This window comes from Salvelinus namaycush, chromosome 11 (assembly GCF_016432855.1).
Source record: "Salvelinus namaycush isolate Seneca chromosome 11, SaNama_1.0, whole genome shotgun sequence".
NCBI classification, from domain to species: Eukaryota; Metazoa; Chordata; class Actinopteri; order Salmoniformes; family Salmonidae; genus Salvelinus; species Salvelinus namaycush.
In genome coordinates, this window is record NC_052317.1 from 7,199,615 (window position 1) to 7,343,793 (window position 144,179).

The 144,179-nt window shown below is 42.6% G+C and overlaps 6 protein-coding genes across 9 annotated transcripts in view; 2 read left to right on the top strand and 4 right to left on the bottom strand.

Moving 5' to 3' along the window:
* Nucleotides 1-22,260: 22,260 nt before the first annotated feature.
* LOC120056249 (SH3-containing GRB2-like protein 3-interacting protein 1) lies at nucleotides 22,261-68,970 on the top strand. The gene is made up of 23 exons (XM_039004499.1): nucleotides 22,261-22,440; nucleotides 23,620-23,845; nucleotides 46,570-46,633; nucleotides 46,939-46,975; nucleotides 47,192-47,248; nucleotides 47,811-47,868; nucleotides 55,650-55,819; nucleotides 58,017-58,041; nucleotides 58,290-58,353; nucleotides 58,569-58,669; nucleotides 59,667-59,730; nucleotides 59,947-60,047; nucleotides 60,916-61,674; nucleotides 61,929-62,050; nucleotides 62,391-62,541; nucleotides 63,509-63,568; nucleotides 63,997-64,108; nucleotides 64,579-64,734; nucleotides 64,860-64,992; nucleotides 65,101-65,303; nucleotides 65,454-65,518; nucleotides 65,703-65,867; nucleotides 66,123-68,970. Exons 1-23 carry the CDS (start codon nucleotides 22,261-22,263, stop codon nucleotides 66,143-66,145), a joined length of 3,096 nt encoding a protein of 1,031 aa, XP_038860427.1. The 3' UTR covers nucleotides 66,146-68,970.
* Nucleotides 68,971-79,918: 10,948 nt separating this feature from the next.
* LOC120055746 (mesoderm induction early response protein 1-like) lies at nucleotides 79,919-94,081 on the top strand. Of its 3 annotated transcripts, none has more exons than XM_039003684.1 (13): nucleotides 79,919-79,956; nucleotides 80,862-80,886; nucleotides 82,709-82,848; nucleotides 83,208-83,399; nucleotides 84,863-84,995; nucleotides 85,306-85,367; nucleotides 85,499-85,571; nucleotides 85,710-85,861; nucleotides 87,688-87,769; nucleotides 88,034-88,128; nucleotides 88,503-88,630; nucleotides 92,068-92,198; nucleotides 92,325-94,081. In XM_039003684.1, exons 1-13 carry the CDS (start codon nucleotides 79,948-79,950, stop codon nucleotides 92,669-92,671), a joined length of 1,569 nt encoding a protein of 522 aa, XP_038859612.1. In that variant the 5' UTR covers nucleotides 79,919-79,947; the 3' UTR covers nucleotides 92,672-94,081. The 3 variants fall into 3 exon arrangements, with proteins under 3 accessions (XP_038859612.1, XP_038859615.1, XP_038859614.1); XM_039003687.1 differs by having other exon boundaries at nucleotides 88,584-88,630; XM_039003686.1 differs by having other exon boundaries at nucleotides 88,037-88,128.
* Nucleotides 94,036-104,351, bottom strand: LOC120055747 (UDP-N-acetylglucosamine/UDP-glucose/GDP-mannose transporter-like). The gene is made up of 13 exons (XM_039003688.1): nucleotides 104,112-104,351; nucleotides 102,078-102,111; nucleotides 101,909-101,995; nucleotides 100,009-100,076; nucleotides 98,442-98,513; nucleotides 98,274-98,342; nucleotides 97,975-98,077; nucleotides 97,539-97,631; nucleotides 97,338-97,405; nucleotides 95,427-95,505; nucleotides 95,238-95,320; nucleotides 94,999-95,051; nucleotides 94,036-94,701 (listed from the first exon to the last, which is right to left on the bottom strand). Exons 1-13 carry the CDS (start codon nucleotides 104,306-104,308, stop codon nucleotides 94,691-94,693), a joined length of 1,017 nt encoding a protein of 338 aa, XP_038859616.1. The 5' UTR covers nucleotides 104,309-104,351; the 3' UTR covers nucleotides 94,036-94,690.
* Nucleotides 104,352-106,090: 1,739 nt separating this feature from the next.
* Nucleotides 106,091-113,212, bottom strand: LOC120055748 (plasminogen activator inhibitor 1 RNA-binding protein-like). Of its 2 annotated transcripts, none has more exons than XM_039003690.1 (9): nucleotides 112,838-113,212; nucleotides 111,301-111,487; nucleotides 110,832-110,972; nucleotides 110,631-110,699; nucleotides 110,391-110,468; nucleotides 109,802-110,003; nucleotides 109,215-109,268; nucleotides 108,804-109,004; nucleotides 106,091-107,790 (listed from the first exon to the last, which is right to left on the bottom strand). In XM_039003690.1, exons 1-9 carry the CDS (start codon nucleotides 113,091-113,093, stop codon nucleotides 107,731-107,733), a joined length of 1,248 nt encoding a protein of 415 aa, XP_038859618.1. In that variant the 5' UTR covers nucleotides 113,094-113,212; the 3' UTR covers nucleotides 106,091-107,730. The 2 variants fall into 2 exon arrangements, with proteins under 2 accessions (XP_038859618.1, XP_038859617.1); XM_039003689.1 differs by having other exon boundaries at nucleotides 111,301-111,490.
* Nucleotides 113,213-118,845: 5,633 nt separating this feature from the next.
* On the bottom strand, nucleotides 118,846-136,798 carry hsd17b7 (hydroxysteroid (17-beta) dehydrogenase 7). The gene is made up of 9 exons (XM_039003691.1): nucleotides 136,652-136,798; nucleotides 135,894-136,097; nucleotides 134,381-134,473; nucleotides 129,554-129,668; nucleotides 121,155-121,349; nucleotides 120,391-120,495; nucleotides 120,205-120,261; nucleotides 119,598-119,696; nucleotides 118,846-119,155 (listed from the first exon to the last, which is right to left on the bottom strand). The coding sequence occupies exons 1-9, from the start codon at nucleotides 136,684-136,686 to the stop codon at nucleotides 119,021-119,023; spliced, it is 1,038 nt and encodes a 345-aa protein (XP_038859619.1). The 5' UTR covers nucleotides 136,687-136,798; the 3' UTR covers nucleotides 118,846-119,020.
* Nucleotides 136,799-141,036: 4,238 nt separating this feature from the next.
* Nucleotides 141,037-144,179, bottom strand: part of LOC120056251 (discoidin domain-containing receptor 2-like) — a 9,082-nt gene continuing 5,939 nt past the window's right edge. Inside the window, exons 11-14 of the mRNA XM_039004500.1 lie at nucleotides 143,351-143,551; nucleotides 142,804-143,038; nucleotides 142,537-142,686; nucleotides 141,037-142,034 (exon numbers count right to left, since the gene is read on the bottom strand). Coding sequence (XP_038860428.1) covers nucleotides 141,900-142,034; nucleotides 142,537-142,686; nucleotides 142,804-143,038; nucleotides 143,351-143,551 — 721 coding nt within the window. The 3' untranslated portion in view covers nucleotides 141,037-141,899. The remainder of the gene's footprint in view (nucleotides 142,035-142,536; nucleotides 142,687-142,803; nucleotides 143,039-143,350; nucleotides 143,552-144,179) is intronic.

Genomic DNA, 144,179 nt, shown 5'->3' on the forward strand with positions numbered 1-144,179 from the left:
TCGTCCTGTCTGGACAGGACGGGGCATCGCAATGGCTGCAGGAGGGGATTTGATGAGATTCGCCAGCTATAATCACGACCTTGGGCAGTCTGGATGTCCAGGAGGAATGACTGGAATGAGAGGTCCAGTGGCAGGAGCAGAGTAGCAATACCAAGGATGGGGGTCAGTCAGGGTATCCTTTTCTGTTTATTGAGAAAGTCATTGAACATAAATGCCCTTTTCAATTATTGAATTGGAAATTCAGATTATCCTCTTGAGTTGACTGGCTTTTATTTGAATTGACCCTATCCCTTGAGCATTACGCCTCGCCAGTGGTGTGATTATCCCATCTAAGTTAGCAAGGAAGGAGGAAGGATACATTTTTTGACACGGCTTCTCTCTCTCCACTGTGATGTTGTTGACTTTGCTGTAACCGACTGCTGCTGCACACAAGGGCAAAAAATGTGAACAGGAAATGCAGAGATAGCGATGCTATCCGCTCGGCCCGGTGGGTGCTAACCGCTCTCCCATGACCGACAGGCCCAGTGTCACAGCCCAGTGAGGTAGAGATAGGGATTAGGCGTACGTGGTAAAGAAGTCGAGGACGTACACTGAACAGTTGACCATTTTCATGTTGGCACGATCACTTCTATTATCAATACCGTCGTGTGACAACTTCCTCTACTGTTCCTGTACATTTCTTGGCTTTTTATTCAGTCATAATTGTATGTATACCCTGCTTGTCACTATCACTTCTACAATAACTATTCCTATGTACTGTAGCCATGGTACCACCTCCTCGAATCTACTACAATTGGGACATCAATAAACAATATTACAGGTACTGTAGTAGTAATATCTAAATAGAAAAGGTATATTCAGTCCAGTCTGTATTCCCTATCTCAGCAGGATGTATGAGCTGCATCTTAACTTCTTATGGCTGCAGGGGGCGTTACTGAGTAGCCAGCTAAATCGTGCCCATTTCAAACGGCCTCGTACTCAATTCTTGCTCGTACAATATGCATATTATTGTTATTATTGGATAGAAAACACTCTCTAGTTTCTATAGCCGTTGGAATTTTGTCTCTGAGTGAAACACAGCTCCTTCTACAGCACTTTTCCTGACAGGGAGTCAGATTTCAGAAATCTTGGCCCCTGATCTGGGGTCGGTTTTAAGGTCCATGTAAATGCTATGAGGATACAAACACTGCTTACGTCTTCCCCTGGATGTCAGTACGTGGTGACGCTTTGAATGGAGTCGATTGCGCAATCATAGCCTGTATAAAACAAGAAATACCGGAAGTAGCTTTCTTTTCCTGCCTGCGCCTGGCGCACGAAGGACGTTGGACCTCCTCTCTTTCCAAGCCGTTGTTTAGCCAGTAATATATAGCCGGTCATGTTTCTAGTCGTTATAGGTGTTAAAAACATCATAAGGTAGTTAATTTAAACCGTTTTATAGCAATTTATATCCGTTTAGTGCGATTTTGAGGAAGTTCTATGTGATGCTCTTTGAAGCTTTGGGCACGTTTCGGGGTCCCGGTCGAACGTTAGTGGGCATTTCGACGGACAGAGGACATCTTTCGACCAAAAGAAGATTAGACCCAAGAAAGGATACATTGCCCAAGAATCTGATGGAAGATCACCTCACAGTAAGAAATATTTAATATGATAATTCGTTGTTCTGTCGAAAAATTTTAAACGCATATTCCGCCATTTTGTTTGCTATAGCTTCGCTTGGCGAACCCTGTATTGCACAGTAAGGATAATTTTAGAAATGTAAATCAGCGATTGCATAAAGAACTAATTTGTCTTTCGATTCCTGTCAACCCTGTATTTTTTAGTCAAGTATATGATTAGCTATTGATTAAACTAGATCACTCTGAAAGATGGCGACCGACATTTTCAGGCATGTTTTGCTACTATTTTCATTGTATAACCACGGTTTTTTATGGCTAAATATGCACATTTTCGAACAAACTCTATATGTATGTTGTAATATGATGTTACAGGAGTGTCATCGGAAGAATTCTGAGAAGGTTAGTGAAAAAATTAATATATTTTGGCGATGATTACGTTATCGCTCTCTTTGGCTTGAATCGATGCTCTGGTAACGTTTGCACATGTGGTATGCTAATATAACGATTTATTGTGTTTTCGCTGTAAAACACTTAGAACATCTGAAATATTGTCTGAATTCACAAGATCTGTGTCTTTCCATTGCTGTGAGTTGTGTATTTTTAAGAAATGTTTTATGATTAGTAATTAGGTAATACACGTTGCTCTGTGTATTTATTCTAGTCGAGTTGTGATGGTGGGTGCAATTGTAAACTAGGATTTCTACCTGAAATATGCACATTTTTCTAACAAAACCTATCCTATACAATAAATATGTTATCAGACTGTCATCTGATGAGGTTTTTTCTTGGTTAGTGGCTATCAATATCTTTATTTGGCCGAATTGGTGATAGCTAGTGGTGGAGAGAAAAAATGGTGGACAAAGAAAAATGGTGTCTTTTGCTAACGTGGTTAGCTAATAGATTTACATATTTTGTCTTCCCTGTAAAACATTTTAAAAATCTGAAATGGTGGCTTTATTCACAAGATCTGTATCTTTCATTTGGTGTCTTGGACTTGTGATTTAATGATATTTAGATGCTACTATTTAATTGTGACGCTATGCTAGCGATGCTAATCAGTGTGGGGGGGGTGGGGGATGTTGTCATAGGTGTACCGACCTCGGGCTTGCAGCCATAATTAAGACGATAGGAGGAAACCCGAACCCTTTTCCTCTTTCCTGCAGTTTCAGAGAAACCTGACTGTTTACCGTACACATGGTCACAAACGGCCAGCTTTTTCCATGGTGGTCTGTTGCCGGGGTCCGTGTTGCCTTGACGACAGGAGGCGAAGTTTGTTTTAAAACTCCCGACAGAGGTATTGTGGTGTGTGGGTGACTGACGTCAATGGGGCTAGGGATGGGCCGGCCAACCCCAGTAGCCTGCACCAGTGGTAGGAGCATGTGGTGGTGGAGGCCCTTACATGCACGTGGAGCTAGGCCCCGGTCCTCGCCACCCAGGCTACTCCTTGCCTGGTCCAGTCAGTGTGCCCTCTCTCAAAATAACGCTGACAGATCAATTTATAAATAATTATGATAAAACGAGGGCTTAAAATGGAAGTTTACTAATTCATTGAACATCAGTTTTTATTTTTTTAACAAGACAAATCTGAGGGCGCACGTGCCCTTGTGCCCCTATGGGCATGATGCCTCTGTGTGTGTGTGTGTCTGTGCACTTGTGTGTTCTGCACGTGTGTGTACTTTACTCCTCTTTACTCTCAGCGATTACAGCTGTGAGTCTTTCTGGGTAAATCTCTAAGAGCTTTACACACCTGGATTGTACAATATTTGCACATTATTATTTAAAAAATGATTCAAGCTCTGTCATGTTGGTTGTTGATCATTGCTAGACAGCCATTGCTAGATGGTTTTCAAGCCGATTTAAGTCAAACTGTACCTAGGCCACTCAGGAACACTCAATGTCGTCTTGGTAAGCAACTCCAGTGTATATTTGCCCTTGTGTTTGAGGTTATTGTCCTGCTGAAAAATGAATTTATCTCCAAGTGTCTGCTGGAAATAAGACTGAACCAGGTTTTCATCTAGGATTTTGCTTTTGCTTAGCTCTATTCCGTTTCTTTTTATCCTAAAAAACTCCCTAGTCCTTGCCGATGACAAACATACCCATAAGATGATGCAAGACAAGCAATACTCCTAACGTGATGCAACCACTACCATGCTTGAAAATATAAAGAGTGGTACTCAGTGATGTGTTGTGTGGGATATGCACCAAACATAACGCTTTGTATTCGGGACACATTTTTTGCAGTTTTACTTTGGTCCTTTTTGCAAACAGGATGCTTTTTTGTAATATTTGTATTCTGTACAGGGTTCCTTCTTTTTACTTTTAGGTTAGCATTGTGGAGTAACTACAATGTTGTTGATCCATCCTCAGTTTTCTCGTATCACATCCATTAAACTCTAACTGTTTAAAAGTCACCAATTGACTCATCGTGAAATCCCTGAGCGGTTTCTTTCCTCTCCGGCAACCGAGTTAGGACGGACGCCTGTATCTTTGTAGTGACTGGGTGTGTTGATGCACCATTCAAAGGGTAATTAATAACTTCACTATGCTCAAAGGGATATTCAATGTCTGCTTTTTATTTTTTATTTTACCCATCTACCAATTTGTGAGGCATTAGAAAAACTCCCTGGTCTTTGTGGTTGAATCTGAGGGACCTTTCAGATAATTAATTGTATGTGCGGGGTACAGAGATAAGGTAGTCATTAAAAAATCTTGTTAAATACTATTATTGCACACAGAGTGAGTCCATGCAACTTATTATATGACTTGTTAAGCAAAATTGTAATCCTGAATGTATTTAGGCTTACCATAAGGGGTTGAATACTTATTGACTCCAGACATTTCAGCTTTTCATTTTTTAATAATTTGTACAAATTTCTAAAAACATAATTCCACTTTGACATTATGGGGTATTGTATGTAGGCCAGTGACACAAAATTCAAATTGAATCAATTTAAAATTCAGGCTGTAATGCAACAAATGTGGAAAACGTCAAGGGTGTAACGATCGTCTAAGGGAGGAGACCAAATCGCAGCGTGGTAAGTGTTCATGCCTTTTAATGAGACGTGAACACTATGACAAAAATAACAAAGTTATAAACGAAAATCGAACGACACGAAACAGTTCTGTCTGGTACAGGCACAAAGACAGAAAACAACTACCCACAAACACAGGTGGGAACAGGCTACCTAAGTATGGTTCTCAATCAGCGACAACGATAGACAGCTGCCTCTGATTGAGAACCACACCCGGCCAAACACACAGAAATAAAAAACATAGAACACAAAACATAGAATGCCCACCCCAACTCACGCCCTGACCAATCCAAAATAGAGACATAAAAAGGATCTCTAAGGTCGGGCGTGACAAAGGGGTGTGAATACTTTCTGAAGGCACTGTACATACAATCAACAAAATGCATGAATGGCTTCAAAGAATAATCTGTTTGATGCCCATACTAAAAAACATATAGCTGCAATATAAACATTCTATCCATCAATCAATGGCTCAAAGCCAGGCTAGATTGATCTAATAGCAGCCTTTTGTACAATGGCAGTGTGCAGTGTGCACTACTAGATAGTTGGTTGTGTCATTTCAGTACACTCATTCTCTAAGGTTATGGCACCAATTTGACATTTGTGGTTTCCTAAGGGCTTCCTGTCCCCAATCGACAGAGAGTCAGGACATAGAAGAGAACATCCCTATGGGGATGGAACAATACACAAACACACAGACTCATGCACGTCTGTGCACACACACCACACTGTCATTCTGGGATAGTGAGAGACAGGGAACATCACCTCTGGCTTAGAAGCTGATGTGTGCACACACACACACAGACAGACAGACAGACAGACAGACAGACAGACAGACAGACAGACAGACAGACAGACAGACAGACAGACAGACAGACAGGCAGACAGGCAGACAGACAGACAGACAGACAGACAGATCCATGGCTGAAATATCTGAATGGAGATGATTTGTGCCATTTTAGGCCGGAGGTAACCTGTGTTCCCAGACTAACTCAGGGAACACAGATAGACAAACACAGATTTTACAGAGTAAATATTGACCATTCTGAAGTGACAGTAATTGACACGTATTATTTTATTTGTATAGCACCTACTGTACGTACAGAGCACCTATCATGCATGCATGATTTTCACCTGGAGCTTTCTGCCTATTCAATATGGGGGCCGATTCCGACTTGAGTTAAGCGTGCGTAAATGGAACGTAGTTCTCTTTTTATGCACCTTTCTCCCTATTCGTATTCTGACCTTGAACTTAAGCATGAGAAGAGCAGGATGAATAAGGTCGAGCAACCTGTCAATTCCAAGTGGAACATCTACTTTCTTTTTTCTGGAATAACACCATTCTCCATGCACTGTAATTTACTAATTGATAAGAGCTATTGATAAGAGCTAGATAAATGAGTAATCCGCTTGGAGAAGGGGATTGTATTGTATCACTGTATTTTTTTATCATTTGTATCATGTCAGAAATTAGCCACTATTGGTAGCCACCATTAGTTATACCCACATACACTACATGACCAAAGGTATGTGGACTCATGATCGTTGAACATCTCATTCCAAAATCATTGGCATTAATATGGAGTTGGTCCCCTCTTTGCTGTAATAACAGCCTTCACTCTTCTGGGAAGGCTTTCCACTAGATGTTGGAACATTGCTGCGGGGACTTGCTTCCATTCAACCACAAGAGCATTAGCAAGGTCAGGCACTGATGTTGGCCGATTAGGCCTGGCTCGCAGTCGGCGTTCCAATTAATCCCAAAGGTGTTCGATGGGGTTGAGGTCAGGGCTCTGTGCAGGCCAGTCAATTTCTTCCACACTGATCTCGACAAACCATTTTCTGTATGTAGCATTAAAATTTCCCTTCACTGAAACTAAGGGGCCTAGCCCGAACCATGGAAAACAGCCCCAGACCGTTATTCCTCCTTCACCAAACTTTACTATGCATTGAGGCAGGCAGCGTTCTCCTGGCATCCACCAAACCCAGATTCGTCCGTCGGACAGAGAACACGTTTCCACTGCTCCAGAATCCAATGGTGGTGAGCTTTACACCTCTCCAGCCTACGCTTGGCATTGCACATGGTGATCTTAGGCTTGTGTGCCGCTGCTTGGCCATGGAAACCCATTTCATGAAGCTCCCAACGAACAGTTCCTGATGAACAGTTCTTGTGCAACACTCTTAGTGAGTGTTGCAACTGAAGACAGACGATTTTTACGAGCTACGTGCTTCAGCACTCGGCACTCTGTTCTGTGAGCTTGTGTGGACTACCACTTCGCGGCTGAGCCGTTGTTGCTCCTAGATGTTTCCACTTCACAATAACAGCACTTACAGTTGACCGTGGCAGCTCCAGCAGGGCAGAAATTTGACAAACTGACTTGTTGGAAAGGTGGCATCCTATAACAGTGCCACATTGAAAGTCACTGAGCTCTTCAGTAAGGCCATTCTACTGCCAATGTTTGTCTATGGAGATTGCATGGCGGTGTGCTCAATTTTATACACCTGTCAGTAACAGCTGTGGTTGAAATAGCCGAATCCACTTTTGAAGGGGTGTCCACATACTTTTGTATATAAAGTGTACCTGTACATTTAGAATGGGGGCGGGTCGAGGTGAGGAGGGGGATTATTTAAAATACTCTTTGAAGAGGTAGGGTTTCAGGTGCTTTCGGTAGATGGGCAGGGACTCTGCTGTCCTAGCTTCAGGTGGAAGCTGGTTCCACCATTGGTGCGCCAGGACAGAGAAGAGCTTGGACTGGGCTGAGCAGAGCAGGAGATGCCCTCTCGTAGGGGTGGGAGGGCCAAAAGACCAGGGGAGGCAGAACGGAGTGGTTGGGTTGGGGTGTAAGGTTTGAGCATAGCCTGAAGGTAGGGAGGTGCAGTTCCTCTTGCAGCTGCGTAGGCAAGCACCATGGTCTTGGAGTGGATGCGAGCTTAGCCAGTGGAGTGTGCGGCGGAGTAGGGTGACATGGGAGAACACCAGGCGGGCTGCAGCGTTCTGGATAAGTTTCAGGGGTTTGATGGCACAAGCGGGGAGCCCAACCAACAGAGAGTTACAGTTGTCCAGATGGGAGATGACAAATGCCTGGATTAGGACTTGTGCTACTTCCTGTGTGAGGGAGGGTCATACGCTTCGGATGTTGTAGAGCATGAACCTGCAGGAGCGAGTCACTGCTTTGATGTTTGCAGAGAACGACAGGGTGTTGTCCAGGGTCTGGCCAAGGTACTTTGCACTCTGAGAGGGCAACACTGTGGAGTTGTCAACTGTGATGGAAAGGTCTTTGAGTGGGCAGGCCTTACCCGGGAGGAAGAGCAGCTCTGTCTTGTCGAGGTTGAGCTTCAGGTGGTGGGCAGACATCAAAGTTGAGGTATCTGCCAGGCACGCAGAGATGCGTGTTGCCATGTGGGTGTCAGAAGGGGCAAGGAGAAAAGCAGTTCAGTGTCATCAGCATAGCAATGATAGGAGATACCATGTATGACCTATGACCTAGCCGAGTGACTTGGTGTGTAGAGAGAAGAGGAGAGGGCCTAGAACCGAAGCCCTGCGGAACACCAGTAGTGAGAGTATGTGGTGCAGACATAGATCCTCTCCACGTCACCTGGTAGGAGCAGCCTGCCAGGTAGGATGCAATCAAAGAGTGTGCAGAGCCTGAGACGCCCAGCCCTGAGAGGGTGGAGAGGAGCATCTGATGGTTCACGGTGTTGAAGGCAGCGAATAGATCTAGGAGGATGAGAACAGAGGAGAGTGTGGAGAGCCTCCGTGACACAGAGCAGTCTTGGTTGAGTGACCCGTCTTGAAACCTGACTGGTTAGGGTCAAGAAAATCGTTCTGAGAGAGATAATGAGAGAGTTGATCAGAGACAGCACGCTCAAGTGTTTTGGAAAGAAAAGAAAGAAGCTTGGGCTCTCCCCTTGGATGCATTCACTGCAGGGGAACTACTACATCATGTGACAGGGGTTTTCTTCTGAGAATGATGCATTCATGGAGACCGACATTTCTAAATTTCTGCACAAAAAGGGCATCTGTTGAAGCCAACATACAGGCATACTCACACACGCATACTCACACACGCATACTCACACACACACCTTCATCCTCTCATCCTCCCTCCCACATCCACATTCTCTTGCATCCCAAATGGAACCCTATTCCCTTTTTAGTTCACTACTTTTGAACAAAGCCCTGGTTAAAAGTAGTGCACTATGTTGGGAATAGGGAAGTATCACATGGTGTTCGTCTGTGTTGCACTGTTTGTCTGACCTCTGACCTCTGACCCATCCCCTGCTATTGTTTAGCAGACAGATGCCACACCGCCTTCCTCTCCCATAATCCCCATGATCCCAATCTCGCCCATCCCAGCTAAAGACCACTCCTGTCATCCCTCCCCTCATAATAGTTTGTAAAATAAAACCGTTCGACACGCTACAGGCGATTTTGTGAGAAGAGCGATTTTCAGGATGTCTCATGGTCTGACAAACACCGCTCTAGCTCTGTCACCTTTCACTGCAGATGTGGAAGTGCGACATGGGTGGATGCGGTGGATTGAGACAGATATCTCTAACTTAAACTAACAGATTTGTATGTTTTCTTTTAATTTATTTTGCAAATTCGATTTCCACGGGGGCAAAGACATCAATCTTCGGGGGTCAATCATAAATCATTTCCTACCCCTAAATGATATACGAGATCAGAGTATTTTTTAAATCTACCAATTGGTGCTGAAAAAGAGATAAATACTGCAAACCCTATTGACAGAAAACTCCACGAGGTCAGAATACAGCATATCTGTAGACACACCTCCGCCACACCTTGATTCCTTTGATCTCCACCCAAAACGAATAGCGGGTGAATAGCCTGCTATTCTCATGTTTAAGTTCAAGGTCAGAATACACATAGAGAGAAAGGTGCATCAAAAGGGAATGATGTTCCATTTACGCACGCTTAACTCAGGTTGGAATCGGCCCCTACATGTCATGGTTCCACCTGTCACCAGTGGGCGGCAGAGACCGTCCTAGAGACATTAACGACACTCAGGTGTGTCCTGTTTACTCATTATGATTTCGCTGTTAAAAGAGGTGTGTTTTCGGTTGTCCTTTGCAGAAGCTTGATTTGTGTGCCGTGCGTGGTTGTCGCCTGAGTGAGATTTTGAGACTTAGTGCTTGTTGGTTCCCCAGTGTTACTGTGATCCTTCTGTTACCGTTCTCAGTTATGTATTATGTTTATCCTTAACCACTGATTCCTGGTCTCTTCTCTTTTTTTTTTCAACAAAAATTCATGCTCATTGTTACCTAAAAATATTACTGTCCTCAGATTTAAAATTCAAACATGTTACAATTGGTTTTGTTCCAAAACGCTATATATCCATTGTTTAGCTGGAATGGAATGTTCCTATCTTGTATATTTAACATAAAAGTTCAAGACATCATGAATCTAGCCTTAAGGTATGGTGTTTGGTTCAGTTAGCTCTGTCTCATGTCAGAATTAGATGTTTATCCATGTTTCTCAAATGTCAAATTTTGAAGTGCTTTAACTTAAGGTTAAATTTAGACATGAACTCTGAATGCTTAAGGTAAGCGTTACGGTTTGGAGTAGGCTTAAAACAGCAACTTTCTATCGCTGGATTCAAACTTGCAACCTTTGGAATCAGAGGATTACACACAGTTCTGTATCATTTGTACACTTCTTCACCAAATGTTTTATTGTTTGTCACATTTGATAAACCTTGCAGTGCTACTTTTTTCACTGGGCGTGTGATTGTTTGTGTCTCTGAAATCCAGTGATAGGTTTCAAACAAATACGTCTGTCATTGAACAAACCCATGCCATGGTTAGATGTTGAGGGGGACACAAGAAAAATAGCTAATTTACCAACAGTTCTGAAAATGTACTGTAAAGTGTTTTGGAATTAAACTTAATATCTAATATATGGTGAAATACTGCCCAAAACCTTGTTTGCTTTAACAGCTATCCAGACTGGTCAATTTTAATGACACTATGGAGTTTTGGGTCTTAACTAGCAGATGAATGGTTGTCCTTGTTTCGTATGCGTCACTGAGCCATAGGCCGACAGAGAGAGAGCTGCACTGTGAATTGACAGTGGAGTGTGTGGAAGGACATGTCACATCCTGTGTGTGTGTGTGTGTGTGTGTGTGTGTGTGTGTGTGTGTGTGTGTGTGTGTGTGTGTGTGTGTGTGTGTGTATGCCCGTGTGTATACAAGGGCTTGAAAACATGTACATTTTAGCATGGCTAGCCTGTGTTTGTGTAGAGGCGCCTTCACTAGGTTAACAGTAAACTTTCCCACGGTCCAACCAGAGTTGCAACCTTATACTAAACTTCTGATGCCATCTACATGATTTGGATCTACAAAATACCTCTGGTAAGCAAATGAACTAAACCTGCAACTTACCTGTCTTCATGAGATGCAAAAAAAACCTGTATGATGAGATATTGTCTTACACATGTACACTGTTTTGTTTTCACACTAAATTATGGAGTTACTACATTGTTTTTCGATCATACATATTCGCATAAGAACATGGTTATAATATAAATTGCTGTAAGCACTGTAGCTAACACTGACTTCAAACACACATGTATAATGCTTTGTAACCTGTTATAAGCATGTATGCGCCTTTATGTCTTATAATAAGACATATCATGTTCTGCCTCTCTATGTATCAGAATGTCAACTGACTCTAGTCAGGATCATTATGAGATGTATCAGATTAGTTGGAGTTTGATCATTATTGTGTCGTGGATTCCAGTCAGTAAAGATGTCAAGATATGTGGCCACACTTCAATACTGTGTTAGGTTCTAAATTAACCTTGTAAAATTTAAGCAATTTATTCCCCCATTGGGTCATACATCTGCATAAGACAAAAGACATTCACACAAGCACTGATATTTAACCCCTTCTCCTATGCTGAGTCTCCTCCTACACATCTGAACAGCCAATGCATCTCTGTTGCTAGACAGAACCTTAGCGATATCTGTTCTTCCGCACTTCATCTGACCTGACCTCTGCCCCAAAGTGCTCACTCCTCCCCAACTCATGGCTGTCATGTTGACTCGTACCAGACTGTCTTTTTTCCCTCCCAGAGGATACTTGATGGCTAACAATAACATATCCGGACAGAATGTATATGTTATACAGTCCCCTCTCTCCCTCAGTGACATGAATAAGTATATTTCATATTTCCAGAACCCAACAACTGTAATCTGGTTTCCTCTGAGTCCACTGAGCTGTCCTGTCTTACTGGAATGATAAGGCCCCATACTTCTGGTGTGTGTGTGTGTGTGTGTCACGATCGTCTATGGGTGAGAGAGAGGACCAAGGCGCAGCGTGTGCAAAATACATTCTCTTTTATTTAGAGAAAGGAAAAACACGAAACGAACACTGAATACAAACTAAACAAAACAACAAACGACCGTGAAGCTAAATGACGTAAGTGCAATGACAAGCAACAAACGTTCAACATAGACAATTACCCACAAAACACCAATGCCTATGACTGCCTTAAATATGGCTCTCAATCAGAGACAATGAACCACAGCTGCCTCTAATTGAGAACCAATCTAGGCAGCCATAGACATAACTAGACAACTACACTAGACACTACAAAAACACATACATTCCCCATGTCACACCCTGACCTAACTAAAAAACATAAAGAAAACAAAGAATACTAAGGCCAGGGCGTGACAGTACCCCCCCCCCCCCCCCCCCCCCCCAAAGGTGCGGACTCCGACCGCACAACCTGACATAGAAAGGGGAGGGTACGGGGTGGACCCCATCATGGCGGCGGCTCGGGTGCGGGACGTGGCCCCCACTCCACCATTGTCAATACCCGCTTTGGTAGCCTCCTCCAAATGGCCACCCCCCAAATTAACCCCACTGGATTAAGCGGCAGCACCGGACTGAGGGGCAGCACCGGACTGAGGGGCAGCACCGGACTGAGGGGCAGCACCGGACTGAGGGGCAGCACCGGACTGAGGGGCAGCACCGGACTGAGGGGCAGCACCGGACTGAGGGGCAGCACCGGACTGAGGGGCAGCTCCGGACTGAGGGGCAGCACCGGACTGAGGGGCAGCACCGGACTGAGGGGCAGCACCGGACTGGATGGCGGATCCTGGCTGGCTGGCTCTGGCGGATCCTGGCTGGCGGACGGCTCTGGCGGATCCTGGCTGGCGGACGGCTCTGGCGGATCCTGGCTGGCGGACGGCTCTGGCGGATCCTGGCTGGCGGACGGCTCTGGCGGATCCTGGCTGGCGGACGGCTCTGGCTGATCCTGGCTGGCGGACGGCTCTGGCTGATCCTGGCTGGCGGACGGCTCTGGCTGATCCTGGCTGGCGGACGGCTCTGGCTGATCCTGGCTGGCGGACGGCTCTGGCTGATCCTGGCTGGCGGACGGCTCTGGCTGATCCTGGCTGGCGGACGGCTCTGGCTGATCCTGGCTGGCGGACGGCTCTGGCTGATCCTGTCTGGCGGAAGGCTCTGGCTGATCCTGTCTGGCGGAAGGCTCTGGCTGATCCTGTCTGGCGGAAGGCTCTGGCTGCTCCTGTCTGACGGAAGGCTCTAGCGGCTCCTGTCTGGCGGTAGGCTCTAGCGGCTCCTGTCTGGCGGACGGCTCTGAAGGCTCATGGCAGACGGGCGGCTTTGCAGGCTCAGTACAGACGGGCAGTTCATGCGGCGCTTGGCAGACGGACAGTTCAGACAGCGTTGGGCAGACGGGCAGTTCAGGCGCCGTTGGGCAGACGGGTAGTTCAGGCGCCGTTGGGCAGACGGGCAGTTCAGACGGCGTTGGGCAGACGGGCAGTTCAGGCGCCGCTGGGCAGACGGGCAGTTCAGGCGCCGCTGGGCAGACGGCAGACTCTGGCCGGCTGAGACGCACTGTAGGCCTGGTGCGTGGTACCGGAACTGGAGGTACCGGGCTAAGGACACGCACCATCAGGCTAGTGCAGGGAACAACAACAGGGCACACTGGACTCTCAAGGCGTACTATAGGCCTGGTGCGTGGTACCGGCACTGGTGGTACCGGGCTGAGGTCACGCACATCAGGGCGAGTACGGGGAGAAGGAACAGTGCGTACAGGGCTCTGGAGACGCACAGGAGGCTTGATGCGTGGTGCCGGAACTGGAGGCACTGGGCTGGAGACACGCACCACAGGGAGAGTGCGTGGAGGAGGAACAGGGCTCTGGAGAGCACTGGAAGCCTGGTGCGTGGTGTAGGCACTGGTGGTACTGGCCTGGAGCGGGGAGGTGGCGCCGGAAATACCGGACCGTGCAGGCGTACTGGCTCCCTTGAGCACTGAGCCTGTCCAACCTTACCTGGTTGTATGCTCCCCGTCGCCCGACCAGTGCGGGGAGGTGGAATAACCCGCACCGGGCTATGTAGGCGAACCGGGGACACCATGCGTAAGGCTGGTGCCATGTAAGCCGGCCCGAGGAGACGCACTGGTGGCCAGATGTGTAGAGCCGGCTTCATGGCACTTGGCTCAATGCTCAATCTAGCCCTGCCGGTGCGGGGAGGTGGAATAACCCGCACCGGGCTATGAACACGTACAGGAGACACCGTGCGCTCTACTGCGTAACACGGTGTCTGCCCGTACTCTCGCTCTCCACAGTAAGTACAGGGAGTATGCGCAGGTCTCCTACCTGACTTCGCCACACTCCCTTTTAGCCCCCCCCCCCCAAGAAATTTTTGGGTTGTACTTGCGGGCTTCCAGCCTTGCTTCCGTGCTAGCCGCGTACCTTCATACCCCCGGTTCCTCTCTCCGGTTGCCTCCGCTCTCCTCGCTGCCTCCAGCTGTTCCCATGGGAGGCGATCCTTTCCAGCCAGGATCTCCTCCCATGTGTAACAGCCCTTGCCGTCCAAGACGTCTTCCCATGTCCATTCCTGTGTAGGTGGGTCCTGTTGCTGTTTCACACGCCGCTTGGTCCGATTCTGGTGGGTAATTCTGTCACGATCCTCTATGGGTGAGAGAGAGGACCAAGGCGCAGCGTGTGCAAAATACATTCTCTTTTATTTAGAGAAAGGAAAAACACGAAACGAACACTGAATACAAACTAAACAAAACAACAGTGAAGCTAAATGACGTAAGTGCAATGACAAGCAACAAACGTTCAACATAGACAATTACCCACAAAACACCAATGCCTATGACTGCCTTAAATATGGCTCTCAATCAGAGACAATGAACCACAGCTGCCTCTAATTGAGAACCAATCTAGGCAGCCATAGACATAACTAGACAACTACACTAGACACTACAAAAACACATACATTCCCCATGTCACACCCTGACCTAACTAAAAAACATAAAGAAAACAAAGAATACTAAGGCCAGGGCGTGACAGTGTGTGTGTGTATACGTCAGGAATGATAAGGCCCTGCCGCCCTGGTACTTCCTCCTCCACCAGGTCCGCCCAGACCTGAGCGCTACTGTGGCCCCTAATAGGGGCCCCTATGTAGGCAGCACAGGCTCTAATTGGGCCCTGGCTGCACGTTTCTCCCTGGACCCGATGAGGGATGCAGATTAGATGGTTTGTTGTGACTGGTCCACTCTTAACACAAACAGATAACTGTGTGTGTAATAGTGTGTGCGTGTGCGTTTGTGTGTGTGTATTACATATATTGTATCTATAAATTATTTTTTGTGTGTCTGTGTGCGCATACGTGTGTGTGTGTGTTCATGCACATATTCATGTGTCTCAGTTGCTGGGTGTGAGCAGGCAGACTAGCATGCCTGGCAGGCCTACGTGCCGCTCTGAACGCCACTGGGGATGCCATGCCCTGTCTGTCCACTCTGCCACACCAGTCTCATTAGGTGGCTGGCAGCTGGCTCTTTCGTTCTCTCTCACTATCTCTCTCTCGCGTCTGCTATTTCTTTCAGTCAGTATTTTTGGAGGGTTTTCCACTGCCCTTTTGTCGTCTATGATGCAGGGTGACCAAGTCCATGTCTGTCAGCTTCTTTGGAAGTCTGGATCACTTGCCCCTGTTCCCTACTGTGAAAGATTAGGGCTAATTCATAGAAATGTATTGAAATAGATTAGCTAGAAATATGTTCATTACAATTTTTGGGAAGTTCTGAATGTTATTTAAATATGGCCTTGTTTAAAAAAAATGCTATTGCAAACTCTTTGCAATAAGGAATTGAGATCAAAAGCTCAAGAGAAGTTTCAAGTGTTTAATACCAAGGATACAGTCAGCTGAGTGCATACATTTAGAAAGTTCACAACACATCTTATACCCTTTTCTCCTTTTGGTCACCACCCTCTTGTAGGTGTCACCTGCCCAGCTATACATTTTATGACCTCAATGAGTTACCCTCCTTTCCCCTGTGGAATGTCCATGGTCCTCTCTTCGTTTAGCTAGAATCACACCCGTCCATCTTCTGAATTAGCATACACACAGTTTCAGGGCCTAAACTCCATTCATATTCACAGTAATCATTCACTAAACAGGATACAAACAAACTAGTTTAACTTGAAACGTTACATTTTAATAGAATCCATCAGTCTCAAGTCACCCAACACATATTTGCACTGAATGAGAATCCAATAAAGTAGACATGCATGGGGAAATATTGAGTTTATTTTGACCAAAGTGGAACATATTTTATCATGCGTAATGTATAGTGTTACTGCCCACTAAGTTGTTTGATAATTCAACTTTGATACAACGTCTATGATGCACATTACCTTGATATTGAGGAAATACTCCGATATTTGGCGCCATCTTGTGGTCAATGGAGAAAAACGAACTTATTGGCGCCCATAAACTTAAGACATTCCACATTACGAAGCAAGGCGAATGCGTTTTCAATCAGGTGAGGTCAAATAAGCTGTGTTGAAAAGTCAAAGAACAGACGAGAAAGGAATCCTCTTAAAAGTGATAGGACAAAATTAACTGGCCATGTTTGCCAAAGTGGACACGTGGCTGCTTCTCTACACAGCGTTGTGTAGTCACGTGGATCGCGCGTCAGCCAGGCAACACATGGCCGGCTCCCTGAAACAACCTAGGTAGAACTCAGTTAACAATGTTGCCTGCCAAGATCTCCCTTTGAACTCATAAGTGATTCTCTCCAGCACAACATGTCAAGACTGCAATTTCCAATGCCCACCACACACAGACACAAAATACATTAATAGAGGAGATAACAACAAACTCCTCAATGCCTTTCATTTTGATGCTATTATGATGATAAAACTATCCTGGTCTCATAGACTAGACATAACATAGTAAGCGACCCCTTTAGCATTCGCATCAGATGCATATCAACCCACAAGGTACAAAAGCAGTAGCACCAAGGTTTGATAAATAGTGCCTAAACAGTTGTAAAGCATGAATTGCATATAGAAATATTTCATGGGAATATATCCATGTAAAAAAATAACAACAATTGTTATTTGTTTAGATAGAGTCAAGGATATGTTTTGCATAATTCTACGAAATCCTAGTGAAAAACGTAGGCCTAAAGACAATTTTTGATACTTTCAGCCAATGATGCATCAGCATTATATTTTTCTTTTATTTTTATAATTTTTCTCCCCAATTGGCAGTTACAGTCTTGTCTAGTCACTGCAACTCCCGTACGGACTCAGGAGAGGCGAAGGTTGAGAGCGGTGCGTCCTCCGAAACACAACCCAACCAAGCCACACTGCTTCTTGACACAATGCCGTGCTTAACCCAGAAGCCAGCCACACCTATGTGTCGGAGGAAATACCGTACACATTGCGACCGTGTCAGCGTGCATGTGCCTGGCCCGCCACAGGAGTTGTTAGAGTGCGATGGGACAAGGACATACCTGCCGGCCAAAAACTCCCCTAACGACACTGGGCCAATTGTGCGCCTCCCCACGGGCCTCCCGGTCGTGGCCGGCTGCGACACACCCTGGACTCGAACCAGGATCTCTAGTGGCACAGCTAGCACTGCGATGCAGTGCCTTAGACCTTAATAAATACATTTCATATATACTATCGGAAGAATAGTCATCTGGTTGTGTTTATAAAGGTCTTAGGTAACATTAGAAAAGTAAAAAAAACTATAATTTCAAAGAACATAATAGCATTTCCATTAGTTTATGTTACTCTAGGCTACAAGTAAAAACAAAAAAACACTAGTTCAAGTCCATCACGAAGAAGTCTAAAGAAATGTTGTGGAAATAAGAAATTGTATTTTAAAAGAAAACAGAATAGCATATTTTACGTTTATTATGTTACTAGTCTTACTCTTAGTCGTAGTAGCCAGAAAAATGCTGCCACGTGAGTGGTCATGTGCTGAAACCATGGACACTGCCATTTTATCTATCCTCTCTTCTAGCTTGAAATTAAAACACATATACAAGCTCAGATCTCAATATTGTTTTATGCTAACAATGGCCGAAATTATGAACCGATCTTGGAAACATGTGCTTTCATTACTCAGCCCACTGGTCTTGGAATTCCCTCCAAGTCAACCAGAAACTCCAGGAGCTGGTGTCCCTGGAGGAGTTCAAAGGGCAAATAGATGAACAGCTTCTGGCAGCTTCGTTAAATAGTACCCGCAAAACACCGGTCTCAATGTCAACAGTGAAGAGGCGACTCCGGGATGCTGGCCTTCTTAAAAATCCATTTAAAAACTTGTAGTGTATTTGAGGTTTAAAAGGCTTATGAAGTTTGTCATTTCAATTATGACTAGATTTCCCTTACACTTTTTTTTAGCAACCCCATCAAAAATATCCAAAAATTATAATCCACATAATTCACATTTCATGTTGTACAGGATTATGTAAGGGATCATCAATGAAGGGCTATGCGTTCTATGGAAAATAATGAACGACGTGGAAGGTCAGTCTTCCACGGATTGCTTAATTTGCATAATTTTCCAGAGAGCACGTAGAGCCACGAGTTGTTTATCCCTTTCATAACATGGCTACAAATGAACACATTTGTCGCTAGAAATATGTTCATTTGCCGGTAGAAATGTGTTCAACATCCACTGAAGTAGCTAACAAGTTTACTAGATAGCTACAGTAGTTGCCGTGGTAACCAAACAAACAGACTTGCTAGGTTATCTAACCAAACCATCAGTTCTAGCTTGCTATTATGAAAATCGAATTCAACAATAGCAATACTTATTTCAATTCCACTTTTACTTTCAAAAGGAGCTCAAACAAAACATGTAAAAATGAACTATAGTAATTTAATTCTACTGTGCGTTATAGGGAAATAATGCACCCTTGAATCCAATCAGGAAGGAGTATTCAACAATGCCATGGTATAATTAAGCAATAAGACCCAAGGGGGTGTGGTACAGTATATGGCCAATATACCACGGCTAAGGTCTGTTCTCATGCACAACCCCCTTAGCTGTGGTATATTAGCCATATACCACAAACCCCCGAGATGCCTTTATTGCTATTATAAACTGGTTACCAAAGTAATTAGAGCAGCAAAAATAAATGTTTTGTCATATCTGTGGTATACCACAGCTTTCAGCCAATCAACATTCAGGGCTTGAACCACCCAGTTTATAATTCTATTTATTCCACAGCATTGTTTCTGATTGGCTAGAAAGATATTCTAGAATGGACATTAAAAGCAGATAACGTGACAGTTGGAAAAGATATCGGGACACCTTGCAATCATGACGCAACATGCGGCTACACATGCAGACCGTACTTTCTACAAAGTCACAGAAAGCTAAACCAACAACTACACAAACTGAAATTGGAGGAAAAAACGTAGCTATCTACCCAATATATTCAATTTAATGCTGCATTCGTAACCGTGAGGGAGGTGGGAATTTACCATTAGTGAAGTCGTAAATATCAGTTGGATACATTCATGTGCTTTGAACTAGTTGAGAAACGCTGATTGGCTAATGGCCAACAAGCTGCGTAAACCATAAACTATAAGTACAGCTATCATGCTCATAAACAAATTAGTGTAAAAAAAACATGAATAGATTGCTTTTTATTAATTATGTTTTGTTGTTGCATTTAACTGCAGAAAATGCTGTTATAAAGGTAATTTCCTTAGTAGGTGGCATCGGAGGTCAGCATGTGGGAGAAGTGGGAGCTCAGGATGATAGACAAGTTTTCCACTAGTAAATACCAGTTGGAGGGCCGTTCAAGTGGATTTTTCCCAGTCGTGTGTGGTAAATTCCCCCTTCCCACTTAGTTACAAATGCAGCATTATGTGATGTGCACGTGCTAGTCAGAACTAGGAAACTCAGAAATATCCTACTTGCTAACTGGTTGTAGTTAATCAGGTTCCATGTTCAACGAATTAGCAAGTCGGAAATTTCTGGAGAGTTGGAGAGCTATACTGCTCTTAAAATGTAGGTGGGACCTATGTGTTGTCTGGGGCTCATTAGCATATTCGGGGACATGGTCAAATATACTGAACAAAAATATAAACGTAACATACAACAATTTCAACGATTTTACTGAGTTACAGTTCATATAAGGAAATCAGTCAAATGAAATGAATTAATCACGCCCTAATCTATGTATTTCACATGACTTGGCTGGACCTGGGAGGGCATAGGCCCACCCACTGGGGAGCCAGGCCCAGCCAATCAGAATGAGTTTTTCCCCACAAAAGGGCTTTATTACAGACAGAAATACTCCTCAGCTTCATCAGCTGTCTGGGTGGCTGGTCTCAGACGACCCCGCAGGTGAAGAAGCCGGAGGTGGAGGTCCTGGGTTGGCGTGGTTATACCTGGTCTGTGGTTTTGAGGCCAGTTGGATGTACTGCCAAATTCTTTAAAATTACATTGAAGGCGGCTTATGGTAGAGAAATTATCATTAAATTATCTGGCAACAGCTTTGGTGGACATTCCTGCAGTCAGCATGCCACCCTGCATACCACTGCTGGCTTGCTTCTGAAGCTAAGCAGGGTTGGTCCTGGTCAGTCCCTGGATGGGAGACCAGATGCTGCTGGAAGTGGTGTTGGAGGGCCAGTAGGAGGCACTCTTTCCTCTGGTTTAAAAAATAGCCCAATGCTCCAGGGCAGCTGCCCTGTGTAGGGTGCTGTCTTTCGGATGGGATGTTAAAACGGGTGTCCTGACTCTGAGGTCATTAAAGATCCCATGGCACTTATCGTAGGGGTGTTAACCCCGGTGTCCTGGCTAAATTCCCAATCGGCCCTCAAACCAACACGGTCAGCCTAATAATCCCCAGTTTACAATTGGCTCATTCATCCCCTTCCTCTCCCCTGTAACTATTCCCCAGGTTGTTGCTGTAAATGAGAATGTGTTCTCAGTCAACTTACCTGGTAAAATAACAGATAAATTAAAATTGAAAAAATTGCACGCTCCCTCAACTTGAGACTTCTATTGTGTTGTGTGACAAAACTGCACATTTTAGAGTGGGCTTTTATTGTCCCCAGCACAAGGTTCACCTGTGTAATGGTCATGCTGTTTAATCAACGTCTTGATATGCCACACCTGTCAGGTGAAGGGATTATCTTGGCAAAAGAGAAACGCTCATTAACAGGGACGTAAACAATTTGTGCTTTTTGTGCTTATGGAAAATTTCTGGGATCTTTTATTTCAGCTCATGAAACATGGGACCAACACCTTACATGTTGCATTTATGTTACGTATAATAACTTCCAAGTAAGAAACGTTAAATTCACAGCAACAAGTTGCCATTGACTTTCTGGAAATGCACAATAATCTCTTTACAGTGCAACTCATTACTGACACATTTTTTACAACGTTTGCAGAACAGACAGTGTCAAAGGCGGTGCTTGACTCGCTTCGGCATAACCATTAAACACTTTCACAGACATTTGGCACAAATGCAAATATATTTGACCCAAATATGCTAATGATCCCCACCAGTACATTACCCCAACCTACATTACAAAGCGCAATGATGATCTTACCTTATATTCAAATGATCAGATATGAAGGTAAGACCCAGATGAAGACCACGTCGGATAAACAATAGTTTAATAATCCCACCGGGGCAGGCAAAAAGACAGGTCAAGGCAGGCATGGGTCAATAGTCCAGAGAAGTGGGGGAAGGTACAGGACGGCAGGCAGGCTCAGGGTCAGGGGCAGGCAGGCGGGCTCAGAGACAGGACAGGCAAGGGTCAGGAGTGTGAGGAAAAAGCGAGACTGGGGAAAAGCAGGAGCTGAGAAACTGCTGGTAGGCTTGAAGAAACAAGACAAACTGGCACAGACAGACAGAAAACACAGGTATAAATACACAGGGGATAATGGGAAGATGGCCGACACCTGGAGGGGGTGGAGATAATCACAACAACAGGTGAAACAGATCAGGGTGTGACAGTACCCCCCCCCCCCCCCCCCTCCTCTAGGGGCGCCACCTGGTGACCTAGCTGGGCGCCTACCTGGTTGCCCGGGGTACCGGCGGTGGAAGTCGGCGATGAGGGCTGGGTCCAGGAGGTCTCTAGTAGGGACCCAGCACCTCTCCTCTGGGCCGTAACCCACCCAGTCCACCAGGTACTGGAAACCCCTGCCCCGTGGTCGAACACTCGGGAGGCGTCTCACCGTGTATGCCGGATGACCATCGCTTAACCCTAGATACATGGAAAGTGGGGTGAATATGGAGGTTACGGTGTAACAAAAGATGAACAGCAGTGGTGCTAATAACTCTAGAGATGGGGAACAGGCCAATGAACCGGGGGGAAAGTTTACGGGACTCCGCCCAGAGGGGCAGGTCCCAGGTGGAGCCATACCCTCTGCCCGAGCAGATAGTGTGGAGCAGGGGTTCGGTGGCGATCTGCTTGTCGCCTATACCTGGAAGTGGTCTTCAACAGAGCGGTCCGTCTCTCTTCCAGGTACGGCGACAGTGGCGGATGAACATCTGGGCAGAGGGATTGCTGACCACCTCTTCGGGGAAGAGCGGAGGCTGGTATCCGGGCACACTCAAAGGGCGAGAGACCCGTGGTAGAGCAAGGAAGGGTGTTGCAAGCGTACTCGACCCATACCAGTTGCTGACTCCAGGTGGTAGGGTTGGCGGAGACTAGGCAGCGAAGGGTTGCCTCCAAGTCCTGGTTGGCTCGCTCCGACTGGCCTTTGGACTAGGGGTGGAATCCGGAGGACAGACTGGCCGACGACCCAATGAGCTTGCAGAACGCCTTCCAGAACCGGGACGAGAACTGTGGAACCCCGGTCGGAGACCATGTTCACCGGGAGTCTGTGGATCATGAAGACGTGCTGCACCATAAGCTGGGCCGTCTCCTTGGCCGAGGGTAGTTTGGGAAGAGGAATGAAGTGGGCGGCTTTGGAAAATCGGTCGACCACAGGATGGCAGTGTTGCCCTCAGACGGGGGAAGACCCGTGACGAAATCTAGGGATATATGGGACCAGGGACGGTGACGGACAGGCAATGGTTGGAGAAGACCAGCCGGAACTTTCCGAGGAGTCTTGTTCTGGGCCCATGCCATGCAGACGGCGACAAACGCGGCGACATCCGGAACCATGGTAGGCCACCAGAAATGTTGTCGCACGATGGCCATTGTCTGACGAGAGCCTGGGTGACAGGCTAACCTGGAGGAATGGGCCCACTCCAGGACCGCAGAGCGGACAGCGTCAGGCATGAACAGACGGTTATCTGGGGCCCCCCCATGGTTCGGCTGGGACCGCTGCGCCTCCAGGACCTGTTTCCCTATACCCCAACTGAGTACCATCACCAGTCACGAGGTGGGAAGGATGGTCTCGGGCTCCAGGGTGGTAGCCGTGGGGTTATAGTGGCGAGACAGAGCATCCGGCTTGACGTTCTTGGACCCTGGCCGGTAGGAGAGGGAAAAGTTGAACCGGGTAAACAGTAGGGCCCATCTCGCTTGCCTGGAGTTGAGGCGCTTGGCAGTGCGGAGATACTCCAGGTTTTTGTGGTTGGTCCACACAATGAACGGATGTTCCGCCCCCTCAAGCCAGTGCCTCCATTCCTCCAGGGCTATCTTCACCGCGAGAAGCTCCCGATTCCCCACATCGTAATTCCTCTCTGTGGTGTTGAGGCGGTGGGAGAAGAAGGCGCAGGGATGCAGCTTAAGGTCCCAGGCAAAACATTGGGACAGAACCGGCCCCAATCCGACATCCGAAGCATCGGCCTCCTCCACGAACTGACGGGAAGGGTCCGGATGAACCAGGATCGGAGCCGTGGTGAAGCGGTGTTTAAGGTCCCAGAACGCCTGGTCAGCGCCGTGGACCACGTGAACGGAACCTTGGTAGAGATGAGGGCAGGCAGGGGGAGGCCTCCTAGAAGTCAAGTGTCCTTGAGCATTGCTTGTTTTATGTTAATGTTGCATTGATGGAGGTAATTGTACAATCGTTTACTTGATTCTGGGCAGCTTTTAGCAAAGTGTAGAAACGCATTCCTGACAATAAGTCTGTAGCCTATATTCCTTTCACACTCACGAATCTGGTGGTGTAGCTGCACTGTAGCAATACACTTCAGGTTGCTAGTGACCGAGAGGTCATGAGTTCAAATACCATTTAAGGTGAAGTGGTAACAGTAGAAGATTTTACAGTCATTTACATCGGAATACAGAAGCATACTCTTATTTCATAGAAATAACACATTTGGTATAGTTTTGGTATATATTTACTCTATTTTTACTGCAACTTTAGGAAAGTCCAGAAGTGTATTCTTGGCAATAAAACAGTAGCTTGTCACGCCCTGATCTGTTTCACCTGTCCTCGTTATTGTCTCCACCCCCTCCAGGTGTTGCTTGTTTTCCCCAGTTTATTTATCCCTGTGTTTCCTGTCTGGACCAGAGACCAAAGCTATGGAGGAATACATAGAGGAGTCTCTGGCCACTGGGGCCGTCCGTCCATCTGCATCTCCTGTCGGATTGGCCTCAATCAACGTCCAGGGTGCAGTTGCAATGGTTTCTTGGTTTTGCAAACTTCTACCGCTGTTTCATTTGGGACTACAGCACCCTGGCAGCCCCCCTCTCGGCACTCACCTCTCCCAAGGTACCGTTCAAATGGTCTCCAGCTGTCGACAAAGCCTTTGTGGACCTGAAGCATCGGTTCACAACAGCACCCATCCTCATCCATCTGGACCCCTCGCGTCAATTTGTGGTGGAAGTGGATGCTTTGGATGTTAGACTGGGGGCCATCCTGTCCCAGCGATCTGCCCAGGACCAGAAGCCTTGCTGCCACTGTGGATTGGGGTATTGAGAACCTGGTCCGCGAGGCACAATGCTCCCAACCTGGACCTGAAGGGGGCCCGGCAACCCGTCTGTTTGTCCCTAATCCAATCCGTTCCTGGAATGGGATCATTCCTTAAGGGTGACCTGTCATCCAGGGTCCCGTCGTACACTAGCCTGCCTTCGACAACGTTTCTGGTGGCCGACAATGGTCCCTAAAGTCTATGACTGCATCACCGCATGCACTGTGTGTGCTCAAAACAAGACTCCACGGCAAGCTCCTTCTGGCCTCCTGCAGCCACTACTGGTTCCTCATCGTCCCTGGTCTCATCTCTGGACTTGTCACTGGGCTCCCTCCGTCTGATGGTAACACTGTCATTCTGACGGTAGTCAACAGGATCTTCAAGGCCGCCCATTTCATCCCTCTCCCCAAACTACCTTCTGCCAAGGAGACGGCCCAGCTTATGGTGCAGCATGTCTTCCAGATCCATGGACTCCCGGTAGACATGGTCTCCGATCGGGGTTCTCGTCTCAGTTCTGGAAGGCATTCTGCACCCTTATTAGGTCATCGGTCAGCCTGTCATCTGGATTCCATCCCCAACGGTCAGTCGGAGCAAGCCAACCAAGACCTGGAGACCACCTTAAGGTGCCTGGTCTCAACCAACCCCACTACCTGGAGCCATCAACTGGTCTGGGTGGAGTATGCCCGGAACACTCTTCCCAGTTCTGCCATGGGACTCTCCCCTTTTGAGTGCTCCACTCTTCCCTGAACAAGAGCAGGAGGTCAGCGTACCCTCGGCCCAGATCTTTGTCCGACGCTGTCGACGTACCCGGACAATTGCCAGGGCGGCTATTCTCAAGACACCAGGTATTGTCGACAAGCGGACCGTCGCCGGACCCCAGCTCCCCGCTACCGTATTGTGCAGAGGGTATGGCTGGCCACACGGGACCTGCCCCTTCGGGTAAAGTCCCGCAAGCTGTCCCCACGTTTTATTGGTGCTTTTCCCATCTCCTGAGTTCCACTGCTGTCCGTCTCTTGTTACCCCGTACCCTCGTATTCACCCTACGTTCCATGTGTCTAGAACTAAACCCGTATCTCAGTTCTTTGTCTTCTGTCCCCAGGCCCATCCCCCCCCTCCCCGTGTCATTGATGGCCATATGGCATACACAGTGAGATGTCTCCTGGGTGTTCGCCCAGTACCTGGTTGACTGGGAGGGTTACGGCCTGGAGGAGAGGAGCTGGGTTCACGCTAGAGACATCCTGGATCCAGTCCTCATCGCCGACACCCAGGTATGCGCACAGATAGCACAACAGGTGGCACCTCGGGGGGGGGGGGGGGTACTGTCACGCCCTGCTCTGTTTCACCTGTCCTCGTTATTGTCTCCACCCCCTCTAGGTGTCGCTTGTCTTTCCCAGTGTATATATCCATGTGTTTCCTGTGTCTCTGTGCCAGTTCGTCTTGTATGTCCAAGTCTACCAGCGTGTTTTCCTGCTTTGCCTTTTCTCCTTTTTCTAGTCCTCCCGGTTTTGACCCTTGCCTTTTCTGGACTCTGTACCCGCCTGCCTGACTATTCTGCCTGCCCTGACCTCGAGCCTGCCTGCCACTCTGTACCTCCTGGACTCTGATCTGGTTATGACCTTTTGCCTGTCCACGACTATTCTCTTGCCTATTTCCTTAAGATTTATTAAACATCTGAAACTTCAACCGTCTGCATTTGGGTCTCGCCTAGTGTCATGATATAGCTAGCTGATCTTCATTATGTCAATAGGCCTGGTGGTGCAGCAAGAACTTCAGGTAGCTAGCAACCAAGAGGTTTTGAGTTCAAATCCCAAGTGCCTCCCCATGTTGTCACATTTATTTCACAAGAGATCGCGTTGTCACGTAGTTTCATGTTGTCACATTAATGTCACGTGTTCATATGTGAAATGTACAGTTGAAGTCGAAAGTTAACATACACCTTAGCCAAATATACACCTTCACCCACAATAAGTTGGGTGAATTTGGGCCCATTCCTCCTGACAGAGCTGGTGTAACTGAGTCAGGTTTGTAAGGCTTCCTTGCTCGCACATGCTTTCTCAGTTCTGCCCACAAAGTTTCTGTAGGATTGAGGTCAGGGCTTTGTGATGGCCACTCCAATACCTTGACTTTGTTGTCCTTAAGACATTTTGCCACAACTTTGGAAGTATGCTTGGGGTCATTGTCCATTTGGAAGACCCATTTGTGACCAAACTTTAACTTCCTGACTGACGTCTTGAGATGTTACTTCAATACACCCACAATTTTCCTTACGATGCCATCTATTTTGTGAAGTGCACCAGTCCCTCCTGCAGCAAATTACCCCCACAACATGATGCCGCCACCACCGTGCTTCACGGTTGGGATGGTGTTCTTCGGCTTGCAAGCCTCCCCCTATTTCCTCCAAACATAGCGATGGTCATTATGGCCATTATTTTTGTTTCATCAGACCAGAGGACATTTCTCAAATGTACGATCTTTGTCCCCATGTGCAGTTGCAAACTGTAGTCTGGATTTGTTATGGCGGTTTTGGAGCAGTGGCTTCCTTGCTGAGCGGCCTTTAAGGTTATGTTGATATAGGACTTGTTTTTACTGTGGATATAGAGTTTTGTACCCGTTTCCTCCAGCATCTTCACAAGGTCCTTTGCGGTTGTTCTTGGATTGATTTGCATCAAAGTACGTTCATCTCTAGCACACAAAACACGTCTCCTTTTTCTGAGGTCTTGGCTGATTTCTTTTGATTGTCCCATGATGTCAAGCAAAGAGGCACTGAGTTTGAAGGTAGGCCTTGAAATACATCCACATGTACACCTCCAATTGACTCAAATTATGTCAATTAGCCTATCAGATGCTTCTAAAGCCATGACATTTTCTGGAATTTTCCAAGCTGTTTAAAAGCAGTCAATTTAGTGTATTTAAACTTCTGACCCACTGGAATTGGGATATAGTGAAATAATCTGTAAACAAATGTTTGAAAAATTACTTGTGTCATGGACAAAGTAGATGTCCTAACCGACCAAGAAATTTGTGGAGTGGTTGAAAAACGAGTTTTAATGACTCCAACCTAAGTGTGTGTGTTATTTTCGATAAGGGAATGGTTATATTCATAGAATGCCTCTGAGCTAAACTGTCCCATGACAATTACCCCAATTCCAAATAAATACCCTTATCCCTTCCCACATACACATTTGAATCCTCCTTCTAACGTACCTAATTGACAAATCTCCCTCTTTATCTGACAAGCTGAGCTATGTGTGATGTCCTCCGTACCCTTCCCCGTATGTGGGTGTTTGTGTGCTGATGATTGTTGACAATGCGACTTTGGCATAAAGGATTGCCATTCTGTGATGCGAAAACAGAGCAATAAACATACTGATGTGAATAATAATACAGTAAATACCAAACATTTAAACAGACACACACTCATGAAGAAATCAAGACGTGTCCTTGGTAGGATTTCACATCTGCACAAAAAACTGAATATACTAGGTGCATGTAGAATTGTCCACATACTGTTGATAGGTATTTTAAGCATCCCTGTGTTATGTTGCTCTATTAGCATGTACAATAAAAAAAACATGCAATGAATGTGGAATTGTATGTATAGGCTACAATATATCTGCTAACAGTCCAAGCTAAAGAGCTAAGGCATCAGAGGACAGAACCCATGTGACAAAGCAGATGACTGCCAGAGTGCCGGGATTGGCTCAGCGCAGGTGTGACATCAGCAAGCAGCATACTCACTCCCTCCATTGCTCTCTATCTCTCTCAGTCTGCCTCTCTCGCTAGCTTTGTGTTTTTCTCCTTTGCCTTTCTAACTCAGCATCCACCTCTCGTTGATGGCGTGTGTCAGTGCTGTTGGGGCGACTGAGGCCTAACGCGCTGGGCCCTTCCCCCGATTCTCTACACCTTCCCTGGGCCTCTGTCTCTGCCTCTTCCGTCGGCCCGACAGCCTGCCTGGCTACCTCCCCCACCCCCCGTGTGCTGGTGTCTGGGCTCAAGGGGTGGAGGAGGAGGGAGCAACGACGTTCCGCTTCACTTGGGAGCCGTTCGGCAATTAGCAATGCCCTAGACCCGGCATCATTTAGCCACTTGGAATATCTCGGGTTTCTCCATCCGCCTGTCTGTCTCTCTATCCATCTGCTGGTCTCCCTCCATCCGTGGAGGGGGACAGAGGAATGAAAATCTGCAATCATGATGGAAGGTAATTATTTGTGCCCCCCCCCGCTCCTCCTTTTTATTCTCCATCTCCTCCCTCTCTTCTCCTACCTTTTTATGCCCTTCTGCAAGGCGGTATTTTGGGAGCTATTGCTTGGTAATAAGCTCTAGTGGGTATCTAACTATCTGGAGCATCTTTGTGTTTTGGTGCTTAGGCTACCGTATGTTTTTTTCTATCTGTAGTGTGACGTGGCTCTGTCAGATGCCTGTGTGTGTGTGTGGATTGATATGTAAGGGAGGGATAGTTGTTCACACCACAGCTATGTAGCACAATGAGGCAGACGTCCGGCTCGGCAGGGTTGTGTGTGTGTGTGTGTGTGTGTGTGTGTGTGCGTGCGTGCGTGCGTTTCTCTCTCTCGTGGTGGGTGTGTAATTAGTTAATAGACTTGTCTCAAGGTTATACCTACTGAGGTTGTGGCTGATACTATCTGTGCTAGAATTCGGTGAGCTCCAGTGTATTCTATTCAAGTCTTTTGTGTTGGCTGAAATGATGCCAGCTCATTTCAGAATGTGTTTGAATCAGTGGCCCATTCACTGATCACCTATCATATTAAGAGGACATTATCAAAACATTCTGTATGGTGCAAATTAAATAGTGTTTTCCTTGTGACATGAGTTGGTCTATTCTCTGGTTGTTATGTTTCTTTAAACATTATGTCAACACGGTAGGCGTTGTTAACAAAACACAAAAGCATACATGGTCTAACAATACTTGATTGCATATGTTTGTGTTGTCAAACAAATACTGTATTATACTGTATGTTGCTTAGGTTTGCTGAATGAATGGCTCACATTAGAAGTGTACAATGGTCTATTGATACAGATTATTTGGGAAGCTATCGACTGAATCATTTGTAGACGTGCATGCCAAGCTGGCAGCTCTTAGGCTCTAATACAATTGAGATGTTAGGCTTTCTCTCCATTGCTCATTGAGAGCCATGGTAGCGTGAGCCTCAGTGCCCATGTGAATAGCAAGGTGCTCTATGGGATTGAAAGGTCTTAGGTAACAGATAGGCACGCTGGCCAGAAATAGAGATGCTGTGAGATGCATTCTGAAGTAGAGAGAGAGAGAGAGAGAGAGAGGGTCTTGCCTAGGGTTTCTCTGAGGCCAGTTGACTGCTATTCAGTGCAGTGTTACTGTACAATGTTTTATTAAGTTGTCCATTAAAGAATCTTGAGTGGAGCGGGTAAGGGAAAACTGGGTGTGTCACAACAGTCTAAAGCAGCTTCATCCCCATGTGCCCTCACTTTTTTTCACTGGCCTTAAAAAACATTGGACTACTGTGATGATTATTATTTGACCATGCTGGTCATTTATGAACATCTTGGCCATGTTCTGTTATAATCTCCACCCGGCACAGCCAGAAGAGGACTGGCCACCCCTCATAGCCTGGTTCCTCTCTAGGTTTCTTCCTAGGTTTTGGCCTTTCTAGAGTTTTTCCTAGCCACCGTGCTTCTACACCTGCATTGCTTGCTGTTTGGGGTTTTAGGCTGGGTTTCTGTACAGCACTTTGAGATATCAGCTGATGTACGAAGGGCTATATAAATAAATTTGATTTGATTTGACATTGGTGAACGCAATGGTGTAGACGCCCAATTCGCCCCACGTGTCCAGCTCTTTCGTGTCAGTGCAAATGAAGGAAAAGAGACAAAGAGAGTAAGCCATGGTAGACTATTGAGACGCATCCCAGAAGTGTCCAAGGCCTGTCCAAGGCTGTTTATGTCTACTTACTGTGCTTGGCATAAACGAGGCCTACATCAAAACAGCTGAATAAAATGTACCTCATGATTCAGTAATACTGTAGTTAAATGATTCATTCCGTTTCCATGCTACTACAGTACTGTCTGCCTACAGGCCCTGTTAAGTCAAACTTGGTTACAGGCTTTTCAAACACAAACGCTTCGTCATCGGCTGCATTTGGATTCAATGCACTTAACAAAACTATATTTAGAAGGTAAAAAATAAATATATTAACATGTTACTGGGTGGGACATGTTTTTAACTTCTCCATGAGACCCAGTTACAGGTCACGATTCAAAATAATCCCTTATTAAAGTAACTGTCCAGTGTTTCCAGATTTCTATAAAATAAATGTATTAGGCATGTTAAAAAGCAGCTTTTCTGTGTTGGAATAGTTTGTGTGTACCCCAACAACAGAATGGTGTGGGTGTATACCGGTTATAAAAAGTATTCATGCAAGTAGACTGCTGATTGGCCAGCTCAGCCAATGAGCCAACATGACATGTTCTATGGGGAAATAGTAAGCATTTTTGAAAAGGTCTGTTTGAGATACAAGTCTGAGTTGTTTTTTTTGTGTGTTTTTTTTTTTCTACAATTTTGTGCTTTGGCAACAAATACGTGTATAGTCAACAACATTATTTGGGTATGAGTTGAAGATGTGTTTGGGTTTTATATAATTTCAGGAAGTAATTTTGAAAGTAGCGCTCACGAGCCAAAATGGGTTCCTGAAAATGGTGCTGATTGAAATCATCAAAGCCTTTTGAAGAGTTGATTATTTGAATCAGCTGTGTAGCGCTAGGGCAAAAACAGAAATGTGTACCCTTTTGGATCCCCAGGACCAGGATTGAGAACCAGTGGTGTAGAACATAATCCATTTCCAATGATATGTTATGTCCTGCAAATATATATATAAAAAAAATCCCCCTGCAATTCCAATTCGTACAATCTCGTTAACACAACTTTTACAGCATGGGCCCTAAATGAGAAATTCAGTATTTTCCTGGGACCCAAGCGCATGACAACATGCCTCCTTTGTTGGGGCGGGTCTCCATTTCTCAGGCAAAACATTTTTGTTGCCCCCTTCTTGATATCAGAAAGAAACATTTTAGTTTTATAGTTAATTTCATGAAATTCTACACATTTGTTACGACCGGCTCGATTCGGTCTTATGTAGCAAAATTTGAAATGGTGTTTTTACATTGGATAAAAGTAGAGAGTCAGAGATAGAAAATTGTATATCATACACTACAGTTGAGGAACAATGGGAAAGTAATTGGAAGTTGATAAACTTGTAACACCACTTTGGAGAAAATGGTCCTTGAATGTTTTGGTACACCTACTGGAGAACTCTTCTTTGTCTACACCCATTCAGCTTCGTTTACACCCTCTTAAGCCTTAGCCCCACCCATTTATTTAAGGAATCACATGTGAGGCCATGTGCTGATCAGTGAGTATGGTAGTGTACGAACAAAGATTTCAAGACTAAGTTTATACTACCTTTATCAACATGTCTGTATGCAGTTGTCGCAGTGACATCATGTACATTCTATTGTCATCCGACATTAAACTTGTCGTTATGAAAAGTATAAACACAAAAACGTCAGGCTTCATGACATCAGCAGCCTGGTGATCCAAAATAGCATTTTAACACCAATAAACCTGTCCCTTTAAAAATGTATTTACTATATGTCAATCTAGCAAACCAGGCAACTAAAAGCAACTTTCTAAACAATGATTTGTTTCGTTTCTAGCTTGTTAGCTAGCTAGCTAACTTTAAGTTAGCTGGCTAGCCAGTTCAAATAATGACCATGTCACATAGCTGACCACATCTTAACTTTAGCTAATTTGTGTTCAATATTACAGGAAAATAAGCTCACAACAAGATCCTTATTTACAAGTTAATGGCGAGCTAATTACAGAAAATATGGTTGCGAGTTTGACGTAATAAAAGCAGGGCATTCTACCGGAGAATTGTAGAACTTGGACAATATCTCGTTGGCCTAACGTTACATCCTAATCTGACTTTGGTGCCGGTCATGTTGTTCTTCACATTACCTTTCTGGGTTATGAATTTGAAACATGTTTTTGAGCACTTATTCATGAACGTGGCCGAAAATACATTTTAGGCCCAATCCGACATGACGCTAGTTCAGCATGACGGCAGACACCGTTTCTGGGTTACGAATTTGAAACCTATTTTTGAGCACTCTTTCATGAACATGGAGGATTTTTATTTTTTTAGGCCCTGTCGTAACCCAGAAATGTTTGTTTCTGGTATACACATACTATATCAAACAAAATCAAAGTTTATTTGTCACATGCACAGGATACAGAAGGTGTTCAACGGTACAGTGAAATGGTTACTTGCATAGTGGAGTCTTTTGTTTTCGACATGCAGCTTGCTAGCCAGCTTTAACTTGCAATGAAAATGACTTTCGGACAAAATTAGAAACGTATAATATCTGAAAATGTAGCTAGCAAGACTATCTTACCCACATACATGAATGAACGCTTCTCCCTCTTTGTCACGGATGCCACGGTTGCCTTTAGTTTGAAGATATAATCCGGAGACAGGTGTTTTATACAACAGCCTTCTCTTTTCAGCTCCCTAGTTTGTATATTTGCAAATCAATCTCAGTCCTCCAGGAAGTGGAGAGCATTAGCAGTTCTTCATGATATCTTTAAAAAAAAAGCTGTGTTAGAAAGGATCACCTATTGGGCAGCTCATGTTATAGACACAAGCGTGCTACATAGCAGACCAATCCAAACTCATCTCTCTGCATGTCCAGCCCATCCACTATCTCAGCCAATCATGGCTAGTGGCAAGGTTCCTGTCTTCCTGTGACATGCGACATATGCCTAGTTTCCTGAAACGAGTCACGTTTTGCCATGAGACTTAGAGAAAATGTTGAGGTTTTAACTTCTCACGAGTCACCATCCCGGATCCGGGAGCACCCTCAACAGTAAAAAAGCTGACTAGCATAGCGCCTCAAGTAAATACTAGCATCTAAATATCATTAAATCACAAGTCCAAGACACCAGATGAAAGATACACATCTTGTGAATCCAGCCATCATTTCTGATTTTTTAAATGTTTTACAGGGAAGACACAATGTATTTATTAGCTAACCACGATAGCAAAAGACACAACTTTTTTTTCCCACCATTTTTTTCCTGCATAGGTAGCTATCACAATTTCGACCAAATAAAGATATAAATAGTCACTAACCAAGAAACAACTTCATCAGATGACAGTCTGATAACATATTTATTGTATAGCATATGTTTTGTTAGAAAAATGTGCATATTTCAGGTATAAATCATAGTTTTACATTGCAGCCACCATCACAACTCTCACCAAAGCAACTAGAATAACTACAGAGACCAACGTGAATTACCTAAATACTCATCATAAAACATTTATGAAAAATACACAGCGTACAGCAAATGAAAGACAAAGATCTTGTGAATCCAGCCAATATTTCAGATTTTTTAAGTGTTTTACAGCGAAAACACAATATAGCATTATATTAGCTTACTACAATAGCCAACCACACAACAGCATTGATTCAAGCCAACAATAGCGATAACGAATAAACCAGCAAAAGATATTATTTTTTTCACTAACCTTCTCAAACTTCTTCAGATGACAGTCCTATAACATCATATTACACAATACATATAGAGTTTGTTCGAAAATGTGCATATTTAGCGGCACAAATCGTGGTTATACAATGAGAATAGTAGCCAAGCTGCCAACAAAATGTCGGGAGAAATCTTGGGAGAGGCACCTAATCTAATCAATAACTAATCATAAACTTGACTAAAAAATACAGGTTGGACAGCAAATGAAAGATACATTAGTTCTTAATGCAACCGCTGTGTTAGATTTTTAAAATTAACGTTACTACGACATACAGCGTGCGTTAAAGCGAGACCGCACCGAAATTAATGGCGGAATAGTAGGTCAACATTTTTCAACAGAACAACGAATTAACATCATAAATAGTTCTTACTTTTTGATGAGCTTCCATCAGAATCTTGGGCAAGTTGTCCTTTGTCCAGAAGAATCGTTGCTCGGTTGTAGATTGTCGCCTTCAACTTTGGAATTAGCAGTAAACATTAGCCATGTGGCGAAAACGTGCCCAACTCACTATAACTCAGCACTAAGAAAATTCCGAAAATCGCAATATACTGATATAAAATGATATAACTCGGTTTAAAATAACTACATTATGACGTTTTTAACACCTATATCGAATAAAATCAGAGCCGGATATATCTAAGGCCTATAACGAGAGCTTTCCAGAACGCCATCCTGAGGTCTGTCTTGCGTCATGGCGAATGTTGAAAAGAGTGTACCCCACGTACCAAGACCATTTATATGGCCTCAGATCTGCCTAGCAACTCCATTCCAATTCTCACTGCTTGTTGACATCTAGGGGAAGGCCTATGCAGTGCATGTCGACCAATAGAATACATGCAAATTAATAAACTGACCCTAGAACAGACTGCCTGATTTCAGATTTCTCACTTCCTGACAGGAAGTTTGCTCCAACTTGAGTTCTGTTTTACTCACAGATATAATTCAAACGGTTTTAGAAACTAGAGAGTGTTTTCCATCCAATAGTAATAATAATATGCATATTGTACGAGCAAGAATTGAGTACGAGGCAGTTTAATTTGGGAACGAATTTTTACAAAGTGAAAACAGCACCCCCTATTGAGAAAAGGTTATTTCCTGCAATTCTACGGATTATGCCATGAGGCAGAGAAATAGTTTTAGCGGTTTTACAGCTAATTTCCTGCAATTCTACCCAGAAATAGAACTAAAAGGTTCTGTACTGACTCTACTGAGAGAAAAAACACAGATACCTACTATTCCAGGCCTACATTTATCATTTACATTTTCATATATTACATTTACAGTCAGTAGCATCAATCAGTACATACACACAATATGATGTCTGAGTGAGAAATCAATGGGGGCCCCCTGGAGGTCAGGGCACCTGGGCACATGCCCTTCGTGCCCGGTCGGCATTAGGCCATGATAGCTGGCTAGACTAATTTACCTACCTTAAAATTGTTAGCTGACATGACTAATTAAGTGACTATCAGTGACTGACATACTGTAACAAGAGAGAAACTGCTGATGCACAACCACATTTCGAAACTGCAGCTTGTGTATTCTACAATTCCCAACAGTAAGTACACTATATACGCTACCATTCAAAAATTTGGGGTCACTAAGAAATGTCCTTGTTTTCCATGAAAACATACATGAAATGATTTGCAAAATTAATAGGAAATATAGTCAAGATGTTGACAAGGTTATAAATGATGATTTTTAATTGAAGTAATAATTGTGTCCTTCAAACTTTGCTTTCGTCAAAGAATCCTCCATTTGCAGCAATTACAGCCCTGCAGACCTTTGGCATTCTAGTTGTCAATTTGTTGAGGTAATCTGAAGAGATACCACCCCATGCTTCCTGAAGCACCTCCCACAAGTTGGATTGGCTTGATGGGCACTTCTTACGTACCATACGGTCAAGCTGCTCCCACAACAGCTCAATAGATTTGAGATCCGGTGACTGTGCTGGCCAGAATATTAGCTGACTGCTTCTTCCCTAAATAGTTATTGCATAGTTTAGAGCTGTGCTTTGGGTCATTGTCCTGTTGTAGGAGGAAATTGGCTCCAATTAAGCACCGTCCACAGGGTATGGCATGGCATTGCAAAATGGAGTGATAGCCTTCCTTCTTCAAGAACCCTTTTACCCTATACAAATCTCCCACTTTACCACCAGCAAAGCACCCCCAGACCATCACATTGCCTCCACCATGCTTGACAGAAGGCGTCAAGCACTCCTCCAGCATCTGTTCAATTTTCTGCGTCTCGCGAATGTTCTTCTTCGTGATCCGAACACCTTAAAAGTAGATTTGTCTGTCCATAACACTTTTTTCCAATCTTCCTCTATCCAGTGTCTGTGTTCTTTTGCCCATCTTAATCTCTTCTTTTTATTGGCCAGTCTGAGATATGGCTTTTTCTTTGCAACTCTGCCTAAAAGGCCAGCATCCCAGAGTCGCCTCTTCACTGTGGACGTTGAGACTGGTGTTTTGCGGGTACTATTTAATGAAGCTGCCAGTTGAGGACTTGTGAGGCGTCTGTTTCTCAAACTAGACACTCTAATGCACTTGTCATCTTGCTCAGTTGTGCACCGGGGCCTCCCACTCCTCTTGCTATTTTGGTTAGAGCCAGTTGTCGCTGTTCTGTGAAGGGAGTAGTACACAGCGTTGTACGAGATCTTCAGTTTCTTGGCAATTTCTCGCATGGAATAGCCTTCATTTCTCAGAACAAGAATACACTGACGAGTTTCAGAAGAAAGTCTTTGTTTCTGGCCATTTTGAGCCTGTAATCAGACCCACAAATGCTGATGCTCCACATACTCAACTAGTCTAAAAAGGCCAGTTTTATTGCTTCTTTAATCAGGACAACAGTTTTCAGCTGTGCTAATGTAACAGTATAACTTTCGTCCGTCCCCTCGCACCGGGCTCGAACCAGGGACCCTCTGCACACATCAACTGACACCCACGAAGCATCGTTACCCATCACGCCACAAAAGCCGCGGCCCTTGCAGAGCAAGGGGAACAACTACTTCAGGTCTCAGAGCGAGTGACGTCACCGATTGAAACGTTATTAGTGCGCACCACTGCTAACTAGCTAGCCATTTCACATCGCTTACTCTAACATAATTGCAAAATGTTTTTTATGATCAATTAGCCTTTTAAAATGATGAACTTGGATTAGCTAACACAACGTGCCATTGGAACACAGGAATGATGGTTGCTGATAATGGGCCTCTGTACACCAATGTAGATATTCCATTAAAAATCTGCCGTTTCCAGCTACAATAGTCATTTACAACAATTAACAATGTCTACACTGTATTTCTGATCAATTTTATGTTATTTTAATGGACAAAAAATGTGCTTTTCTTTCAAAAACAAGGATATTTCTAAGTGACACCAAACTTTTGAACGGTAGTGTATACAAAAGTATGTGGACACCCCTTAAAATGTGTGGATTCGGCTATTTCAGCCACACACTGTGTTGACATGTGTATAAAATTGAGCACACAGCCATGCAATCTCCATAGTCAAACACTGGCAGTAGAATGGCCTTAATGAAGAGCTCAGTGACTTTCAACAGGGCACTGTCATTGGATGCCACCTTTCCAACAAGTCAGTTCGTCAAATTTCTGCCTTGCTAGACTGCCTCGGTCAACAGTAAGTGCTGATATTGTGAAGTGGAAAGGAGCAACAACGGCCACACAAGCTCACAGAATGGGACCGCTGAAGCGTGTAGCTTCTGTCCTCGGTTGCCACAGTCACTACCGAGTTCCAAACTGCCTCTGGAAGCAACGTCAGCACAAGAACTGTTAGTCGGGAGCTTCATGAAATGGGTTTCCTTGGCCGAGCAGCCGAGCAGCCGCGCATAAGCCTAAGATCACCATACACAATGCCAAGCCTCGGCTGGAGTGGTGTAAAGCTCATCGCCATTGAACTCTGGAGCGGTCTGACGAATCTGACGAATCTGGGTTTGGCAGATGCCAGGAGAACGCTACCTGCGCGAATGCATAGTGCCAACTGTAGAGTTTGGTGGAGGAGAAATAATGGTCTGGGGCTGTTTTTCATGGTTCGGGCTAGGCCCCTTAGTTCCAGTAAAGGGAAATCTTAATGCTACAGCATACAATGACATTCTAGACGATTCTGTTCTTCGTGGAAACAGTTTGGGGAAGGCCCTTTCCTGTTTCAGCATGACAATGCACCAGTGCATAAACGGAAGTTCATACGGAAATGGTTTATCGAGATCGGTGTGGAATAACTTGACTGGCCTGCACAGAGCCCTGACCTCAACCCAGTGAACACCTTTGGGATGATTTGGAACACTGACTGCGAGCCCAGGCCTAATCGCCCAACATCAGTGCCCGACCTCTAATGCTCTTCTGGCTGAATTGAAGCAAGTCCCTGCAGAAATGTTCCAACATCTTGTGGAATGCCTTCCTATATCAGCAAAGGGGGGACCAACTCCATATTAATGTCCATGATTTTGGGAATGAGCACTTTTGGTCATGTACTGTATATGTTTTTACTCCCACCATTAACATGTCCGTGACCTATACTGTAAGAAAGGCTGCTTTAACAGAATATAAACTTTTAAAAATGCGATTTTCACTGGACAGTTAGTTTAAAGTGTCTGTACAGAACTTTTTTTTCTGGGGGTGCCCTTGAGCCACAAACGGTACTCTAAATGGACAGAACTATTGTAAAAAAATATATAAATCTGCACCCACACCCTATGTGTCCCCAGTACTACGTTTTTCCACCTGTGCTGCAAAGTCACCTTAAACTGTACCAACATGGGATCCCTCCAGGGGACATAGGCCCTGAGCTCTTCGCTGTGCCCACACATTAAACTGTGTCAGGGTGTTGGTTTTTCCAGTTGCCCTGATTACAACACTGTATGATGCCAACTACCAACCCTGGAGGGGGCTTGGCCTCAGTTTTGGCACAGCCAAAACTGGAACTAAGGGGCCTAGCCCGGACCATGAAAAAGCTAGATTTCTCACAGGCTCAATGGGGTGTATAGATTGATCCCTACTGCCATTTCTTCCATTTCCGTATTGTCTTTGGTTGTACAAATGTGGTGATTGTGTTCCTGTCTTGCAGTTCCTAGTGAAAGTCTGCACACGCTCTTCACATTTTGCTGCCTTCAAATTAAATAGGAAAAAACCATACTGTACATTTGGATTTTTCTCCTACCGATCTACACATCCTACTCCACATTTGAAAGAAAAATTATAGAAAGTGTAACAAAAATAAATAAAAATGAAGATGTCTTGATGGCGTATGTTTTCACACCCCAGAGTTAATACTTGGTGGAAGCACATTTGGCAGCCATTGCAGTTGCTAATCACATATAAGTGATTGGTAGAATATTAACTTTGCACAACTAGGAAACATTTATCCATTGTTTTGTCATAATCAAATCAAACTTAATTTGTCACATGTGCTGTGAATGGCTTACTTACAAACCCTTAACCAACAATGCAGTTCTAGAAAGAGTTAAGAAAATATTTACCAAATAAACTAAAGCAAAAGTTTATAAAAAGTAACTCAATAAAATAACAATAACGAGGCTATATACAGGGGGTACCGGTACCAAGTCAATGTGCAGGGGTACAGGTTAGTCGAGGTAATTTGAACATGTAGGTAGGGGTAAAGTGACTTTGCATAGATAATAAACAGCGAGTAGCAGCAGTGTAAAAACAAATGGGGGGGGTGTCAATGTAAATAGTCCGGTGGCCATTTGAGTAATTGTTCAGCAGTCTCATGGCTTGGGGGTAGAAGCTGTCAAGGAGCCTTTTGGTCCTAGACTTGGCGTTATGGTACTGCTTTTTGAGGATCTGGGGACCCATGCCAAATCTTTTCAGTCTCCTGAGGGGGCATAGGTATAGTCGTGCCCTCTTCACGACTGTCTTGGTGTGTTTGGACCATGATCGTTTGTTGGTTATGTGGACACCAAGGAACTTAACTCTCGATCCACTCTGCTACAGCCCCATCAATGTCAATGTGGGCCTGTTCGGCCCACCTTTTCCTGTTGTCCACGATCAGCTCTTTTGTCTTGCTCACACATTTGGGAGATGTTGTCCTGGCACCACAGGTCTCTGACCAACTCCCTATAGGCCATCTCATCGTTGTCGGTAATCAAGCCTACCACTGTTGTGTCATCAGCAAACTTCTTGGTGCACCAATCCCTTTAGCGGGATCATTTTCGTCAACATCCTGTGAATTGCAGAGCGCCAAATTCAAATTAAATTACAAAAAATATTTAATTTTCATGAAATCACAAGTGCAATATACCAAAACACAGCTTAGCTTGTTGTTAATCCACCTGGCGTGTCAGATTTCAAAAAAGCTTTACGGCAAAAGCAAACCATGCGATTAGGTGAGGACAGCTCTCAGTAAACAAAACATTACAAACAGCTAGCAGCAAAGTAGATTTGTCACGAAAGTCAGTAAAGCAATACAATTAATCGCTTACCTTTGATGATCTTCGTATGTTTGCACTCACGAGACTCCCAGTTACACAATAAATGTTTGTTTTGTTCGATAAAGATTATTTTTATATCCAAAAACCTCCATTTGGTTGGCGCGTTTTGAGTAATCCACATTCCATTCCTACGCTTACCACCCGGGGTGGTCCGTCACGAAGTCCAGGATCCAGTTGCAGAGGGAGGTGTTTAGTCCCAGGGTCCTTAGCCTAGTGATTTTTTTATTTTTTATTTTTTCTTAGGGGTGGATTTGCATAATATTGTGGGAAGATTGTTGTAATTGTCTGCATCATTTCCAATCCCCCATATCATTTTTGGTAAATATATATATATATATACATACACGTACATACCCATGCATATGCATACATAAACATTCATACATATACACATATACACATACCTATATAGATATACATACTTTTCTGGAATATACCTTTATTATTCCCCGCAAACCCTACCACCCTTCCCCCAATTGGAGTAAACCAATAAACACTTAGGCTTCTACCTTAAGTTTATACATCTTATACACATTTTACAGACACAATCTATTTTACAATAGATATATTTTGTTTGTTTTTAGTCCTTCCTCTATTTCTGATGTCCATCCAGTTTGATTTCTATTTGTAACTGCTATTTCACAAAATTTCGGAACCTATTTACATTTTACAAACCCCGTATGTTTTACATTGGTTATCTTGTTATTAGTCCCACTCTTCAGCTCAATTCAACCCCTCCCATCTATCTCTTAACACCATCCATTTTAGATTTCTATTTGCCATATATTTTTCAACTGTGCTGTGATGCTTCACAAAAGTACTGAACCATTCTATTCTCATAGCTTCTACAGATTGTAAATTAAAGATAAACATTTTTGCTAAAATAATTATTATATTATTGATTGATTGACAATGGCTTTTCAAATCACCCAGTATTGCTATCTGTAGCGTTAGTTCTAGGCAAATGTTGCAATTCTTCAGCCATTCCTGGACCTTTGACCAAAAATGAGCTACATATGGACAATACCAAAATAAATGATCTAATGTCTCTGCCTCCTCACAGCAAAATCTGCAGAGCTGGGAAGATTATATCCCCCATATATATAACATTCTATTGGTTGCAAGAATTTTGTATAGTAATTTAAATAGAAACATTTGAAGTTTTGAATCCGGTGTTTTGCGTGTCAAATAATAAACCATGTGCCATGGAATGGGTACATCGAAAATCTCTTCCCAACTATTTTGCAATTTATATGGCACAGCCGTCAATTTTTTTGGTTCTTAAATGAAATTGGTATATGTTTTTATGTATCACACTTTTCGTTAACCATTTATGTTCTTTAATGCAGGGCCGACAGACACGTTCCTTACTTTTATCCCCTTCTACTTGCCTCTTCCAATTTTGTGGTAATGCTGCAATTAGTTGGTTGTAAGTTTGGGAAGAGCAGACATTTCCATATGTCTGTGTTAGCTGCATGTGTGATATAACTCCACCAGTCGTATTTATGATATCATTCACTAAAATTATACTTTTTTTTTTTTTTTTTTTTTTTTTAAATTTCATCAAAATACGTTTTTTTTAAAATCAATTAGTGTTTTTGAATTTAACCACAATGTTTGTTGTATTATTTGTTCTGTCTTTTCAGGTGGATTAAACTGAAATTGCAACCAACTTTCTATGGCTTGTTTAAAAAATAATGATATTTTGGAGATTATTTCCTTTTCAAACCGAAAGTGAGCAGGTGTAATCTGAATAAAGGGAAAAAGGCCATTCTTGAACATCGGGAAGACATTCCTACCAATTTACTAGAGAACCAGTTTGGATTTAAGTATAACTTTTGTATGACTGATGCCTTTAGTGAGAGGTCTAATGCTTTAATATTTAATCATTTCTGCCCTCCGAATTTTAAAACTTTCTGAGATGTAGATATTATTTACTATTTTACACCTAGGGTTGCTATACATAACATTAACCCATTTTATAAGAGATTCCCCAATGTAAATATTCTAGGCATTTATATATAAACTCCAGTCGTACTTCATCCGAAGCCTTTTCAAAATCAGCTTTGAAAACCAGGTCGTTGTCCCCGATATTTCATAGTATTCTATTGTTTCCAGTTCTTGTCTTATATTATCTCCAATGTATCGTCCAAGTAATAATGATATCAGACCTTCTTGTTGCGTGTCCGATAATCTACCATTTATATAGGAGTGGCTAAAACAAGCTAATAATGGTCCTGTTTGGTATACTTCCACTGGTATGCCGTCCATTCGGGCTATTCGTTGCTAATTCAGTACGCCACAGGATGTTTTTGTGCTGGTCGAGGGCAGTCAGGTCTGGAGTGAACCAAGGGCTATATCTGTTCTTAGTTCTACATTTTTTGAATGGGGCATGCTTATTTAAGATGGTGAGGAAAGCACATTTAAAGAAAAACCAGGCGTCCTCTACTGACGGAATGAGGTCAATATCCTTCCAGGATACCCGGGCCAGGTTGATTAGAAAGGCCTGCTCGCTGAAGTGTTTTAGGGAGCGTTTGACAGTGATTAGGGGTGGTCGTTTGACCGCGGACCCATTACGGATGCAGGCAATGAGGCAGTGATCGCTGAGATCCTGGTTGAAGACAGCAGAGGTGTATTTAGAGGGCAGGTTGGTCAGGATGATATCTATGAGGGTGCCCGTGTTTACGGATTTAGGTTTGTACCTGGTAGGTTCCATGATAATCAATGTGGATGTTTCCTGTAATCCATGGTTTCTGGTTGGGAAATGTACGTACGGTCACTGTGGGGACGACGTCATCGATTCACTTATTGATGATGCCGATGACTGAGGTGGTATACTCCTCAATGCCATTGGATGAATCCCGGAACATATTTCAGTCTGTGCTAGCAAAACTGTCCTGTAGCGTAGCATCCGCATCATCTGACCACTTCCGTATTGAGTGAGTCACTGGTACTTCCTGCTTTAGTTTTTGCTTGTAAAAAGGAATTAGGAGGATATAATTATGTTCAGATTTTCCAAATGGAGGGCGAGGGAGAGCTTTGTATGCGTCTCTGTGTGTGGAGTAAAGGTGGTGTAGAGTTTTTTCCCCTCTAGTTGCACATATGACATGCTAGTTGAAATGAGGTAAAACTGATTTAAGTTTGCCTGCATTAAAGTCCCCAGCCACAAGTAGCGTCGCTTCTGGATAAGCATTTTCTTGTTTGCTTATGGCCTTATACAGTTGGTTGAGTGACGTCTTAGTGCCAGCATCGGTTTGTGGTGGTAAATAGACAGCTACGAATAATATAGATGAGAACTCTCTTGGTAGATAGCGAGGTCTACAGCTTATCATAAGGTACTCTACCTCAGGCGAACAATACGTCAAAACTTCTTTAATATTAGACATCGCGCACCAGCTGTTATTGACAAATAGACACACACCCCCCCCCCCGCCCCTCGTCTTACCAGACATAGCTTCTCTGTCCTGCCGATGTATGGAAAATCCCGCCAGCTCTATATTATCTATGTCGTCGTTCAGCCATGACTCAGTGAAACATAAGATATTACATTTTTTAATGTCCTGTTGGTAGGATAGTCTTGATTGTATATCATCCATTTTGTTTTCCAATGATTGCAATTCGCCTACGAATTCTTAGAAGGCAGCCAGACCTCCGCCCCCATTTTCTCCATCTTTTCTTCATGCAAATGACCAAAAGGATTTGGGTCCGTTCCCGAGAAAGCAGTATATCCTTTGCGTCGGACTCGTTAAAGAAAAAATCTTTGTCCAGTTCGAGGTGAGGAATCGCTGTTCTGATGTCCGGAAGTTATTTTTGGTCATAAGAGACGGCAGCAGCAACACTATGTACAAAATAAGTTGTGAAAAAAAATACAAAATAGCATAGTTGGTTAGGAGCCCGTAAAATGGTAGCCACCCTTTCCGGCAACATTCTAAATTGCCCAAACTAAGTAAATTTGGTCAGAATAAAAAAAAAAATATGAAAGGAGCAAAGCCCTGGTAAAAAGTTAGAGGAAATCCCACCTCAGTCTTCTGAAAACCTATCCCTGGGATAAATTACACAAATGTTAATGCCAAAGACACACCAGAAAGGCTTTCCAATAGATGTTGAGTGTTTCTGAAGGGTCCAGTCTCAGTCCTGACTTAAATATGCTTGAGAATTGATGCTGTCCATCAATGTTTCAATGTTTCAAAACCAAATTTACCGAGCTTGAGCATTTTTGCCAAAAAAATAAAATAAATTAACGCACCAGGCAACGATTTCAAAGATTTTACTGAGTTACAGTTCATATAAGGACATCAGTGAATTGAAATAAATTAAATAAGCCCTTATCTATGGATTTCACATGACTGGGAATTCAGATATGCGTCTGTTGGACAGATACCTTAAAAGGTAGGGACGTAGATCAGAAAACTAGTCAGTATCTGGTGTGACCACAATTTGCGTCATGCAGCGCGGCACATCTCCTTCGCTTAGAGTTGATCAGGCTGTTGATTGTGAAGTGTTGTCCCACTCCTCTTCAATGGCTGTGCGAAGTTGCTGGATATTGGCGCGAACTGGAACACGCTGTCGTACACGTCGATCCAGAGCATCCCAAACATGCTCAATGGGTGACATGCCTGGTGACTATGTTGGCCATGTAAGAAGTGGGACATTTTCAGCTTACAGGAATTGTGTACAGATCCTTGCAACATGGGGCCATGCATTATCATGCTGAAACATGAGGTGATGGCGGCGGATGAATGGCACGACAATGGGCCTCAGGATCCCGTCACGGTATCTCTGTGCCTTTCGAATTGCCATCAATAAAATGCAATTGTTTTCGCTGTCCGTAGCTTATGCCTGCTCATACCATAACCCCACCGCCACCATGGGACACTCTGTTCACAACGTTGACATCAGCAAACCGTTCGCCCACACAATGCCATCTACTACTTTTCAATGTCCATTGAAGTCCAGTGTCGGTCGGTGCTAAGTGGGGGAGGATGCTTATTACAGTAAATGGAAAGAGAGGGGGCTCATGGGTAGGTGTTCCTAAGAGCTGGGAGAGGGGATATTAACTGAAGAGAGAGAGAGGCAGAGGGAGAGTGAGAGGGAGGGGTTGCCCAGACTATTATGTTTTCCATTGTAGCCAATTCAATTGCAGTAATTCCGTTACTGATTCTTTAGCAATTACGCCAGTTGGTAACGAAATTACGAGTTTTAATCACTTAATAATTCATGCAAAAATAGATCACTACAACTAATTGGTAAGTCTATCATTACTTGTTACTTCTGTGAACTTTCATTATCCACCCTCATGAGGGAGACAAATTAGAAAAAGATATGTGGGATTTTAGTAACGGAATTACAAAGCATTAGGCAATATTTCTGAAACTTACAGAAGATAAACAATTTCTCCAAAAGTACATTTAAGTGTTGATATTAGCTAGCAGGGATCTTTATGTCAACATTATTGAGTATTTCGGATACCTTTTAAGACCTTTTTCTGGAACATGTTTTCCAGAAATCAAAGCCTTTACTTATGCCTACTTTTTAAGATGGTTGTATCTATGCCTTCATTTCCCCAAAATATACTCTTAGCTTTCATTTGACACCCAATTTGACATGCTCCTATGAACTTTACATGTTGGTGCTCATGGGTCCTTTTACATGGAAATGCCCATCAGTATTTCATTACTCTCTCGAATTCACTTTCACTCCTTCTTCTTCTCTTTCTTCGCTGCTAGGACTGAAAAAACGTACCAGGAAGGCCTTCGGGTTACGAAAGAAAGAGAAGGATACAGATTTCACGTAAGTGTGCACGAGTAGACAGTTTAACATGCAGAATTAAACACCTGGCACCAAGACATTTAAAAACATGACATAATTCAGCAGCTAGATTGACTTTGGTAACACTTACTTGATTGCAAGTCCATAGACATGCAGTTTGGATATTACTGCATGTTGAACGTCTATGAACTATCCCAGTGTTGTTTTTTAATTTTGGTCTGATAGCTGTTTGAGAGGTCATTTAGAACTTCTGAGCTTTCCACTACTATTGTCAAAGTAGTCTTACCTGCTGCTTCTGTCTTTTCGTCTCGTGTCTCTCTATACAGGGGCTCACCTGACAAAGATGGAGTAAGTACGCGAAAGGTAGACTACGGGGTAAACAATCTATGTGATGTCCTTGATACCCTTATTTTTCACTTTTATTTTTATTTCTTTTTTTTACTTCTCTTTAGTTGAATGTTTCGCCATTGTGAATTGTGTTGTTGTTGTTTTTTTCCCAAGCTATGTGTATTTCAAATATGGGTATGTAGAATGCTTGGTGTTATGAGAGTTTCTCACTCACACGTTCCATTATCACAGAAAAAGACCAACGGGGCTCCAAATGGCTATTATGGGGAGATTGATTGGGATCGATATGTAAGTACATTCATACAGCACAGTGCAGTAAGTAATCCCTGTATAGTGTCAGTAATTAGTAGTAATACAATGGGGTTAGTGAATAAGCAATAGCAGGTATAGGGAGCACAACAGGAAATGGTTGTCAGAACTCATACTCATGGCGTGACGATAAAAATGAAGAGCTATTAAAAGTTCAAAACCGTTCATGCAATACTTTGCTTATAATCGGTAGATGTTTCAACCACAAAGGGCAAACCACATTCGAAACTTTACTTCCCTCAACCAGACGTCACTTCTGCTTCTGCTCCCTATAGCTTTCCTGATTTATGGCAATCAATCATCCTCATATAACATTGAATTTGGAATCAAAACGTGATCTCTGTTTTCAGAATCGTACATAAAGTTTGTGTGAGTCTGAACAAACAAGCATCTTCAAACATCTTTAGTTATGGAAAAACAGGATTGCAGTTTTTGTGTGCATTTAACCACAAGCATGAGAGAAGTGACGGTGTTCGTTGTCACACAATGTCATAAACCATGAATTTCCCACTTAGTTATACATATTTACTTCCTGTTACAGGCAACTCCAGATGTGGATGCTGAGGGCTTCAGTCTCAGACCCGGAGAGGAGGGGGAAAATATCCTTTGATCAGATGTAGCTGATGTAGAATGGCTAGCTAGTTATCGGTGCACTAGTAGTGGGAATCTTGCAAGTGCAGCCACCTGCTCTGAGACCTAGTACTGTTGCTGGGCACCAAGAAATATTTGACATTTTGACATTTTTGTCATTTATCCAGAGCGACTTACATTTGTGCAGTCATCTTAAGACAGCTAGGTGAGACAACAACACAACCGTCGCAAGTACAGTTTCCCTCAACAAAGTTATCAAATCCAGTCAAACAAATACGACAAATGTAGACCTTACCGTGAAATGCTTACTTACAAGCCCTTAACCAACAGTGCAGTTCAAGAAGTGTTAAGAAAATATTTACCAAATAAACTAAAGTAAAAAATGTATAAAAAGTAACACAAAACATAACAGTAACAAGGCTATATACAGGGGGTACCGGTACCAAGTCAGTGTACGGGGGTACAGGTTAGTTGAGGTAATTTATACATGTAGGTGGGGTGAAGTGACTATGCATGGATAATAAACAGCAGCACTGTACAAAACAAATGGGGGGGGGGGGGGGGTTGGTGTCAATGTAAATAGTCCGGTGACCATTTGAATAATTGTTCAGCAGTCTTATGGCTTGGGGGTAGAAGCTGTTAAGGAGCCTTTTGGTCCTAGACTTGGCGCTCCGGTACCGCTTACCGTGCGGTAGCAGAGAAAACAGTCTATGACTTGGGTGACTGGAGTCTCTGAAAATGTTATGGGCTTTCCTCTGACACTGTCTATTATATAGGTCCTGGATGGCAGGAAACTTGGCCCCAGTGATGTACTGGGCCGTACGCACTGCCCTCTGTAGCGCCTTACGTTCAAATGCCAAGCAGTTGCCATACCAGGCGGTGATGCAACCGGTCAGGATGCTCTCCATGTTGTAGCCGTATAACTTTTTGAGGATCTGGGGACCCATACCAAATCTTTTCAGTCTCCTGGGGGGAAAAAGGTTTTGTCGTGGCCTCTTCCTGACTGTCTTTGTGTGCTTGGACCATGATAGTTTGTTGGTGATGTGGACACCAAGGAACTTGAAACTCCCGACCCGCTCCACTTCAGCCCCGTTGATGTTAATGGGGGCCTGTTTTCCTGTAGTCCACGATCAGCTCCTTTGTCTTGCTCACATTGAGGGAGAGGTTGTTGTCCTGGCACCACAGTGCCAGTTCTCTGACCTCCTCCCTATAGGCTGTCTCATTGTTGTCGGTGATCAGGCCTACCGCTGTTGTGTCGTCAGCAAACTTAATGATGGTTTTGGAGTTGTGTTTGGCCACGCAGTCGTGGGTGAACAGGGAGTACAGGAGGGGACTAAGTACACACCCCTGAGGGGCCCCAGTGTTGAGGATCAGTGTGGCAGACGTGTTGTTGCCTACCCTTACCACCTGGGGGTGGCCCGTCAGGAAGTCTAGGATCCAGTTGCAGAGGGAGGTATTTAGTCCCAGGGTCCTTAGCTTAGTGATGAGCTTCAAGGGCACTATGGTGTTGCATGCTGAGCTGTAGTCAATGAACAGCATTCTCACATAGGTGTTCCTTTTGTCTAGGTGGGAAAGGGCAGTGTGGCGTGCGATTGAGATTGCGTCATCTGTGGATCTGTTGGGGCGGTATGCAAATTGGAGTTTGTCTAGGGTATGCGGGAGGATGCTGTTGATGTGAGCCATGACCAGCCTTTCAAAGCACTACATGGCTACAGACGTGAGTGCTATGGGGCGGTAATCATTTAGGCAGGTTACCTTCGCTTCCTTGAGCACAGGGACTATGGTGGTCTGCTTGAAACATGTAGGTATTACAGACTCAGTCAGGGAGAGGTTGAAAATGTCAATGAAGACACTTACCAGTTGGTCCGCGCATGCTTTGAGTACATGTCCTGGTAATCCGTCTGGCTCCGCGTCTTTGTGAATGTTGACCTGTTTAACTTCTTCTGGCTGCAAGCCCGAGGCCGCCCACAACATGACAACAGCCACTTCAAGTGCAGGGCGCGAAATTCAAAATATATTTTTTAGAAATATTTAACTGTCACACATTAACAAGTCCAATACAGAAAATGAAAGGTACACATCTTGTGAATCCAGCCAACACGTCCGATTTTTAAAATGTTTTACAGCGAAAACAGCACGTATATTTATGTTAGCTCACCACCAAATACAAAAAAGGACAAACATTTTTCACAGCACAGGTAGCATGCACAAAGCCAACCTAACTAACCAAGAACCAACCAAACTAACCAAGAAACAACTTCATCAGATGACAGTCTTATAACATGTTATTCAATAAATCTATGTTTTGTTCGAAACATTTGCATATTTCAGGTATAAATCATAGTTTACATTGCAGCTACAATCAGAAATTGCACCGAAAGCAGCCATAATAATTACAGACACCAACGCCAAATACCTCAATACTCATCATAAAACATTTCTGAAAAATACATAGTGTACAGCAAATGAAAGACAGGCATCTTGTGATTCCAGACAATATTTCCGATTTATTAAGTGTTTTACAGCGAAAACACAATATAGCGTTATATTAGCTTACCACAATAGCCAAAAACACAAGCCATTTCCCAGCAGTAAAAGTTAGCGATCGTAACAAACCAGTAAAAGATATATAATTTTTGACTAACCTTGATATTCTTCATCAGATGACAGTCCTATAACATCAGGTTATACATACACTTATGTTTTGTTCGAAAATGTGCATATTTAGAGCTGAAATCAATGGTTATACATTGTGCTAACTTAGCTACTTTTTCCCACAACGTCCAGATTTTTTTCTGACACTTTTTCTGACACACATATTCTGACCAAATAGCTATTCATAAACATAACTAAAAAATACATGTTGTATAGGAAATGATAGATCCACTAGTTCTTAATGCAATCGCCGTGTTAGAATTCTAAAAATAATTTCATTTCGACATACAGCTTCGGTATAGCTAGAGTACCCAAAAGCTGGGCGCCGACGACTAGTTCACATGTACGACAGATATATGAAATAGCATCATAAAATGTTTCCTACTTTTGCTGATCTTCCATCAGAATGTTGTACAAGGTGTCCTTTGTCAAGAACAATCGTTGTTTGGATTTAGAACGGCCTCTTTCCCTCTCGATTTAGCAAGCACACTAGCCAAGTGGCACGAATCTCTCCATGTCAACAAAGGGAAGAGAACGGAACACGGCAAAACTCCCGAAAAAATGTCAATAATCTGATTAAACTATATTGAAAAAACATACTTTACGATGATATGGTCACATGTATCAAATAAAATCAAAGCCGGAGATATTAGTTGTCCATAACGGCAGCTTATCAGAAGGCAAATCCAGGTTCCTTCTCGCGCCTTCCTGAAAACAGGAAATGGGTGACACGTCATTCCAAGAGCTGTTATTCCACTTCAGACCAAGATAAACACCCCATTTCTTCTCTCACCGCCTCTTGACATCCAGGGGAAGGTGTATGACGTGCATGTATACTAATACGTATCATGCCCATTTATAGGCAGGACCTAGAAGAGAGCATAGTTTTCAGACTTTCCACTTCCTGGTCAGGAAGTTTGTGCCAAATGAGTTCTGTTTTACTCACAGATATAATTCAAACGGTTTTAGAAACTAGAGAGTGTTTTCTATCCAATAGTAATAATAATATGCATATTGTACGAGCAAGAATTGAGTACGAGGCCGTTTGAAATGGGCACCTTTTATCTGGCTACTCAATACTGCCCCTGCAGCCAAAACAGGTTAAAGGTCTTGCTCACATCGGCTACCGAGAGCGTTATCACACAGTCATCCAGAACAGCTGGTGCTCTCGTGCATGCTTCAGTGTTGCATGCCTCGAAACGTGCATAAAGGCATTTAGCTTGTCTGGTAGGCTCGCGTCACCTCTGCAGCTTGCTTCTGGGTTTCCCTTTGTAGGGTTTCCGCAATGGTTTTCAAGCCGTGCCACATCCGACGAGCGTCAGAGCTGCTGTAGTACGATTCGATCTTAGTCCTGTATTGACGCTTTGCTTGTTTGAGGGTTTGTCTAAGGGCCTAGCGGGATTTCTTATAAGCGTCCAGATTAGTGTCCCGCTCCTTTAAAGCGGCAGCTCTTGCCTTTAGCTCGATGCGGATGTTGCCTGTAATCCATGGCTTCTGGTTGGGATATGTACAGTATATCACAAAAGTGAGTACACCCCTCACATTTTTGTAAATATTTGAGTATATCTTTTCATGTGACAACACTGAAGAAATGACACTTTGCTACAATGTAAAGTAGTGAGTGTACAGCTTGTATAACAGTGTAAATTTGCTGTCCCCTCAAAATAACTCAACACACAGCCATTAATGTCTAAACCGCTGGCAACAAAAGTGAGTACACCCCTAAGTGAAAATGTCCAAATTGGGCCCAAAGTGTCAATATTTTGTGTGGCCACCATCATTTTCCAGCACTGCCTTAACCCTCTTGGGCATGGAGTTCACCAGAGCTTCACAGGTTGCCACTGGAGTCCTCTTCCACTCCTCCATGACGACATCACGGAGCTGGTGGATGTTAGAGACCTTGCACTCCTCCACCTTCCGTTTGAGGATGACCCACAGATGCTCAATAGGGTTTAGGTCTGGAGACATGCTTGGCCAGTCCATCACCTTTACCCTCAGCTTCTTTAGCAAGGCAGTGGTCATCTTGGAGGTGTGTTTGGGGTCGTTATCATGTTGGAATACTGCCCTGCGGCCCAGTCTCCGAAGGGAGGGGATCATGCTCTGCTTCAGTATGTCACAGTACATGTTGGCATTCATGGTTCCCTCAATGAACTGTAGCTCCCCAGTGCCGGCAGCACTCATGCAGCCCCAGACCATGACACTCCCACCACCATGCTTGACTGTAGGCAAGACACACTTGTCTTTGTACTCCTCACCTGGTTGCCACCACACACGCGTGACACCATCTGAACCAAATAAGTTTATCTTGGTCTCATAAGACCACAGGACATGGTTCCAGTAATCCATGTCCTTAGTCTGCTTGTCTTCAGCAAACTGTTTGCGGGCTTTCTTGTGCATCATCTTTAGAAGAGGCTTCCTTCTGGGACGACAGCCATGCAGACCAATTTGATGCAGTGTATTGCGTATGGTCTGAGCACTGACAGGCTGACCCCCCACCCCTTCAACCTCTGCAGCAATGCTGGCAGCACTCATACGTCTATTTCCTAAAGACAACCTCTGGATATGACGCTGAGCACGTGCACTCAACTTCTTTGGTCGACCATGGCGAGGCCTGTTCTGAGTGGAACCTGTCCAGTTAAACCGCTGTATGGTCTTGGCCACCGTGCTGCAGCTCAGTTTCAGGGTCTTGGCAATCTTCTTATAGCCCAGGCCATCTTTATGTAGAGCAACAATTCTTTTTTTCAGATCCTCAGAGAGTTCTTTGCCATGAGGTGCCATGTTGAACTTCCAGTGACCAGTCAGTATGAGGGAGTGTGAGAGCGATGACACCAAATTTATCACACCTGCTCCCCATTCACACCTGAGACCTTGTAACACTAACGAGTCACATGACACCGGAGAGGGAAAATGGCTAATTGGGCCCAATTTGGACATTTTCACTTAGGGGTGTACTCACTTTTGTTGCCAGCGGTTTAGACATTAATGGCTGTGTGTTGAGTTATTTTGAGGGGACAGCAAATTTACACTGTTATACAAGCTGTACACTCACTACTTTACATTGTAGCAAAGTGTCATTTCTTCAGTGTTGTCACATGAAAAGATATACTCAAATATTTACAAAAATGTGAGGGGTGTACTCACTTTTGTGATATACTGTATGTACGGTCACTGTGGGGACGACATCGTCAATGCACTTATTGATGAAGCTGATGACTAAGGTGGTATACTCCTCAATGCCATTGTATGAATCCCGGAACAGCAAAGTCAGTGCAAGTAGGAAAAGACAAGTACATTTTTTAATATATTTTTTAAAATTGGTGTGGCTCTTCTAGGTCAGGTATTGAAGGTGCTTCTTTGGGTGGCGAGTGTTGATTGGTGCAGAGGATCCCTGATTCCGGCCCAACTCGGGGCAGACAGGGATGGAAGCTATGCTGTGTCTTGGGACACTGACTGTTAAGTTATTGACCCGTTTAGCTAGCTGAGTCATTGGGCCAGTGGAGCTCAGTGTTAAATAGGCCAAATCAATCAGACCACCTCTCTATCTCTCTCTATCTTTATGCTCTACATGTCAGTGACCCTTGCCTGCAGGACCAAAAGAGGGCCAGTAGGTGAAAGGCAGTGTTGGGGAAGCTAGTTTACCAAGCTTCCAATTACTTCACACTGAAAGAAGTTAAGCGACACTAAAGTTACCGTGAAGAAAAATATAGTTTACTTAACCAAAGTTACTTTGGAAAAGTAGTTCACTTCATCTAAACTGTCCTTTCTAAATCTGAAATGTCATAGACTACAAATTGCAAGAATAGATCACTCTGGAGTCGGATGTTAAAAGAATGTGTAATTTAGGCTATTAATAAACTCACACACTATTATTCAAGCAAAAAATTAGGCAGGTCTGATGCCGGAAATGTAAGAAAAGTATTGCCTACATCACCCGTATTTTGTTTAATTTTTGCAAAAAAGAGTCTCACTATTGTTATTTTACTGCTGCTCTTTAATTACTTGTTACTTTTATTTATTTTTCTTATCCGTATTTTTTTTTAACTGCATTGTTGGTTAGGGGCTCATAAGTATGCATTTCACTGTAAGGTTGTATTTGGCGCATGTGACTAATACAATTTGATTTGATTTAATATCATATGTTACGATTTGTATGATATGTATCAATTTGTGGATGTCCATCATCCATTTCATATGATATGTTACTTCGCACAATATGTTACAAATTTTCAATACGTATGATATGTTCCGAATTCCAACGGCTAACGAGAGCTAACTAGGTGGCTATGGTTAGGGGTTAGGGTTAGCTAACATTGTAAGTAGTTGTGAAGTAGTTCAAATGTAGCTAATTAGCTACAATGCTAAAGTTGTGGTATTCAATGCTAAGGTGCAGTGGTATTCAAACTTTTTCAGCGGGCACCCCATTTTTTTCACAACAATTTCTCACGACCCTACCCCACGCCAAATCTAATGATACAACCTTCAAATCTGTACATTTAGATTTTTACATCAACAAATAACATTCAATTCATTACATTTTCATCTCTTGAAAGGAAACCAATAAATACATTTACTCAATACATATTTTTTTTCAAATTATCTTTCTCAAAAAAAATTGTATATTACCCATAAAATAATAGGCACTCATAATTTTTTGTTCCCAATTATTTTTTATTTTATTTTATTGACCCCACTGCAGTTTCCCTGTCGCGATATGGTCCAGAGTATGTGTGAGGATTGGTCTTTGATGCCCTTAATTTAATTTAGGGATCAAATTACACTTTGTGGTACCCGAAAGATAGGGAGTGGACAATCTTTAGTCATTTAGTTTATTAGAAATGCATTTGGTGCTCCTTTGTCTACCCTCTCTCATGGACAAATCAAATCAAATTGTATTGTCACATGCGCCGAATCCAACAGGTGTAGACCTTACAGTGAAATGCTTACTTACAAGCCTGTACAGACGTACGTAACATAAATGTATCTAACCATAATGGAGAACGTCCCACAGTAACGCAAGATTTTTGTTCTGGGTTTCCAAGATTAGGTTATGGGTGCCAAGATTACCCCTGTGCACCTCTGTAATGTCACTCTTTGTAAAAAAATATATTGTTCCTTAACGAGTGTTCACCAGCTCCCAAAGGCAAGCAGCACTTATTCTCCTCCAGCGACTCGGAGGACGAGGACGACAAGAGGAAGTTCAAGATCAAGATCAAGCCGTTGCCTGCCGACACTGCCAAGTGTGCCGTCCCATCTATGGACGAACTGAAAGCTTCAGTTGGGGGCTTGGCTCTATCTCCCTCTCTGGTGAGCCCTTGGTGTTATATCTGTATGTAATTGAAGTAGGATGAAGTTATCCCAAGACGCTGCTCTTGGGTTAGTTTAGCATATTTCCCACTAATGGTTAAGGATAGGATTGGGGGAGGGGATGTTGACCTTAGATTTGTACCTAGTAAAGTAGGTTAAGGTGCAATGTACCTGACCAGGGCTTGAACTCGGGTTGCTATGACCAAAGGCCACGGCCGTAACTCAGTCTCTCCAGGATTTAGCCGGGTTTTTTGATGTTGTGATATTTGCTGTCAAAAATGCTTAATTTTGCCGCTGCAATTCGGAAATTTTATAAGGCAATATGCAACGATTTTGTCCAATTTGTTGCGAAAATGCGCTGACGAGGGAAAAGGTTTGTTGACGTGTGGCTTGATTGAACCATATTATGCAGCAAATGTGCGGTGATTGGGTGAAATTGCAAGCTCTCTTTTTGTACTGCGGTGATGGGTCAGTTTTATGTGATCATATTGCGATGATTGAACTGTTTTATGCGGAAATAGTGCTGTGATCATTTAAATTTGCAGGCCCTCACATAAATTTGCAGAAAATTGCTAGCTCTCTTTGGCGTTTTATATAAAGTATTACTGTATATGAATCTGTTTGTTGAAACTTGAGACCGCTACAGCCAATTCTAGCCGGTGAAATTATCGTGAATGTACTGAACATCTGAATATCTTTCCCTCCTCTCACTTCCTCTCCCTCTTCCCTTTCTCTTCCGTCTCTGTCTCTTTCATCTGTTGCTCTTGTAGCGGAGAAGTCCGGTAAGCCAGTCTTTTTTTCCTTATCTGTTTCACTGTAAAGAAAGAGCATGGCATGGATTCATTTGGCTGTGGATTCTCTTCTCACGTGGATTCTCTTTCCCATACAGAGGCAAAAAAAAATCCCAAGCAGGCAAAATGTTGCATGTGATGTGACATCACTTTCTTTTGTTAGAAACTGATTTTCAGATTCAGAATACTTCATATCACCAGATTATAACCAAGCAACCTCTGCTTTCATGATGAAATCAAGAAAGACGTCATATATTGGTTCTCATCTGGTCAGGTGTAACCCGATTACAACTAGATGAAGATCTAAATGTATTTTTGTTAAAAATACATTTACAAAACGTTCTTTTACAACCTTAATGATGTCATTGACGTCATTGCAACCAGTTTTGCCCGCTGGGATTGGCTCTGGTATTTGAGTTGTTTAGTTATTCTAATTCCTCTCTTTGCATATTAGATATGTTTTATAATATTAACTATTTCCCAATGCATGCCTTTAGCACATTTAAAGAGTATCCTCGGTTAGAATTTTGTTGAAGTTTTATTTTAGTTGAAAACTTTACTTGAACTTCCCTTGCAAGGCTTACATGGTACATAATGCACAATTCTTCACATAACATCTGTTGATAGCCCATTGATTCTGTTTGACCAAAGCTAATTGGTAGGCTAACAAACGGGTTTGTCAATTAAATGACAGCAGGGTCTTGTTCATAGGCACCAAATGGAAGAAAACAGACTGAAGCAGGGAGGGTCTAAATGGAAATGTCCAATATGAAACCCTTTTTAATTTACCGTTGCAAAATGTAAAAATATATATTTTCCGTTCTCTGCCTTAAAGTGCACGACCCAGGCCTATGATAATAACGTAACCTACCAGGTGCTATGTTGTATTGCTGCATTACCGTATGTACAGTAGGCTTTATGGCACTGTGCTGAAGTAAAGGGGTGCTACATTCTTTTCCGTTCCATTTGACTGATTTGTCACTCACTCTCTGACCAGGTCTGTTCTCTCTTCCTTTTTGCTGGTCTCAGAGACGCAGCCCGGTAAGTCGCCACCTGGTGGCTCATTTTAAAAGTGTCTGCACCCAAAACACTTGCAGGGAAATTAATGAATTATTGAAGATTATCTTTTGGTGCTGTCCATTTTTTTATTTTCTACATACCCAAACGCGGCCTTTCAACACCTATTCTCCAGTCCAGCAATATGAAATTTACTGATGGCCTCAAAAAATTTGTCTTTTGTCAGTGTCAATACTTACAGTTAGTTCCTCACTCTATTCTTTCACATTAGCAGGGAGACTCATCCGGGGAAATCAATTATCAGTTGAACTGTTTACCTTCATGTTTCTCATGTGAGGTTAGGATTCCTTTTTACTGTTATACTGAAAATGACTTTATTTTCGTTGCAGGGCTCGATAAAGAGACACCTGTCTTGTAAGTACATTGTTTGTGGAAGTAGTGTAATGCTATTTGTAATTTGTTTGACATCATGTCAGTGTCAACTACCTACACGTACAGTATCATTTCATAGTTCTACACCATCAGTTAAACAATTTGCTTAGGGTTGGAATACATATTGTAGTTACAATAGTTTGAGTGGCTGTCACATAATTTGAAGACCTCCTGTATACATATAATAATATATGATATAATGTTATGATTTATAATATTGTTCTTTCCAGGTGAGGAGATTGCCAGACCCAGACGCTCCACCCCTACGCCAAGCCCCGCCCCCGAGACGCAAAGGTCAAAATTCAAACCCGTGCTAATGCTAACAATGCAAACAGGCTAGCATGTTAATTAACATACTGTATTGTTAGAATTCTGCTAAATGTTATCTTTGGGGAAAATAAAGCTGTTAAATTAAATTTCAACGACACACTACAAGAAAATCGATGCAATCTTGAATATCAGAGTCGTAACATCATATTTATGGAAGTTGACTTTATCATCTCTTGCAGTGAGAGAGTATCCCAGAGTCGCAGAGCATCCCCAGCTTTCTTCGGGCTTCCCCCGGAGACGACCTATGAGACACACAGATATGATAGCAACAGAAATGATGGTAACTCTCACAAGAATAGTCTTTCTGACTGCATATGTGTGTTTGTGTTGCATGGGTTATTAGCTTTGTGTTAGTACAGTATGTTGGTTGATTGCCCCTAATCATAATAATGCTATCTGTAGCTGTATTATCACCCGTGCTTGACTGAAATAGGTGCCTGTGCTCATTTCAAGTGCCGGTACTCTTCATATTCAGCTGCAGGAACCACAATACTTTTGAGCTATTCTATAAGAGATGCAGGAACTCAAGCAGTGAATACATATACATATAATAATATATGATATATAATATTAGTGATATTGGGTTGTTCCCTTATTATTATTGATGTATTTATTGTTGTAATGGTTGAACCCCCCCCCCCCCCCCCCCCATATAGAGAATCATTACTGAACTGACTACTGTTTTAGCTGGACTGGGAGTCAATGTGTGAGTTTTGGTCGCCCATTTGCCTGCCATTGTACTGTAAGCCTACCTAAACCTCTACCAGATCATCATGCATGATAAGAAATACATGGAGTTATCAGTGTGTGTGATCAGGGCTCTAAAATGCGACCAGTTCAGTCGCATATGCAAGGAAATGTTTTCCTGTACAACCATGAGTTTTATTTTGGGAGCAATGTGCGACTAGGATTGTTGTAATGCTGAGGCTCCGCGCTGTACCAGTGTTTTTTCGTTTTTTTCTTCTCCATACTTTTCTCTGCCTACCCTACCATCCCTCCCTAATTGGAGTAAACTAACGGACAACAATACATCTACTGCTACTTACAGCTATTTTGCGCACATCTACGGTACCTGTAGTTAAGTAATTATACATATATTCTTAATTGCCTCTTTTTCAAGTGCTGGATTTTCACCCACAGCGGCCAATCCACCATTCTTTCTGATCTTAACTCCCAAACCCTCCGATGTTCACGGATGAACCTATATCTCCCAGTATAATCCCATTTTGCTCTTTCCTTTTGCAATACATCCTTCCATATTGGGTTGTTCTTTCCAGGTGAAGAGATTGCCAGACCCATACGCTCCACCCTTACGCCAAGCCCCGCCCTCGAGACACAAAGGTCAGAGCTCAAACCCGTGCTAATGCTAACAATGCAAACAGGCTAGCATATTTACATACTGTATTGTTCGAATTTGCGATGGGTCTGCTAAATGTTATCATTGGCAAAAAAATAAAGCTGTTGAGTTCAATTTAATAACACACTACATTAAAATGAAGGAAATCTTGAATATCAGAGTCATAAAATCATATTTGTGTATGTTATCATCTCTTGCAGTGAGAGAGTATCCCAGAGTCGCAGAGCATCCCCAGCTTTCTTCGGGCTTCCCCCGGAGACGACCTATGAGACACACAGATATGATAGTAACAGAAATGATGGTAACTCTCACAAGAATAGTCTTTCTGACTGCATATGTGTGTTTGTGTTGCATGGGTTATTAGCTTTGTGTTAGTACAGTATGTTGGTTGATTGCCCCTAATCATAATAATACTACTAGCTGTATTATCACCCAACAGTGCCTGGTCTGGCTGTGTGTGATACATTTGTGCATGATACTGTATGTTCCCACTGAAGTTCGATAAACTTTTGATCAAGTTTGATATCATGTCTTGCTTTATCATAGTGGTCTGCATAGAGGCCGACGCATGGTGTGACTCCAGACCATACCCTGACTCCCCTCTGACCAGATCCTTTCCCACAGGAGGTAAGGCCAAACGATCATTCATCAGTCATGTTTGTGATTTTAGATTACTACATTTCTAAGACATCTACGGGCCATTAAATCGGCTTGTGGTCCGCATCTGGCCCGCCAGTTTGAGGCAAACGTTTAAGTCAATTGTGTTACTAAGTGTTATAGTAAGTCTATAGACTGACCTAGTGTCACACTCTCTAGTGCCGTAGTACTGTATACTAACTATTGTACAAAATGCAAGTCCTTTGACCAAGTGTCACTCTCGTTGTAGCTCCTCCTCCACTGCCTCCCAAGAACATCCCAGCAGCTAGTCAAGGCTATTCTTTGACTGATTCCTACGGTAATATTATTCTGCCAATGACCATAATTCCCATATCGAAGCAGATTCATTCCAAAACTTAAATGGTTTTATTTGTATTTGTTTTGGAATGAATCAGCTCCCATATTCCCATGCCTCGTGCACAGTTGTCACCGTGAATCGTTGTTCTTTGGACAGCATTGATAGAAGGGCCGCTTTAAGTCAGCAAGATCTCTGAACAATTTTTTTTCCACAGCTGATTTACCCAATGGGAGAATAGTCCCAAGCCCCAACCCTATCTACCTGAATGTCCAATCCCCAGCCTCGTACAGAGGTTCCCCTGTGCCTGATCTGGAAAACGTGTTCGGCCCTATGGAATCTTCCCAGACTAGTGAGGACAGGGCCTCGCCCCGATGGATCAGCTTCAACAGCGAGAGACCGCCCCCACCAGACGAACCGGCCCCGCCTCCGCCCTCTGCCTCTCCTCCTTCCGACTCGCCCCACTCCCTTCTTTCCACCCCAGACTCCCCCTGCCTCTCCCCGGGCCCCCCTCCGGATGAGCCTCCCCCCTCCCCGCCGCCCTTCTCCTCTCCCCCCGACTCTCCCATCTCCATTATCTCTATTCCTCCTCCAGATGAACCCGTTCCTCCCCTGCCTCCCGACTTCTCCCCCCCGGACTCTCCGCCATGCATCGGCATCGATCCTAGCCTGTTTTTGGATGATGAGATACTGGGGTACTCCCCTGCTCCCTCTGGCTCACTGGGGTACTCCCCTGCTCCCTCTGGCTCACTGGAGTACTCCCCTGCCCCTACCAGTCCCATCCCTCCCCCCCTGCCTGTGGAGCGCTACCCTCGGGCGGGTGTCCCTTCCCCTCTGGCGTTCCTGAGGGAAGAGCAGCCTGACTATATGGCCTCGCCTCTTGGGCTGACCCCGGGCTTCAGGGGCACGCCGCCCCCACTCCCCCCGCTCACCTACAGGTCCATGGTGTCCTCCCCCGGACCCTGCCCAGGCAGCGGTGAGTACCACTGTAGGAAAAACATAGAGTGGGTAGATTACCACTGTAGGAAAACATAGAAATCCAATAATTGGATTGGGTAGTGCGATCGTAGTGAAACTGTAATTTGTTGGACATCTATTACTTGGAGTCAATTGCTATCGGATCTAGATGGTCATGTACTCTATATAGTGTAAGTCGTCATAGCTGATCATAACACTTCTTAATAGGGGCCATTTTTCCTCATGTCACATGCCTTTCTTTTCCCTGTACAGGCTCCTCCTCTCCAGCTCGTCCTTCCACGCCCCTGTCAGGAGGCAGTCCAATCCCTCCCCCTCTTCCTACAAGGCCCTCCTCTCGACCCAAACTGCCCCCTGGGAAACCAATAGGAGACCTGGTATGGCACCTACAGTATACTCTTACATGTGTTAGACTTCTGATCGATACCATTAGAATTTATTAGACTTCGGATCGATACCATTAGAATTTATTAGACTTCTGATCGATACCATTCGAATTTATTAGACTTCGGATCGATACCATTAGAATTTATTAGACTTCTGATCGATACCATTAGAATTTGTTAGACTCTCATTATTTGTTTTTTTTCTTCAACCGATTTCCACAAAGTTAGAGGTACTACTTAACCTAACTGCGGTTACTATGCTAACATTACAATGTGTTTCAAAAAGTTTGGTACAGGAGCGGGCTACTGATATTCTCACCCCCTCCCCCAGACTCGACCCTTCAGCCCCCCAGTCTCCGGCAGCCCTCCTCCCTTCGCCCCCCTGGCCCGGGCCGAGAGTTCCTCCTCAATCTCCTCCATCACCTCACTGAGCGCAGCCTCCACCCCCACCCTGGGGAGAGAACTCAACATATCCACCACAGGTACTACCATCCTCCATAAAAACCTCCTTCACCTGTGTACGCTGAGAATACCAAACATTAGGAACACATTCCTAATATTGAATTGCACCCCCCCTTTTGCCCTCAGAACAGCCTCAATTCATCGGGGCATGGACTCTACAAGGTGTCGAAAGCATTCCACAGGGATGCTGGCCCATGTTGACTCCAATGCTTCCCACAGTTGTGTCAAGTTGGCTGCATGTCCTTTGGGTGTTGGACCATTCTTGATACACACGGGAAACTGTTGAGAGTGAAAAATCCACCAGCGGTGCAGTTCTTGACACAAACCGGTGCGCCTGGCAACTACTACCATACCCCGTTCAAAGTCACTTACATTTTTTGTCTTGTCCATTCACCCTCTGAATGGCACACATACACAATCCATGTCTCAATTGTAGCAGGGCTTAAAAATCCTTCTTTGCACTGATTTAAGTGGATTTAATAGGTGACGTCAATAAGGGATCATAGCTTTCACCTGTTCTTAATGTTTTGTATACTCAGTGTATGTCTCTGGTGTTAATACATTCAGTGTTCATCATAATGAACTGTTCATTGTTTTGTCATTTTGTGAGTGGTGGTATGCTCAAATTTGAAGCATAAAATTAGACTTTTGTGGAACAGGTATTTTGACCATAATAGGACAGGCCTTTTGACCATAACGGACAACCTGGTTAAATACTGTGGAGAATGGAAGCATGTACCCTGTACAGAATGATGCATACATGCACACCCCTCGTCATCTTCACCCGCCTAAACACACAATGGTATACCATGCACAATCTGATGTTCTCTCACTTTCTATCTATCCATCACGCAAAAGCTCCCTCTGGCCTTGCCCTCAGTGTCTTGTGATGGGTCTACACCTCCAGTAACTCATCCACCTCTTCTTCTCTTCCTCTCCTCCTGCCTGCCTCTCCCCCATGTCCTCTAACCCTCCCCGCACACACAGAGGAAAAACAGCCAGCCATGGTATGGTTTGACCATGGCCGGTTTTATTTGTCTTTCGAAGGTGAGTCGTACCAGGGTCGTATTCATTAGGGTACACTGCAACAACAAAAAAAGAAGTGCAACGGAAAAGGAAAAATAGCATGTCTTATTGGACAAGTCTCTTTCAGTCCGTTTGGTTCCTAATAAATATGACCCAGTACCAGTGTATGGAGGCTACTGTATTGTACTGCACTACTCTGGTTGTCCATGTTATTCCAGTCTCTTTAAGCATCCTCTTCATTCGTCATTTTATCCCTTTCTATCTGTCCAATCGTCTTTCTTGCCATTTCTATGCTCTTTCACCATGCTCTTCCCATCTCCCCTTCCTTACGCATGTCTGCTCATTTGACCATGTCAGTAGGCTGTTACAGACACAGGAAGTGCTAAAAGTACTGAGCTAGTGTCTTTCTATAGTAATCAACTGTGTGTGTGTGTGTGTGTGTGTGTCAGGATGCTCCAGAGGACCCAGCCCACTCACCATGGGAGCCCAGGACACTCTGCCTGTGGCGGCTGCCTTCACCGAGACCATCAACGCCTACTTCAAAGGAGCCGACCCCAGCAAGTAAGACTAGCATTCCTCTCAATGCTAGGCTAATGGTAACACAAGTAGCAATAGAAATAGGCTTACATTCTCATTTCAATGCTAGGCTAATGCTTACACAAGTAGCAACATTGATGTGAATCAAAGTCAATACTGATGTGAATGCAAATTCATGACAACATGATGTTTCAGCCGGCAAAGCGACCCTCATCAGAATAAATGCAACAAGTAAGATGGCTATGATATTGTTGTTGATATATATTATCACATTGCAGCTATGCCTATTTATTGTCCCCTTTTGCTGTGCCCACAGGGAAATTCATTTTTTTGCCTAGATTGTTCTGAGAATGTGGATATTTTGTAGTGAAATGTAGTTTGCTTGTTTGTGGCATCCCTAAGGATTCTGGGTACTGCAGTTTTTGTCTTTTTCTTTTCTTTTTTGTCTTGACCCATTTCTGAGCACTGAGGTGGCTCTATTCTCCGTTTTTCAGGTGTGTGGTAAAGATCACTGGGGAGATGGTGCTGTCTTTCCCTGCGGGCATCACCAGGCACTTTGCTAGCCACCCGTCTGCCCCTGTGCTCACCTTCAGCATCAGCAACTACAGCCGGCTTGAGCAGGTCCTCCCCAATCCACAGCTACTGTGCTGGTAAGGCTTACTATACCATACACTGACTCACTAATTTGTTTTGGGGCAAGGATTATAAAAATGTAAAAAATGTAGCATGGATTGTGGCCAAATAAAAAATGCTCACGTCATGTATTTCTTTCCAGTGACACCACCATGTCCAATGTGGACACCAAGGAATTCTGGGTAAATATGCCAAACCTGATGAGCCACCTGAGGAGAGTGGCTGACCAGAAGCCTCAAGCAACCTACTACAATGTGGACATGATCAAATATCAGGTGAGACCATCTGCATAGTACATATTATTACATATACTGTATATAGTCACAATTGCATATAATTGTTAAACAAATGCAAAATACTGTGTGTGTGAGTTTCTGTCTCAGGTGGCAGCCGATGGGATCCAGTCGACTCCCCTGAACCTGGCATTGAGTTGGCGTGGCGACGCCACCAGCACGGATCTCAGGATAGACTACAAATACAACATGGAGGCCATGGCCGCCCCCTCGCCCCTCCACAACATCCACTTCCTGGTCCCTGTGGACGGGGGCGTGCACAAGCTCCAAGCCATGATCCCCACTGCTACCTGGTAAGGATGCTGAGTTGCTGACCTGAAATTCTTTTAAAATGTATTTAATCTTAGAATTGTTATTTAATTGTTTTTTTTTAAATTCAGGTTAATGTACTTGAAATAATAATGGCAAGTAGGCAACTATAACTATTTTGTTTTCTCTCTAAGGAAACCAGAGCAGCAGAAAATTATATGGAAGATACCAAGCCTTTCCCAGAGGTCTGAAAATGGAGGTAGGTGATCTTCCTTTCTCTCTTCCTCATCCTCTTCCTCCTCTTTCACTTTTCCTGTCTTCTTCCTCCTTCTCCTATCCTGTCTTCCTCCTCTTCCTTATCGTCTTTGTTTTCATCTGCCTCAACTTTATCGTCATAATCTGAATTATACTCTTCGTCGTCATCATCATCCTCTTTCCTATAGGAGTGGGGGCTCTACTGGGTAGGTTCCAGTTGACAGAGGGTCCCAGTAAGCCGTCCCAGTTGGCGGTGCATTTCACCAGCGAGGGCAGCACTCTGTCAGGCTGTGACATCCAGCTGGTGGGGACCGGCTACAGGCTCTCGCTGGTCAAAAAGAGATTTGCAGCAGGTCAGTGTCTGTGTGTGAGGGAAGCATGAAAATACTGTCCTGATCCCAGATCTGTTTGTGCTGTCTTGTCATCTCCCATGGTCATTGTCACACATTTTGGGATGCCAATCTTGGGCCCTTATTTGAAACTGAATTGAAATGATACCGTTCCTAATCCTGAATGTGACATTGTTGCCTGACCATGCAAACAAGGCAAGACAACACTTTGGCAATAGTTGAAATTCCCTTGATTGAAACCTCTGTGTTTCTTTACAGGGAAATATCTGGCGGACAACTAGTCACCACTGTTGTAAAATGACACCCTTTCACCCATACAATGGCTTTTGATTGTGAGGATGATGAGAGTCTACTACGGATTCTTCATTCAGGCTACAAGCTACCAACTGGAAAAACAACTGAAACTTTACACTTGAGCCGGGAACTGTGGATGCTGGGATAGAAGCAACAACGGGATGTGATGTAATTCACAAAGTTCACCAGGGTATCACTTTGTTTTGACACGCTCAACACAGTAGTCTCTCACTGTTGGGGTTAATGCAAGTAGTACAGCCTTTTCCCGTTCTGTGCACCTCGAGGGTTGTCGAGGCAAAGATAATGAATTCAACACGTACGTTTATCAAAGTCATTTATCATTGGCACCACATACAGTAATCCAGTTTTTTTTTGTGAGAAGAAATGTGTGAATGGGTGATGATGGAAGATTCACTGGACAGATTTATGTGAAAAGATATAGATACTGTTAGCATTCATTGATAATTCAATAGATTATGAAAATAACTCCATTCGCTATGATGACATTTAGATTGTATTATTTGATGCTTTTTTTTCATTTCTCGGGTTGGTAAAACTAATATGGCACCAGCTGGTACTGTACCAGCAGGTTGAGGCCCACAACTTGGAGTCAACGTGGAGACAACAACATGTATGTGGTGGTTGTGTGTTTGCTGGGAGGTCAAGTGGTTAATGTAATGGTTCACATTGTTTACCTGATTGTGGATGGCAAAAACAAAGCAGGCTGCCTTACAGGCTGGTTAGTAGAGTTGCCTTGGACCAGATAAATGACTGATCTGTTTGTCCCTTAGAGTTGTGTCCATCTCCAGGAGGCTTAACCAAGCAAAACTGGTTGAAATGACATCATTACAATGAGAAACTGTTTGAAATTCGTTCTTTATGGCGTCAATTCAACCAGTTTGAACCAGTTTGGCCCACTGGGAAATATAACCGGAGGACATCAACGAAGATGAAAAAGTGCTACAATAATTATTTATCTAAAATAGAATACTAATGTACGTATATGTAATGGAAGCCCCTAATGTTATGTTTCTTTTGTTGTTTTTCCACCGTGTGGAGTAAATAGGTGTTTTATCATTTTCTAATAGCAATATATTCAAAATCAATTTGTAAAAAAGAGTAAATATGAAAGATGTTTCCCTTTGGACATATGGGTGTTTCTGTGTATTGTCAAATAAGAGTTATGCTATACGGTGGTGTTAGCCTTCACAATACATAACCATTTTTAAAAATGATCATTTCAAGTTTCATTTCTAACATGGATTTCCTGTAATATACTGTGACTGTCCATGGTTAAAAAAAAAAAAAAGGTACAGCATGAAATCTGCGTTACTCAAGAAGTTGTTTTTGGTACATTTTACTTTAACACAATACTATTTATTTCAAGACATTTAGGACGCACAGCATCACACAATATGGAGTTGAAGAAAAAATAGCCATCAAGAGTCACCTCCTTATCCAATGCTATTCCAACCTAGCCTGGTTAAACCAAACAGTAGTGAACGTAGCATTCAGTCTAGTTTCACCAGGCTAATTCAGACCTACGCCTTTTTATAAAGTAAGTGTACTATGTGATTGCCTTCACTGTAACCTTTAGTCACTTCATCGTGTTTGACCGTTCACCTAAAGCGTTGACCTTTGGCATAAACTCCAACAACATTACCACACTTCCATGATATATTGCAGTTAATCCTCTTATGCTTTTTCTTGGTTAAGGAAATGGGATGTTCCAGGTGAACAACAGGGAGAACAGTCATTGATCATATCAATCAAAATCATTTTGGTTTATTACAAGAATTCAGGGAGAACATCTCCAGAGCAGAAGCCAAGAGACATTTCTAATTCCCCCTTCTCTAAGCAGACCCTTAAATTCTAATCTGGTAGCGCCAATGTTCTCTAAACAACAGCCAGAGTCTTCTACAAAGTCACGACAAAAGACAGTGACTTTGCCAGCTGCTACACAGTCACACAATGTTCATCATGTCATCAATATAATAGCTGTGTGTCCTCGGCTCAGTGTACCTCCGGTCTGACGTCAATCATTGTCAACAATATGAGTTTCATACATAACATAGAGCATCCAGTCTAGTGACCATCAACCTGTGATACAAATGAGTGTCACAAATAGAATACTTGAAATCATGTGTATTACATAAAAAGGCAAAATATAAATATGCTAAGAATTGTGTTAATTACTCTTAACTGAATATTAACTTTATTACACCAACAACAAATTATTTTGCATAACTATAATTGTTATGCTCCTGCCCATCTCAAGGAGAAAATGTTTTGTGTATTATTTTATGCATTTTCACATCATTATAATGTTAATAGCCTTACATTACCTCAGATGTTATTACTCATTTCCAAATCAACATATTCAAAAGGAGTCACAAACAATGACAAACATCGCTTTTTGTCCTTGATATTATCACTAACTATGGTACTATGACTCTTTTGTCCTGGTTGCAAACTTTTATTTCTTTGTTTGCGCCTTACTGGTCCTTAAAAAAGAACGCACAAATATCAAACTTCTCTCCAGATATGTAGAAGCAGCAATTTATAAAGGTTTCAATAATGCTTACATGTTTTATTATTTGCCTTATTTTGGATTAGCATATTTCCAGCCAGTAAGAGACTTTCTGTATGTTTTTGTTCTATGAAATATGTTTTTTTTTGTCTGTATTTATTCACTGCATAGGACACATTTCATGTAAACATTTCATGTAAATTTCCCATCCAAAGATTTTAAGAGTGAAAATATAAAAAAATTAATATAATGTGATAACTTTACCTGGTTTACTTGGTAATAAAGAATGGGAGAATATTGGAAATTAAAATTGTCTTTATTTTTTATATTTACCAATATTACAGGTGAAGATGAATATACACTACTCTTTTGGATAGGTTATTGAATGTGCATTGCTGTTGCAATGTTGTTGTTGGCAGATGCATTGGAGTGAAAGAAGTTTTCCCCACACACCAAACTGTGCAGGATATAAAACCCTTCCTCCAAAACTGAGGTTGACAGGAAAACAGAATGCTCTGGATGGCTACAATATTTCCTTTGACTCGTGAAATTCTGATTTAGGTAAGAGTGTTGTTATTTTGAGCTGAACAAAAATGGTACAATTTGCAATGTATTTACAACTTTGGGAACTTGTCTGTCGCGCACTCTACACTGTGTGTTGGTCTTTGGAATTGACAAGTTGCAACCATAGACTTAGATAGGCATTGCATCATTGTATCTGTCAATTTCCTGTCAGACCCTGATCTGTTTCACCTGTCTGTGCTTGCCTCCACCCCCCTCCAGGTGTCTCCAATCTTCCCCATTATCCCCAGTGTATTTATAGCTGTGTTCTCTGTTTGTCTGTTGCCAGTTTGGTTTGTTTTGTTTTGTGAAACCTACCAGCGGTTTTCCCTTGCTCCTGGCTGTTCTAGTTTCTGTTTTCTAGTTTTTCCTGGTTTTGACCATTCTGCCTACCCTGACCCTGAGACTGCCTGCTGTTCCGGAACCTTTTGCACCCTATCTGGATTACTGACCTCTGCCTGCCCTTGACCTGTCGTTTTGCCTGCCCCTGTACTAGTAATACACTTTTGTTACTTGGACACTGTCTGCATCCTGGGTCTTACCTGAAATGTGATAGTACGAACTGGCCATGACTGACCCAGCAGACTTGGACCAGCTCCGCAACGCCATCTCCTCTCAAGGAGCCACCATAGGAAGGCACAAGGAGTTGCTTCGTGGTCTAATGGAAGGGTTCCAGTCCTTGGCCAAACACCATAACCAAGTGCTGAACACATTGCTGGAGCAATTCCGCGGGTTGTCTATTAGGCAGCCTAACACGACGGTAACCTCCCAGCCCCTCAGTAACCCGGCTGTTAGCAGCGCCACCTTCCCGGTCACCCCGGTTTCCTGGGAACCCCGCTTCCCTCCCCCGGAACACTCCGATGGAGTGTCGGGCACCTGTCGGGCGTTTCTCGCTCAGTGCTCCCTCATCATCAAGCTGCTGCCCTCCTCCTTTCCCTCGGACCTCTCTCAGATAGCATACCTCATCACGCTGATGTCCGGGAGGGCTGCAGCTTGAGCTCAGGCAGTATGGAAACAACAGTCGGCCGTATGCTTAAGTTTGGAGTTCGTGGCGGAGGTAAAGAAAGTTTTCGATGCTCTGTTGTCCGGGAGAGAGGCTGCCTGGAAGTTACTCCAGCTTCGGCAAGACTCCCGCAGTGTGGCAAACTATGCGGGGAATTTCTGCACGTTGGCAGCTGAGAGTGTCTGGAACCCAGAAGCGCTGTTCGACATGTTCCTGCACAGAGTATCGTAGGAAGTAAAGGACGAGCTTGCAGCCCGGGAACTACCGACGGATCTTGACTTGCTCATTGCCTTGACCATTCGGATCAATGAGCGACTACAGGAACGTAGGAAGGAGAGGAGATTAGTTTCCCTCACCCGTCCAAGAATTCCACCTCGCCTCCGAGGCACCCCGGAAGTCCCAGAAGGTTCCGTTGCCGAGAGACCCCGAGGCTACCCGAGTTTCCCCGAGAGTCTCCAAAGACTGCCGATTCTCCTCTTCCCGAGCCGATGCAACAAGGCAAAGCTAGGCTGTCTCCAGCTGAACGGCTACACAGGCTTCACACTAAGAGTTGCCTGTATTGCGGGACTACTGGTCATTTCGTCTCCGCCTGTCCACTAAAAGAGCAGACTCACCGATATGAGTGAGTACTCTGGTGGGCAATATGGATAACTTTTCCTCTCCCCTTACTCGCACCCCATTTCATGCCATTTTGCTGTGGGGGAACCAGTTGAAATCTTTCTGGGTACTCATCAACTCTGGCGCCAATGACAGCTTTATGGACGCTACCCTGGCTTCCAAGCTGGACATCCCCACTCAGCCCCTCTCCATTCCCATGGACGTTAGAGCACTGGACGGGTGCTGTATAGGCCGGGTCACCCACAATACCATCCCCATCAACCTACATGTGTCAGGGAACCACAGCGAGACAATCCAATTCCTGCTCATTAAGTCTCCTCAGGTCCCCGTGGTATTGGGATTCTCCTGGCTTCAGCGACACAATCCCCTTATGGACTGGTCTGTTGCTGACATCATGGGCTGGAGCCTGTTCTACCACACCCATTGCCTGAAGTCAGCGCAGCCTGCCCCGGGACGTCTTCCTGGGGGCTCAGAAGTTGCCCCGGGCCTCTCCGCCATTCCCGCGGAGTACCAGGACCTCCGGGAAGTGTTCAATAAGGCCCGAACCACTTCGCATCCACCGCACCGACCATATGACTGCAGGATTGACCTTCTCCCAGGCATCACTCCACCCCGGGGACGACTGTACTCTGTCGGGTCCGGAGACCAAGGCTATGGAAACCTACAGTGCCTTGCAAAAGTATTCATCCCCCTTGGCGTTTTTCCTATTTTGTTGCATTACAACCTGTAATTTAAATAGATTTTTATTTGTATATCATGTAATGGACATACACGACATAGTCCAAATTGGTGAAGTGAAATATATAAAAATGACTTGTTTAAAAAAAAATCGAAACAATTGAAAACAGGAAAGTGATGCGTGCATATGTATTCACCCCCTTTGCTGTGAAGCCCCTAAATAAGATCTGGTGCAACCAATTACATTCAGAAGTCACATAATTAGTTAAATAAAGTCCACCTGTGTGCAATCTAAGTGTCACATGATCTCAGTATATATACACCTGTTCTGAAAGACCCCCAGAGTCTGCAACACCACTAAGCAAGGGGCACCACCAAGCAAGTGGCACCATGAAGCCAAGGAGCTCTCCAAACAGGTCATGGACAAAGTTGTGAAGAAGTACAGATCAGGGTTGGGTTATAAAAAACATATATGAAACTTTGAACATCCCACAGAGTACCATTAAATCTATTATAAATAATGGAAAGAATATGGCACCACAACAAACCTGCCAAGAGAGGGCTGCCCACCGAAACTCACGGACCAGGCAAGGAGGGCATTAATCAGAGAGGCAACAAAGAGACCAAAGATAACCCTGAAGGAGCTGCAAAGCTCCACAGCGGAGATTGGAGTATCTGTTCACTGCAGTGCTGGGCTTCACGGAAGAGTGGCCAGAAAAAAAGCCATTGCTTATTTTTTTCTTTAAACAAACACGTTTGGTGTTCGCCAAAAGGCATGTGGGAGACTCCCCAAACATATGGAAGAAGGTACTCTGGTCAGATGAGACTAAAATTGAGCTTTTTGGCCATCAAGGAAAACGCTATGTCTGGCAGAAACCCAACACCTCTCATCACCCCGAGAACACATCCGAGAACACATGAAGCATGGTGGTGGCAGCACCATGGGGGTGTTTTTCATCGGCAGGGACTGGGAAACTGGTCAGAATTGAAGGAATGATGGATGTAGCTAAATACAGGGAAATTCTTGAGGGAAACCTGTTTCAGTCTTCCTGAGATTTGATACTGGGATGGAGGTTCACCTTCCAGCAGGACAATGACCCTAAGCATACTGCTAAAGCAACACTTGAGTGGTTTAAGAGGAAACATTTAAATGTCTTGGAATGGCGTACTCAAAGCTCAGACCTCAATCCAATTGAGAATCTGTGGTATAACTTAAAGATTGCTGTACACCAGCGGAACCCATCCAACTTGAAGGAGCTGGAGCAGTTTTGCCTTGAAGAACAGGCAAAAATCCCAGTGGCTAGATGTGCCAAGCTTATAGAGACATACCCCAAGAGATCTGCAACTGTAATTGCTGCAAAAGGTGGCTCTACAAAGTATTGACTTTGGGGGGGTGAATAGTTATGCACGCTCAAGTTTTCTGTTTTTTTGTCTTATTTCTTTTTTGTTTCACAACAATCTTCAAAGGCATTTTGTGTAAATCAAATGATACAACCCCCCCAAAAAATATATTTGAATTCCAGGTTGTAAGGCAACAAAATAGGAAAAATGCCAAGGGGGGTGAATACTTTTGTAAGCCACTGTACATTGAGGACTCCCTAGCTGCAGGGTTCATCCGTCCTTCTGCCTCCCCTGTCGGCGCAGGGTTCTGCTTTGTGGAGAAAGACAAAACCCTGCGCCCGTGCATTGACTACCGCGGTCTCAACGACATCACGATGAAGACTGCTACCTGCTACCCCTCATCTCCTCGGCCTTCGAGCTGCTACAGGGGGCCACTGTGTTCTCCAAGCTGGACTTACGGAATGCCTACCACCTGGTGCGGATACGGGAAGGGGACGAGTGGAAGACTGCTATCAACACAGCCACTGGTCACTACGAGTATCTGGTCATGCCATTTGGCCTTACCAATGCCCCTTCTGTGTTCCAGGCTCTGGTTAATGATGTTCTCCGTAACATGTTGAACTGTTTCATCTTCATCTACCTCGATGACATCCTTGTCTTCTCCCGCTCTGCCCAAGAACACGTGCTCCATGTCCGACAGGTTCTCCAACACCTCCTGGAGAACCAGCTTTTTGTAAAAGCAGAGAAGTGATAATTACATCGCTCCACCATCCCCTTTCTGGGTGCAGCTGCAACGTTTCCTGGGATTTGCCAACTTTTATCACCACTTTATCCGAGATTACAGCACCCTGGCGTCCCCCATGACTGCACTCACCTCTCCCAAGGTTCTGTTCATGTGGTCCCCAGCTGCTGGACCGGGCGTTCCGGGATCTCAAACACCGCTTCACCACAGCTCCCATCATGGTTCATCCTGACCCGTCCCGCCAGTTCGTGGTGGAGTTCGATGGTTTGGATGTCGGAGTGGGGGCTGTCCTGTCCCAGCGTTCTACCCTGGACCTCAAGTTACATCCCTGCGCCGCCTTCTCCCACAGCCTCAACGCCACGGAGAGGAACTACGATGTGGGGAATCGTGAGCTTCTCGCGGTGAAGATGGCATTGGAGGAGTGGAGGCACTGGCTGGAGGGGGCGGAACATCCGTTCATTGTGTGGACCAACCACAAGAACCTGGAATATCTCCGCACCGCCAAGCGCCTCAATTCCAGAAAAGCTAGGTGGGCCCTGCTGTCCACCCGGTTCAACTTCTCCCTCTCATACCGGCCGGGATCCAAGAATGTCAAGTCGGATACACTGTCACGCCGCTATAGCCCCACGGCTTCTACCCCGGAACCCGAGACCATCCTTCCCACCTCATGCCTGGCGACGGCACTCAGCTGGGGAATAGGGAAGCATGTTCGTGAGGCGCAGCATTCCCAGCTGAAGCCCGGGGGGGTTCCAGATAACCGGATGTTCGTTCCTGACGCGGTCCGCTCCTCGGTCCTGGAGTGGGCACACTCCTCCAGGCTTGCCTGCCACCCAGGCTCCCGGTGGAGGCAGAGTAAAGACTGTTGAGGGGGTGGGGGGAATGACCATAGGGGGAGCAGCATGGCCGTTGAGGGGGTGTGAGGCAGTGGCAGTCGGTACCGTTTAAGATGGGGGAGAACAATGATTTTATTTTTCTATGAGCATGGCCTTATTTCTATTACAGCATATTGGATGACAGTCATTCATATTCCATTCACCCAGCTCAATGTAACATCAATAGGTTTAGGCTACTGCATGATCCTCGAATGTTCCCTATACCCATCGTGAGGTTGCAAAAATTACACATATGGAATCATGTAGTAACCAAAAAAAATGTTGAACAAATCAAAATATATTTTAGATTTCAGATTCTTCAAAGTAGCCACCCTTTGGGTACCAAAACAATTCTGCAGCATTGAAGGTCCCTAAGAACACAGTGGCCTCCATCATTCTTAAATGGAAGAAGTTTGGAAGCACAAAGACTCTTTCTAGAGCTGGCCTCCTGGAAAAACTGAGCAATCCGTGGAGAAGAGCCTTGGTCAGAGAGATGACCAAGAACACGATGGTCACTCTGACAGAGCTCTAGAGTTCCTCTAGGGAGATGGGAGAACCTTCCAGAAGGACAACCATCTTTGCAGCACTCCACCAATCAGGCCTTTATGGTAGAGTGGCCAGACGGAAGCCACTCCTCAGTAAAAGGCACATGACAGCCCGCTTGGAGTTAGCCAAAAGGCACCTAAAGGACTCTCAAGACCATGAGAAACAAGATTCTCTGGTCTGATGAAACCAACATTTAACTCTTTGGCCTGAATGCCAAGCATCACATCTGGAAGAAACCTGGCACCATCCCTAGGGTGAAGCATGGTGGTGGCAGCATCATGCTGTTGGGATGTGTTTCAGTGGCATGTACTAGGAGACTAGTCAGGATCGAGGGAAATATGAACAGAGCAAAGTAAGGAGAGATCCTTGATGAAAACCTACTCCAGAGCGCTCAGGACCTCAGACTGGGGGCGAAGATTCACCTTCTAACAGGACAACGACCCTAAGCACACAGCCAAGACAGCACAGGATTGGCTTCGGGACAAGTCTCTGAACGTCCTTGAGTGGCCCATCCAGAGCCCGGACTTGAACCCGATCGAACATCTCTGGAGAGACCTGAAAATAGCTGTGCAGCGATCCATCCAACCTGACAGAGCTTGAGAGGATCTGCAGAGAAGAATGGGAGAAACTCCCCAAATACAGGTGTGCCAAGCTTGTAGCTTCAACTTAAGGCTGTCACCACTGCCAAAGGTGCTTCAACAAAGCACTGAGTAAAGGGTCGGAATACTTATGTAAATGTGATATTTCAGTTTATTTATACATATTGACTAATAAAAACTCACATTGCGCTGAAAAAAACGTCAGACTAGCGGTCTTCAATCTTTTGGATGCTGGTTTCATCGTTTGATTCAGGTCTAGTGGGATTGAGGCAAAACTAATTGGCTAACTCTAGCGAATGGCACATGATCAAATTTACTTCTATTGAAACGGGACAAAACAAAGGCTTCAAAGCATTTCCATACACAGAAGAGCTGTTAGATACTGCTAACTGACAGACAGCTAGAGCTGAACTGGCTGTGGTAGCTACGAACTAGCTAACTAAACTAGCTGCTAGTAGTTCATTCACTTCAGTGGAGAGGGGTTGAAAAATTAGCTAATGTAAAATGTCAGTTACACTACTAGCTCAGCACTGGGAATAAAAAATAAAAAATGTTTCAAAAAATTCTAAAAAATGTAAAACGTAAGAGTGGTGCTTGCATATGTATTCACCCCCTTTGCTATGAAGCCCCTAAATAAGATCTGGTGCAACCAATTACCTTCAGAAGTCACATAATTAGTTAAATAAAGTCCACCTGTGTGCAATCTAAGTGTCACATGATCTGTCACATGATCTCAGTACATATACACCTGTTCTGAAAGGCCCCAGAGTCTGCAACACCACTAAGCAAGGGGCACCACCAAGCAAGCGGCACCATGAAGACCAAGGTGCTCTCCCCAGGCAAGGAGGGCCTTAATCATAGAGGCAACAAAGAGACCAAAGATAACCCTGAAGGAGCTGCAAAGCTCCACAGCTGAGATTGGAGCATCTCTCCATAGGACCACTTTAAGTCGTACACTCCACCAATCTGGGCTTTATGGAAGAGTGGCTAGAAAAAAGCTATTGCTTAAAGAAAAAAATAAGCAAACACTTTTGGTGTTCGCCAAAAGGCATGTGGGAGACTATCCAAATATATGGAAGAAGGTACTCTGGTCAGATGAGACTAAAATTGAGCTTTTTGGCCATCAAGGAAAATGCTATGTCTGGCGCAAACCCAACACCTCTCATCACCCCGAGAACACCACCCCCACAGTGAAGCATGGTGGTGGCAGCATCATGCTTTGGACATGTTTTCATCGGCAGGGACTGGGAAACTGGTCAGAATTAAAGGAATGATGGATGGCGCTAAATACAGGGAAATTCTTTAGGGAAACCTGTTTCAGTCTTCCAGAGATTTGAGACTGGGACGGACATTCACCTTCCAGCAGGACAATGACCCTAAGCATACTGCTAAAGCAACACTCAAAGTGGTTTAAGGGGAAATTTAAATGTCTTGGAATGGCCTACTCAAAGCCCAGACCTCAAACCAATTGAGAATCTGTGGTATGACTTAAAGATTTGTCACGACTTCCGCCGAAGTCGGTCCCTCTCCTTGTTCGGGCGGTGTTCGGCGGTCGTCGTCACCAACCTTCTAGCCATCACTGATCCATTTTTCATTTTCCATTGGTTTTGTCTTGTCTTCCTTCACACCTGGTTCCAATCCCATCAATTACATGTTGTGTATTTAACCCTCTGTTTCCCCTCATGTCCTTGTCAGAGATTGTATGTTTTGTGCAAGTCATGTGTCGGTGTGCAACGGGTTTTGTACACACTTTTATTATTTTTGTAATATTTAGGTTTTTGGAGTTTTATGAGCACTTATTAAACGACTCCGTTTATACCAAGTTCGTTCTCCTGCGCCTGACTTCCCTGCCACCAACACGCACCCATTACAAGATTGCTCTACACCAGCGGAACCCATCCAACTTGAAGGAGCTGGAGCAGTTTTGCCTTGAAGAATGGGCAAAAATCTCAGTGGCTAGATGTGCCAAGCTAATAGAGACATACCCCAAGAGACTTGCAGCTGTAATTGCTGCAAAGGGTGGCTCTACAAAGTATTGACTTTGGAGGGGTGAATAGTTATGCACGCTCAAGTTTTCTGGTTTTTTTTGGTCTTATTTCTTGTTTGTTTCACAATAAAAAATATTTTGCATCTTCAAAGTGTTGTGTGATACAAACCCCCAAAAAGTGTCAAATGATACAAACCCCCCCAAAATCTATTTTAATTCCAGGTTGTAAGGCAACAAAATTGGAAAAATGCCAACGTGGGTGAATACTTTCGCAAGCCACTGTACCTTGCCAGTTAGATCAGTCAACTAAAGAATAGCCAGTTTCTGCTTTGCTTGCTTTTTCAACTTGGAGAAAAAGCACAACACACACAGACAGCAGCTGCTTCTGTTAATCTCGCCTGTGCTGGTCCTATACCCTTGCCTTTCAGAAGCTGTGCCTTCACACAGCCAGCCTGTCCGCACGCTCTGTGGTGTCCATGCAGTCCTAAATCCAGCCGACTAAATCCGGAAAACAGCCTACCAAACCGCTCTGAGCCGTCTGCATCGTCCTAAAGCACACCGGTGCCGCGTTTCGTATCACAGTGCAATAATAAAACTGGGGGTGGGGGGCAGAAATGCAATTTTAGGATGTGTGGGGGGGGGATGTCCCCCCATTGCCTGTGAAAGTTGCGCCTCTGTCACCATCTATTGTTATTGCAAAAGTTTTGGCATCTTACGTCATAGAAATTGTTAGAAATAATTAAATGAAGCTCCGGTAATATGGATAACTATTGAAAGATCGCTGATATGCGTTTTCTACACGGTGCAACCTGCGGTACAGCAAAGCCAAGTCAGCCACTGCTCATGGTAGGCTACAATGACTTTGCTCATGATCATGCACGCTGCAAATTACATGTAAGGATACGTTCCTTGAATTTTCTTTTGTGGGTGCCTTTTCATTATGTGGATAGACACTTGTGGTTTCTAGTTAACATTTCACCAATCAAAGCAGTGAGCGTGTAGTGAAGCAAGACATAATGATCAAAACCATTCACCTTTGGGCGACCGGGTAGTGAGTTTGCAAAATGCTATCATATCAGACAATTATACCATTTATAAACTGGTCATAAATCTAAATTTTGGGTCTCTTAGAAAGTTCCTTGTTTTTGAAAGAAATTCAATTTTTTTGTCCATTAAAATAACATAAAATTAATCAGAAATACAGTGTAGACATTGTTAATGTTGTAAATGACTATTGTAGCTGGAAACGGCTGATATTAAATGGAATATCTACTAGAGGTCGACCGATTAATCGGAATGGCCGATTTAATTAGGGCCGATTTCAAGTTTTCATAACAATCGGAAATCGGTATTTTTGGACCCCGATTTATTTATTTTTTACACCTTTATTTATCTAGGTGTAACAGTATAACTTTACGTCGTCCCCTCGCCCCGAACCAGGGACCCTCTGCACACATCAACAACTGACACCCACGAAGCGTCGTTACCCATCGCTCCACAAAAGCCGCGGCCCTTGCAGAGCAAGGGGCAACACTACATCTAGGTTTCAGAGCAAGTGACGTAACTGATTGAAACGCTAGTAGCGCGTACCCGCTAACTAGCTAGCCATTTCACATCCGTTACACTCACCCCCCTTTCAACCTCCTCCTTTTCCGCAGCAACCAGTGATCCGGGTCAACAGCATCAATGTAACAGTATAACTTTAAACCGTCCCCTCGCCCCGACCCGGGCGCGAACCAGGGACCCTCTGCACACATCAACAACGGTCGCCCACGAAGCATCGTTACCCATCGCTCCACAAAGACCGCGGCTCTTGCAGAGCAAGGGGCAACACTACATCTAGGTTTCAGAGCAAGTGACGTAACTGATTGAAACGCTACTAGCGCGTACCCGCTAACTAGCTAGCCATTTCACATCCGTTACATAGGCAAGAAAAGAAAAAAAAACAGCACCTGCTGGAGGGAGACAGATTTCCCGCCAAATTGGGCTACTCCTGTCCTCTTCCTCTGATATAGCCCTCTGAGTTGTAGGGTTTTGATTAGATGGGTTACACTTTTCGTCAGATTTTCGTAACAGGTTAGGAGAACATACGCAGCAGGTTATTATAATTAACGAAGCAGGTTAAAATAATTAGGTTAGGAAGAGGATTAGGCTGAGCTAAAATGCCCCCCAAAATAACTTTTGACAGCAATTTGACAAACGCTGTACCCTTTCTAGCCATGACCGAGTTGTAGGGGAAAATATGTGTATGGGCGGGGCAAGTCAATCCGGGAAACTGCTGACCCCCAATGTAACCCTAAAGGATTTCAAACATGGCGGAGGTAGGAAGGAAACTCTAATAAATATTCGGGATAATAAAAATGTTTTATTTATTTTTATTTATAGAGTTGATTCTGGCGGGTGCACAGGTCCCAAATGAGAAGCAAAAAATATGTCCTAAAAATACGGAGAAGAGATATACATTTTTAAATGTTAAACTAGTCGCGTTTCCATAAGTTGTATTTTTCAAACTTCAGTTTAGCGACGCTGGCTAGCTTCGTAGCTAAGCTACCTAGCTATAGTTGGCAGACTGCTAGCGTTAACGTTACCCACTCGAAAATATAGAATTTAATATTTAGAGTGCTATTGTATTATTTTTGTTGTTGACCTGGTGGTATTCTGCATATTGAAAACGAAGCTAGGTGGCTAACTATTTGAATAACTAACTTAGCTAGCTAAAGTTAGCTGAGGCAGAGGCTAGAAAATAGGTAACGTTAGCTAGCTAATCATTCATACCTAAGTGTCTACATTGTGAGAACAACCCACTTGTTTATCAAAAACTACGTTAGCGCTCTCCTGAAATTGATGATATGACTTGTTTCAATGAAGGCCTGATCAGAGTTCTCTCCGTGCTAGAACCAGCTAACGTTAGCTACAGTAATGTCTATTCTACCTTGGCGTTGGCCAACAAGGAGCCAGGCATAAGTTTCAGGCGCGCTTTTAGTTTGACTTCCACTTCCATCCACTACCCAGACTAATGATCAGTTTGCTGTATTGTAGGTAGTTCATATTCATGTTTTTGTTCAGGCCTAGGTTGCCTGGAGACAATCTTGACCTCATCCAGAAAACAGCATAATTCACTGACAGTATCTCTGAACCGTAAAGTTATAGCAAAGCTACATGTTTTGGCATCAACCGTACTTGTGTATCGGTATCTGGTTGTGACTAATTGTGTTTTGTGTTTTAGCCCTCCATTGGGAGTACGAGCCCAGGTAAATATTGTTGTATTACAACTGAGAGAAAGGTATATGCTCATTGATATGTTCATTTTAATCCCTCATTAAATCATTAACATGCCTGCTTCTACACCTGCATTGCTTGCTGTTTGGGGTTTTAGGCTGGGTTTCTGTACAGCACTTTGAGATATCAGCTGATGTAAGAAGGGCTTCATAAATACATTTGATTTGAAGTAAAATTGTGCTGAACACACCACGCTAACCACATTTCGATCCACCGTTTTTATGCGAGTAGTCATACCATATAAATAATAATCGTGACAGCAGTGATGGATCAGTGGTTCCCAAACTGTGGGGCACACGAGGGGCTGCCAACAATAGGGATGTGAACAGCTTCCATTTTTTTTATTGGTCACATACACATATTTAGCAGATGTTATCGCGGGTGTAGCGAAATGCTTGTGTTCCTAGCTCCAACAGTGCAGTAGTATCTAACAATTCACAACAATACACACATCTAAAAGCAAAATAATGGAATTAAGAAATATATAAATATTAGGGTGTGCAATGTCAGCATGTCATTGACTAGAATACAGTATATACATATGAAATGAGTAAAGCAGTATGTAAACATTATTAAAGTGACTAGTGTTCTGTTATTAAAGTGGCTAGTGATTCCATGTACATAGAGCAGCAGCCTCTAAAGTGCAGGGTTGAGTAACCCAGTGGAAGGCCATCAGACTGCTATTTAACAGTCTGATGGCCTTGCGATAGAAGCTGTTTTTCAGTCTCTCAGTCCCAGCTTTGATGCACCTGTCATGGCTTTCTGGATGATAGTGGGGTGAACAGGCTGTGGCTCGGGTGGTTGATGTCCTTGATACTCTTTTTGGCCTTGCAGTGATGTCGGGTGCTGTAGGTGTCTTGGAGGGCAGGAAGTGTGCCCCCAGTAATTTGTTGGGCAGACCACACCACCCTCTGGAGAGTACTGCGGTTTGTGTCATGAACAGTGTTTGTGCCCATAGAAATAGATGTGGTGTATGGGGGTGGTGAGAGATGTTCCCCAATGCTGGAAGAGGGGCCTGGTTGAAGCAGTTTAGGAACCCCTGATAGAAACAGGAAGTTTCTGTACAATTTTTATAAATGCCGACAGATCATTTGTTCGTTCGACATGGTGGGATCTTTTTGTGTCAGTAAAATGTATTTTGCGAGAATAAGTGGTGGAACCTTGGAGTCAAACGATGATATGGTGTGTGGTCCTCCCACTACGAATCTGGAAAGAAACCATACAGTTTATTAGGCTACAGATGAAATAAGTTATGAACTTCTCAGGCTGGTGAAAGTGCAAGGGGATGAGCTTGATGCTCCTTTCCAATAAGTATCGAGGGTCTTATTCTGTTGACATGATCGATGCTTGACTGCCGTTTGATAATGAAAAATATTCTTGCTTCTTTGCCATAACAATCTCATGTAGACTAGCCTGCCCGCACTGTATCGGCGAGCTGTTGCCTAGAGCGCACATGCCAAGACCAGAGTAAGCACATTTGCTATTTACCGCAACAGTTCGTGACTAAACTATCGGTGGAGTTGAAAATGCGATGGAAACACATTGAACTTTAGATTTTTATTCGGTATATGAAAATATACATTCAGCAGATTTTTATCTGCAGAAAGTCCGTTTGGTGGTAACGCACCACTGGTGGGAAAATGTGCGTATTTTCTTTATGCGACTTTTAGAATATTTGCCTGAATCTGTCACCAATTGGATGGAAACCTAGCTTGTGTCATAATAGTGTTTGTTATAAATCATGTAGCACTTTATCAAGTATCTCCTCAGTTTCCCGGTGTGTTTTTTCCTTAGGAGGTTCAGCAGACGACTGTGAGTTTGATCCTTCAGCAGATATGCTCATTCACGACTTTGACGACGAACGCACACTGGAAGAGGAGGAGATGCTCGAGGGAGAGACCAACTTCAGCAATGAGATTGACGACCTTGCACGGGTGCGTCTCAACATAATTTCTTCTTGTGGTTTGAAAGTTATCCAGGGTCCTATTCATTAGGCAATGATCGGAAGACGATGGACTGAAACAGGGAGGGACTACCCAAACTTGTCCAATAAGAAACACTTGTTTTACGTTGCAGAGCGTTTCGCTGCAGTGAATGCTCTAATGAATACAACCCTGGGAACAGTAACCTTTTAGTTATAGATATTGACTATTTGACCCGTTATTGTAACGTTATACCAGTGATTTATGTCAGAAGGAAACACTCACATATTGATCATGTGAAGCTAGCTAGTCTGTTAGGTGTAATCCACTAAATCCAGTGTGCAACAAAAGTTGTCTTATTTGTGCCATAGGAGGGAGAGATGCCCATTCATGAGTTGTTGAGTATGTACGGATACGGCGGTGGTTCACCTGCAGATGGAGAGGAAGAAGATGAGGAAGACCTAGAGGATGACGAGTTAGAGGATGACGAAGAGGAGGAAGAGGAGGAGGAGCTGGACAATGATGAAAGCAGCAGAAGCACTGGTGAGCTGAAGAGGAGTAAGGTGGGTGCCATGAATCTCCTGAAATAACAGGGATAGCAATCAACACACTCATAAAGAAGGAATGCTTGTTTGCACCTTATTGCACTAATTTGATTGTTATAAATCAGTACTACACATTCTGTAGCCAACTAAGTTTACATATTTAGTCAGAAATGTATACGACACTGAACAAAAATATAAACGCAACATGTAAAGTGTTAGTCCCATGTTTCATTGGCTGAAATAAAAGATCCCAGACATTTTCCATATGCACAAAAAGTGTATTTCTCAAAAATGTTGTGAACAATTTGTTTACTTTATTAGTGAGCATTTTTCTTTTGCCAAGATAAACCATCGACCTGACGGGGGGCACATCAAGAAGCTGATTAAACAGCATGATCATTACACAGGTTCACCTTGTGCTCAGGACAATAAAAGGCCACATTTAAAATATGCAGTTTTATCACAACACAATGCCACAGATGTCTCATGTTTTGAGGGAGTGTGCAATTGGCATGCTGACTGCAAGAATGTCCACCAGAGCTGTTGCCAGAGCATTGAATGTTCATTTCTCTACCATAGGCCACCTGCAACGTCGTTTTAGAGAATTTGGCAGTACGTCCAACCGGCCTCAACGTTGTGAACAGAGAGCCTTGTGGTGGTGGTGGGGTTATGGTATGGGCAGACATAAGCTACGGACAACAAACACAATTGCATTTAATCAATGGAAATTTGAACGCGCAGAGTTACTGGGATGAAATTCTGAGGCCCATTGTCGTGCCATTCATCCGTCGCCACCACCTCATGTTTCAGCATGATAATGCATGGACCCATGTTGTAAGAATCTGTACACAATTCCAAGCAGCTGAAAATGTCCCAGTTCTTCCATGGCATGTGTACTCGCCAGACATGTCACCCGTTAAGCATGTTTGGGATGCTCTGGATTGACGTGTACGACAGCGTGTTCCAGTTCCCGCCAATATCCAGCAACTTCGTACAGCTATTGAAGAGTGAGACAACACACCACAGGCCACAATCAACAGCCTGATCAACTGTATGCGAATGACATGTGTCATGCTGCATGAGGCAAATGGTGCTCACCAAATACTGACTGGTTTTCTGATTCACGCTTCTATCTTTTTTTAAGGTATCTGTGACCAACAGATGCATATCTGTATTCCCAGTCATAAAATCCATAGATTTGGGCCTTATGAATTTATTTCAAATGGCTGATTTCGTTATATGAACTGTAAGTCAGTAAAATCTTTGAAATGCGTTTTATATTTCTGTTCAGTATAGTTACAAATCTGCTGATAGTATTTAAAATGCTGATCATACTTAAAACATGCACGCATGACTGCTAAATGGCATATATTATTATATGAATGAATGAATGGCAATTTTGTTGTTTCACAGGGGCGTTTTTGACTAATGCACCATTGATGACTAATTTGTGTGTAACTCCGTGATGTGTGTGTGTTCAGACCGAGAGGGTGAAGATCTCTTCAGGACTGGGAAACGAGAACCAGTTGTCCAACGAGGGTCACACGCGCTCCGTCAAATCCCACTGCACGGCAGAGCTGATACGTGGATCACAGAAGCTCAAGTACTTTCAAAGTATGCACCTTTGCTTACTCACGAGCAATGTTTTTTTTTGTATTGGATAGTTTGTGAGATCTTGTTCTATGTGTTTTAACCCAGTGGTTCAAAATGAGAACTAATATGTGTCAGTAACCAGGTTTCCATCCAACCTTTTTATGTGAGTAAAGTACATGTAGGATAAACATTTTATCTGCAACAAATACATTTGGTGGGAAAAGGCGCGTAGTGTTTATGCGGATTTTAGAATATTCACGTGAAATTCTGTCGCCAATTCGGATGGAAACCTAGCTAGTGAAAAGAGTCAAAATACCAAATCTTGTTTCAGATAATGATGCAGAGGAAGAATCAGAAGACGAAGATTATGTCCCTTCCGATGATTGGAAAAAGGTAAATATATTGTTTTTTATTATTGTTTAATCATTCGTTAGATATGGTAGTTCTAACCTTAAAGACATGTTATTCATTTGAAGCACACTTTCGATTTGTGAAACGAAACAATGTTTGTTTGACCTGGACAGGAAATCATGGTTGGTTCCATGTATCAGGCTGAAACGCCCTCTGGCCTTTGTAAATATAAAGACAATGAGAAAGGTAAGACATTATGTTTGCAATTACAATGCACTAATTAAGTTCGAGTGAAATATCTTCCAATCACAGAGGTAAATGGGAAATAAAATGTATTTTTTTCCTTCTCTCTTTCTCCCCCTCTCTTTTGTTCACACGTTCCAGTATATGAAAATGATGACCAGCTTTTATGGGACCCTGAGTTCCTTCCCGAGGGAAAGGTTGTGGAGTTTTTGACGGAGGCGTCAAAACGAACAGGAGAGGAGAAGGGAGTGGATGCCATCCCTGAGGGATCCCATATCAAAGACAATGAGCAGGTATGAAGACCACCACAGTCGAGCCGACTGGCATCCAGGCTTGTGTTCAGTAGGGCACACCATAGAAAAACGATTCGCAACGGAAATCTTTGTTTATTGGAAAAGTTTAAGCCTTCACATTTCACTGTTCCAAAACTTTATGCCACCTAGAGTTGAAGTCGGAAGTTTACATACACTTAGGTTGGAGTCATTAAAACGCATTTTTCAACCACTCCACACATTTCTTGTTAACTAACTATAGTTTTGGCAAGTCGTTTAGGACATCTTATTTATGCATGACACCAGTAATTTTTCCAACAATTGTTTACAGACAGATTATTTCACTTATAATTCACTGTATCACAATTCCAGTGAGTCAGAAGTTTACATACACTAAGTTGACTGTGCCTTTAAACAGCTTAGAAAATTCCAGAAAACAATGTCATGGCTTTAGAAGCTTCTGATAGGCTAATTGACATAATTTGAGTCAATTGGAGGTGTACCTGTGGATGTATTTCAAGGCCTACCTTCAAACTCAGTGGGAAATCAAAAGAAATCAGCCAAGACCTCAGAGAAGAAAATTGTAGACCTCAACAAGTCTGGTTCATCCTTGGGAGCAATTTCCAAACGCCTGAAGGTACCACGTTCATCTGTACAAACAATAGTACACAAGTATAAACACCATGGGACCACACAGCCGTCATTCCGCTCAGGAAGGAGACGTGTTCTGTGTCCTAGAGATGAACGTTCTTTGGTGCGAAAAGTGCCAATCACAGAACAACAGCAAAGGACCTTGTGAAGATGCTGGAGGAAATAGGTACAAAAGTATCTATATCCACAGTAAAACAAGTCCTATATCGACATAACCTGAAAGGCCGCTCAGCAAGGAAGAAGCCACTGCTCCAAAACCGCCATAAAAAAGCCAGACTACGGTTTGCAACTGCACATGGGGACAAAGATCGTACTTTTTGGAGAAATGTCCTCTGGTCTGATGAATCAAAAATAGAACTGTTTGGCCATAATGACCATTATGTTTGGAGGAAAAGGGGGGAGGCTTGCAAGCCAAAGAACACCATCCCAATCATCAAGCATGGGGGTGGCAGCATCATGTTGTGGGGTGCTTTGCTGCAGGAGGGACTGGTGCACTTCACAAAATAGATGGCATCATGCGGAAAGGAACATTGTGGATATATTGAAGCAACATCTCAAGACATCAGTCAGGAAGTTAAAGCTTGGTCGCAAATGGGTCTTCCAAATGGACAATGACCCCAAGCATACTTCCAAAGTTGTGGCAAAATGGCTTAAGGACAACAAAGTCAAGGTATTGGAGTGGCCATCACAAAGCCCTGACCTCCATCCTATAGACAATTTGTAGGCAGAATGGAAAAAGCTTGTGCGAGCAAGGAGGCCTACAAACCTGACTCAGTTACACCAGCTCTGTCAGGAGGAATAGGCCAAAATTCACCCAACTTATTGTGGGAAGCTTGTGGAAGGCTAGCCAAAACGTTTGACCCAAGTTAAACAATTTAAAGGCAATGCTACCAAATAATAATCTGACCCACTGGGAATGTGATGAAAGAAATAAAAGCTGAAATAAATCATTCTCTACTATTATTCTGACATTTCACATTCTTAAAATAAAGTGGTGATCCTAACTGACCTAAGACAGGGAATTGTTACTAGGATTAAATGTAAGAAATTGTGTTAAACTGAGTTTTTAAATGTATTTGGCTAATGTGTATGTAAACTTCTGACTTCAACTGTACTAAACAAGCACCATTACCATAAAGACTTCGGTGTGCACTATTGTCTGTAACTGTCTTCTTTACAATGTTGTCTTTCCACAGGCGCTTTATGAGTTGGTCAGGTGTGAATTTGACACAGAGGAAGCTTTAAGAAGACTGAAGTTTAATGTGAAGGCAGCTAGAGGTAAGACCAGCAGTGAAATGATTTGAACTTTCTCTTGATTTCAGTCAAGACATCTGGCATATTTTCTCGGAATTATCTCACCAGGCATGTATGGCTTATTGAAGTATTTTGATGATAAAGGCTTTCCTTGGGTTACTTGGGTCCTGGCTTTTGTTTGTGTCTTGTTCATAGCATCCTACGCCTGGGACCTGTAACATTTTCATAGTTTTTATGATGTTTTATTTGAATGCAGCAGTTGTCATGATAACTCTCCCTCTGTCACAGAAGAGCTGTCTGTGTGGACAGAAGAAGAATGTCGATATTTTGAGCAAGGACTAAAAGCTTATGGGAAAGACTTTAATTCAATACAAGCCAACAAGGTAAGCTATGTTTATCTTAGAGATATCCTATTATATTTGCTACAGTATTTGATTGAAAAGTATATTGACATTTAAGAATAATACTAATCTTCATGTTGATTTGAGAGTTGCATATGATGTGTTTTTTAAAGCAATCAGGGTTGGGGTCAATTCCATTTGAACCTCATTCAACTTTCGTGAGGAATCGAAAATCAGTTTATGAATTGAAAAGCTACTCCTACTTTTTCATCCTTTTTTTTTTTTAAATTCACAAATTGCATTTCGACTCATCCATCATAGACTTGACTGGGGGAGTTGAAATTGAATTGAGTCCAGCTCTGGAAGGCGAAGGTAATAATGGCTATCTCGTTGTCTGCTGATATTACATTTTTCAGGTGAGAACTAGGTCAGTAGGAGAATGTGTGGCCTTTTATTACATGTGGAAGAAGTCTGAGCGTTATGATTTCTTTGCACAGCAAACCAGGCTGGGGAAAAGGAAATACAACCTCCACCCCGGTGTCACGTAAGTATTTTCACCAGACCAAGTACTTTTCAAATGCTTTCACAAATCTTTCAAATATTTGATTACGTCAACAAATTTGTTATGTTATACAATTCAATATATTATAGATTGACTTACCTGATCTCAGATGTATTTTAAACATATAACGAAGAGCATATGGGTCTTTCTATAAATAATTGGGCCAGTGTGTGACATTCGGATGAACATTTTAAAACGGTTTGAAACAAAATGAAAAAATATTTGTATGCCGTTCCACGTGTACTTAGAGGAATATATGCGAATTGGCCCATAACTCCACCTATACAACATAGGCATAGGACTATACATCCTTTAAGCAGGATTCATACAGACATTGGCAAGTCAAATTCAAGGACTTTCAGGGACTTCAATCACTTAATTGTAATTTAAGGACCTCAATGTTATACAATTGTACATATAGGGCCTAATAGATACCCCCCCCCCCCCCCCAAAAAAAGTATTAAAATGTATCTAAAAGGCCATTACCACTGAGAATAATGGATTTTTTTAGGCATTGCCAATGCATTGATATTCAAATGATTATTACATTCTAAAATATGTGAGAATAATATTGATTTGCGTGGCGATCTTCCTGTGGCCGACGCAGGCACACATAATAAACCATGAATAGCGGCAGCATTAATCTCACTTTCGCTGTTTTTATCATGAGAAAGCGACCAAAAACCAGGTACCTTTTGTAATAGAAGGATCTGTATGGAAAGCGAAGTTGAAGCCAGCATTCGATGTTGTCGTCCTAATTATAACCGTACGTGCTTTTAAAACGCAACGGAGTAGTGCGAAACCCTTCAATTAAAGAGGCGGGAAACATGAACGCGTCCACAAAGACTGATCAAAAATGAAATCACAGATAATTATAAGGGAGCATGAGAACTTATCATTTATGACTTTTCAAGCACGAAATTGAGGCAATGTCTGATTTTCAAGGTAGGCCTATTCCAGTACTTGAATTTCTGAATTCAAGTAGGCTACTTCAAGCGACTTGTATTGTTTAAAATTGCAGGTGTAACATGGAATCCAACATTTGTCATGTTATTTAATTACCAGATCATATTGTGAAGTAGACTACTACGTCATTTGTCATTATATCCAGAATAATTAATAGGAATAGCGCTGGGTGTTGCGCAACAGTCTATCCTACACAATTGCGCCCAGTAGACTCGGGTGTCAAATCCGAGGCACAAAACATGATCTCATTACCTTCGTACTTTCTCTGTTAAATCCAACGAGACCCGGTTGTAAATCAAGCAGACTACAACAGATGAACATCAATTTGCTAGGGATATTAGATCCAACGTGTATCCAGGCGCCACTGTCTTCACCGACGTAACAAATGAGACATATTCTTGACATTCCTTGCGAACACCTTTTTTCCAGGACTTGGGCTGTGTTGTTGCATCGCGTGCGCTATCACAACAGCTGTTCGTCACTTGACTGTCATTCAGAAATGTTCTCCCCGTAACATGACACGAAACGTTACGTAGTTACACTGGGTTGATTTCTGAGATCCCTATACAAAAAGCTGTCCGACAACTAGATCCAGGATTCTTACAGGGTTCAAGTTCAATGTCTAATTTAACTGATTGATGCTTAATATATTATATAACTACAACTTACACTGCCATAAATGCAAGGACAGAAAACTGTTTTGTCACACGATTTTGGTTTTAAATGAATTAGTGAATTGTGTTTAATATAAATGTTTCCCCTTGACAGTGCCTGTTGTTACAGCCTGAACTCAAAATTGATTTTCTCACATCTACACAAAGTACCCCCATAATGACAAATTGAAAACATGTTTTTAGGAATTTTTGCAAATGTATTGAAAATGAAATACAGATCTCATTTTCACACCCCTGAGTCAATGCTTAGTAGAAGCACCTTTGGCAGCGATTACAGCTGTGAGTCTTTCTGGGTAAGTCTCTTATTAAGAGCTTTGCACACCTAGATTGTTCAACATTTGCCCACTTATTCTATTCAAAATTTTACAAGCTCTGTCAAATTGGTTGTTGATCATTGCTAGACTACAATTTTCAGGTCTTGCCATAGATTTTCAAGTAGACTGAAGTCAAAGCTGTAACTCGGTCACTCAAGAACATTCACTGTCTTCTTGGTAAGCAACTCCAGTGTAGATTTGACCTTGTGTTTTAGGTTATTGTCCTCCTGAAAGATGAATTCAACTCCCAGTGTCTGGTGGAAAGCAGACTGAACCAGGTTTTCCTCTAGGATTTTGCCTGTGCTTAGCTCCATTCCATTTCTTTTTTTATCCTGAAAAACTCCCCGTCCTTAATGATTACAAGCATAACCATAACATGATGCCGCCACCACTATGCTTGAAAATATGGAGAGTGGTACTCACTAATGTGTGTAATTGGATTTTCCCAAAATATAACACTTTGTATTCAGGACAAAAAAAATAAATGCTTTGCCACATTTTTTTGCAGTATTACTTTAGTGCCTTGTTGCAAACAGGATGCATGATTTGGAATATTTGTATTCTGTACAGCAGGGGTATTCAACACTTTTTCAACAATGAGAAAATGCAGTGGAACTGGCTTCAAGGTCCAGAGTTGATTTAAGGCTGTACAGGCTTCCTTTTCATTCTGTCATTTTAGGTTAGTATATTAGCCATTAAACTCACTGTTGGCCTCATGGTGAAATCCCTGAGCAGTTTCCTTCCTCTCTGGCAACTGAGTTAGGAAGAAAGCCTGTATCTTTGTAGTGACTCGGTGTATTGATAACTTCACCATACTCAAAGGGATATTCATTGTCTGCTTTTTTTCCCATCTTTACCCATCTACCAATAGTTGCCCTTCTTAGCGAGGCATTGGAAAACCTCCCTGGTTTTTGTGGTTGAATCCGTTTGAAATTCACTGCTCTACAGAGGGACCATACAATTATCTGTATGTGTGGGATACAGAGATGAGGTAGTCATTCAAAAATCATGTTGATGCAATTTATGTGACCTTAAGCAAATTTTTACTCTTGAACTTATTTAGGCTTGCCAAAACAAAGGGGGTGAGTACTTATTGACTCAAGACATTTCAGCTTATTTTTTATTTGTAAAAATTTCTAAAAACATAATTCCACTTTGACATGGGGTATTGTGTGTAGGCCAGTGACGACAAAATGTGGAAAAAGTTAAGGGGTGTGAAAGCCTCACTGGTACCCTAGTTTAGAGAAAGACCCATATTCAATGAAATGTAACTTGTCATGAATGGGTGTTCCATGTCACTAATACACATTCAAAATGTGTGATAACCTTTGTTTTGTGAACCATACCCACTGTTGACACTGTTCTAGGGGTATGAATCAAATATCCTTTTAACACTATAGTGCTATGCTGGTAGGCTGTAGTTGATGCTGACTGTGTGGTTGGTTGTTTACCCCGTGTGTCTCAGGGACTACATGGACCGGCTGCTAGACGAGACGGAGAGCGTCACTTCCAGCCGGGCGGCCTCGCCCCCTCCCACCACCTCAAACAGTAGCACCAGCCACTCTGAGAGGGAGGACGGCAGCAGCAGCCACAACGGTAAGGGAGAAATATACTCAGGGAACATGAAATACTGTTAAAATGACTAAGAACATATGTGAATTCTTGTGAAGACCCTACATAATTCATGATGTCAGCAGCTCACTCTTATCTTTCCTCCAATAGGTGTAGTGAGTCAAAACTCTGGCTCTGGAGAAGGTTCTCAATCGTCCACGGTGGCGAATGAAGTCGAAGCAGAACCCTCCCAGTCCACTGACGACCACCCCTGTCTGGACGCTTTCCCTGCTCCCACCGCCTCGGACAATGACTCCAACGGCTGCCAGGCGGCGGCCGTTGTGCCCAGCCACAACAGGAACGGCTCCCTGGAGCCCCACCGTGCCGACGGTCACTACGATGAAGACGCGCTCCTCTATGACAGGCCGGCCAAGAGGTGCCGGACGGAGGCGGAGTCACTGGAACAGGGGGAGCCGGAACCCTCCAGAACATCGACGACACTCCAGCAGGAGGACTGATGATAGATGACGACCCCTTCTCAGAGGTCAAAGGGCACAGAACCAAACCTTTAAAAACCATGGTCGTATTAATTAGTGCACACGGAAGCAAAACATTTAGCAACGGAAAACTAGCATTTCTTATTGGACAAGTTCAGGTAGTCCATCCCTGTTTCCTTCCATCTGTTTTCGTCCGTTTAGTGGCTAATGAATACGACCCGTACTAACCAACCAAACCCAGCTGGGCCACACCAGCAAACGGAGGGAGGGCAGCCCTGCCTCGTCCCCCATCCAGCAAAACCTCCAACGCTCCACACATCCAAAGTACCACAGTTCCTGAACTCCTACCTACTATTACTTCCACCACATTCTACTCATTCCCTTTTTTGGAGACCGATCTCAAATTTTTACGCTCAATGCTTTTTTCCTATTTGTATTAGAATAAAAATCGTCTGTGATATTTTTGTACGTGAAATATATTTATATATTTTTTAAAGAAATGTATGATTGATGGGTATTTGCTGTCCTAGCCATTTGAAACCAGAAAATCGAAGGGGTGGTGTTGTATGTAGAGGGTTCTAGATCAACAGCGCCAATCTGCCTGCTTCAGGCACACTAAGTTGCACTTTCATCCTTTGTTGATATTGAGTGGTTAACGCAACACTGCTGAATGACATCATTGCTTATTTGAAACACGATTCCCCCATATGCCGTAACCATGGACATTTTTTTAATTGCAAGAAATGAACCAGTGGGAGTGTCTGTCCCGAGGTTTGTTTGTGTAAAGCGTCTGACATCAGTGATGTCCTGTGGAACGCTATATTTTTATTTTATTAGGCTTTCATATTGTTTTGTTTTTCGATTTTAGACAGTAAGTACGTGTAAAGTTTGTATAGATTTTGTTGTACAATTATACTTTTTGATAACCGTGTCTAATCTGTCTGTTTTATGGTCTCTCCTTGTTGCTCCGAGCAGAGCTGTTCTAAAGGAGTCATTATTTCCCAGGCCCATTTTTTCACCTAGTGCATTTGGACATTTTTTGCAGCAAGATGTTTGACAATGACTCCATGTTAAAGAGAGATGTGATGCTTTTTGAAATCGGAGACTGGTACCAGTAATGTTTCTTCTCACCTGCCATTACCTGCAAAGTTTCATGATGGCCTCTAAGCAAGCTCTTATTACGAATTGTAATTAAAGAACTTGACTGTACGCTTCAAATGTGAAGGACCTCCATTTAGTTTCAGTGGAGGTTTCTTAATAACAGGACATTGTTTTGAGAACTTGATTTTGTTACAGTAGCTTTGTCTACATTCACAAATGGTAAAACAAAATTGTTGATTAGTGTTTTCCTGATAACAAATTAAAGTGAAGTGTATACCAAGACGGGCTGTGACAACAGTGGCTATATTTAATAAATGTATTCAGACTGGTGACCTATTATTTCATGTTTTTACTGTGGCCTAACTGCAAAATAGGCACTAATGATAAAATTGATTTCAATTATGTGGGGAAGTTTTCATACATTTCTCACCAGTGTGACAGGAAATTAAACCTAGCAATATTTCAAATGTTGAAATATGCATGTAACCAACATTTGAGGTTTACAATGTTGAACATAGTAAAAAATGTCAAGCGCTTTGCTTAGAAATTAGGTTCACAGAAACATTTTTGAATAAACAAAGTATCAAATGGCTCACTGCATAGTGTAAAAAAATGTTGTGGCAATGTGAATAAACAAGTCGAGAATCAGAGGCACATTGTCAACAAGTACATTGCAGAACCAACAAAAGGCAATTTCCCAGAAGTTTGAAGATAGCAGATGTTGGCTCAAGAGGAAAAACATTTACAGTACTGTGTCTTATTGAATTCCGGCCATAGTTACTGCATTTACTTGATTAGGCACAAATCTTCAATAAAACTGATTCAGTCTTGCGATAGTATGATTAAGAAAATGTTGAAATAGTGGCCAAAGGTAAATCAATTTTCGACATACACGTACGTCTTACAAAGTCCAGCTCCAACCTTCCAGTGGCACCCCCATTAAGGTTTTTCTGTTGAAATGACAAGTAAACATTTCAGAAATGTCCATAAAGTGAAATTATGAATATTACTATGGCCATATAAATAGAATAGCATTAACTATGGACCAAATCTAGGATTTCAAGCACAGGCCTTTTTGCTATGCCAAGTATTAGCCAATGGGAAAGTTGAACATACTTTACATAACAGTACCATTTGGAGAGGAAAATAAAACATGTCAGACATTAATAACAATACCAAGTCCATTTGTTTTCACACACACAATTTCTAATCTAAATTTTCCTGGGTAATCTTTTCACTTCGCTTACTTGATTGTTCATCTGTGAATGTGATGTAGGAGTACACCAGACTGCCAGCAATGCTAGGGAGACAAAGAGAAGGATGCTCAAATTAAACTCTCACGGCATCTCTTCAGTCAATGACATAAGGAAAACCCCCATCACACTTCGGTATATGGGGCGTAGACCTGTCAGTAGCAATAGTCGGAAGTCGAAAAGAGAAGGGTCCGTACTTTCAGAATTAAGCTGAAAGAAGAACATTCATTTACCTGATATTTAATCCAATGAAGTTGACCCAAGTGAAAATATAGTCTCCACCAAAGACCATTCCAAGATACGTGACTAAAATATTCTGTGGAAAGTAGTAAGACAGCAGTCAATACTTTAGTCACGACAGTGTAGAACTACGTAAAGGCTGTGAGTGTAGTGTTGATAAAAACAACTTAGTGATGGCTCACTTTAATACAGCCCACTATGGTGGTGGTCAATGCAGAGTTGTGCTGAGTGCAAAGCACAATGGAGTACATTAAAACAAAGCTGCCAAAACAGAGTACAAAAGACGTTATGAATTAATAATCCATATATAAACAATCTTGTTATAACATGACTTATTTCATTCTGAAGCAATGTTGACACTAATTGCGGTTGACAATGTTGTGAGGCTTCTAGAAACTCTATGACAACCGAATTGTCCAACTATAGGCTTATAACAAGAATACAATGCACAATATTAAAACTATTGTACAATGAATGACTCGTCCCAGACCATTATCGCAGTGAAATCTTATACCAGGTATACAGTGCATTCGGAAAGTACTCAGACCCGTTGACTTATTCCACATTCTGTTACGTAACAGCCTTATTCTCAATCTACACACAATACACCATAATGACAAAGCGAAAAACAGGTTTTTGGAAATGTATTAAAAAACAGAAATACCTTATTTATATAAATATTCAGACCCTTTGCTATGAGACTCAAAATTGAGCTCAGGTGCATCCTGTTTCCATTGATCATCCTTGAGATGTTTCTACAACTTGATTGGAGTCCATGTGTGGTACAGTCAATTGATTGGACATGATTTGGAAAGGCACACACACCTGTCTATATAAGGTCCCCCAGTTGACAGTCCATGTCAGAGCAAAAACCAAGCCATGAGGTCAAAGGAATTATCTGTAGAGCTCCGAGACAGGATTGTGTCAAGGCACAGATCTGGGGGAAGGGTACCAAAACATTTCTGCAGCATTGAAGGTCCCCCAAGAACACAGTGGCCTCCATCATTCTTACATGAAAGAAGTTTGGAATCACCAAGACTCTTCCTAGAGCTGGCCGCCCGGCCAAACTGAGCAATCAGGGGAGATGGGCCTTGGTCAGGGAGGTGACCAAGAACTCGATGGTCACTGACAGAGCTCTAGAGTTCCTCTGTGGAGATGGGAGAACCTTCCAGAAGGACAACCATCTCTGTAGCACTCCACCAATCAGGCCTTGACGGTAGAGTGGCCAGACGGAAACTATTCCTCAGTAAAAAAGCATGACAGCCCGCTTGGAGTATGCCAAAAGGCACCTAAAGGACTCTCAGACCATGAGAAACATGATTCTCTGGTCTGATGAAACCAAGATCGAACTCTTTGGCCTGAAAACCAAACGTCACGTCTGGAGGAAACCTGGCACCATCCCTACGGTGAAGCATGGGGGTGGCAGCATTATGCTGTGGGGATGTTTTTCAGCGGCAGGGACTGGGAGACTAGTAAGTATCGAAGGAAAGATGAACGGAGAAAAGTACAGCGAGATCCTTGATGAAAACCTGCTCCAGATCGCTCAGGACCTCTAACTGCGGCGAAGGTTCACCTTCCAACAGGACAACGACCCTAAACACACAGTCAAGACAACGCAGGAGTGGCTTCGGGACAAGTCTCGGAATGTCCTTGAGTGGCCCAGCCAGAGCCCAGACTTGAACCCGATCGAACATCTCTGGAGAGATCTGAAAACAGCTGTGCAGCGACGCTCCCCATCCAACCAGACAGAGCTTGAGAGGATCTACAGAGGAAAATGGGAGAAACACCCCCAAATACAGGTGTGCCAAGCTTTTAGCATCATACCCAAGAAGACTCAAGGCTGCAATTCCTGCCAAAGGGACCTCAATAAAGTAAAGGGTCTGAATACTGTGATATTAAAAAAAAACTTTTTTAAACATTTGCAAAAATGTCTAAAAACCTGTTTTTGCTTTGTTATTATGAGGTATTGTATGTACAGTGAGGGAAAAAACTATTTCATCAATTTTTAAATAAGGCTGTAATGTAACAAAATGTGGAAAAAGTCAAGAGGTCTGAATACTTTCCAAATGTTATGAAAATATCAATACCCTCACCCCATAACACAGGAAAGCACAAACTGGAACAAAAACAGCATGTCCGACCACCCTTCAAACTCCAATGCCTTGGATAGAAATAGGAGAAACACCACAAAAGTGGGGTCAGTTAACGGGTAACAACAATAGCCAGATGTTTTTCACAGCACATAAGTTACACACAAACATGGCATGCAACGCACACAAACAACAACCTCTTACCATTTGTAGATCCCCGGCGAAATGTGCATATGCCACTGTAGGGATGATCATAAATAAAGCGTTGTAATACAGCAGCCCATATTTGCCAAGCTCCTATGAACACATACATAGGTTGGGAAAAACATTAACACAACACACAATGGCAATACTTCAAATGGTGAGACCCAAAGGGGCTGAGGGTATCAAATTGACACAGACTGTGTTGTTCAAGTCTGTTTTTATATCAATATGTGTGTGGACCCACTGGACCACATTGTTTATAGATATACTGTACAGAAGTCATGAATTGTCTCAATCGGGTGCACACATAACATAAAACATGAGTACCTGTACTGTAAATATATAGTGGGGTGGCCTCTCCCCATCTTTTATTATGCTCTAATACAAATACAGAGGAACAAGTCAAGTATTCACAAAAAAACTGTTGGCCACTTACCTTGGAGTCAAGTTTCTGCTTCACATAGGCCCCATTGGCTGCAGTCAGAACATTGTTGAGCATTATGAAAACATAGCCTTGAAGATCAAAGGCCAAATCGGTGCTGTAACAGATTTTTAACAAATGAGAGATGTTTTTTTTCCCTTTCATGTATTTCCACACTAAATGGGAACAATTCCCTTTTCAACAGTTTAACTACATACTAGACTTTGCAATGGTAAACTGAACCTGCCGGGCGAGACACGCGCTTAAAGCAATCTGGCCTAGGCAACCTAAGAGCAAGCAAGTCAAATTCTTACCTCGCAGCTACAAAGGCTCCAAAGATCATGGCAAACACGGTTGCCTTGATAGGCCCAGAGAATGTCTTTCTGTGGGGAATGAAACATGTTATTCACCCAATGAAAAATCAAATGCAATCTTATTTTGACATTTCTAATATTGGTTTCTAATATTTGAAGAGGACTTACTTCAGTAGGATTCCTTCAGCCAACATGGTTAACAAAATAGAGAATCTTCTTAAAACTGTAAACATGGGTAGACTGGAAGAGGATAAAGAATACATATAAAGAACACAGTGGTATGATTGTGAGTGATTCCTCATGAAACCAGGACAACAAAAATACCACGATTAACATTTTCACTAAATTAAATCCATAGAATGCTCCATCGGAGGAAGTATTGTTGACATATGATATAATTTGACAATTGTATCTAACGGCATAATTCAGAAATAATTTATTAACGTTGGTATATTTATGACATTTTGGTCTTACCCAGGCCTCCTTTAAGTGTGTAGGTGCTAGAAAGCAAACATTGGCACCTGCACTGTAATATGGCATATCAAAGTTCCAGAGCTACTTTTAGAGTTATGATCCAATTTGTTAGCATTACCCACGGAGTGAATGTGAAAATGGATTCAAAATGTTCACCCTCTGCTGGTGATTAGCAGGATGTGCAATTATACAAGTAAAAGGAGGGCTGTGATTGCCTGCTATGCCAATTTCTCTGTATAAAATGGGCCATAACTTTAAAACTCACTGAGATCCCACTCTGGAACTTTGATATTCCCATAGACTATATTCTGTTCAGTAATATATTGAAAAATATGCCAAATCCATGATGTTTTTCAAAATATTCATGTTTATTTTTTGATATTCATAAATGAATGTAAAAAAAAGAAAATGCTATTGAAATCAAAAAACTACTCATACCACAGAGCAATTGGTAAAGCTTCATATGAACCAATTTTTGCTTTGTAGCATCTACAAATGAAACATTATGGAGTCTTAAAGGAGGCCTGGGTAAGGCCAAAATGTTATTAATGAAATTCAGCATACAGTATTTATTACTTATCACTTATGCTTTTAGATACAAATGTCAACAATCTTACCTACAAAGGACAATTTCTGTATTTATTTTTTTTACCCTGTTTTCTCCCCAATTTCCTGGTATCCAATTGGTAGTTACAGTCTTGTCTCATCGCTGCAACTCCCGTATGGACTCGGGAGAGGCGAAGGTCAAGAGCCGTACGTCCTCCAAAAAACCAACCCAACCAAGCCGCAACTGCTTCTTGACATAATGCTCACTTAACCGGAAGCCAGCCACACCAATGTGTCAGAGGAAACACCGTGCACCTGGCAACCATGTCAGCGTGCACTGCACGTGCCCCGCCACAGGAGTCGCTAGTGCCCGATGGGACAAGGACATCCCTGCCGGCCAAACCCTCCCCTGACGACGCTGGGCCAATTGTGCGACGCCCCATGGGTCTCCCGGTCGCGGTCGGCTGCGACAGAGCCTGGACTCAAACACAGAATCTCTAGTGGCACAGCTAGCACTGCGATGCAGTGCCTTAGACCACTGCGCCACCTGGGAGGCATACAAAGGACTATTCTATGGATTACATTTTGCAAAAATCCCCTAAATCATGGCCTTCTTTGTCCTGATTTAGTGAGGAATCACTCTTTATTTCTGTGATATGAAGCATAAGTGGTGAATATTGAATATCAGGGTCAATGAAGAAGAACGACGTCATACTTGAGTCGCTTGGTTCCTAGGAGTCCTGACACCTGATTCCCAACATACAGAAGCGGTAGGGGAAACATCTGCAAAGACAGAATAAAAGTCTACTATAGACACAGTAGTGCATGTTGAAACAGGCACACGGTTTCCATTGTCTGATGCAAGACTCAGTGTACATTCTACTCCCGAGAGAAACCATTGTTTATCTATCTCTGAGAGGGTCTATGGTGAGGAAAACAAAATACAGCTTGGGGCTATGTACCGCCCACTTTAAATGTTCACCAATTACTGTTTTGGACAGTAGGTTGTATGTAAATCAAAGCAACAGAAGGGCCATTTAAACTGTAAAATTGAGCTCCCTTCAGCTTGAATAATGGGTTATATGGTGCATTTGGAAATTTAAGCAACAAAATGTATATGTACAATAGATTATAATGAGAGGTCGACCGATTAATCGGGGCCGATTTCAAGTTTTCATAACAATCGGAAATCGGTATTTTTGGGCGCCGATTTTCCGAATTTTTTTTCTTCTTTTTTTTTTTTACACCTTTATTTAATCTTTATTTATCTAGGCAAGTCAGTGAAGAACACATTCTTATTTTCAATGACGGCCTAGGAACGTTCTGCCTGAACGACAGATTTTTAACCTTGTCAGCTCGGGGGATCCAATCTTGCAACCTTACAGTTAACTAGTCCAATGCTCTAACACTGATTACATTGTACTCCACGAGGAGCCTGCCTGTGCCCCGAATGCAGTAAGCTAAGGTAAATTGCTAGCTAGCATTAAACTTATCTTATAAAAAACAATCAATCAATGACTGTCATTGCTCCAATATGTACTTAACCATAAACATCAATGCCTTTCTTAAAATCAATACACAAGTATATATTTTTAAACCTGCATATTTAGCTAAAAGAAATCCAGGTTAGCAGGCAATATTAACCAGGTGAAATTGTGTCATTTCTCTTGCGTTCATTGCATGCAGAGTATATGCAACAGTCTGGCTCTTTGCGAACTAATTATGACATAACATTGAAGGTTGTGCAATGTAACAGGAATATTTAGACTCATGGATGCCACCCGTTAGATAAAATACGGAACGGAATAAACGTTTTGTTTTCGAGGTGATAGTTTCCGGATTAGTCAAAGGTATATGGTTCAGAGAGAAATAGTCGACGCGTTATAATTCCTGTAATAACTTGCGGCTGAATTTGACAGGGGTTCCTTCGTTATTTTACCGTTCATGTCTTCCATAGAGAATGTCTTGATCTACTTCAAATAAGGTCTGTGTTTCGTGCAGGCTTAAACCGCCTCGACGTTTTGATACCCGTGTAAATCTCACTAGGATAAGGTAACGTTTGTCAACATATTTTCATAAATCCACTCTACAAAAAAAATGATCTTCGCTTATATTTAGCCAATATTGATCAGAGTTACCTTGTCCTATGGATATCTACACAGTTATAAAATTGGCAAGGTTGTGTAAGCCTACACGAAACATAGACCTTATTTTAAGTGAATCTAAAAATATCCTATGGAATAAATGAAGGAACCGCTTTTCAGATTTTGCTAGAAGGTGTCATGGGAATTATGACTCGCACTTTGGTCGTCAATTCTTACCATGCCCATTATTAAAATAGGATTTCCTGCATATAGAAATGACAGTTTTTGTTTTCAACATTCATCACAGGTAACTTAAAGTCTATTTTTATTCAAACAGTTGAGAGTATTTGTCTCCTAAGCAGACTCGTCAGTATCATTGTCACTTCAGAGCTGTGTGTGTGTAAACGGCCGATTAATCGGTATCGGCTTTTATTGTCCTCCAATAATCGGTATCGGTGTTGAAAAATCATAATCGGTCGACCTCTAATTATAATAGTATGCTGCTGATATAGAAAGGAATCATCATATCACCTTGTTTGGTATGCTCCTGTCCAAACCTGGAAATGTGATGACACCTATTGCCTTTGCAGCTCCTAGTACTAGTACTGTAGCCAGCATCTGGAGAAAAAAATGTATGCTATAATGTATGCAATTTATAAGCAACTCTTCAATTGATGTAACTCATGAAGCGCATACTTACTTGACCGATCCCAACACATGTTGATGAGGGGAATCTGCAAACAAAAATTATTAAAAATGTGACTTCAGCAAATGCATACAGTATGACAAAGTAGGCTCCTATCATAACTATTATGGCCAGTATCAGAGTAAATTCCCATAGACTAATAGTACCATGTAGGAATAAAGGCAGTTCTTTGGAAATAAAACATTACAGCCATTTTATTCAGGGTAAAATAATCACAATGACAAGTTTGACATTCAAAGCAGTCAGTGTTTCTCTACATAAATCTGTGGTCAGCAAAAATCTTTAGATAATGTTTAATACTGTGAAAGTAAAGTACCAGTCAAAAGTTTGGACACACCTACTCATTCAAGGGTTTTTCTTTATTTGTACTGTTTTCTACATTGTAGAATAATAGTGAAGACAACAAAACTATGAAATAACACATATCGAATCATGTAGTAACCAAAAAAAAGTGTTAAAATATATTTATATTTGAGATTCTTCAAAGTAGCCACCCTTTGCCTTGATGACAGCTTTGCACACTTTTGGCATTCTCTCAACCAGCTTCACCTGGAATGTTTTTCCAACAGTCTTGAAGGAGTTCTCACATATGCTGAGCACTTGTTAGCTGCTTTTCTTTCACTCTGCGGTCCAACTCATCCCAAACCATCTCAATTGGGTTGAGGTCGGGTGATTGTGGAGGCCAGGCCATCTGCTGCAGCACTCCATCACTCTTCTTCTTGGACAAATAGCCCTTACACAGCCTGGAGGTGTGTTGGGTCATTGTCCTGTTGAAAAACAAATGATAGTCCCACTAAGTGAAAACCAGATGGGATGGTGTATCGCTGCAGAATGCTGTGGTAGCCATGCTGGTTAAGTGTGCCTTGAATTCTAAATAAATCACAGACAATGTCAACAGCAAAGCACCCCCACACCATCACACCTCCTCCGTGCTTCATGGTGGGAACCACACATGTGGAGATAATCCGTTCACCTACTCTGCGTCTCACAAAGACATGGCGGTTGGAACCAAAAATCTCAAATTTGGACTCATCAGACCAAAGGACAGATTTCCACCAGTCTAATGTCCATTGCTCGTGTTTCTTGGCCCAAGCAAGTCTCTTCTCATTGGTGTAATTTTGTAGTGGTTTCTTCCTTAGCAGTAATTTGACCATGAAGGCCTGATTCACACAGTCTCCTCTGAACAGTTGATGTTGAGATGTGTCTGGAACTTGAACTCTGAAGCATTTATTTGGGCTACAATTTCTGAGGCTGGTAACTCTACTGAACTTATCCTCTGCAGCAAAGGTAACTCTGGGTCTTCCTTTCCTGTGGCGGTCCACATGAGAGCCAGTTTCATCATAGCGCTTTATGTTTTTTGCAGCTGCACTTGAAGAAACTTTTAAAGTTCTTGAAATGTTCCAGATTGACTGACCTTCAGGTCTTAAAGTAATGATGGACTGTGGTTTCTCTTTGCTTATTTGAGTTGTTCTTGGCATAATATGGACTTGGTCTTTCACCAAATAGGGCTATCTTCTGTATACCACCCCTACCTTGTCACAACACAACTGATTGGCTCAAACGCATTAAGAAGGAAAGAAATTCCACAAATTAAACTTAAGGCACCCCTGTTAATTGAAATGCATTCCAGGTGACCACCCCATGAAGCTGGTTGAGAGAATGCCAAGAATGTGCAAAGCTGTCATCAAGGTGGCTACTATGAAGAATCTCAAATATAAAATAAATTTTGATTTGTTTAACACTTTTTTGGTTACTACATGATTCCATATGTGTTATTTCATAGTTTATTGTCTTCACTATTTTTCTACAATGTAGAAAATACAAACAAAATTAAAAACCTGGAATGAGGTGTCCAAACTTTTGACTGGTACTGCATGTGTAAAACAGCTTTATGCCACAAAACATTCAGCTACATTGATGTTGGTACCCCCGAGACCGAATAAGCAAACAACCCCACTCTGTTTTTAGCACTTTCATTAGTGTCCAAAGTCCAACCAACTGCCCATGCATAGATTACTGTAGGCATACCTGTAACTGGTGAGGACGCTTTTGTTCACAACAACGATTAAAAACGAGCTCAGCCCGTAAAATCCGGCAGCAAAAAGCTTCAGAAACACGGCTGACCTCACGCTCTTCATCCCTTTACTGTCATTCTTGGATACTGAGCTTTTATCCGAGGTTTTCCCTTCAATTTGCACATGTTGACGTTTCCGAACTTCCGCCATAATTCACTAAATACTACGCTGTGACGATGTCAGAGGGGTTGTCTTCCAATGCGATAAGCATTGGGCTCGTTTGAGTGGTAAGGCGAGAGCAACCGACAGTAGACGAAAGTCGAGTGAGGTGCATCTGCGACAGCTAAAAGTCGGACACTGCAGTTGCTTTCCAACAGCAAGGCTAAGATCAACATGACAGTGTTAACATAGCTGCTATTGTTTATAAAAGTTTCTCTGAATAAATGTCAAAATACACTCAAACTGGAAACAATGTGTGTACAATTATTTGGTTAGAGAGAGGTCTCATATCACTTTTCATTTGTATTCCCTGTAGCTTTATATTTGAACTGGTTCCTGTTTCAGTCACGTATTTAGACATTCACCTCGGTCAACCAAAAGCACCCTAATAATTGGTTGACAAATAGGGCCTCCCACAATGCAGGTGATGGCTGCATGGTGCAGCGACTTCATCAAAAACTGCATGAGCTTTGATCACATTTTTGTAAAGTTCATGCAGTTGACATGTAGTGGCAAGTCAGACAATTTTTCTAATCATAATGCAACACTTTGAAAGGCGGTGACCAACAATGGTCAATGACTTGACAAAAGTAATCCACTGGAACGTGTCCATTGCTACAATGTAGCCACCTTATAGTATGCAAAAGTGTCATGCCAGAATGTACCCAAATTGTTCTCAACTCCAAAATGAACATGCCATCAATGGAGTTGAGCAGAGACAACTGTGGGAGGACTGAACATTGAGTAGCTGCTAGTCGATCCTTGTAAATGTAAATTCTAAACCGTTACGTGTACCCGTTTGTCCTCTGTAGCTGCAAGTCGTTGGACGTGAATCTACAACAGCCGAAAGTACCGACACTGTAGGGGTTTTCCAACAGAAAGTCTCAGATCAACATGGCAGTGTCAACATAGCTACTATTGTTTATAAATGTTTGTCTGTATAAATACTACACTTTTCTATACCCCCCCATATCATACTCACAAACTGAAAACCTAATGTGTGTACAATTCTTTGGTTAGAGCAGTTTCCCAAACTCAAGCTTTGATTATTTGAGTCAGCGGGTGCAGGTGGTGAGAAGCAACTGCGGCGACCTCATCAAAAACAGCATGCCCTTTGATCACATGACTTTTGTAAAGTTGATGCAGTTGACATGTAGTTGCAAGTCAGACAATTTTTATAACCATAATGCAACACACTTTGAAAAGCGGTGACCAAAAATGGTCGACGACCTGACAGAAGTGATCCGCTCGAACGCGCCCACACTCCCATAATTTCATCATAGACATTAAAACCAGGTTTTCACATCAATATTCCACATCATAAGGATAGCCTGCCTGTCCTAAGAAATTGAACATTTACCTAATCTATGGTTTGCATCATCTTGTGTGTGTTGTGATTTCCAATAGTAATAGTATAACACTTGAATCATTTATCAAATTTTAAAGGTCCAATGCAGATATTTTTCTCTCAATATAAAATCATTACTGGGTAACAATTTTCATGCCATTTTTTCAAACAGCTCTTACACCAAAAGGGGCATTATCATAATTTTCGCAATTTCACAGTATTATTCCAACCTCAATGTAGAAATATATAAAAACACAGAAAGAAAATCACATTTTGACTGCACTGGGCCTTTAAAATGTGTTATCTGGATATAACCCAAAACATAATTTCTGTGTTGACAATGTAATCCACTGCCATAAGCAGTCCTATCAATCTTACGACATAACATTGAAATAATACCCCCCCCAAGAAAAATCACACAGAGCTTGAATATAGAAAAGCACTTTTTTTTTTAAAGTGTTCTTTTTAAAAGTCACAGTAATGATCTCACACAACTCACTGCCAGGGGCAGAATACATTTAACACCTCTAAGCAATTTATTAGAACAGGGATGTTTGCAGAAAAGTCTACCGTCAAATGGCTCAAACAAACAGTCTTACAAAAGGTTTGCTCCAGTCACCTGTGTCCCTGTATTACCAGCAAGTCTTTCCAGAGCATTGGAATATAAAGCTTTCAGTCATTTAAAATAGTAAAATGTACCCCTTCCCCAAACCCAATGTGTGAAGTATACCTACTTCGGTAAAATAAAACCTTGCCTGGAAATGCAAGACACAGATGACTACAAGCTCGATTAGCAGTCATACATTCTGTAGCACTCGATTGCGCCACATTTAACGGCCCATTTCTTTCAGAGAAATTATGCAGTAGTGCTGCTGTAGTAATGATAACAAAATGCAAAATTAACAGCAAAGATGATCACAAGAGGGAAAAAAAACAGGGATTTACTTCAGAGTTCGGGGGCTGATAGGAACAAGTGCTTTGCAAACTCTAAAAGATAAGACTACAAATACTACATTTATCAAATACTCTAATTGCAAGATATGTCCACAATCTTACCTAGATAGTCGTTTCTATGTTCTCAGAAATAAAAACTACTTCAGGCCAAACCGAGCTGCTTTTGAAGTTGTGGTCAAGTTCCTGGAGAATGTCAAGTTCGTGGCAGGGGAGTACTTCAAGTGTTTAAGTAATTATTGTTCACATTCAACCCAATCACACTTTCTCTCACACACACAAAAAAAAATACAATATATTCACATAGTGGTCTTAAGGTTACTAATAGTATAGCCTGTACAACCTACAAGGACCAGCCTAGATACACATTTGGACCATGGCTGCCCCAAAGACACAGGTAGTAACATCTGGACCAGGGATAAAACAACCACTGGTCCACCAGAAAAAAGAGCCAAGCTATCAATAGGAAAATAAAAGGAAACCAGAGGCATCAACTTTCACTGCATAACAAGCAGAAACATTACACTTAAGGAGTCACTACTTTTAAAAACACAGTTCATAGATTTAGTACAAAGGTACTAAAATGCATTTTAAGTTTAACATCGGAGTAATGCATGACTTAAAAGTTACCCCTTCAAAATAAAAGCTTGTCTAAGATGACCACAAAATATTCAGGTAAAGTCATGAGGAAAGCTAGCCAAAGCCTGAGGAACACACACACACTTCAACCTCAATCTTGGAAATGCATATATTCAAGCAGCAATACAAAAAAATATCCATGAAGTATATATGCATAATCTCTGAAAAAAAAAATAATAATATGAAAACATCCCTGCTATCTTGTCTCTAAATACAAAACTTCTACCAATAACTTGCTTCAGTGTAACAAGAGAAGTAATTTTCCCTCTTTTTTTTGTCTTTTTATCAGTCCTTTCAAAACAGGTTAAAATTTCAGTCCTCAGCTGTGAATGGTATGGATGACTGTCTTCTTTTTGTCGTTAAAATCATTTCCTTTTTTTTCTTTCTCTCATATACTTGAAGTTGTAAGCATGCAAGCCTCATAGGAGGGGGGGCGGAGGCGCTGACGGGGCGGGCTGGTGGCGATGCTGAAGTCTTAGGCCAGGGCTGGGAAGGCCTCTGGGTCGTCAACGTTGGGAACAGACACTCCACCTGGCTGGGGACCAAGAGAGAGAAAAATAATGCATTTATAAAAGCTCAGAGAATACTGGGTCATGTTCAGTAGGGAGAAAATGTTTTGCAGTTGAGAGATTATAGATTAACAACACAGTTCAAAACAATAATTAGTCAACTTCAGCACAGAATTTCACTTTGTGGTCAGTGAAAACAGCTTTCTGTGGTCAGTAACCTAGGGTCCTATACAAGCTGCGTTGCGGAGAACGCGGACGGAGTCACGGAATCCAGACATTAAACCGGAAATCAACAATATTCAAAAATGTATTGAATTTTGTAGAAAATCAACTAAATGTATTGAACTTATTCAGAAATGCATTACATTAGCCCAAGTTAATCATCAGACATGAAGAAAATACGTTAGGGATTCTTATTTTTCTGCAAATTTGCAACAGCACAGGAATGCTCCTGTCGGTGTGTGCACGTATGTCTACACTTCGTGTAGCCGATAGCGATGATGCTAATATTAACCTTCTGGTAGAGATGGAAAGGCTTTCCCAAAAACCATCTCAGTTAAATGTTGATTACAAAGTACCCTATGCCTACTTGGCAGAATGATATTGTGATTATTTGCATCAGCGGTAATTTGTTTTGCAAACTCTGAAATCACAGGAGCACTACAGAAAGACTGCTAACCAAACAACGGTCTCTTGCTGGTGCTCACTTGCATTAAGTTTAACACCCCAAAAATCTAAATGTATTATATTTTTCCCATACCTCAAAAGTGGTCTCTTGATGTGGTTTAAGCATTGTTGTGAATTTAGAACAGAACATCCATTTAAACATTTTTTTTTTTTTTTTAAATCAACAAGTGCGATTTTGAGAGAACCTAAAAAACTATGAAAACCGAAACCTGGAAAATGGGACTTGGGAAAAAATAAAACAGAATCAGGCAAAAAATAAAACTGATTTTATAGGGCCCTAGTAACCATAACCTTTTGTGATCATTATTTACAACCATTTGTGGTCAGTTACAACAGCCTCAATTAGCGTTACCTTTTCGGGTCGAATTCCCCCTGCGCGAACTGGACGGTCGGATCGGCCGCCTCCTCCACCGCGGCCTCCCCTTCCTCCACGGGTTCCCCCGCGCCCGCGCCCAGGGCGGCCCAGGTCTCCAAAGTTGATCTCCAGCTGGGCTGTGATGTCGTTGGCGGGCTTGCGGAAGTGGTGGTCCGGGCCGATTTCATCAGGGTTGCCCTGATGGAGGAGATTTGACTTTGTTTACATTTAGTCAGAGCTAGAGTTTCACATTTAGACAGAGTCCACTCATGCAACCATGTAAACTCAAATAGCCAACATGCTAACTACTGTTTAACATAATTTAACTACTATGCCAATGTGTATGCATGTGTAGATGAAGGCTTGTTTTATCAGAATTGTGTAGGGTTGAATATATGAAACAGGTACCTTGAACAAGGGGGTCATGTCTTCAATCTCCGGAGTATCAATCACAGCTGGTCTCTGCAACATCCAAGAGAAAGGACCAACAATAAGCCCAAGCACTTTTGTAATGACATAGCCTCATGGGGAGGGTTTTAAGCTGGTTTGCATTACGATCTGGTTTATATCAGCCCTTTTGGTGGCTAATACATAAACAAAATACAGAACAACAATGAATCAATACCTTAAAGATGTGCATACTTCTTTAGCGTTGATCAGTCAATAAGAATCAAACTTTTCTAATTGCAACTTCTTTCCAAACTTGAAACGCAACAGTACAGCTAATCCTACATTTCTTGAACATTTACCAATATTACTTGAGTAGGGTATATCTGTAGATGTTTTGACTTCAAATAGATTTGAAATTAAAACAAATGATTTAATCGATTCAGTCACATCCTTAACCTAAATAAAACACATACTTTGCTCAAATATAGGGTTGGAAAAAAATAATTAAAATGTTAAAAATACAACTAAATAAAATGGCAAAACATAAAATATACATGACAGCACAGCAATAGAAAAGCAAACATTTGGCAGTTCGTGTCACTTACATCTTTAGGCTTTTCGTCGCTGACGTCTTCGCTCTTGGACTTGTGCAGCACGTAGCCCTTGTTCCACTTGCTGTCGGCGCCCTCGTTGGGCTTGCGGATGTTAAACTCCACCTTGGCACGCTCCTTGTCCTGCATGGCCTTCCATTCGTCCAGGGTCATCTCCTTGGGGCCCTCCTCCTTAGGTTCCTCTACTTCGTTCTCCCTGGAAGAGACGGAGACGCATCTGTTACGGCAAGCTATTACCAGCCATTGTCTGTTAGCTTTCAAATTGGGTTTGTTGTTTTAGATTTCATCTAGATTGACTGTAGTCCTACTTGCGTTGTGGACCATGTGATGAATTGAACGTTGAGATCTGACTGAATGAAGCATTATGAATGGAGCACCCTAGTGAACCGGTACAGTGATGTTAACTCCAAGAATAGGTTTCCCTTGCAAAAATTAGATTTAACCTGTAAAAATAAAGGTTAAATGAAAAAGGAGAGAAATGAGTTGGTTGTCCTGTTTCAGTCAGAGCAGCAGTCCTGGGGTGTTTTGCACTGAGGTGTGTGTGGGGGGGGGGTTAACTGGACAGGTCCAGGAGGGTACTCACTTATTCTCAGAGTCAGCAGGGGGGTGTTCCACTCCCTCAGGAGTTTCCTCAGGGGCAGTAGTCTGTTCGGCATCACCACTGCGAACAGAAATTCAATTTAATTATCCCCTCCGGGGCAAAAGCAGAAACCAGTCAATATCAACAAAGCCAGGACTTCCTCCGTGTAGGACCTTGCCTACACATAATGGGTCTGATCGGTCTCCATTTAAGGAAAGCGGTTCTGATTTTTTGAACACCCACCTCGTTTCGTCCTTGGCGTTTCCCCGGTTGTGAACACCACTCCCGCCACGCTTCTCCTCGGATTTCTGACTGTTGAGACAAACACGAAACCAAATGCGCCACCATCACTAGTCACAGAGCATCTGAGGCTCAAATCCTAACCCCCCCCCCCCCCCCCCCCCCAAAAAAATAGTTTGAGGACTCGGAGCAGAAATGACTCACGGTTTGTCGCCACCGCTGTGTCTGTCGAAGTCCCGTTTGCCACGGGAGTCGAAGCTGTCGCCCCGGCCCATGCCCCGGCCCCGTCCACCACGCCCAGCACGGCTGCCACCACGCCCTCTGGGGGGCCGGTCTCCTAGAGGCCTGATGAAGGACACACACAGACTTTGCATTAAAGAGGGCAGATAGTCCTGAGCTGCTCCTATGAATAATACTTTATTGAAAGCAAAAAAAACAACAAAAAAAACATGCAAGGATCGGTATGATTTGAATTTTGACCTTTAACAAAAAAATCCTTTACACCACTGTCAAAGTCTGGTGCCACCTGACACTTACAAAGTAACACAAACTGAAGCATACAGTGCGTCCCAGACATCCGTCTATCCCACAATCCCTAGACAACCAGATTTACATTACCAACAATTATCAAAAAAATTGCTGACCATTGTCATTTACTACAGCAATTACTCACTTGTCTGCAGAGAACTCTCCTCTTTCTCCACCGTCGGGCTTGTCCTCAAGGGGTTTGTCGAAGCGGCGCTCGCGTGGGGGTCTCCTGTTGTCCGGCCTCCTGTCGCCGGTGGGCCGCCCCTCCCCCTGCCCGCCCTGGGTGCCAGGCTGGCCCTGCTGGTCCGGCCTCCGGCCCACCCGCCTGATAACTGCTACCACAACAACACACGGAGGCTTTAGATGTGGCCAATCACTCAGCACTGGCCAGAGATGACTACAGAGACAAATGAAAAGGGTTGTGCAGTGAAAAACCCCATGAACATTCACCACTCTTTCAATCAATAATACCTTTTGATTAAAACATGCTTTGGCCTGATAAAGGGTGTTGGAGCCAAATAATGTGTAACCAAAAAGTATAATACAACCAAGAGTGGTATAATGCACCGGTGTCTACACTAGAGACGAATTGCACGAGGAACTTCAAGTAAGCATTTAACATGAAATGTGGGTCAGTTGTCAGCAAATGTGTTAGGTCATACCAGACGAAGCTGCTTAGCTATCTCATGAGGGTGTGGAGTGTTAGCTACGCCCTGTCATGGTTTATTACTTTGACAGCATGCACTCTTGACTCAAGGCAGACACGCCTGCTGTCAATGCATGTAGACATGGTATTTATACTTGTGTAGTTGAGGACATCCCGCCAAATCACTTGTTTACAAAAATACAGCGCATGCACGTAGACAACATCCTAGTAACTTAGCTACTAATTCAGCAAGCTAGCTAACATGATCTGTATGGAAATGCTTCTGCAAATATAAACGCCAGCACGCTCTGTCACAACACGTTACTGCATAAACCGTTTGAACAGACAACATAAACAGTGCTAACTATGCATTAACTAGATAAATAAAACGGTGCAAGGTTTGCTACCTGTGTTGGCCAGTTTCTACCAAAATGCTGGAACAACAACAACCAGCATGGGACTTTGGTTTGCTAGCTACCTACCTAATGATGCATTTGCAGGATAACGCACGGGCCTTGACGTTAAAAACTCGAGATTTTTTTTTTTACAGTTTAGTCGCATCAGTGTTGTTTTGAAGAATAGCTACGTTAGCTAACTGCGCAGCAAGCATGCCCCTCAAATCCTAGACGAGCCAGCTACCTTTTTGCTCAGCTAAGAAATAAGTTATCTAATTCATATATATGCTAACCAAACTCGAGCTGTTTCATGACAAACACATTTTACTGCGCAACTACCACTGGAGTATCATTTACAAACAATCCACATCCTGCAGGTGGAATTAATTTCTGAAACAGGTTAGCCTGAGTGCACTGTTGGGTGATATACAGTACATATCCAATGCATGATTAACCTGTCCAATAATCATGCATTGGATATGTGCATGTTTGCAGTGGGTTCTGTTGCCGTCTAAATTGATCACAACAGGACAGGTACCATGTTGACCCTCATCATGCTGTTGTTACCAAGCTGGCTAGGTTTTTGCAGGTTAAGAAAAAAAAAAAAAAACGCAATACCAATTTGTGAGTGTGAACCTCACCTTCTTTCTTCGGAGGTACTGGAGCCTGAGGTTCATCTTTTTTGTCAAGGAGCGGATTCTTCCTGTCCTTCTGTGACTCTTTCTTGGGCTGCTTGGCAGCTTGGGCTGCAGACTTGGTGATACTAGCTGCGGCCGCCTCTTTCTTCTTGTTCTCCGCCGCCTTTAACACCTCGAACGGATCTGATTCATCATCCAATAGCTGGTCAAACCGATTCGTTACGACGCAGCCGAAGCCTTCTTGCAGTTGTCCGGGCATGATGGCGCCCCTTCAGCGGGATTTACCTCCGATTCTACGAGGCTGGGTGCGAACAATTCGCTAGATACTGCCACAAGATGGCTGGGAAATGTACCCCTTCTCTTCCGGCGCGAGGAATATCCGGGACATTCAGTAGTGCGCCATGTGATATGGGGTATGTACTTGTCTTGCCAAGCAGGGTGTCAAACTATGCTGTTTGTAAACACATGCACATTTTCTCACGTGTCAGAAGGTGATAACTGTTGAATTATTCCTATATCGCGCATTAGCCATTAAATATAATTGATACGTTAATTGACAAAAACAAAATGCCTATGCACTGTAGGTCGGTAACAATAAATATACTGATGACCAATAAAAACCTTTATTTCCTTATTGTTTAGAAGAGAATAATAAATACCCAATATGCAGTTAATGCTTTTCAGGAAATGAAGAGAAGAGAGAGAGGGAAGAGGGGACCTTTTTCCAAGTGAAGCATTTCCTAATCCCAATATACAGCAGCTCTCTCTGTGTGTGTTCTGAAGATTAAGGAGGATTTATAGGTTTATAAAAAGCAGAAAATAAACTTGTGTGTAGAGGGCGGGCAGGGAAATGTTGTGAACTAATGGTAGTGTTATGCAGCTGTCTATTTACAAGCATTTCGCTACACCCGCAATAACATCTGCTAAATATGTGTGTGACCAATACAATTTGAGTTGATTTTATCTGACTAGTCACTTCTCTGTAACCTATCAGAATGGGAAGTTTGGGAACTCAACCATCCAGCCAAACACAGCTGTTGGCGACAAGGTCACATATTGGATGCCAAGTTAATTTAGCTTTTATAATTTTCTATTCTATGAATACAGTATCTTTGTAATAGTTTAGCCCCTGTAGAAGGTATCATACTATTTGTGTGTACATAAGTCTACTACAGAGTTTTAAGGCATGAGCAAGACACTCACATGACTCAACTGTGACAAAGCAATTTGGCAAGCAAATGCCTCTCCTCATAACGCCCTAAAGTGGTGTCAATGAAATGTGTGCCATGTACAATATCGGTGACATTACAAGCATCTTGCACCAATAAACGTATTGGAAGTATCCGCTTCATGTTGGAACTGGCATTATATCCTATGTGCTACTGTATTTCTCTTTAGACCTACAGTACAATATGACTCACATTTTACCCGAGACCCATTTTAGTAGTGGGATATTACTCCTATATTAGCCTCATTGTTGAAAATACTGTTACATTTGGTGTGAGTGACACTATCCATCACCACATCATCTTTTATGAATGAAGTGACATAACAAAAGGAGCACATATAACTGGCTTGAGATAATTGGTGTGGGCCTAAGGCAAACCACGCCACCCAAATAACCCTAATCATGGTTTGTAAGGCTACACCACACCACAGCAACCTGTGTGTGTCACATGATACAGGTATCAGGTAACAACAGGGCTGGTGTCTTTGTTACACCAGTAAACTAGGCCTACACAGTTCACATGCTCTGCAAAACAGACAAGACCAACTGCTGTTGCCCTGTTGTTGAACAATTCAACCTGTGAAATATCCATTTGAACACGTTCTAATTTGGCCATGTTGATTTTAGACTTTGACTACACTCACTGCCTTCAGAAAGTATTCAAACTCTTGACTTATTCCACATTTTGTTGTGTTACAGCCTGAAGAAAAATTGATTAAAAAGTTTTGGTTTTCCCTCACCCATCTATACACAATACCCTATAATGACAAAGTGAAACCATGTTTTTAGAATTTTTTTGCAAATTTCTTGAAAATGAAATTACAGAAATATCTCATTTGCATAAGTATGTAGAAACACCTTTGGCAGCGATTACTGCTGTGATTCTTTCCGGGTAAGTTTCTAAGAGCTTTCCACACCTGGATTGTGCAACATTTGCCCATTAATAGTTTCAAAATTCTTCAAGCTCTGTCAAATTGGTTGTTAATCATTGCTAGACAACCATTTTCAGGTCTTGCCATAGAGTTTCAAGTAGATTTATGTCAAAACTGTAACTCGGCCACTCCGGAAGATTCACTGTTTTCTTGGTAAGCAACTCCAGTGTAGATTTGGCCTTAAGTGTTAGGTTATTGTCCTGCTGAAAGGCAAATTCATCTCCCAGTGTCTGGTGGAAAGCAGACAGAACCAGGTTTTCCTCTAGAATTTTGCCTGTGCTTAGCTCCATTCCGTTGATGTTTTACCCTGAAAAAAACTCCCCAGTCCTTAACAATTACAAGCATACCCATGACATAATCAGCCACCATTATGCTTGAAAATGTTGAGAGTGGTACTCAGTAATATGTTGTATTGGATTTGCCACAAACACAACACTGTGTTCAGGACATTGCAGTACTACTTTAGTGCCCTGTTGCAAACAGGATGCATGTTTTGGAATATTTTTAATTCTGTCAATTAGGTTAGTATTGTTGAGTAACTACAATGTTGTTGATCCATCGTCAGTTTTATCCTATCACAGCCATTAAACTCTAACTGATTTCAAGTCACCATTGGTCTCATGGTGAAATCTCATGGAAGGACGCCTGTATCTTTGTAGTGACTGGGGCCTCCCGAGTGGTGAAGTGGTCTAAGACACTGCATCGCAAATTCCAGGCTGTGTCACAGCCGGCCACGACCAGGAGACCCATGAGGCGGCACACAATTTGCCCAGCGTCATCTGGGTTAGGGGAGGGTTTGGCCGGCCGGGATGTCCTTGTCCCATCGCGTTCTAGCGACTCCTGTGGTGGGCAGGGTGCAAGCACGCTGACACGGTCGCCAGACGTACGGTGTTTCCTCCAACACATCGGTGTGGCTGGCTTCTGGGATAAGCAGGCATTGTGTCAAGAAGCGAGGTCGTGTTTCGGAGGACACATGGCTCTCAACCTTCACCTCTCCCTAGTCTGTATGGGAGTTGCAGCGATGGGACAAGACTACAACTACAAATTGGAGAGAGAAAAAAAAGAGAAACAGACAAAATAAACATTATTTGTAGTGACTGGGTGTATTGATACACCATCCAAAGTGTAATTAACAACTTCACCATGCTCAAAGGGATATGCAATGTCTGTTTTTTTACCCATCTACCAATTGGTGCCCTTCTTTGCGAGGCATTCATAAACCTCCCTGGTCTTTGTGGTTCAATCTGTTTGAAATTCACTGCTCGACTGAATGTGTGGGGTACAGAAATGAGGTATTCATAAAAAAAATCATGTTCAACACTATTATTGCACACATGCAACTTATTAAGTGACTTGTTAAGCAACATTTTACTCCTGAACGTATTTAGTCTTGCCATAACAAAGGGGTTGAATACTTATTGACTCAAGACATTCCAGCTTTTCATTTTTTTATTAATTTGTAAACATTTCTATAAACATAATTCCACTTTGACATTATAGGGTATTGTGTGACACAATATCTCAATTTAGTCATTTTTCAATTCAGGCTGTAACACAACACAATTTGGAAAAGGTTACGAAAGGCACTGCAGATAAGAACACGTCAGAAATTGAGCCAAAGTCAGCATTAGCTTGAAGAGTGGTGGCGTCGATCAACGTTTCATTCAAACAAGCTACACATTAAATAATGCAAATAAATCTTTCATTTTAAACTTTCATTTCAATAAAAGTTCAACAGCTCACAACTCTTCATCTTACCAAGCAAACACAAAGGAATGCTTTGCCTAGTTCTGGTCAGTTATTGCTATTTGTGCTTGATAATTCACAAATGCTCTTGACAGACTACCACCTTTAGCTCCTTGAGTTAGCAGCAGGAATGTACCCATGGTCCCCTTCTGAGACATTAACAAATGTCCATTAACCATTTCAGGTGCATCAGTTTCAGTATTTGCTTTTAGTGTTTCAGTGTATTTCAGTATTCAAGTTGCAGTCTCTGTTTTAATATATTCTTTAAACCATATTGTATCTACTTGAGTGCCTACTGTACATGTTCCTGTCATAGTCACAAAAGGAACAGCACTTGTGTAGCCTAGCTAGCGTACTCTAACCAAGATCAAATTATGAAGTGCTTGAAAAATGGGAAACCTCTACTCAACTAGGGAGGCTATTGAAAATGATGGCTGATAAAAAGTCAATGCATACAGCTGATTCTATAGAGTATTCACTCAAATAGAGCGACATAATTCAAACCACTACTCGTTCCTCATGGCTATGGTCAACTTATACAGAGCATACCATTTCTCTTCATTCACACTGAGTAAAACACACTGAATAAAACAGTTTCGTTTATATACAGTGCTTTCGGAAAGTATTCAGACCCCTTGACTTTTTCCAAATTTTGTTCGGTTACAACCTTATTCTAACATTTATTAAATAGTTTTTTCCCCTCATCAATCTACACACAATTCCCCATAATCACAAAGCAAAAACAGGTTTTTAGATTTTGTTGCTAATTAAAATATCACATTTACATAAGTATTCAGACCCTTTACTCAGTACTTTGTTGATGCACCTTTGGCAGCAATTACAGCCTCGAATCGTCTTGGGTATGACGCTACAGTCTTTGCACATCTGTATTTGGGGTGTTTCTCCCATTCTTCTTTTCAGATTCTCTCAAGCTCTGTCAGGTTGGATGGGGAGCGTTGCTGCATGGATATTTTTAGGTCTCTCCAGAGATGTTCGATCGGGTTCAAATCCAGGCTCTGGCTGGGCCCCTCAAGGACATTCAGAGACTTGTCCCGAAGCCACTCCTGCGTTGTCTTGGCTGTGTGCTTAGGGTCGTTGTCTTGTTGGAAGGTGAACCATTGCCCTAGTCTGAGGTCCTGAGCGCTCTGGATCAGGTTTTCATCAAGGATCCATCTCTCTGTACTTTGCTCCGTTCATCTTTTCCTCGATCCTGACTAGTCTCCCATTCCCTGCCGCTGAAAAACATCGCCACAGCATGATGCTGCTACCACGCTTCACCGTAGGAATGGTGCCAGGTTTCCTCCAGACGTAACTCTTGGCATTCAGGCCAAAGAGTTCAATCCTAGTTTCATCAGACCAGAGAATCATGTTTCTCATGTTCTGAGTTTAGGTGCCATTTGGCAAACTCAAAGTGGGCTGTCATGTGCCTTTTACTGAGGAGTGGCTTCCGTCTGGGCACTCTACCATCAAGGCCTGATTGGTGGAGTGCTGCATAGATGGTTGTCCTTCTGGAAGGTTCTCCCATTTCCACAGAGGAACTCTGGAGCTCTGTCAGAGTGACCATCAGGTTCTTGGTCACCTCCCTGACCAAGGCCATTCTCCCCCTATTGCTCAGTTTGGCCAGGCTGCCAGCTCTAGGAAGAGTCTTGGTGGTTTCAAACTTTTTCTATTTAAGAATGATGGAGGCCACTGTGTTCTTGGGGACCTTCAATGCTGCAGAAATGTTTTGGTACCCTTCCTCAGATCTGTGCCTTGACACAATCCTGTCTCGGAGCTCTACAGACAATTCCTTTAACCTCATGGCTTGGTTTTTGCTCTGACATGCACTGTCAACTGTGGGACCTTATATAGACAGGTGTGTGCCTTTCCAAATCATGTCCAATCAATTGAATTTACCACAGGCCGACTCCAATCAAGTTGTAGAAATCTCAAGGATGATCAATGGAAACAGGATACACCTGCTCTCAATTGAGTCACATAGCAAAGGGTCTGAATACTTTTGTAAATAAGTATTTGGTATTTGTTTTTATTTTTTAATACATTTGCAAACAATTAAAAAAAATCTGTTTTCACTTTGTCATTATGTTGTATTATGTGTAGATTGCTGAGGATTTTTTAAATGTATTTAATCCATTTTAGAATAAGGCTGTACCGTAACAATGTGTAAAAAGTCAAGCGGTCGGAGTACTTTCCAAAGGCACTGTAGATTATATGCTATAGAATAAAAGTTGAGTGATTAGGCCTAAACTAGTCAGTCAAGGAGAATAGCCGTACAAAATACTACTCTGTCTGGTTGAGGTACTTTTTGTAGGCTTGTTCATTGTCATCCTCTTCTTTCAATCTCTTACGAGCAGCTTTTTCCATTTCCAGCAGTTTCACATACAGGGCCTCTGACATGTCGTCATCGATGTCCATCTAAAAACAGAAAACACCAAAGTCATGAGAAAAAGGCTACTTTTTTCTATCAAATAAACCTATTTTTTTTATTTTATTTAACTAGGCAAGTCAGTTAAGAACAAATTCTTATTTACAACGACAGCCTAGGAACAGTGGGTTAACTGTCTTGTTCAGGGCCAGAACGACAGATTTTTACCTTGTCAGCTCGGGGATTCGATCTAACAACCTTTCGGTTACTGGCCCAACGCTCTAACCACTAGGCTACCTGCCGCCCCTAAAGCAAGAACAACCCTATCAGACCGAAACAGTAATATAGAATCTATTCTCAAATTTAATATTATAGATGTTTATCTTGGGGCCTAGCTTTCTATAGTGTTTGCTTACTGCCTTTTGAATATGATTTGGTGGGGGGGGGGGGGGGGGGGTATGATTATATAAAGACCGTGAAAGACACACTCACTTGTCGAGGCTGTGTGTAGTTGCTCCCCATGCCTGACGTCAAACTGTGATACTTTGCCCTCGGATCCAGGGACTCTGGTTTTTTCAGAAACAGCGAGTGCTATTAAAGGCAGGATGACATATCAGATTATGAAATATGACTCAAAGGATGTATTATCTAAACATTTCAAGCTGTTGAGAGTGACATTTTCAACCGTAAGCATCTCCCGGATAAACACACAAAAACCATCAGATAAGCATGGCTAGAGTGATAATGCAGTAATACTATGAATATACCGCAATGTTTGTTGTAAGGACGCAGTTGTAATTAACTGTAAAATACTAAGAAAATACTGATTTCATATTTAAATATTCTTATGCTGTAAAATATCCAATAATTGCCCAAACAGATCAAAGATGCAGAATGTAAAAACAAGTTAATTGATAGTAACATTACATAAAAAAGACGATACATGTTCGGTTACCCGGACACAGATTATGCTTTTTAGTCCAGGAATAAGCTTTTCATCTGTGTCTGGGAAACCAGCCCATAAATATGTATAATATTAGATGTTAATATGTAAATAATACATATCTGAACTGTTTAGATTCGTTTCTGAGAGACACACCAATGCTCCAGCTCCATTGTACGGTGTCAGTGTGAACGTGTTGGTGAAGATTCTTATCTGTTCATAAAGACAAACATGTTAAGTAACAATACAAGTTGTACAAATGAGATTTTCTGATGAAATCACAAGACCACAAAAAATTATGTCAAAACAGTAAAAGAAGACTAAAGAGTGAAACCAACTTACAAGATACATTATAGGCATGATGAGGGTCCAGAAGAAGGAGGGGAGGATGCCATAGGTAAGATTGGTCATCACCAGCCCTGGACAAATCACTGATGAGTACAGCCCCTGTCAATCGTGTAAAAAAACTATTATTATTGATTATCCGATACATGCACTGACTTTTGAGGTAGAGTTTTACTAAATATAAAATTTCATGCAACTTGACATTATGAACAAAGAGAGAGGGCAGCATTCACAATTCCATTAGGATCTAGAATAGACAATCCAGTCTCTCACCAGGCCAGGACCCAGAATGAACCCACCACAACCCACCAGTTGCTCCTGAATTATGATTAAGGGTAAACCGTAGTCCACAGACGCTGAGACGCGATAGTCCGGCATCCCATTGTGACATAGCTACGCTTCTCTTGAGACCAACATCCGTGGGGGACGCACAGCCCGAATGCGTACCTCCCACAATTCCCAACCAATGCGACTCCGGTACGCGTCCTCTATTCATTTGAACGTGTTGACAGTTGGAGAAATTGCTTGAGTTGCTCTGAGAATGTGAAAAGTAAGCCAACGGTCCAATATTCTAGAAGACTGCTGTGCGTACGCATGCAACATTTGGAATATAAAGAAGCCTTTAGGCAAAATGTGCAACTGAATAAGTGTGTACCTAACCTAGTACACATCTCTTGCAAGGAGAGATGGATCTGCCACAACCCACCAGTGGCTCATAGCCCAATACTGCCATGTGTAACTGAGTGAACATTTTGGCTCACCTGGCTGTTGTTGTGTCTGTTGAGGGCAAGGCTGATGAGGTCGGAGGCATACTTGGAGGACGCGTAGGACTCGGTCCCCAGTCTGTGCTGGACATCGTCTAGACTGAAGGCCGAGCGTCTGGCATTGCTGGACGAAGTCCACACTACCCGGGAGGTCTGACCAGTCTGGCAAAGGATAGAGTCTAGCTCCCTGACCTGGAACATAGAGACGGAAAGTATGACTATGTTTGAAGGGACAGATAACCTGGACCAATGAGACAGCAGGGCTCCAGACTGCGACCATTTAATCGCATTTTGCGACCCTCTGACACCGCATTGGTGCGAGCTACACATTGTACATGCTCACCTCACTAAAAACGTCCTATTTTTTAGGAGGCTAAAACCATGAGTTGGTCAAACAGTAAATTCTCATTATTCCTGTAATGAAAGTCTCCATCCTGCCGCTGTACCTGTTTTTCAGGGGCCTGCTGCTGAGTCGAGCGAGCCACTACTTTCCCGGAGTAAAAAATGCTCAGAAAAAAGAAAAAGAAAAAGGATTTCTGATTGTATAACATTTAAAAATCCAATTGCGGGGAAAACAGGGGGACCATTAGGCGATGCGAGCATGGGCAAGGGAGTGTGAACAGTGCGGAACCTAAGTTGGGGAAAGCTTAACTTTATGCAAATACTCTGTGATATTGCGGCACTATTGAACAATCGAAGTTCACTGTAGCTTCCAGCCACTACTGGATTGCTAGCACCCACAGGAGGGCGTAGCGAGACGAAATACAAGCGCTAGTTAAATTCATTTTGGCTACTAGCAGTAGGTATTATATTTAGTTAGTGATCCAGCTAATGTGTTTTGGGTTTCTAACAGTAAAATATAACAACAATAGCAACAATTCTTTTTAAAATTAAGCACATTAATCCATTTTACAACCGGTGTAGCCTACATATACAGTGCATTCAGAAAGTATTCAGACCCCTTGACTTTTTCCACATTTTATTACGTTATAGCCTCATTCTAAAATTGATTAAATAAATAGATATGTTTCTACAGCATGATTGGAGTCCACCTGTGGTAAATTCAATTGATTGGACATGATTTGGAAAGGCACACACCTGTCTATATAAGGTCCCACAGTAGACAGTGCATGTCAGAGCAAAAACCAAGCCATGAGGTCGAAGGAATTGTCTGTAGAGCTCCGAGACAGGATTGTGTCAAGGCACAGATCTGGGGAAAGGTATCAAAAAATGTCTGCTGCATTGAAGGTCCCCAAGAACACAGTGGCCTCCATCATTCTTAAACGGAAGAAGTTTGTAACCACCAAGACTCTTCCTAGAGCTGGCCACTCAGCCAAATTGAGCAATCTGGGGAGAAGGGCTTTGGTCAGGAAAGTGATCAAGAACTCGATGGTCACTCTGACAGAGGACAGAACCTTCCAGAAGGACAACCATCTCTGCAGCACTCCACGAATCAACCATCTCTGCAGCACTCCACCAATGGTAGAGTGGCCAGACGGAAGCCACTGCTCAGTAAAAGGCACATGACAGCCCGCTTGGAGTTTGCCAAAAGGCACCTAAAAGACTCTCCGACCATGGGAAACCAAGATTGAACTCTTTGGCCTGAATGTGTCACATCTGGATGAAACCTGGCACCATCCATATGGTGAAGCATGGTGGTGGCAGCATCATGCTGTAGGGGTGTTTTTCAGCGGCAGGGACTGGGAGACTAGTCAGGATCGAGGGAAAAGATGAACAGAGCAAAGCACAAAAAGGAAGCCTTGATGAAAACCTGTTCCAGAGACCTGAAAATAGCTACGCTCCCCATCCAACCTGAGAAAGTCCCCAAATACAGGTGTGCCATGCTTGTAGCGGCATACCCAAGAACTGAAGCCACTGCCGGCGGCGTGTGAGTTTCTAGTTTTGGGAAGCACATTTTTACAATACAAATGCACCTTTATAATAAAGCATTCCATGCATCATGGCATTTGCAGACTTATGTAAGATAGCCTACTATTCACAATGTGATGAGTAGATTGGATAGTCATAATTTAGGCTAATAACAGAACTCCAATCACTGTTTGAAAAAAAGCGTTCAATGCATGGCTGAGCACGTATTGCGTAGACCTAGGCGAGATCAGATATATTTCTTCTTTCTTTGCATGGGAAAAATGTGGCATTTTAAACATATTTCATGCAATTCTACTACATTTTATATGACTGGAGACATTAGCAGAATATTTTTTATTACAACAAATTACAAGGTAGCCTACTGTCGTGGCAGATGATGTTATTTTCATCATATGCTTGTGAGATACTTGTCATTAGAATGGTGCCCTTTGGCAGTGCATTTTCCCCTTCTGTGATAGGCCTTAGTAACTTGGGGCCAGAGAGGGGAGAGGTCAGGCTTGTCTTCATAAGTCAATGTATATGTTAAACCATGTGGTGTTATGTAGAATATCAGAAGGGGAGGAGGACAGAATGGAACGTTGTTTTCTTATGAATGTGTCTAACTATTCCTAAACCATGTGACGGGATGGCGTTATTAATGGGGAACCAGTTAGTTATCTCATACAATGTCTGTACGCCAGTCACTCCCTACTTTTCTCACAGGGGGAAGGAGTTTGGCAGTGTTTGGAACCATTGTATTTCCCCTCTGAGGTTGCCCTTATCTTGATCTAGAATATGACCTAAGAGGCTCACTGTTTTTTCTGAGCTTATCCAGGAGGGGGTGTATTTGAGATGGGAGTATCTCAAATGACAATTGATATATGCCATTGGATGAGGTAAGGTTTTGGTAGACAGTGAAGTACCAAGCATGAGATTGAAACCTTGTCTTGGGAGATCAAACTGAACGATGGTTTATAGCTGATGCTGTCTAGCGATAGGATACTCCTCTTTCGGGTAAAGGATTCTTTGTAAGTTGAGAGGGGTGTATCTTGGCTATAAATGAAACTAAGAATTGTTTTGTAAGCACTCTCAGAGAATTAATTTATAGACACTGAATTGATCGGAGAGTCAAAAATAGGGCTTTGGTGAAGCTTATATATATATTAAAGATGTACTTTATAATTTAACTCTGACTTGTGTGTGGTTGGCTCTCTCTTTATTGAGTAATACAGGAAATTACCACGACACTACTCTGCTGACACTGACAAACAGATCAATAAAAATGACGTTGTCCATATAATAGGCCTACAAGAAGGGGAGACAAATAGAATATGACGTCCATCTAGTCTCTTCATTGTCTTATATTTACAGCAATGACCATTTGCTTTCCAAACAATGTTTTCCCTCGATTCTATTATGCCTGGCTTGGCCTCTCTACTTTTCACAGACAGTCACAACTAAACAATAACCTGACCCATATAGGCTAATTAGGCTATATCATTTTGGCAATTTAATTCAATTTACTTTAGGGAAAGCTTAGCTTCCCCTAGTCTTATGGACGCACTGCCTATGCCTGCATATTAAATAACGTACTACATAACCTCCATTTGCTATGTGCAGGCTACGGATAAAAAAAAAAATTGTGGGCCATTCTAAATAAAAAATAATTACACACATACATTACCGTTCAAAAGTTTGGGGTCACTTAGAAATGTCCTTGTTTTTTAAAGAAAAGCACAGCAGTCATTTACAACATTAACAATGTCTACACTGTATTTCTGATCAATTTGATGTTATTTTAAAAATGGACAAAAAAAAAAAAAGTGCTTTTCTTTCAAAAACAAGGACATTTCTAAGTGACCCCAAACTTTTGAACGGTAGCGTATATTAGTAGGCTATATGTAAAGACCAGATTGAAGATTGAGAATAGTCTGATGGGTGTGAATATTATCAAGTGCTTGTCAAATTGTGAATGAGAGACTGATGAAGTGTGTGCAGCCTGCGCAAGAAATAGAGCAGAGCTTATGCCTCTTATCATTAGAATCGCATCATGCAGCCTTAGAATGTATAAAAAATCTAAACACATAGCCTAACATTTGTATCACAACTAAATTTCAATAAATAACTGTAAATAAAGCATATAGGAGGAACTGTTTCTTTGTTAACCACTCAACACAGAATAGCCGCATTTGTGCAGTCCCTCGGAAATTATTTGAAGCCTACCCTTTATAGGAACACTACATGACCAAAAGTATGTGGACACCTGCTCGTTGAACATATCATTCCAAAATCCTGGGCATTAACATGGAGTTGGTTAACCCTTTGCTGCTATAACAGCCTCCATGTTGGAACATTGCTGCGGGGACTTGTTTCCATTCAGCCACAAGAGAATAGGTGAGGTCGGGCACTGATTTTTGGTGATTAGAACAGACTTGCAGTCGGCGTTCGATGGGGTTGAGGTCAGGGCTCTGTGCAGGCCAGTCAAGTTCTTCCACACTGATCAACAAAACATTTCTGTATGGACCTCACTTTGTGCTCGGGGGCATTGTCATGCTGAAACTGTTGCCACAAAGTTGGAAGCACAGAATCGTCTAGAATGTAATTGTATGCTGTAGCGTTACGATTTCCCTTCACAGGAACTAAGGGGCCTAGACCGAACCATGAAAAACAGCCCCAGACCATATTCCTCCTCCACCAAACTTTACAGTTGGCACGATGAATTCGGGCAGGTAGCGTTCTCCTGGCATTCGCCAAACCCAGATTCGTCCGTCGGACTGGCAGATGGTGTAGCTAATTTATCACTTTTCCACTGCTCCAGAATCCAAATTGGCATTGCGCTTGGTGATCTTAGGCTTATTGGCCATGGAAACCCATTTCATGAAGCTCCTGACAAACAGTTATTGTGCTGACGTTGCTTCCAGAGGAAGTTTGTGAGTGCTGCAACCGAGTTTATACACCTGTCAGCAACGGGTGTGGCTGAAATAGCCGAATCCAATCATTTGATGGGGTGTCCACATACTTTTGTATATATATATATATGTGTGTACAGTGCATTCAAAACCTATTCAGACCCCTTGACTTTTTCAACATTTTGTTAGGAAACAGGCTTATTCTAAAATTGATTTAAAAAATGTTTATCATTAATCTACACACAATACCCCTTCATGACAAAGGGAAAACAGGTTTTAAGAAATGTTTGCAAATGTATTAAAAATAAAAAAATAAAATACTTTATTCATGTAAGTATTCAGAGCCTTTGCGATGAGACTCGAAATTGAGCTCCGGTGCATCCTGTTTCCATTGATCATCCTTGAGATGTTTATACAACTTGATTGGAGTCCACCTGTGGTAAATTCATTTGATGGGCATGATTTGGAGAGGCACACACCTGTCTATATAAAAAGGTCCCACAGTTGAGGATTTGTTTTATTTTTATTTTAGAATAAGGCTGTAACATAACAAAATATGGAAAAAGTTAAGGGGTCTGAATACTTTCCAAATGCACTGTATGTGCAATTGTAGGCCTATTCTTCATACTATAAAATAACGTAAAATAATGCCATGGAATTCTAAGCAAATATTGTCTGCTAAATGAACTTTTGTAGCCCTTAGCCATATGGCATAGCCAGCTCAGGGCCTAACATAAGGACAACTCAGAATATGCTATATGCTGTTCTTCATATGTTATTCTTCTTCTACATTTTCTTAATAAACTCAGCAAAAAAAGAAAAGTCCCTTTTTCAGGACCCTGTCTTTCAAAGATAATTCGTAAAAATCCAAATAACTTCACAGATCTTCATTGTAAAGGGTTAAAAACACAGTTTCCCATGCTTGTTCAATGAACCATAAACAATTAACGAACATGCACCTGTGGAACGGTCGTTAAGACACTAACAGCTTACAGACGGTAGGCAATTAAGGTCACAGTTATGAAAACTTAGGACACTAAAGAGGCCTTCTACTGACTCTGAAAAACACCAAAAGAAAGATGCACAGGGTCACTGCTCATCTGCGTGAACGTGCCTTAGGCATGCTGCAAGGAGGCAGATGTGGCCAGTGCTCAGACTGTCCGCAATAGGCTGAGAGAGGCTGGACTGAGGGCTCTTAGGCCTGTTGTAAGGCAGGTCCTCACCAGACATCACCGCCAACAACGTCGCCTATGCGCACAAACCCACTGTCGCTGGACCAGACAGGACTGGCAAAAAGTGCTCTTCACTGACGAGTCGCGGTTTTGTCTCACCGGGGGTGATGGTCAGATTCGCATTTATCGTCGAAGGAATGAGTGTTACACCGAGGACTGTACTCTGGAGCGGGATCGATTAGGAGGTGGAGGGTCCGTCATGGTCTGGGGTGGTGTGTCACAGCATCATCGGACTGAGCTTGTTGTCATTGCAGGCAATCTCAACGCTGTGCGTTACAGGGAAGACATCCTCCTCCCTCATGTGGTACCCTTCCTGCAGGCTCATCCTGTCATGACAATGCCACCAGCCATACTGCTCGTTCTGTGCATGATTTCCTGCAAGACAGGAATGTCAGTGTTCTGCCATGGCCAGCGAAGAGCCCGGATCTCAATCCCATTGAGCACGTCTGAGACCTGTTGGATCGGAGGGTGAGGGCTAGGGCCATTCCCCCAGAAATGTCCGGGAACTTGCGGGTGCCTTGGTGGAAGAGTGGGGTAACATCTCACAGGAAGAACTGGCAAATCTGGTGCAGTCCATGAGGAGGAGATGCATTGCAGTACTTAATGCAGCTGGTGGCCACACCAGATACTGACTATTACTTTTGATTTTGACCCCCCCTTTGATCAGGGACACATTATTCAATTTACGTTAGTCACATGTCTGTGGAACTTGTTCAGTTTATGTCTGTTGTTGAATCTTGTTATGTTCATACAAATATTTACACGTTAAGTTTGCTGAAAATAAACGCAGTTGACAGTGAGGACGTTTCTTTTTTTGCTGAGTTTATCATGTTTCTTTAGACCTGCCTAAAATAAATAGATTTATTGTGATGGTGTGGGCTATATTAAATGGATTTATTAGACTTCATTTTTTTAATGTAGATGTTCCCAAGGTCCGCATCAATGGCTTGTAGGCTATGCGTGAAAGCCAGGAGATGCTAAATGTGTTTATGTTTAATTAACGGTTCATTACCATGAGATTGGCAGCTATTTGCATGGCAATCACCGGCTGACAAAATGTAATGACTGCCACAGCCCTATTACCATCTCAGTAATGATACCAATTTGTTTCTATTGCGTGACGCTGCAAAATATTTGTGTGCGACCAAATCATGGGCTGTTGTCACAAACTGAAAAACTTGGAAAATGTTAGTCTGGAGACCTGGACAGGTACGATTACTCTCTCATATACGGTAGGTTTAATTTGGACTTGACTTTTTCTTATCTTTTTTTGTCTTTGTGTCTTGTGGAAAATGAATAAAATTCGTGTTCAATTGGGAATCAAGAAATATTATGAGTGAAATTACCCCAAGAACTATGAAAAAGTACATGAAAGTAAACATAGCTAATGAATGCCTGGTTTGATTGAATTCCAGCCCTTGCCTGTCATCTGGCGTGTCCTATCACTGAGACTGTCTAATGCCAGTCCAAGGGACTAGAGAGTAAGGTGCATGGACGGTACAGCATGGAAACAAAATGGACAAGATAGAAACAAACGTTTAATAGTTAATGGCATGAGTCTGTAGAGGTTACTACCTGTTACAGTGAGCTGGGTATCATTTTCTCTGTGGTTCTGAAAAGTAGATGAGTTTTTAAAGTTTCCAATACCTTTGTGGTTTTCCTCTAACAAAGGGGCCAACTCAAAAAACAACTTTTATCTGGTTGAAAATGGCCAATGTGGCATCAATAGTAGTCCCAAAATTGGCAAAAAAGTGTTAAGTAGGAGAACTTGAGTCATAATGTCAGTGTTTTCCAAAAAATTGTTCTGTGAGATTTAAGGAATCCCGGACGTCACAGTTTTTCTTGGGTTGGCTTTAGATTTCAATTGTGCCCACATGCCTACTACGAGACCGCTACTTGGCAGCACCCAAAAAAATATATCATTGATTAGGAGCACATCAGCACATGACCCGGCATTTGCAAAGCCATTAGTCACGCAATCCCTTGTTGAAAGTAAAGTGGCTGTATGGGATATGTCAACTATGGTGAGTAAAGAGGAACACACAACCAACATAACACACCTACATCATACCAAAGCCTCAAGACAACTCTCGTTATGGCTTCTATCATTTCTTAATAAGGACGTGCAAAAGTGAGGCGAAATCAGTGAGATAAGCCCACCTTTACGTTTTTCCTCACCATGTGACCATGAAACCTGACAAGGAAAACTCCCGACCCTATCCCTTAGTTGTAACAGGGGCCCGGGTCAGGTTACGTAGGTAAGAAAAAACACCTGGCTCTAACTAGCTTATGTTTTAATTTCCAGGCTCTGTTTCCATTTGAAACAAACCTCTCTGTGTTGAGAAACATTACGATACGATAGGATAAAATACGATAAGTGACTTACCAGCACAAAGTGACCAAAAAGGTTTGTGGCGAACACTTCCTGTAGTCCATCTTTGTTGACATGGTCCTGCTGGGTCAGGAGGCCCTCTGCTGTGGCAAACATTTTGACGACATTGCTGCAGCACAAAGATGACATCACATCAGAGCAGAGGGCAACGCTAAACACTTACTAGACATATATATCTGAAGGGTTAAGTTCAAACTTTTTCAGGGGGTCAAACTGATTTGTACTTGGAGTCTAGTTGTGAGAGAAGTAAAGGTGCCTGGAAGAACCTTATGGGTTGCCACACTGGTGGAACCTTTCCAGTTCAAAAAGGTTCCTTGAGGAACCCCTCTGAAAAGGATATTCGAGGAACCCCTGTGTAAAGTTTAAAACCAGAACCTTTTCGTCATGGGATGGGTTAAATTTTGAACTTTTTTAATAAATTATTGTAGAGATGGCAGCCTATCAGATTGGAGATGTGGCTTATTGGCGTTGTGGCTTTTTGGCCACCCGTAAGGGTAAATGTCATTCCCTTTCATTATGTTAAGTTTCTACAACTTTCCTTGAGTATTTATGCAGATTACATATTAAAATATAATATTAACATTGCTGATTACACATAGTAATACATGTATTTATTTTATTTAACTAGGCAAGTCAGTTAAGAACAAATTACTATTTACAATGAAGGCCTACCCCAGCCAAACCCTAATGACGCTGGGCCAATTGTGCGCAGCCCTATGTCCCAATCACGGACGGTTTTGATACAGCCTGGAATCGAACCAGGGTCTGCAGTGACGCCTCTAGCACTGAGATGCAGTGCCTTAGACCGCTGCGCCACTCGGGAGCCAAAAGAACCTTATAAAGTGGTAACTACTCCAACTTCGGGATTTGCATAGGCTCTTGAGGAACTCATACACCTCTGTTAGCCTCATTGAAACTACAAAACCGCAGTGCCTGTTAATCTATCACCGAATCACAGCCTACTTCGCCAAATGGGTGATGATTTAACAAGCGCATTCGCCAAAAAAGCACTGTTGTTGCACCAATGTACCTAACCATAAACATCAACGCCTTAATTAAAATCAATACACAAGTATATATTTTTTAAACCTGCATATTTAGTTAAAAGAAATTCATGTTAGCAGGCAATATTAACTAGGGAAATTGTGTCACTTCTCTTGCGTTCTGTGCAAGCAGAGTCAGGGTATATGCAGCAGTTTGTGCCGCCTGGCTCTTTGCGAACTGTGTGAAGACCATTTCTTCCTAACAAAGATCGTAATTAATTTGCCAGAATTTTACATAATTATGACATAACATTGAAAGTTGTGTAATGTAACAGGAATATTTAGACTTATGGATGCCACCCGTTCGATAAAATACGGAACGGTTCCGTATTTCACTGAAAGAATAAACATTTTGTTTTCGAAATGATAGTTTCCAGATATGACCATATTAATGACCTAAGGCTCGTATTTCTGTGTGTTTATTATATTATAATTAAGTCTATGATTTGATAGAGCAGTCTGACTGTGCTGTGGTAGGCAGCAGCAGGCTCGTAAGCATTCATTCAAACAGCACTTTCCTGCGTTTGCCAGCAGCTCTTCGCAATGCTTGAAGCACAGCGCTGTTTATGACTTCAAGCCTATCAACTACCAAGATTAGGCTGGCAATACTAAAGTGCCTATAAGAACATCCAATAGTCAAAGGTATATGAAATACAAATGGTAGAGAGAGAAATAGTCCTACAATTCCTATAATAACTACAACCTAAAACGTCTTAACTGGGAATATTGAAGACTCATGTTAAAAGGAATCACCAGCTTTCATATGTTCTCATGTTCTGAGCAAGGAACTTAAACATTAGCTTTTTTACATGGCACATATTGCACTTTTACTTTCTTCTCCAACACTGTGTTTTTGCATTATTTAAACCAAATTGAACATGTTTCATTATTTATTTGAGACTAAATTGATTTTGATTTATGTGTTATATTAAGTTAAAATAAGTGTTCATTCAGTATTGTTGTAATTGTCATAATTACAAATATATATATATATATAAAAAAAGAATACATATACATATATATATTTTTAAAAAAGAAATCGGCCGATTTAAATAGGTATCAGCTTTTTTTGGTCCTCCAATAAATCGGTATCGGCGTTGAAAAATCATCATCGGTCGACCTCTAGTACAGGTGCATCAATGCTGGGACCGAGAGACTGAAAAACAGCTTCTTACTCAAGGCCATCAGACTGCTAAACAGCGATCACTAACTCAGAGAGGCTGCTGCCTACATTGAGACCCTATCACTGGCCACTTTAATAACTAGTCACTTTAAATAATGCCACTTTAATAATGTTTACATACAGTTGAAGTCGGAAGTTTACATACACCTAAGCCAAATACTTTTAAACTCAGTTTATCCACAATTCCTGACATTTAATCCTAGTAAAAATTCCCTGTCTTAGGTTTGTTAGGATCACCACTTTATTTTAAGAATGTGAAATGTCAGAATAATAGTAGAGAAAATGATTCATTTCAGCTTTTATTTCTTTCATCACATTCCCAGTGGGTCAGAAGTTTACACACACTCAATTAGTATTTGGTAGCATTGCCTTTAAATTGTTTAACTTGGGTCAAACGTTTCGCTTCCCACAATAAGTTGGGTGAATTTTGGCCCATTCCTCCTGACAGAGCTGGTGTAACTGCGTCAGGTTTGTAGGCCTCCTTGCTCGCACACGATTTTTCAGTTCTACCCACACATTTTCTATAGGATTGAGGTCAGGGCTTTGTGATGTCCACTCCAATACCTTGACTTTGTTGTCCTTAAGCCATTTTTCCACAACTTTGGAAGTATGCTTGGGGTCATTGTCCATTTGGAAGACCCATTTGCGACCAAGCTTTAACTTCCTGACTGATGTCTTGAGATGTTGCTTCAACATATTCACATAATTTTCCTTCCTCATGACGCCATCTATTTGTGAAGTGCACCCCCACAACATGATGCTGCCACCCCGTGCTTCACAGTTGGGATGGTGTTCTTCGGCTTGCAAGCTTCCCCCTTTTTGCTCCAAACATAACGATGGTCATTATGGCCAAACAGTTCTATTTTTGTTTCATCAGACCAGAGGACATTTCTCCAAAAAGTACGATCTTTGTCCCCATGTGCAGTTGCAAACCGTAGTCTGGCTTTTGTATGGCGGTTTTGGAGCAGTGGCTTCTTCCTTGCTGAGCGACCTTTCAGGTTATTTCAATATAGGACTCGTTTTACTGTGGATATAGATACTTTTGTACCCGTTTCCTCCAGCATCTTCACAAGGTCCTTTGCTGTTGTTCAGGGATTGATTTGCACTTTTCGCACCAAAGTACATTCATCTCTAGGAGACAGAACACTTCTCCTTTCTGAGCGGTATGACGGCTGTGTGGTCCCATGGTGTTCATACTTGCGTACTATTGTTGTACAGATGAACGTGGTACCTTCAGGCGTTTGGCAATTGCCCCCAAGAATGAACCAGACTTGTGGAGGTCTACAATTATTAGGTCGTGGCTGATTTCTTTTGATTTTCCCATGATGTCAAGAAAAGAAGCACTGAGTTTGAAGGTAGGCCTCCAATTGACTCAAATGATGTCAATTAGCCTATCAGAAGCTTCTAAAGCCATGACATCATTTTCTGGAAATTTCCGAGCTGTAGTCAACTTACTGTATGCAAACTTTTGACCCACTGGAATTGTGATGCAGTGAATTATAAGTTGGAAAAATTACTTGTGTCATGCACAAAGTAGATGTCCTAACCGACTTGCCAAAACTATAGTTTGTTAACAAGAAATTTGTGGAGTGGTTGAAAAACGAGTTATAAAACATTAATCATATGTATATACTGTATTTTATACCATCTATTGGACCTTGCCTATGCCACTCGGCCATCACTCGGCCATCGCTCATCCATATATTTATATGTACATACACTGTTGGAACTAGAAGCACAAGCATTTCTCTACACTCTGTTGGGTTCTGAGAATATGAAATATACTTATTCATGTCACGGATGGAGTGCTGAGGTTTAGAGGGTCTACACCAGAAGGTAATGGTTATAGGAGGAAGGTATATAGTGGAGGGTCTACACCAGAAGGTAATGGTTGTAGGAGGAAGGTATATAGTGGGTGCAACTAAGCTTGGAATGTGTTGAGTGCAGGAAGTGATTACATGTGGCAGGCATTGATAAGGGGAGAGAGCCGTGGATTAGTGATGGAGGGGGGGTTGAGGTCAGGTCAAATAAAGGAAGAAATAAAAGTTTATGCCCGTATCACTAGTGTCCTTCATAGCAGTAAAGAATGGTGTTTGTATAGATGGGTAGGAGGAGACAGCCTGTGAGGAACGGTTAAATATCAGTGCTTGTGTGAAAATGTTTTTGTCGGAATGCAGCGGTTTTGACCTTGGGCAGAATAAACTTGGTTAAGCTTTCTTAAATGTCCTCTGAGTTTTTACTCCAAGAATTAGAACTGAACAACTCGCATTAACATCTGCTAACCATGTGTACGTGACCAATTTGATGGCAACACAACAGATGAACAGTAATGACATTTACTCTAACAGGTTTCCAAAAAAATATCTATCTTAAAGCCACGCCCCTACTAAGCCACACCTCCACCCCAAGGTTCCTCCAGGAACCCGTTGCTACATTGAACCATTAAAGGTTACTCCAAGAACCCCTCAACTAACCGAAGGTGCAAACATGAACCATTGACTAGAAATGGTTCCTTGAGGAACTGCAGGGGTTCCTTGAGAAATTAAATGGCGCGTGTTGTTTGAGTAGAGTACGGCTTGAAGGCGATTACCTTACCTAGAAAATAGGCCCTTGAAAAAGGCTTTGATGTCAATCTGTGGATTTGGCATGATCCCGGCATTAAGGTATAGGTAGTCAAGTCTGTTGTACCTGTGGAATGAGTATTAGTAAAATTATTTATTGATGTCACATTGAAAAGGATGTAAAGTACGTGTGTGTGTGTGTGTGTCTATACGTATATATGCGTGAGGGGTTAACTGGTTAATGACTATTACTTCTACTGTGTGGCAGCACAAACCACCTAGCGGACAGAGTCCATATCCAGATGTGTTTGTGTGTCTGTGTGTCAGCGTCGGTGCTGTTTATTATATATATATATATATATATAAAAAAAATTATGAGCATGGTCTTATTTCTATTACAGCATATTGGATGACTGTCATTCATTTTCCATTCACCCAGCTCAATGTAACATTGATAGGTTTAGGCTACTACATGATACTTGAATTTTCCCTTTACCCATCATGAGGTTTCTACAACCTAGCCTACGAATGAAAGTTTCTAATGCAGGTGCACATGTCGAGAGACAAATTTGTAGTAATCAAGGTGACAGACAGTGACACATTCAATACCACCTTGCACACTTTTGTCTGCATCTAGCTGATCTAGAATATTCTGGTAGGTTTATCCCATTTTCATTCAGTTTGCTTCCATTTAAGAAAGGTATTTCAACGTGCTCTCCTCCTCTCACCTTTTCCCTTCGCTTGTGGACTTCAGTGCACAACACAACAGCTGCCTGTGACTAGGTGAAAAAACCTTTCCAAGCCAAACCTTCATACCATAACCACCACACACAGCCTACATAATTGTCACTATATTAGCTAAAGTCAACATAGCTACTAGAACTAACACGTTAGTAAACCAGCTACAATCATGTAGTACAGTGTACAGCAAGCGGTTTAGCAGTTACACCTGTGGGCTCAATGGCAATAAATTAATAAACATTTTGTAGAAAATAATTTGTTCAAAACTGTTCAACTATTGTTTTTCTCTGTCTTTGAGTCAACTACTCACCACATTTTACGCACTGCACTGCTAGCTAGCTGTAGCTTATGCTTTCAGTACTAGTTTAATGCTGCAAAAGCTCTGGATAGGTTGGAGGACATCCTTTGGAAGTTGTCATAATTACTGTGTAAGTCTATGGAAGAGGGTAAGAATCATGAGCCTAAAATGTTTTGTATCGAAGTCAAGGTGCTCAGAGGAGGATTGAAAATAGCTGTCCTTCGGCTACACCATGGTGCTACCCCAGAGAGTGCTGTTGAGGCTACTGTAAAACTTCATTGCAAAACAGTGTGTTTTAGTCAGTTATTTGGTGACGTGAATATACTTTGTATAGTTTTATCTAAAAAGCATCACTTTTTTAATGTTTTACTTTTTACATTTTTCTAAAATTCACTGAGTAGGATAGTCCTCCCCTTCCTCCTATGAGGAGCCTCCACTGGTGTGTGTACAGTATGTGTGTGTACGTGTGTGTGAGGTGTTAACAGGGTAATGGTCTGATGGTCTATACCTAGCCTTGACCGTGTGGGCGGCGTGGAGAACCGAGCGGACAGAGCCTACATCCAGGTGCAGCAGGTCTATGTGGGCGTCGGGGTGAGAGGTCAGCAGAGCGGAGCGGGCCGCCTCAGCCCTCTGCATGTTCCTGCAGGCCAGACACAGCTGCAGCCGACTGTCCTCATAGAGCAGCCGCTCACACAGGGCTAGGCCAATGCCACTGTGGAGATGGAGAGGTCATAGATAGGAGATTACATATACTGTAGGAGTAGGACACAAACGCCCTCATGTACACACGTGTTGCATGTGCATGCATTACACGCACACACAAGCTTATTTTAATTCCATAGGTCAACTGTTATTACACAGTCAGTGGACAATCAGTGGATCAGTCAGTTTATGGATTTGTCAGACTAAATGACAACAAGCTGGCTTGAGATAGAGTAACTTGGCTATTAGTGCAATAGCTTCATTACAAGTGAGACATGTGAATGTAACTTGGCAGTATTTCCACTAACAGCAACTTTGTCAACATGTAGCCTACATTTGCCACAATATGACGTTACAACGCCATATTGCGTCAAGTGGTTCTTCATTTGAAACGTTGTTGCAAATGCTTACCCTAACTTTTTTCAAACACATTAATTCTCCGACAATGATTGGCAAAATTGTAACGTTATCGCATTAATAAGGTTATCCTGTCACATCAAGTAGCCTAGACAAGATTAACTGCAGTGACAGTCAGCCGATTTATGAATAATGTACGTTGCCTACCTGTTCGCACCGGTCACTAAAATCACTTTCTCCATGATGGCTCTTCTTCAATTGTAGGAAACTGGTGAATGTTAAAAGATAACAGAAAAGAATACTATCAATGTACAACACTCTGGTCCGATGTTATGAACACAACGATAGCCTATGCAGACACGGCTACATGGTGTGATTGGATGACGACACATCACTGTCGGCCAATCAGATTTAACTACAGAGAGCCAAGCGGATCATCCTTCCCAGCAGCGCAAAATAAAAACATCTCGAATGCGGAGTTTTGTAGGACTACAGAGGAGAGGTGGCAGAGGAAATACACTTTTATTTTCTTTAATCTTTTTGCAAATGCTGTTTAATTTCAAGATCTGAAGCAATTTAAAGACCTCAAAGAGAAATGTAGAACAAGGAATGTAAAATGTGTTTTATTCTATGATCAAAATGCCTTGTCGCAACATTTTGGTTTTACCTAATGCATTTTTTTATTTCAAAAAGTACATTTCTTGCATGTAATTCTTGTGAAGTGCGCATTAGATTTTTGTATTTAAATTTTGCTTGGTATGTAGGCCTATTTAGGCTTTCATGCGCTGGTGGGAAGTGTGAAATTGGGAAGTGCAAATTTGTAAGTCCAACATGGTTGTGTTCAAGTGCTTTTGAAGTCGGAACAATTCTTAAATCAATAAGATTTTAACGTTGCCAATAATAAAGTTAGTTAGCTTAACATAAATGTGTAATTATCAAAGCGGATTTGTTGTAATCTTTTGGGTTGAAAAGGTGAAAGGTGAAACGTCACAACTCAGCAACGACAGAGACGGAAGAGGAAGCGAGACATCCCACTCTTGTCGTTTTTTCTGTTTCAATGGAAGTCAGTGAACTAAGTAGTAGACAGACCCAGCTGCTATCACTATGGAAGAGCCATCCCCTTATTAAGTAAACTGGAACTGGCTATTTATTTTCAGTGGTAAACGGCCTAAGGGAACTATCTTCAATTTTTCCACCATCTTTGCCAAAATTTCATGCCAGTGTCCCACTTGCAATTATGGGCGCGTTTGAGTGGAAAGGCGAATGCAACTGACTGTAGACGACAGTTGAGGACTGAGGTCGGGGGAGGTGTATCTGCGACAGCTGAAAATCTGACACTAATGTGGTCTACCAACAGCAAGGCTCAGATCAACATGGCAGTGTTGCCATTGTTTATAAAAGTTTTACTTTATAATGTTTGTATAAACATGTCTCCAACCCCCATATCACACACTCACAAACTGAAATCATGTGTGTGTACATTGTACAATCAATCAGTGAGCGAGAGCTTCAAATATCACATGAATCTGTATATATCCACTGAATCGCACTTTGGTCACATTCGAGTGGCTCAAACAAAAATACCCTAATGATTGGTTGGCAATTGAGCCTCCCACAATGCAGGCGATGAAGTTGGTGAAGAGCAGCTGCAGAAACTTGTTGTCAAAACTTCATGACCTTTGATCCCATTATTTTTGTAAAGTTCATGCAATCAGCATGTAGGCTCAACATACTTACAAAGACTTGACAAAAATTATCTGATTGAACGCGCCCTACAACTTGGAGGGTTGTTTAAGTAAAACTTCCCAGTCGGAACTCCGAACTTCAGATTACTCTTGACAGCATGAACGCCTCCAATAGTTGTGCAATCGAACTCCATGAATAGAATTAATGCTGCGCTCACCAGCTAGTCGGAGCTAGGAAACTCAGAAATGTCAGACTTGCTAACTGGTTGGACGCGGCAGGTGTATAACCACAACCAGTAAGCAAGTTTAACATTTCTAAGTTTCCTAGTCATGACTAGCACGTGAACGTGGCATTAGCCTGTCGCATGCTTCCCAGTAGAAACAGTTCACGCATATCTTATGTTGACATTTTGTGATGTTTTTGTTCGTTTTGGTATTTGAGCACGTACATTTTTCTTGAGACAAGTCGAAGTTCTGTAACGAATGCACGTTCAAAACAACTGGGAGCTCGGATTCCTCAATTAAGTGTTTATTGTTATTCATGTTATTCAACGAGAGCCGAATAGTCTCTTTGCAATTTTTTTCACTTGATAAATACTGCAGCACACATCTTGGTGAGATGTGAAATTTCGCGACTAAGACCTCCTCAGCAAAAACGTCAAAATGCATTACAGACTTGTAGATTTTCCTTAGATGAATTCTGACTATCTTGAGGAAGTGTATACTGGCCATGTTGTTGTTATGGTATCTCAAGAGGGACAAACAGTAATATTGCAGCTTTTATAGATTTTTCAACAAAGGTCTTTTAAGGGAGTATGCGAGGCACAGACGTTCGCCTCGCCTAGCCGAGTTCTGCTAGGAGCTAACCGAACCTAGTATGCGGGCACCTTTAGAATTCTGCATGACAGAGGGCCATCAGAGCCATAGCCATGTAGTTAGAGTCTATATCTAAATACACTGAGTGTATAAAACAATAGGAACACCTTCCTGATATTGAGTTGCACTCCCTTTTTCGCTCAGAACAGCCTCAATTCGTCGGGACACACTGGAAACTGGAGTATGAAAAACCCAGCAGTAGCTGGAAACGGCAGATTTTTAATGGAATATCTACATAGGCGTACAGAGACCCATTATCAGCAACCATCACTCCTGTGTTCCAATGGCATGTTGGTCTAGCTACGTTAGCTACAGCGTTGCAAAGAAAAAGCCATATCTCAGACTGGCCAATAAAAATAAAATATTAAGATGGGAAAAAGAACACAGACAATGGACAGAGGAACTCTGCCTAGAAGGCCAGCATCCCGGAGTCACCTCTTCATGGTTGACGTTGAGACTGGTGTTTTGCTGGTACTATTTAATGAAGCTGCCAGTTGAGGACTTGTGAGGCGTCTGTTTCTCAAGCTAGACACTAATGTACTTGTTCTCTTGCTCAGTTGTGCACCGGGGCCTCCCACTCCTCTTTCTATTCTGGTTAGAGACAGTTTGCGCTGTTCTGTGATGGGAGTAGTACACAGCGTTGTACGAGATCTTCTGTTTCTTGGCCATTTCTCACATGGAATAGCCTTCATTTCTCAGAACAAGAATAAACTGATGACTTTCAGAAGAAAGGTCTTTGTTTATGTCCATTTTGAGCCTGTAATCGAACCCACAAATGCTGATGCTACAGATACTCAACTAGTCTAAAGAAGGACAGTTTTATTGCTTCTTTAATCAGGACAACAGTTTTCAGCTGTGCTAACATAATTACAAAATGGTTTTCTAATGATCAATTAGCCTTTTAAAATGATTAACTTGGATTAGCTAACACAACATGCCATTGGAACACAGGAGTGATGGTTGCTGATAATGGGCCTCTGTACGCCTATGTAGATATTCCATTAAAAATCAGCCGTTTCCAGCTACAATAGTAATTTACAACAATTAACAATGTCTACACTGTAGATCAATTTGTTATTTTAATAGACAAAAAATATATTTTCTTTCAAAACAAGGACATTTCTAAGTGACCCCAAACTTTTGAACGGTAGAGTATTTCAACACTTTTTTTGAGTTGATAATATCTGATAGTAAAACAATTCATGCCATGAATGAGAATAACCCCATTTATAATGCCCAAATCATTTCTCATATCCAGATTTTTGTTTGTGTTGCCATGACGTTTCTTTCAGACCGGATCTCACCTGAGATCCGCTCCTACCAATTGGAAGGTTTCTTACCTTGATGAGTTTCACATGTGGGAACCAACTTCTCAAAATGCAACTGAATCTGTCTACCTTGGACATCCCTAAGACAGAGGTACATGTAGAATCTGGGGCCCAACATGGCACCATCTTCTCTCTCACCAACAAGGTCATTGGGTGATGAGTATGCCGCATATGACATAGATAGCTCCCTGCCTTCATCACTCAGTGGAAGCTTCACTTCAATAAGCAGCCTCAAGACCATTCTATTGCGCTTCACATGACTCCATAATCTGTCTGGCTAACTAGATCATTGGCCAGGTCCTTCTCCCCAGGAGAGCTGCCAGTGAGCTCTGTGGCCCCTCAGTATTGCACACTGCTGGCTGATGCCCCTGGTAAACTACATATTCTTATCAGTGATGACCCCCTCTAGCCTTTCCACTGCTACAGGTGGGAGGAAGAAGATTACAGGACTTCCAGGGACTCCGGAGAGCACAGAGGGGGCAGAGGAAAAGAGAAGACTTTAAGCATTACTAAGCACTCGGTTGTACTTTTACTCTGCATTTCATTTCTCAAATATTGTAGCAGTACATCCCGTCAATACAGAATGTTGAAGAAAAGCAAAAGTTGTGAATTACATGTTTTTTTTTTCTACTTCTGTTTTTGTCTTTCTTTTTCAGGCTCACTGAGTTGCTAAGGCAGAGGAAAAGAGGAATAATCTGCATCTTTTTTTATTTGAACATTTTATTGTCGTTTTTAAAATGGTTTTGAACATTGAAGAATGTTCAGTAAATTAATTGAAACCATAAGTAGGCCTACTTGTCTAATTAGAGTATAAAACTTGCATGAACAATAAGAAATGCAGGTTTTAAGTATGAAGTTGCACTATTTCAAAGCACAAATTTAACTCAAAGGACTATTTAGCTTTGACAAAATACAACACATTTTACAACATCAACTAAATAAAGAACCTATCAAACAGATACATGCTTGAATATCTGAGTCCAAAAGGAGACTTTCTACACATTATTATTATTATCTTCATAATAGAAGATTATAAACAACATTACATTTCCTGGTGTGCACAATCTGACACAGCATTCCTACATTTTATCATCACAGACATAATGAATCATTTTTTACAGAACTGTCCCCCACCCTAAAAACTAGAGAGAGAGCGAGATGGAGCGAGACAGAGGGAGAGCGAGAGGTGGTGTTTTCATAGTGTGCAATAGACATTGTTAATATAAATATACATGGCTCTGGCGAATAGAGATAGGAAGTCAACTCAAATTGAGAGAAAAAGGCTGAGAGAGATGAATAGAACATTGCGTGCAGTTTTCAGTCAGTTTTCACGTGCTAGTTCTAATTTACGGGGTCCTCAAAGGAGGAAGGGCCATACTTTTGCCTTCCCTTGAATGTAGAAGGACCGTAGATGTTGGTCCATGTTACAAAAAAGGGTGAAGTGTAGGATAAAGTTGCCCCTAAATGCTGATCTTCAGTTTTTCAGGGGAAGCTGATCCTAGATCTGTACCTAGGGGAACTTTTACCTCAGAGCACTCTATATAATCATGGTCTATATATGAGCTGCTATTCCTGGCTCTCCCCAAGCTGGCTGTATATCTCCTGAAAAGTGGGTCTCTGTTTGGCATTTCTCCTCCAGCAACCCAGCATCAGGCTGCTATAGACCGCATCAGGGCAACAGGCAGGCCTCGGCAGGTACACCTGAGAAGAAACAACATTTTAGGATATTACAGGAAAAACACATTTTAAAATAAAAAATAAATGTATGCACGATAACGCACGATGGCGCACGCGCGCAGCCGGTTTGGGTTCCGTGTGAGACTAAGCTAGCTCCAAGACATTTAGCTGAGCAGCAGCCTAACAGAATATTTAGTCATGTAGACTGACAAACCTGGTTCTATACCCGTTTTGTTGCATGTACACATATTGCTGCCATAGAACAGTGCTGATTGCATGCCGACATAGTAAACATGTGGTAGCCATACACCATACACCGGTACAAAAGGTACTATTTACAACCTAAAAGGGTTCTTAGCTGTCCCCATAGGAAACCAATTTTGGTTCCAGGTAGAACCCTTTTGGGTTCCATGTAAAACCCTTTCCACAGAGGGTTCTACATGGAACCAAAAAGGGCTCTCCTAGGGGGACAGCCGAATAACCCTTTCGGAATAAGAGTGTAGTAAATACACTAGTGTGTAGTCACCTGCTTGCCCTGGTCCCTGAAGAACTCGCCGGTGTTCTCGATGACCTGCTCGTCGGAAAACTGCGAGTAGGGCTGCTCTTCACACAGGGTCAGAATCTCCCACAGAGTCACGCCAAAAGCCCACACGTCGCTGGCCATGGTGAACTTACCCTGGGAAAGGCACACAGTCATTTGACTCATATCTAAACACAGGGAAACATGTTTGGTTGAAAACTACATGCTACAGAACATTCCCAGCTAATATCAGCTCTCTCCAAAACTCCTCACCAATAGGATGCTCTCCCATGACATCCAGCGAATAGGAAGAACGGCCCGCCCCTGGATACGGTAGTAGTCACCGCGATACAGGTTCCGGCTCATGCCGAAGTCAGCAATCTTGATGGTGTAGTTCTTGCCCACCAGACAGTTGCGCGTGGCCAGGTCGCGGTGGACAAAGTTGAGAGAGGACAGGTACTTCATTCCAGAGGCTACCTGTGTAGCCATGCTCATCAGGTTGCTATAGCTAAGAGGATATGAGAGTATTGAAAAGTAATTGAACTCTGAACTTTTTTTATATAATGCCAAAGAGAGTGCAAGAGTATGTGGTCAGAAAATAACATTTTAGCTCATTTTAAAGTGTTTGCATGACAAACTTTTTAATACTGCGCTATTGCATCGGGTTTCCGCATACTGTTATGAACTATATGGATTAAAACATTTACTTGATAAATAAAAAATAAGAAAATGAATTATTGTTATGATTACAGTATCACCTTTCATAATAACCCTAATCGGGGATGTCATTATCTAGTAAAATTATGCAGATGTAACGTACCTGACCGTGGCTTTGTCACTAGATTGTATCTCCTCCAATTCGTCCAATTGATGGCTGGACAAGAACTGGTTAAGGTCTCCATTTTCCATGTACTCCGTGATCATGCAGAGGGGGTCGCTCTCCACACACACTGCCAGCAGGCTGACGATGTTAGGGTCCCTCAGCCGAGACATGATCCTGATCTCCTTCAGGAAGTCATTCCTGTAACACGAGGTGGTAACGGCTATGACGTCTTCCAGTCACACTTTACATTAAGTTGCACAAATATACCATGTCGTTTCTCCTTCAATAAGTCATTCTTGTAACTAACACTGGACAATAACAGACACTTGCTCGTAAACCAATCAATCAAATGTATTTATAAAGCTCTTTTTACATCAGCAGATGTCACAAAGTGCTGTACAGAAACCCAGACTAAAACCCCAAACAGCAAGCAATGCAGATGTAGAAGCACGGTGGCTAGGAAAAACTCCCTTGAAATGCAGGAACCTAGGAAGAAACCTAGAGAGGAGCCAGGCTCTGAGGGGTGGCCAGTCCTCTTCTGGCTGTGCCGGGTGGAGATTATAAGAGTACATAGCCATTAAGGTCAGATTGTTCTTCAAAATGTTCAAACGTTCATAGATGACTAGCAGGGTCAAATAATATTCACAGTGGTTGTAGAGCACAGGTGTCAAACTCATTCCACGGGGGGCCGAGTGTCTGCGGGTTTTCGCTCCTCCCTTGTACTTGATTGATGAATTAACATCACTAATTAGTTAGGAACTCCCCACACCTGGTTGTCTAGGGCTTTATTGAAAGGAAAAACCAAAAACCTGCAGACACTAGGCCC

Coding starts and splice junctions, on each gene's coding strand:
- hsd17b7 (XM_039003691.1), bottom strand. CDS start 136,686: ATGGAGAAAGTGATTTTAGTGACCGGTGCGAACAG. Junction 120,496..121,154: donor ACAGACACAACAACAGCCAG/GTGAGCCAAAAT, acceptor CACGATTGACAG/GGGCTGTACTCATCAGTGAT. Junction 119,156..119,597: donor ACTACACACAGCCTCGACAA/GTGAGTGTGTCT, acceptor TTCTGTTTTTAG/ATGGACATCGATGACGACAT.
- LOC120055748 (XM_039003689.1), bottom strand. CDS start 113,093: ATGCCCGGACAACTGCAAGAAGGCTTCGGCTGCGTCGTAACGAATCGG. Junction 111,491..112,837: donor AGTACCTCCGAAGAAAGAAG/GTGAGGTTCACA, acceptor TTGTTGTGGTAG/CAGTTATCAGGCGGGTGGGC. Junction 109,005..109,214: donor ACATGACCCCCTTGTTCAAG/GTACCTGTTTCA, acceptor CTCCTCCATCAG/GGCAACCCTGATGAAATCGG.
- LOC120056249 (XM_039004499.1), top strand. CDS start 22,261: ATGGGGAACAGGCCAATGAACCGGGGGGAAAGTTTACGGGACTCCGCC. Junction 58,042..58,289: donor GATAAAGAGACACCTGTCTT/GTAAGTACATTG, acceptor TGTTCTTTCCAG/GTGAGGAGATTGCCAGACCC. Junction 61,675..61,928: donor CGGACCCTGCCCAGGCAGCG/GTGAGTACCACT, acceptor TTCCCTGTACAG/GCTCCTCCTCTCCAGCTCGT.
- LOC120055747 (XM_039003688.1), bottom strand. CDS start 104,308: ATGGCGGAAGTTCGGAAACGTCAACATGTGCAAATTGAAGGGAAAACC. Junction 98,343..98,441: donor GCTGAAGGAATCCTACTGAA/GTAAGTCCTCTT, acceptor CATTCCCCACAG/AAAGACATTCTCTGGGCCTA. Junction 95,321..95,426: donor CCATAGTGGGCTGTATTAAA/GTGAGCCATCAC, acceptor TACTTTCCACAG/AATATTTTAGTCACGTATCT.
- LOC120055746 (XM_039003684.1), top strand. Junction 85,572..85,709: donor ATATAAAGACAATGAGAAAG/GTAAGACATTAT, acceptor CACACGTTCCAG/TATATGAAAATGATGACCAG. Junction 85,862..87,687: donor ATATCAAAGACAATGAGCAG/GTATGAAGACCA, acceptor GTCTTTCCACAG/GCGCTTTATGAGTTGGTCAG.